Source organism: Cyprinus carpio, unplaced genomic scaffold (genome assembly GCF_018340385.1).
Source record: "Cyprinus carpio isolate SPL01 unplaced genomic scaffold, ASM1834038v1 S000006712, whole genome shotgun sequence".
Lineage (NCBI taxonomy): Eukaryota > Metazoa > Chordata > Actinopteri > Cypriniformes > Cyprinidae > Cyprinus > Cyprinus carpio.
In genome coordinates, this window is record NW_024879319.1 from 181,435 (window position 1) to 325,613 (window position 144,179).

General features: G+C 40.0%; 3 long non-coding RNA genes and 1 pseudogene across 4 annotated transcripts; 3 read left to right on the forward strand and 1 right to left on the reverse strand.

Annotated features, from left to right (window-relative positions):
• The first annotated feature begins 45,317 nt into the window (after positions 1–45,317).
• Positions 45,318–84,353, forward strand: LOC109106545 (annotated as a pseudogene).
• Positions 84,354–85,913: 1,560 nt separating this feature from the next.
• LOC122144532 lies at positions 85,914–88,693 on the forward strand. Its single transcript, XR_006159743.1, has 4 exons — positions 85,914–85,982; positions 87,441–87,557; positions 88,572–88,613; positions 88,683–88,693. It is a non-coding gene; the product is annotated as an uncharacterized LOC122144532 (long non-coding RNA).
• A 6,645-nt stretch (positions 88,694–95,338) lies between these two features.
• On the reverse strand, positions 95,339–97,523 carry LOC122144533. Its single transcript, XR_006159744.1, has 4 exons — positions 97,489–97,523; positions 96,509–96,556; positions 95,487–95,567; positions 95,339–95,414 (listed from the first exon to the last, which is right to left on the reverse strand). It is a non-coding gene; the product is annotated as an uncharacterized LOC122144533 (long non-coding RNA).
• Positions 97,524–118,477: 20,954 nt separating this feature from the next.
• LOC122144534 lies at positions 118,478–120,547 on the forward strand. Of its 2 annotated transcripts, none has more exons than XR_006159745.1 (3): positions 118,478–118,551; positions 119,774–119,865; positions 120,437–120,547. It is a non-coding gene; the product is annotated as an uncharacterized LOC122144534 (long non-coding RNA). The 2 variants fall into 2 exon arrangements; XR_006159746.1 differs by having other exon boundaries at positions 119,777–119,865.
• The last annotated feature ends 23,632 nt before the right edge of the window (positions 120,548–144,179 follow it).

A 144,179-nucleotide genomic window follows, 5' to 3' on the forward strand; every position in this document is an offset into this window, starting at 1 on the left:
GGAAGTATGGCACAGAGATGCAGTGTCTCGTTCCCTCGAGGAACCATGGTTACATACGTAACCTGAGATGTTCCTCTTCAGGAACTCGAGCTGCATCAAAGCGCTTTGGGAACAAGATGCCCACGCCGCCAGACTTGCAAATCCCTGCCTAGTGTGGAAGAGCACAGCTAAGGCGAGAGAAAGGGGAGCCAGGAGTTGCTAAAGTAGGCGGGGCCCGCGGTCCCAAAGGCCAACTTTTGGAGGAGTGAGCCTTGACCCCCAAAGAAGAGCGGAGCTCAGAGGACTCGAGGCTATGGAATGGCATCCTGATCCACCACTTATCATAAGCTACTCTGGCAGGAGGCCTCGGCCTCAGCACACCACGGAGGAAATGTGAAAGAAGAGGGTGTCTTCCCACTGAATGGCCACCGAGAGAGGCGTGGTAGGCTGGAATGGCCACCACGAGGCCTCTAGGGTGGAGTGGATCAACCCTGCGGATAGACAGGCCTGCAGGAACTCCAGAACTGTACCAAATGGGCAGTTAGCTGGGTCGAGCTGGCGGTCTCCACACCAAGAAGTACAGTTTCCTCATAGAGGGAGCTCTGGATGGAGGATGGTCTCAACAACCTTAGTTGAGAGACCGGAAGCTATGAGTTATGCCTCCTCAGAGGCCACACCCATAGCTTCCACCCATAGCCCCAGAGGAGCTGGATGGGTTAGAGAGAACCAGAGGGGACAGTGCGATGTCTCTCGAGTCGCAAACAGGTCCACCTGAGCCTGGCCAAAACCTCGGGGTAAAGCATCCACTCCCCGGGCCTCGGCCCCTGCCTCAACAGGATGTCTGTTCCCATATTGAGAGGCCTAGGAATGTGAACTTTTCTCAGCGAGAAGAGTTTGCTCAGGAACCACACAAGGATCTGGTATGCTAGTTTGTACAAACGGCGTAAGCGCAGACCCCCTTGGTGGTTGATATAAGAGACCACCGCTGTGTTGTCGGTGCGCACCAACACATGGTGACCTCTGGGAGAAAGTGTTTCAGTGGACAAAACATGGCCAGCATCTCCATACAATTGATATGCCACGTCAGATGGCGACGACTCCACAGATCGCGGGCAGGGTGGCCACTCATGACTATATCCCAACCGGTGAGGGACGCATTCATCACTAGCATTACGCGGCAACAAGGAGCTCCTAGCACCGGGCCCTGAGACAAGAACTAAGGTCTCCTCCACATGTCTAAGGCATGTAGGACCTCCACGTGACCTTGAGCATGCAAAGGGGAGAACCCCTTGGTCTTGAGCTACCACTGTAGGGGTCTCATGTACAGCAGGCCAAGAGTTATCACGTTGGACGCAGCTGCCATCAGACCCAGCAGTCTGGAACTGCTTGACAGTGAGTGACTGGCCTTTTCCTACTCTCACGACTGTGGTGAGGATCGACTCGATCCGAGCAGGAGAAAACATGCCTGCATCGTGGTTGAATCCCACACCATGGCCAGATAAGTGGTTCTCTGTACTGGAGAAAGCACACTTTTCTTGGCGTTAAGTCTTAACCCCAGCTCTTTTGTGCGAGCAAGAATGACATCTTGATGTCGAACTACCATCCGCTCTGATTGAGCAAATATCAACCAAACATCGATGTGGCGGAGTCATGAAAGTGTTGGGTGAGAGTGCAAGGCAAAAGCAAGAACTGGCATTGGTAGGCTTTTGCCCCCAAAAGCAAACCTCAGGAACTTCCTATGATAAGAAGGGATGGAGATATGTACATCTTTTAGATCGATCGTGACACACCAGTCCTCGGACTTGGTCTCTGTGTGCATGCTGAACTTCAGCCTCCAGACTGAGTGGTTCAGAAGACGTGGAACTAAAATAGGATGCAACCCTTAATCCTTCCTCAGAACTGTGAAGTACCGGCTGTAGGACCCGGACTCTGCTACGTGAGGAGGGACCACCTCGATGGCCTCCGTTCACGAGAGTGTCTACTTCTGCTTCATTGCCAGAGCCTGCTCAGTGCCCACCAGGGTGGGAAAGGCCCATTGGATTGAGGCGGAGGAGAACTGGATTCTGTGGCCTCTCACTACAGTGTGCAGCACCCACTGAGACTAGTTTGGCAGTAGTTTTCATGCTGCCAAATAGTCTACTATGGGAATCAGTCTCTCGAGACTGACCTTTGGTGTAACCAGAGTGACTAGCTCGGTGCCCTGAAGTGACAGACCGGCAGGGGACGGCGATACCATGGAGGTCGCGAGCCTCTTAGCACTGCTATGTTTCTGGGCGGTAACTGAGAGAAGCGCTCGCCGGAGACCACTCCGCCCTGGAACACAGGCAGTGTTGGCAGACTGATCTCCTGAGGGCACTGAGGAAAGACGGTAAACACCGAAAGGAAGAGAGGTAAACACGTGCTCTCACTCGAGAAATTTTATCCCATGAGCCCCTGTATATCTAACTTCTCATAGTCAGATAAGTATTTCATTTTATTCCCCAGAATTAAATGCAGTCAAACAACCAGACGAGTGAACATGGTCTGGTGTAGTAAGATTCAGATCAAAAACTGAATTATGTAAAATACGCGTTGCCCCGCCAGCTCACAAGCCGCTCAGTCACACAAAGAACATCAATCTCCTCAGAGAAAGATGGCTGCAGCAGTGAGCTGTCACTCAGTGGGGGAAGAAACTGCAGTGCGGGCTTCCAAGCCTCGAGAACGAGCTCTTGATCTGGGGAACACGGATGGAGATGGGAAGAGCCATCTCAAACCCATCTGCCAGATCATGTGCATCTCAGTCAGCCCGCAGTCTCAGTCGCCACCTTGCCTCAGCAGCAGCGGAACCGCAATCGCAAGATCAAAGACATGGACACACTCCTCGGAGCGTGCCTGGCGAGAGCGGAGCCCTTAACAGCGGGAAAAGCACAATCAGCCCCCCGAGAGTCGACTGCGCGTGCCCCGCTCCCCATGAATGCTGCTCATTATAATATCAGGCATAATATGCATGTGCAACTGATGCTAGTGCAACTGATGCTTGTGCAACTGGCGAGCTCATTGATGCCCTCCATATCAGTCTCCTCGGTGAAAGACAGGCGGAGTGTCGTGCTCTCTCCCTGGGGGAAAGGACCGCAGCACAGGCTTCTGAAACCCAGAGAGCGAGCGCCGGATCTGGTGGTTAAGGAAGCAGATAGGTGTTTTTAGCCGATTCTTGAAGATGGCTAAGGACTCAGCTGCTGGGATTGAGTTGGGGCAGGTTATTCCTCCAGGAGGGAGCATTTAATTTAAAACTCTGTAAAAGTGGTTTTGTGCTTCTTTGGGATAGCACAATCAAGTGAAGTTAACTTGCAGAATGCAACAGTCCAGCCTGATACACATTAAGGTCAGTAGGAGTTTTGGATTTGCGCCACATCCTTTCAGCAACCCTGAGCTTAGAATGATGTTCACGGAGAACATCAGATAACCAAGGGGCAGAAGGGGTGGTATGGCCTGGCCTGGAAGACAAGGAGCAGACAGTGTCTAAACAAGATGTAAGCGTGGAGCAGAAAGTATCAGTAGCACTGTTAGCATCAAGAGATGATAACTGTTTAGGGGGAAGAAGCAAAGATGAAACCATAGCAGATAGCCAGGAGGATGAGAGTTAGCGTAGGTTACGAAAGATGACATGTGAAGGGGTATGGGTTTGTGTCAGGAACTATGTTGAGGTTAAGAGTGAGGAGGTTGAGAGTGATCTGAGGTGTGCAGTGGAGTAACCAGTACACGATCAGTGGAGCAGTGTCGTGTATAAATAAGGTCCAGTTGGTTGCCTGATTTGTGAGTAGCAGTAGTTGACACTCGACTGAGGTCAAAAGAGGCAAGCAGAGCGTGTAAGTCTACAGATAGAGGTTTATCTAAGTGGATGTTGAAGTATCCAAGCATAACTAGGGGAGTACCATCCTTAGGAAAGGTTGAGAGCAGCAAATCTATTTTATCCAAGAAGTTACTTAGTGGTCCTGGGGTCGGTAAACAACTACAAAATGGATTTTAAGAGGGCAGGTAATAGGAACTGAATTAGATTCAGAGGAGCTGTCGATACCCAAAGATGGTAAAAGATTAAATTTCCAATCATTAGAGATAAGCAGACCAGTACCTCCACCTCTTCCAGTCAAACGGGGGAAGTGGGAAAATGAGAAATTATTGGAGAGTGCTGCAGGTGTAGCAGTGTCCTCTGGTTTGATCCAGGTCTCTGTCAAGGCCAAGAGATTTAGCTTTGAATGACAAATAATAGAAGTAATGAAATCGGCTTTGTTTAAAGCGGACTGGCAATTCAGGATGGTGTATGTGTGTGTGTGTGTGTTTGTTTGTGTGTTTGTTTTTATACTATTTTTATACTTTATATCATTTTAAACTGGTATGCCAGGGAAAAAAGAAATTGTAATTTGAAAGCATCTGGTCTGACAGCTCCTGTGAGCAAACAGAAAACTCTTTTTCTTGAGTTTAAGAAGGAAAGAAAATGTTCCACTGAGGAAGCGCTCAATCAGGTTTAGGTGTCAAGACTGCCTGCAGGGAATGTTCCCTAGAGAGAAAGAAAGAAATGTAGAGAAGAAGATGTATGTGAACATAAGCAGCCATACTACAGCAGAACCTTAGCTGACCAGAGAAGTTTTTATGTTTTTCTGTGGTTGTTGAAATGTGTTCTTACCCTGGCTGTGCTGGTGATGAATCTGGATTATTTTATATGAGTGAGCGAGTGGCAACAGAAACTAATAAAAAAAACACCAAATAAACCATCTCCATACAAAGAGCTTCTGCATGAGCTCCTGAGCAGCCATTCATCACTCTCTTCTGATTCTCATTTGAAAGACAAATTACTACCTTAAATAAAGCAAAAAAAAAGATCACAATATCAATTATTCTTGGATCACAAACTATTCACTTTATAATAATACAAGAAATAAATATTATTTTTTGATTCTACAAGGACGACTGATAAAGTTTACATTTTTTATGTCTCATAGTAACATTTTGTGATTATTTAGTCGCAAAACCAGCATTTAGATTAACTTAAAGCAAAAGATGTGGAATAAAAGTCTTTTTCAGTTTAAGCAGAAATATGAAGCTCGTATTTTGCTAAATTTATTCTATTAAGTCCTGCTCTCAACAAAAAATGTTGCCTGTGGAGTCAGTCATCCAGTGCCTGTCTTTGGCTGTTGTTGTAAGCAGTCATAGATTTACATGGTCGTGGAGGTCAGGAGTTAAAATATTGGCTGAATTTCTTACTTTGTTAATAATGATTCTGATTAGTACATGTGTATTGCTTTCTAGTAAAAATATCTTTAAAACAAGATAGATTTATGTGAGAAGCAGTCTGACATAAAACAAGTAAGACTTATCACATTGGCAAATGAGAATTTTTTGTTAGATTTATACATTTAATTGACTATATTCTATGTAAATGTGAAATATCATGTTATATATTTCTTGTAAATACAAGAGGAAGAGAAAGAACACCTGCTGTGCATCTATTCACACGTATGCTGTTAATTCATCATCAGTCTGTCACCACTATCTATATGCTGAATTATATGCAAAATCCTTTCCCCAAGGGTGGCAGTGCAGTGCATTATGGGAGTAGCCTGTTAAAACACACATGCACAATGAGTTTGAGATGTAATGCCCCATTTATTTATAATGCGTTTTACACATTTAATGTCAGAGACACACTTAGGCAGAGTGTTATAAGCAGGAGTTTACTGGGGCTGTGCAGCACATACATGGTTATTTATCACACATCACTAATGACAGCTTTTTAATATCTCAGTGTTTCAGTGAAACTCAAAGGAGATTCTCTGAAACTTTTCTTCTGAGAAAAAGAGCCCAGGGGCCAGGCAGAAAGCTAACCTATGCACTATTAAATATAGGCCTATTTTCATTGCAGCGTTAAATGCAGTTGAAGCATAACTCTATGTATGAACTAAATATTTATGGAAGTCTGTGAAAAGGAGTAGGTTGGCAAATATTGAAAGTAAGCAAATATTAATCTAACTGGAGTGCATTCCCCTCAGCAGAAATCGCATTCCAGGGCCAGGGGCCCTTAAGGAAGAGCCTTATAGGCATTCCTGATCTCTGGACCCCCTTTACACAGTCCCCTTTCTGTTTATTTTGAGTTTTAAAATTGTGCAAATGTTAATGTTTACATGTAAAACTGATAATATTACATTTAGTTGACTACATCTTTTTGTTTTGTTGATTTGTTTTCTTGCAGGGTTTCACACAGTTCATTTTATGGTAGAACAGGGGTGTCCAACCCTGCTCCCCGAGGCCCACCATTATGCAGTGTTTAGCTCCAACCCTGATCAAACATATATGAAAAATCCTAGAAAAGTTTTCAGGATTACACAAAAAATTATATGTTGTTGTTACATAAATTAGATTGATTGTTTTGGGATGGAGCTAAACTGTGCAGGACAGTGGAATTGCCCACCCCTGAGAATGAAGACGGGATAGTTCAGAAATGTACAAATACAATAAATTTCTGTGTCATTTTAGGACACTCAGACATGTCATACATGCAGCATATTTTGAATATTACGTTTTTGTTTTGCATCAAGTAAATCATAGAATTATTTTTATCACTTAGGCTGTTTTTTTATATCCTAATAGGGCAGCTTATCCTGGGACATAGAACTTATAAAATCCAAAATATTTGAAATATTACAAAATTTCCAGATGATATAAAAAGTGACATGAAATTTTTTTTTCCTGATCATTTTCCACTCTTGCCAGTTTTAGGGTTAAGTCGATAAGCTTATGTTTAACCTTTATCTGCTGAATTTCCTAAGTGAAATGCATTTTCAGGGTTGGGTCAGTGAATGGCTCTCGATGCTGGCTAGCGTGTATGAAGCAGACAGAGTTGTGAGGACTATTGCATTTCTGTTTGAAAAGAAACTTTGTGTCTGACTCTCTCTTCGGCTTGTTAAACTTGTAACCTCTGAGAATGAAACATTTGTCATCTTTTGATGTGTGTTTCCCGGCACTGAGGATGATGGAAGCGAGCGTAACTCAGACGGCAGATGCTTGTCTATTCCTGGCTGTAGGCTGATAGTGTGAGCACATATATATGCTTCAGACACAGATCCATGTTTAATAGCAGTGTTGACATTGTTCTATCAGGGGTTTGATGTGTCAGGTGAACGCCGGTGTTGTGAGGGTCAGACTGATGTTACACAGCACTCTCTTAAATGAGGTTAAATTGAGTTTGTCTGAGATGTTCAGAAGCACCGTAAGCAGCAGATTGATGGAGTTATCTGAGGTGTCACAGAGTCAGAGCTGATCCAACATCACAATGTATTGAATCTGTTTCATTGAGATCAGAGAAAACTAGCATTTCTGTACCTAGAACTGCACTGACAGACATGAACAAATAAATGAACATATAATTAACTGTTTTTGGTGTTCAAATGTTTTTTTTAAAGGGGTCATATGATGCAATTTCTATTTTTCTTTTCTGTTTGGAGTGTTACAAGTTCTTGGTGCATGAAGAAGATCTGTAAAGTTGCAAAGACTAAAGTCTCAAACCCAAAGAGATATTCTTTATAAAAGTTCAAAGTCAACCACGCCCCCCTAAAACGCCTCGTTCTAACGCGTGAACCCCATCTCTATGTCCACGATGTGGGAAGATTTGCATAATGCCACTCAAATGTTCACGCAAAGAAAGAAGACGTACCTTTTATTCTCTCTGTTGCTGCCCGCATCATGTTGTGGAGTCGCCGTGTTTTTGGTTGTGAACGTGAAAATACTTTGTTTGGTCTTCCAAAAGAGGACACAACTAGAAATCAGTGGTTAAGTAGTATTTACAACACTGTTCCAGAACAGTTCAACCCAAATATTCAGATGTGTGCTGCGCATTTTATGGAGGACTGTTTCCTGATCCTAGGAGAGAAAGACTACAATGCCAGCTGTTCTGACTCTCAGTCTGTAAGTACGTTTACACATGTAAGGGATCTGACACTGATGATTCAAACGTGAGTTTTGAGCAGTGTAGAGTAGTCGTTCTCAATTCCAGTCCTCGCGCCCCCCTGCTCTGCACATTTTGTATGTTTCTCTTATCACTTCAGACGTTTGTTCTATTCTGACGTATGTTCCATTCAAAGTGCATTGAAGTGTGCGAGACATGAATTTAAATTGTATCTTATAAGAATCACACCATGAAAGAGTCTTACATGCAGTTTCTTAAAGAGTTATATACACATCAAAATCTTTCTTGAAAACAAAAAAGGAAGAATGTTGTTTAAAAATGTACATTTATAAATGTAAAATTTGGAAAGAAATGGCAATAAATTAATAATACATTTAAAGTGAGAAGGGTCTAGATTCAAGGAGTAACCAAAAAAAAAAAAAAAGCTTTCTGGGGGGTTATACAGAAGTTTGGACCATTTTTTTTTTTATTTTTTTTTTACAAAATTGGAAAAGTCAACCCAGAATACTTTTAGCACAGTCACAAAATAAATGATTGATTGTTTCTTCAGACCGAAGACAAAAAGAGCAATTGGGGGAAGCTGGTAGGGACTACAATGAACTTCTTCCTTGGATTGTGACATCATAAACCCTAACATTTACATAAACCCCGCCCCCGGGAGCACGCAATCACAACACATTAAAGCCAGCTAACCAATCTGACCCCACTGAGTATTTCTGAGGAAGGGGCTTAATAGAACCAGGACATCAACAGACTGTTTTTATATGATGAACTGAAAACATTGGTAAAATATATTAAAAATAATATTTAAAAAATATTAAGCATGAGCATGCGTTACAGTGACCCCATAAACACAATCATGCCTTTGAAAATAGCTGGTTGACCACCCTTTAAAGTAAATACATTAGGTGAAAGAGGTTCAGATGACAAAAAATTTGGGAATGTCTACATTACATGTAAATAATGAGTTTAAAAGACTAAAGCCTTTTAATAATACATAATAATACATGGTTAAATAACCTACTGATTGATAATTCAAATAAAAATGTATGTGTTCAGCAGTAGTTGACACAATGTTGAAACACTTCTTAAACCTGAAAGGATTTTTGTAAGTTCAGTGGTAAAATGCTGGGTTGCCACCTGACTAATGACTGGTCTCTGTGTGAATGTCCCCAAAACTGGACTTTTTGAGTGTATAATAGCGGCAGGCTATTTAAGAAAGGAAAATGTCAGATTAAAAAGTGGAATTAGTGAGAATTAAATTAGGGCTGTCACAATATTAGATTTTTCACACCATGGTTATTGTGGCCAAAAGAATTCACAATGTTGATATAAAACTTGGGGAATCAGCCAAATTAATTTTTACTTTTATTTAGTTTTTCTTTTTACCCAGTGAACATAAGGATACTGATAAACACAGGGCACATGCATTTTAACTTCTTCTTCAGGTCACAGCTAACCTGAGACTCTGGCTTTCTCTGTCTTCTTTGAAGTCCCCTGTGAAATAACAAGAGAGAAAATACTGTCAAGTTCAACAGTAAGATGAATAAATATTAGAATCGAAACTGATATTTTAACCTGTTAACATGCATACCCGTATTTTAATCTCTTTAACCTATAGTTGCACCTGTGTCAATTAAGTCATGCAGTTAACAAGCTTCTAATAACATCCTGACGCTGCTCTTATCATCACTGGGGACTTTAACAAAGCCAACCTAAGGCAGGTCATGCCAAACTTTTATCAACATGTATCCTGTCCAACCAGAGGACAGAATACACTGGATCATTGCTACTCTCAGTTTAAGAATGCCTACAAAGCCCGCTCACTACCGGCTTTTGGCAAATCGGACCATGCCGCCATTTTCCTCACACCGTAATATAAATAAAGGCTCGTTCAAGAAGCTCTGGTACAGAGGGTAGTGATGCACTGGTCCTCCCACTCAGAAGCTATGCTATGCTTGATGACATAGACTGGGACATGTTTTGGGCAAGTTCATCTGACGTCAGCGAGTTCACAGATTTATCAGAGTTATTTATCACGGGGATTTTGCTTCTCTTCTAGAGAGAGCAGTTCTAAGTGCCATAGAATTGATGCATTCGTCTGTAAAATACAGGTTTGTATACATTTTATTTTATCTGTAAAATCGTTACTGTGCTGTACAAACCCAATTCCAAAAAAGTTGGGACACTGTACAAATTCTGAATAAAAACAGAATGCAATGATGTGGAAGTTTCATATTTCAATATTTTATTCAGAATACAACATAGATGACATATCAAATGTTTAAACTGAGAAAATGCATCATTTTAAGGGAAAAAAAAAAATAGATGATTTTAAATTTCATGGCATCAAACACATCTCAAAAAAAGTTGGGACAAAGGCCATGTTTACCACTGTGTGGCATCCCCTCTTCTTTTTATAACAGTCTGCAAACGTCTGGAGACTGAGGAGACAAGTTGCTCAAGTTTAGGAATAGGAATGTTGTCCCATTCTTGTCTAATACAGGCCTCTAGTTGCTCAGCTGTCATAGGTCATCTTCCTCTTTATGATGCGCCAAATGTTTTCTATGAGTGAAAGATCTGGACTGCAGGCTGGCCATTTCAGTACCCGGATCCTTCTTCTACGCAGCCATGATGTTGTAATTTATGCACACTGTAAAACCCGACAAGTAACTTAACTCAAACCGTTTGAGTAAACAGATATCCTTAAAAACCTGACAAGTTAGGTTTACTCAAACCGTTTGAGGAAACCCGATTGCCTTAAACCATTTAAGTTTTAAAACTAAAACACACTGTAAAACCCGACAAGTAACGTAAAATCAAACCTTTTGTGTAAACAAATATCCTTAAAAACATGACAAGTTGGGTTTACTCAAACCGTGTTGAGGAAACCGATTGCCTATAAAAACCATTTAAGTTTTTAAAACTTAACCAGTTATGAGTACTCTGAACTTAATTCAGTTGAGTTCACTGAAGAAGATATACATTGCAATTAAGTAAGTTAAGTGATTAACTGAGTGATAAGGAGCATTAGTGATGAACACCTGCTGTTAACAAACAAGAATTTACTGAAGAAAAGGAGGAGAAAGGAACTACAAGCTGACTCTCAGAACACAACACTCACTAAAAACCTGACAGTTATGTTAACCTCAAACGTTTGAGGAAACCGATTGCCTTAAACCATTTAAGTTTTAAAACTAATAGTTGTGGAGTACTCATGAACTGTAATTCAGGTTTGAGTTCATCTGAAAGAAGATTATACGTTGCAATTTAAATAATTAAGTGATTAATTGAGGTGATAATTGTGAATTAGTGATGAACAGCTGCTGTTAACAAACAGAAACTTACTGAAGAGGAAAGAGAAACGACAAAGAACTCCAACTGACTTCAGGACACAGCCCTTACTATAAAATAAACTGAAATAAAATACATTAAAATCGCCTCAAGATTCTGATTAAACAACCCCACATACAGCATCACCAGCTCCACGTATTAATAACCAGACTGACTTTATTTCTGTCAGAAGCGTCTACAGAAGATGATGATTGAGACATGAAAACTAGGTTTTAGATGTTGATTTATGTTTTCATTGAAGTAACACCATGTTAGAGATCAGTGTTTGCTTTAGTTGGGCTCGGGACCCTTGATATTTCTGTCTTAGTTTTTTCTTTGGCTGTTGTAACCATTGTTGTACCTCAAAAAGCCCAGAGAAAATATCATCAGGTGTTACACACACTCACACTCTTAGAAGCTGCTTTTATCCAAAGCAACTTACAGTGCATTCAGGTTAGAATTTTTTTTTATCTAACCCTGTACCTGGATGTGGCTGTATAACTGTTATAGTGGGTGATGATATATCATTGATTATTGGACTGTTTGGAGTCCAATCTCTGATGAATATAGGTCCCCTGTTGGGTAAGTATTGGATTGATTACAGTAAAAAGTGATTAAAGAGCCAATGGTTCCGTGATAATCTAGTTAGATAAGGGACTTTCCAAACAGTTTGGTTTTCTGTGGTGTTCACTTAGTCACACACAGACATCGAATACTCAGCATATGAACCTCAAACAATGGTGACATAAAAAAAACAAAACAATGCAGCAGGAGCATGCTGGGAGCCATGGATGGTTTTTGACTACAATAGTACCCAGCATGCATTGCAGCCTGTTTTTTTTTTTTTTGTACCCATTGTTGAGGTCATATTCCCTGATTATGGATGTCTGTGTGTGACTAATTGACCACCATTAGAAAGACCAAACTGTTTGGAAGTTCTTTATATTAACTGATTATGAAGAGAACACTTTTTGAATGGCTTTTCATTGTAATCACCTGAACTAACTGATAGAAAACAACCTATTTAAACGATTCTGACTCTGAATACAGCTCTATAATTGATTGATTATCATCACCAATATGCTGTTATAACAACCAATACCTGATCATATTTTTCTCTGGGTTTTGAGTTATAACAAAACGTGTTCAAAAAACACCATGGTTCACAACGTCCAAAAAAAAAAATAATCTAAGACAGAAATCAAAGGGTCAAGAGCCCACATCTAAAGCAAACACTGATCTCTAAACAGGTTATCAACATGAAACAATAACATCAACATCTAAACCTAGTAATTCTCAATAAGATCTTCTGTAGACGTCTGACAGAAATAAAGTCAGTCTGGTTATTAATAAGTGGAGCTGTGGTGGTTCTGTTTGTTTAACAGCAGCGCGGTGTTCATCACTAAAGAAGCAATCAGCACTTAATTAACTCACTTGATTGATCATAATTGCAAGAGTTTTAAAACCTACATGGGTTAAGTAAAGGCAATCTGTTTACTCAAACGGTTTGAGTTACTGTGACTTGTCAGGTTTTACAGTGCAGTATGTGGTCTGGCATTGTCATGTTGGAAAATGCATGGTCTTCCCTGAAAGAGATGACGTCTGGATGGGAGCATATGTTGTTCTAGAACTTGGATATACCTTTCAGCATTTGATGTGCCTTTTCCAGAAGTGTAAAGGATGCCCTGCCACACACACTCATGCAACCCCATACATCAGAGAGAAGATGCAGGCTTCTGACACTGAGTGATGATAACACCTTGGGTTGGTCCTGTCCTCTTTAGTCCGGATGACATGTGTCCCAGTTTCCAAAAAGAAACTTCAAATTTTGATTCGTTCTGACCCAAGAAACAGTTTTCCACTTTGCCACAGTCCATTTTAAATGAGCCTTGGCCCAGAGAAAAACGCCTGCGCTTCTGGATCATGTTTAGATATGGCTTCTGTATTTGACCTATAAAGTTTTAGACGGTGAATGGCACGGTGGATTGTGTTCACCTAACATGTTTTCTGGAAGTATTCCTGAGCCCATGTTGTTGATTTCCATTACAGTTAGCATGCCTGTATGTGAAGGCAGAGGCCATCTATAGGGCCGAAGATCACGGGCATCCAGTCAGTATGGTTTTCAGGCCTTGACCCTTACACCCAGAGATTGTTCAGATCTCTGAATCTTTGGATGATTATGCATTGTGAGATGATGATAACTTCAAACTCGTTGCAATTTTTCTCTGAGAAACTCGTTGTCTGATATTGCTCCCACTATTTTTTGCTCGCAGCATTGGGGGAATTGGTGATCCTTGCCCATCGTTGACCTCTTGAGAGACACTGCCATTTGAGAGGCTCTTTTTACCCAACTCATGTTGCCAAATGACCCCCATAAGTTGCAAATTTGGTCCTCCAGCTGTCTTATATGTAGATTTAACTTTTCGGCTTTTCCGGCCTCTTATGTGCTACCTGTCCCAACTTTTTTGCGGAATGTAGTAGCTCTCATGAAATCAAAATGAGCCAATTTTGGCATGACATTTCAAAATGTCTCACTTTCAACATTTGATATGTTATCTACAGTATATTCTATTGTGAATAAAATATAATTTTATGGGATTTGTAAATTATTAAATTCTTTTTTACTCACAATTTGTACAGTGTCCCAACTTTTTTGCAATCGGGTTTGTATATCATTAAATTTTATGCAGAGCAACATGCCGCATGGTACACTGTAAAACCTGACAAGTCACAGTAACTCAAACCGTTTGAGTAAACAGATTGCCTTTACTTAAACCACTGTAAGTTTGTAAACTTTGCAATTATGTAATCAAGGTGATTAATTAGTGCTGATTGAGCATTAGTGATGAACAGCTGCTGTTAACAAACAGAATCACCAGCTCCACTATTAATAACCAGACTGACTTTATTTTCTGTCAGACGTGTCTACAGAAGATCTTATTGATTGGAATTAACAAGGTTTAGGATGTTGATTTTATTGTTTTCATTTTAAGTAACCATGTAGAGATCAGTGTTTGCTTTAGTTGGGCTCTTGACCCTTGGACTTCTGTCTTACATTATTATTTTTCGGATGTTGTAACCATGTTGTTTTTGAAAACACATGGTTTGTTATAACTAAAAAAACCCAGAGAAAATATGAGTCAGGTTATTTGGTTGTTTTGTACAGCATATTTGGTGATGATAATCATCAATTATGGAGCTGTTCAGAGTCTAAATCTTACTAAATAGGTGTTTCTATAGTTAGTTCAGTTGATTACAATGAAAGCTGTTATCAAAAAAGTCAGTGGTTATTGTTTTAATCAGTTAATATAAAGAAACTTCTCCAAACAGTTTGGTCTTCTATGGTGTCAATTAGTCAACACACAGCATCAATGATAGAATATGACCCTCAACAATGGTTACGAAAAAAAAAAAAAAAAAAAAAAAACATACGCAGTGCATGCTGGGTACTATTGTAGTACAAAACTCATCCATGGCTCCCGCAAGCATGCTCTGCTGCATTGATTTTTTTTTTTTTTTTTTTTTTAATGGTCACCATTGTGTGAGGTTTCATATGCTGATTATTGATGTCTGTGTGTGACTAAGTGACACCACAGAGAGACAAACCCCAAACTGTTTTTGAAAATTCTTAATATTACCTGATTATCACAAAACCACTGGCTCTTATCAATCACGTTTTACTGGTAAACAATCCAACTAATTACACAACACATATTAATCAAGATTAGACTCCAATATTAGACTCCAAAATAATCAATGGTTGTCATCACTCAAAAACAGTATAACAACCAACATCTTGGTACAGGTTAGATTAAAAAAAATGCTAACCTGAATGCACTGTAAGTTGCTTTGGATAAAAACAGCTTCTAAGAGTGTGTGTGTGTGTGTGTGTGTGTGTGTATAACACCTGACGACATTTTCTTTGGGCTTTTGAGTTACAACAAATGGTTACAACAGCCAAAGAAAAAACTAAGACAGAAACCAAGGGGTCAAGAGCCCAACTAAAGCAAACACTGATCTCTAACATGGTTACTTTAAAATGAAAAACAAATAAATCAGCATCTAAACCTTAGTTAATTCTCAATCAGATCTTCTGTAGACGTCTGACAGAAATAAATTCAAAGTCAGTCTGGTTATTAATAAGTGGAGATGGTGATGCTGTTTGTGGGGTTGTTTAATCAGATCTTGAGAGATTTAATGTCTTTTATTTCAGTTGATTTTATCTAAGGCTGTGTCTGAAGTCAGTTGGAGTTCTTGTATTTCTCTTTTCTTCAGTAATTCTGTTTGTTAACAACAGCTGTTCATCACTAATTCACAATTATCACTCAATTAATCACTTAATTATTTAATTGCAATGTATATCTTCTTTCAGTGAACTCAACTGAATTAAAGTTCAGAGTACTCACAACTATTAGTTTTAAAAACTTAAATGGTTTAAGGCAATCGGTTTCCTCAAACGGTTTGAGTTAACATAACTTGTCAGGTTTTAGTGAGGCTGTGTCTGAAGCCAGTTGTAGTTCCTTTCTCTCTTTTCTTCAGTAATTCTGTTTGTTAACAGCAGGTGTTCATCACTAATGCTCAATTATCACTCAATTAATCACTTAATTACTTAATTGCAATGTATATCTTCTTTCAGTGAACTCAACTGAATTAAGTTCAGAGTACTCATAACTGTTAAGTTTTAAAACTTAAATGGTTTAAGGCAATCGGTTTCCTCAAACGGTTTGAGTAAACCCAACTTGTCATGTTTTTTAAAGGATATTTGTTTACACAAAAGGTTTGAGTTACGTTACTTGTCGGTTTTACAGTGTGTTAGTTTTAAAACTTAAATGGTTTAAGGCCAATCGGTTTCCTCAAACGGTTTGAGTAAACCTAACTTGTCAGGTTTTTAAGGATATCTGTTTACTCAAACGGTTTGAGTTAAGTTACTTGTCGGGTTTTACAGTGTATGAATCACCTTTAACGAGTGTTGCGGTCTTTTCGCATGATGAAAAAGCCTGATGCTTTGGATAAAATAAAAGATTTTATTCATAAAGATACAGAATACAAATACTTTGGATGTTAAAATATTTCCTCAGATCTGTTTACTGTTTGTTTTTGGGCAGGTTATAAAGGCAGTCGCAGTATATTTCGGCTATGAGTGAAACGCAGGATGGCGGTCTCAGCCTGTGAGCAGTCCCCTGCCGAACACGACTCCAGTTCGGGCACAAGAACCAGCGCAGCACAGTTACGGTGGAAACAGAATAACAGAGACTGGTTAATAACACGTAAATTACTTATTTTTAACGTTTAATTTTTACTTTTAATGTTCTTCTTAATCCGCCTCCACCTCCTCCTCCATCGACTCTTACAGCTGACGACTTTGCAGTTTTCTTCACAAATAAGACAAGAGCCATCAGTGACCAATTCTCCACACCGCAGACTGAGGATAACTTCACAACGACTAATGCTCACTCTTTCTCCTCCTTCTCTCCACTCTCAGAGACGGACGTTTCCAAACTTATCCTGTCCAGTCATCCTACTACTTGCCCACTGGATCTGACCCCCACTCACCTCCTTCAAGCGATTTCTTCTTCAGTCATACTTCACTTACTCACACATTATCAAATCCTCTCTTCACTCTGGAACATTTCCCTCAGCATTTAAGCAGGCTCAGTAAGCCCACTGCTGAAGAAACCCATCTCTAAATCCAGCACTTCTAGAAAACTAACAGACCAGTATCCCTTCTTCCATTCATTGCAAAAGGACACTCGAACGAGCTGTGTTCAACCAGCTCTCTATGTTTCTTGTACCGAACAACCTCCTGGACAGCCATCACTCTGGCTTCAAAAGTGGCCACTCAACTGAGACTGCCATGCTCTCGGTTACTGGAGCCCTGCGACTGGCAAGAGCAGCTTCAGAATCCTCAGTACTCATTTTGCTGGACCTGTCTGCCCACTGCTTTGTGACACTGTTAATCACCAGATTCTCCTATCCAACCCTCAGAAAGATGGGCATCTCTGGAAACCGCACACCAGTGGCTTAACTCCTACCTTTCTGATAGATCCTTCATGGTGTCTTGGAGGGGTGAAGTTTCTAAGTCACAACAACTTGCTACTGGGGTTCCTCAAGGCTCAGTACTTGGACCGCTTCTCTTCTCCATCTACATGACGTCATTTAGGATCTGTCATTCAGAAGCATGGCTTTTCCTATCACTGCTACGCTGATGACACTCAACTCTACTTCTCATTCCAACCAGATGACCCGACGGTAGTTTTGCTCTCGCATTTCAGCCTGTCTGAGTGACATTTCTATCTGGATGAATGACCATCACCTTCAGCTCAACCTACTAAGACTGAACTGCTGGTGGTTCCAGCTAACCCATCGTTTCATCACAAATCTTCTCTATACAGCTGGGTTCGTCAACCATAACTCCTTCCAGGACAGCCAGCCCAGAAACCTAGGAGTTGTGATGGACTTCATCAGTTGGTAAGCTTCACAGACCATATTGCTACAACGACCCGGTCCTGCAGATTTCAGCCTTATACAACATTAGGAAGATTAGACCCTTCCTGTCAGAGCAAGCCACCCACTTCTTGGGCCAAGCTCTTTCGTTCTCTCCAGACTGGACTATTTGCAATGCTCCTCCTGGCGGCCCTTCCTGCATGTACTATCAAAGCCTCTACAAACTGATCCAGAATGCAGCAGTCGGCAGCGAGGGTTGGTCTTCAGTGAGCCAAAACACAGCCCATGTTATACTCCTCTCCTCATCAGGTTACCACTGGCTACCGCAGGATGTGTGTGTAGCCGCTCACATCAAATTCAAGGTACTGATGCTTGCCTACAAAACAACCACTGGCACGGCGCCAACTTACCTAAACTCACTAGTTCAATCTTATGCACCCTCCAGAAGTTTGCGCTCTGCAAGTGAACAACGCCTTGTGGTGCCATCCCAAAGAGGTTCAAAATCACTCTCAACGGACCTTTTCCTGGACTGCTCCAGCTGGTGGAATGACCTCCCGACTCAATTCGAACAGCTGAGGTCTTTACTCATTTTCAAAAAACTTCTAAAGACTCATCTTTTTCGCCTCTGCACTTAACCCAACTAATACTAGTACTTACCTTTTTCTTTTTCTTGTCTATCATATTCAAAAAAAAAAAAAAAAAAAAAAAAAAAAAAACCCTGGCTACGTGTTCTGCACTAGGACTAACTGAGACTTGTCATAGCACTTGTATACCTTTGTTGTTTTTCTCGTTGATCTGATTGTTTCGATCTACTTTTCTCATTTGTAAGTCGCTTTGGATTAAAGCGTCTGCTAAATGATTAAATGTTAAATGTTTGTTAAACGAGGTTAAATATGGGCAATATGTATAGCCTATTAAAAATGCTGTAATATAAACAATGCTGTAAATGATAAATAAAGGAAAATAAAGGAAGTTATCATGCAAACCAGTAGTTGTGTGGAGTATTTTAGAAAAGTTTAGAGGATTTATGTTCATCTCTAAACATTATTTAATGTATGAATAAAAAATAAACTAGTAATATAGTGAAAAAGTTTCTTTATAGCTGGGTTAAATCAACCCATTATGCTGGGTTAAATAAATAACACAATTTGCTGGGTAAAATTAACCCAAGATGGGTTTTGTCCTATATTTACCCAGCCCTTGCGTTAATAACAACCCAAATTGGAACATGGTTTTAACTGAGGTTGACTATTGGACTTCTGGTTCTGGGAGCCTAAAATTGCAGCGAGGGATTTCAGGAATTGTCCTTTGATACAAGGCTGATGTCTGGCTGACGGATTTGACTAATGCGGTGTGTTCTGATACATGAGGAACACACACTGCTGTATTATGGCTCTGCTGCATTTATTCCTGTCTATACAGCCCCATTTACACAGCGCAGTCATTGTGTCTGACTGCTGTAACCCAGTCATCTAAGCGAGCTCTTTCACGCCTTTACAGAGAACAGATTCGGCCCGGCACTGCTCTTTCCCAGCATCCTTGGCTCCTCTGTGTGGAATCAGGTCTGTCAGATAATGCTGTACTCATATTATGCATTCACATCTCAGCCCCTGGGACAGAAGTGTCTCAGCCTGAGCGTCAAGGTTGGAAGGAGCATCAGGAGAAGCGTGTCTGGACTGACACTACTTCACACAGACCTCAAGGACACTATTGCAGTGCTGACTGCTTTAATAGTGCCCTGCTTTCATACTAATCTATAAAGCCATTCTACTGCAGACAGCTGTACTACTGGTTTTTAATGGAGGTCAGGTTGATGTTGATGTGAGAACATGATGAGTGCTACAGAGTGCAGCAGTTGGGTTCTGGAAGTAAGAACTTAATTTTCTTGTTAATCAGTTGTTAAGTCCGGTTGTTAAATGATGAGATTTTCTGCATGGCATCATCATCAAAAAAAAAAAACATTTCTTTTAGCTTTGCACCACAAATGATGTAATTGAGTCAGTCTTCCTACAATTCCAAAATACTGTAATGAATGTTTTATGGGGATTGTTATGGAGGAGCTTGTTTTCTGCCATAAAGAAAAAAAAAAAAAGATAATGGCAAATTTTTATCTCATAATTCAAGACTTTTTTCTTCAGAATTGTAAGATTATAAACCCACAAGTGCAAATCCGCTAACAATTTCTGACACTTTCTTACAATTGTGGAGTTTATATGTCATAATTTGCTTGAAAAAAAAATCTGAGATATGAGATTAAAAAAAAAAAAATCTAAAACTTTATTCATTGACAGAAATGGGCTTCCCTGACTAAACTTGTTTTAGGTGTCTTGCACCATTTGTCTGATTTTCATGCACTTTTTTGCTTTAAACGAAAGATCGTAATGTTGGTTGGTTTGGTTCATTGCTTATAACTCTTCAGACACAGGAATTTACAAAAATCCCTATGGGAAAAATGAATGAAAAAGAGAAAAAGTGTGTGGCCACTAATTGCACTCGCTTTCAATTCAAGAAGTTACTGTTAACTGGACATTTGGCAGCCAGTAATAGACCTGACCCCTGGTTGTTAGTCTTCATTAGCTAGTCTTCAGCCATCAGCATGTGTGAATGTAGTGATCTGAGCCTGGTTGTTTGTTTAGGTCAGGTCAGTTCAGTGATTATAGTAATGGTTTGATAGATGGGCCAGCACTGGCAGACTTCAGAATAGCACACGTTAAATATTGATTCAGTTCTTAACCGGGACTGGAGAACTGAACTCAGGCAGTCATAAGGGCTTTTCGTACATTCCTCTTTTATTCATCTCATCTCTCTCTCCCTCTCCCTGGGGTTTCTTGCCTGACGACAGCAGCGCATTTGATCTCTATTGTGGATGATGTGAGGAGTGTGTACTACTCCATCTGTCTCATGAGGTCAGCAGGAGTTCCCAAAAGACACTAGACACACCATTGCCCTGATCAAACTACCCAACAATATCAGCCTGCTTCACAACCAAAATCCGTGTCTAAAGTCAACATGAATTAGATTAGATTAGCGTCAACTTTAATTGTCACTCACAGTAAGGTACAAGGCAACGAATGCATTTTAGCATCTACCAGAAGTGCAATAAGCATAAGTACAGAATATACAAGGTCTAAAAATATGTACAATAAAACTATACAGATAATATTATGGATATAATTTCCAGATTTTACATACTATCAGCATGATATACATATAGGTGTACTATGATGACATACTATACGATTGGATTATGTGGAAGTGTATGTACACTATATTCAGAACAACTATGAACATATGAACATATTGTAACCTATTGCAATGGAAAGTAAAGTGCATAGAAAATATTCAGTGGTGTGCAAATGATTATCAGTGTTCCTGGATGAACAGACAGTAGTGCAAGTAATACACAAGTTTACTGTTTTTGCTTGTTGTAATAAATAAATAAATAAATCGGTCAGATGTATGATGAAGTGGGGGAGGAGTCGTGGTGTAAAAGGTCTATGGTGTGTATGGGGGTGTCAATGGGGCAGAGTTCAGCAAGGAGACAGCTGTAGGGAAAAATCATGTTCCTGGATCTAGCTGTCCTTGTCCCGAGGCCTCTTTAGCGCCTCCCGGAGGGCAGAGCTTTAAACAGTCCATGGTCATGGTGAGAGGAGTCCTTGAGAATGCTGGCGAGCTGGACGTAGACAGCTTTTTCCTCTGGATTTCCTCAATAAGCAGGAAGGTGGTGTTTCCCCCCTGTGATGCGTTGGTCCTTTTTCACCACCCCCTCTGCAGTGCTTTGCGGTCCAGCACAGAGCAGTTTCCCATACCAGACTGTAAATACAACTGGTCAGGATGCTCTCGAATCGCACACCGGTAAAAGTTCACCACTATGGCTGAAGACAGTTGGTTCTTCTTCAGTGTTCTGAGGAAGAAGAGGCGTTGGTGTGCCTTTCTTGACCAGGCTGGAGGTGTTTTGTGTTCCAGGACAAAAAAAAAAAGGTCCCCTCCGAGAATTTGGGGTTGGGTTTTTTTTTGATTTCCCCAGAAACTTTTTTTTTTTTTTGCGAAGCTGGAGAAAAAAAAAAAAAAACCACACCAACCCCCGTTCAACAAGCATCCCCCCCCCCTTTAATATTTGTTTTTTTTTTTTTGTTTTTTTTTTTAAATTTAAATGGGGATGGGGTCATGCGTGTTTCCTTTCTTCTTCCTTGCCCCGTTGTAAGTCCACATGTGAGCTCCTTTTTCCCCCCCCTTTCTTACTTGGTGTTTAAGGAGCAGGTTATTATTGTCAGCGCACCCTGTGGCAGTGCTGTTACCTCTTCCCTGTAGCAGTCTCACGATTGTCAACTGGTGAGGCCAATCACCAAAAAAAATTGTCGTCTGCAAACTTAATGATGGAGTTGGAATCCATGCACAGCTTGGCATGTCGTGGGTGTACAGGGAGTAGAGGAATGGACTCAGCACACAGCCCTGTGTACTCGCCGTGTTGAGTGTGATGGTGGTGGAGCAGGTTGTGGGCCTGACCTAACCATGCTGAGGCCTGTTTGGTCAGAAGTCATGATCCAGTTGCAAGGGAGGTTTTTGTAACGTGTCCAGTTCTCAAGTTTTTGTGTCAGCTTGGAGGAAATGAGGTGTTTAAATGCTGAACTGAAGTCAACAAACACATCCGTACATATGTTTTTGTGATTGTCCAAGTGTGTGAGTGCAGAGTGCACGCACTGTGCATACTGCATCCTCTGTGCTCCTATTTCTGTGGTAGGCAATTTGATGTGGGTCCAGTGGTGGGTGGGGAGGCAGTTCTTTGAGGTGTGCTAGGACCAATCGCTCAAAAGCACTTCATAATGATGGTGTGAGTGCTACTAGTCATTCAGGCACATTGGGGAGGCAGTGTTTCGGTACTGGCACATGGGATATGGACTTAAAGCATGTTGGCACATTTGCTTGGGTGAGGGACAGGTTGAAATGGTCTGTGAAGACCCCTGCAATCTGCTCTGCACATGCTCTAAAGCACACGTCCCAGAATCCCGCCAGCCAGCAGCCTTGTGTGCGTTGATCCACGGCTCATGCAGTGTGGACATCTGCAATCACACTCTGCTGTCCTCAATATTTGCTGTCTCAATCAACTCTGCTGTCCGCAATATTTTTCATGTCCTTATTGTGTGACGTTTCTTTTCAGTGCATATTAGTGATTGTTGATTCTTTCGTGTACATAGATTGATTTCAGCTTGGAGGCTCTGCTCTCTTAGAACCCTTGTGCTGTGCTGAAATACTTCACTCATTTGGTGTTCCTGGTCAAAAAGGAACCAGCCTTTGTAAAAATAGCTTTTAAATCTATTATTACACTATCCCTTTATGCAAGAAAATATATCTCCTAAGTAGATGAATGATCAATATATAAATTTCATAATAATGTATTATTAGAAATTCTACTGAATAATTATATGTGTAAATACTGTATATTACAATTATTGAATAATACATAGAACTGCCGCTTTCTTATCGCCGAAAATATGTGACAATATACTGTATTAATATATCAACATATATGTATTTTTTATATTCATATACACTTTATAAATTGATATAGATAAAAACATTTCCTGGCACTGGCATGTGTAAAAAAAGATTATAAAACCAGGTTTTTTTTTTCTTCACATGAAGTAAATGCACACATACTTATATCAATTATATTTTGTCTTCTCTATTTATAATCAATTTATGATATACATGTTTTATATTTTAAAAATATAGCTGTTTACAGTAGCATAAGCACAACCGCGTCACAATAAGCACTTAGTGCAACAGACTATTCTGTTGCTGGAAAGTGCACAGCCATTGTTTTTTAAATAAGTACATATAATTTTAACAGTGGCGGTGGCCAATCATCTTCCGGACCACACGACTCTACTCTTCTGCACAAACTCCACACACACCAGAAACACTTTTTAGCATTTCAAAATAATACAACATTAAAATACTAACAGATCTCCCCCTATATTAATACTGAGCAAAAACACATAACTAGCAGCAAAATCGTGGAGCACATGGCCCGCCCGGCAGGGGAAAACCGAACGGTAGGTTGGGGCCGCGGCTCCGCTCTCGCCACAGCCCCGCGAACTCTCCGCTACCTGACCCCCGTGTCCAGTGCAGATCCCAGCTGCTGCCCGGCGATGACGGCCCCGATGATGTGACAATGTACCTTCCAGATGTTTGAGACCGTAGCCACTCGGGAGGCGTGGCCCAAGAGGAATGTGCGCGTAGTATTGTGTCACCGCCTTGCTCACGCGGGAGAGGCTCAGCGAGCGTACTTCGACGCTTCCTCCCCCGAACAAAGCACCTCCTACGAGGACTTACGGAAGGAGATCCCTAGGCTGTATTGGGCTTTGCCTCCAGATCAGCGCTGCCCAGCTGTTTAATGAGTGGAAGACCTTTGACCCTCGGCAGCCGGCCCGGGCCCAAGCCGCTATCCTCTTCCCGTCTGCCCAACACACTGGGTTGCTGGCCGGGGGTCCCACACCGTGGTTACCGCGATGACCAGGTAGCGCAGCAAGTCGTGGCGTCGTCGACCCTCGCAGGCCTCTTACGTGCTCTTCCCCCTAGCCCGCTGCGTGCAGGCCTGCCCGCACGATGCGGACCCCGGCCAACGATGGATGAGCTCGTGCTGATCGTAGGCCATCAGAGCTGGCGGAGGGCCGAATCTCCACCCAACACCAGGAAGAAGGTAGGCGGAGATAGAGCTGCGGGCAGCCGCGACCGTTTCCCCCCGAGGTGGTCCAGGAACGACGCACGCACGCCGGAGGTTCAAGTATGATATCATAGGTCTCGAGCCCCAGTTGTCCGGATGACGCACGCCGGCGTCGTTCCCGGGCCCTACAGGATGAGCCCCATGCCCACGGAAGAATCCTCCCCCGCTCCCCAGGACGACCTTGGCTTGGCTTGGCGGGGTTGCGCCGTGCACATAAAGGGGGCCGACACCGAAAACGCACCACGGGCGGAAATAAGAATAAACGGCCGCCCGTACATCCTCGCCCTTCCTGGGACTCTGGCAGTGTGGTTAGCCTGTGTCAAGACATCGATACTACCCCCCGCGGACCGAGACCAAGACGCAAGCTCCCTAATAGACCTGTGTGCATGGCAACACAGAGAAGTGCCTGCGCGCGCGATTCACCATCCGCGGCGTACCGACCGCGCTTCGGGCCGTGCACTAGACACGCGTCGGGAACTTTACTCAAACCTACCCGTACCCCGGTCCCTAACTGGGAAGGGACTGGCCATAGGGTTCGATTACCGCGACTTACTCAGCCGCCGTCACCCAGTTTCCCAACCAGGCCCGCCGTAACCGGTGAACCAACTCCGGAAGAAGCCACGCCAGCAGGACCCGCAGCATGAAAGCCCGAAGGCAATCCCGTGCTGCTGGCAGCCTCCCCACGGGGTCGAAGCGCCCCAGGGGTGGTGCCAGTCCACCCCGTCCTCCCTCCTAACCGGATCTACTAGCTTTGACTGTGTTTCAGCAGGTTAACGGGCGGAGGCTGGGCCGGGGGTTTTATCTCCAGGGAGCGCAGCAACGAGGACACCTCGCCTCAAACACTGCTGGGCTCAGGTGAGGGGGGGTCGAAGGAAAGGAGCTCCAGCGCGGCACCCCACCCAACACCCCACACTCAACAGGGAAAATGGCCTGCTCTAGCTGTGTCGCCCAGTCTGTGGGGGTCCTTGGCGGGCGGAACCACGTACTTAGAGCACGACGTCCCAACCCACACCACTGGGACCATCGTCTCGCTGTCACGTGGCCCTGACCCCGTGTCCCGGATAGCTCGGCACATGCCATCGAGGAGGAGTTACAGAGATGCTGAGGTTAGGGTAATTGAACCATCGCGCAGTCCCGAGTGGTCCAGCCCCATCGTCATTGTTCCGAAGCCCGACGGCACCCTTCGTCTGTCTCTGTAAACGCTCTGCCGCCTGAACGAGGTCTCCGAGTTCGACTGTTACCCCCATGCCCCGCGTCGACGAGCTACTGGACCGATTGTGGAAGGGCCCCCCGCAGTTCATTTTTTTTGCTACTCTCGACCTCACCACGGGCTACTGGCCAGTGTCCCCTTGACTGATCAGGAAAACCGAAAACGGCCTTTTCTACCCCAAGTGGCCACTGGCATACCGGGTCCTTCCCTTCGCCCTACACGGGCCCCCCGGCCAACCTTCCAACGGCGGATGGACCGTCCTCCTCACGGCCGCACCATGCCTATGCGGCGGCCTACCTCGAATGACGTTGTGATCCACTCGGAGCACCTGGGAGGACCATCTGGAGCTGACTGCGGAGGGTGCTGCGGAACTACGCCGGGCCTAAGCCGTTAGCGCCAACACCCGAAGTGTCCATCTGGCCCTCGCCGAAGCCAAATACTTGGATACCAGGTGGGCCGCGGCCTTATTAAAAACCTCAAGAGAAGAAGGTGGCAGCTACCTCCTCTCCGCGCCGTGTGGCCCACCTCCAAAAGCACAGGTGCGGGCCTTTTTTGGGGTTGGTGGGTATTACCGCTGCTTAATATCCCTAACTTCTCCTCCTTAGCTTCTCCCCTGACAGACTGAACCAGGGATGGCAGCTGGAGAATCGTCTCGTGGACCTCCGAGACGGAAGCATCGTTCCAACCAGATCAAGGCGGCCCTCACCCACGGAACCGGTCACTCCGTGCCCCCGACTTCAACCGCCCCTTCCTGCTGTCATACTGATGCGTCTGATGTTCATCAGCCGAAGCTGGACCCCTGCAGAACAGCGGTACGCCATGGTAGAGAGGTAAGCGTTGGCCGCGCAAGTGGGCAATCCTGGAGCGCAGGTACTACCTCCTGCGCCGCCACTTCACCCCTCCTGACCGACCACGCCCCCCTGCAGTGGATGGCCTGGGCTAAGTTAGACCAACGCCAAGGTGACGCTGTGGTTCCTGTTTACTCCAGGACTTCCACTTCTACCGGACAACACCGAGCGGGGACGGCCACCGCCAATTTGCCGAAGGACTCTCCCGCCTGTGGTCAGCTTTCGCAGGTCTGTCAAGGCTCCACTCCCCCACCCTCCCCCCATCTCCCCGCTTCTCTCCATATGACTTAGGACGAACGCTTAGGGGGGGGAGTGTGACACGTGGTCCCGAGCTCGTCGTCAGCGTCGCCCTGGAAACAGAGCAGACACACCTGCAACCTTCATCATCACGGGCTGAGCGGCCACACCTGCGCCCCATCAGACGCTGCTCTTTTAAACCCTGCAACCCGCACAGAGGTTGAGCAGATGTCTCCGCAGAACTCGGCTAAACTTGTCTTTCCCTTTGCCCGCAGAGAGCAGCGTGTGACCGCCAGCCCCACCACCACGGGAGAGCATGCCCCACCCTGCACCCAGCAGCACCGACAAGCAAAGAACGCCGAGCACCCCGAGCACCACACGCCCTCACAGCAACGCCTATCACCACCCTTCCGTTTAATAAAATCCCCCCTCGGGGAACTTACCCTAATCACTCAAGTCGTGTCCTCCTTCAAACCCCGCACAATAGCTTATATTGTCATTGCATTGTTGCTGTATATTTGAAAAGGACAGACACTAGTTTCCAACGTATGGAAATGTATTATGTACGATATTCACATTAATATTTTACAGTATATTCCCATATAGTTTTGTTCCATAAGGGATATCAATCACCAAATCTTGGATTCAGTCTGTTTGAACTGAGGAACATGAGCTCAGATCAATAAGACACTCTATGATCAAACAGCCCCACAAAGAAAGATAAAACCTGTGCTAATTGGAAATGAAATAACAAAAAGATTGAATCTAAGAGTTTGACTGATGACTATAGCATAACGAGGAGAATTACAAGCTATTTTTTTAAAGACCGATCATTGGAACATTACAATGTAACTAGCTTGTAAAAAGTACAAGCATTATCCCAATTGTATTGTGGGGGTGAGTTCATGATAACTATGTTGAGTAAAGAAAGCAAATATTAATCAAATCAATCCAAAACTCAATCATTTTCAAAACATGCTGTGATATATCAATGTGATTTCCGTTCCAATGTGTGTCCTTGTAATTCCTGATTTCTGTATTCCTTGGATCTTGGCAGTCATTATCACTATAAACTGCAGTGTTGCAGATCTCTTCGTTTGCATTTCCTAGTCAAGAATAATAACAGCACATGATAAATAACGACAGCATCTTCTGAAGCTGTGATTGTTGCACGTGATCATGTGTTGAGGTGGTTGTGTGGGTCGTGTTGATATCTCTGGAAACTGCAGTCAGTGAGTTTGCAGAAGTTTGCTGGTTTGTCATGAATGGATTGAGTATGTGCAGCAGTACGACTCGTTCTTACAATCGATCCATTCTTTAAAATGTTAATGACCCCAAAAAACCTCAATACTATAATGTCACAGATTTTTTCTGTCTATCTCACACACAACACGCTCTCAGTGATGAAGACTGGACGTCTGCTGTTGTGTCTATATTTGATGTACACTTGGCTGCCACAGATCCTGATCTGAAATGTTTTCTCCTTTTTCAGATACACTTCACGCTTCTAGAGTACACACCTGTGATTATTAAAACTGTGATTATATGTGAGTTTGTTCGACGACCACGCTAAACATACAGGACATTACAGTAAAATACACCTGAATCGACATATGAGCGAAATAAATGATGATTAGTGACTCCTTTTGACTGGACTCAGACCTCACTGAGCTGGAGTGTGATTTATGTAATCAGCTCAGGTATAAGAGTGATTTGTGTTTTTTTATCTGCAAACTCATGCATTATTGAGTCTGTGGTGTCTCTGTGCATTCATCACATTAATGTGAGATTATAATGCCATTACACACAACAAAAAAAATGTCATCACTGATGTTTTGCAGTAAAAAAAAAATTGATTAAAGGGGTCATATGATCTTTTTTTAAAGATCATTATTTGGTGTATTTGGTGTAACAGAATATGTTGACATGCCTTATATGTTCAAAAAACACATTATTTTTTCAAGTACTGTACATTAATTGGAGGTCCTCTATGCCCGCCTCTCCTCAAACAGCATCGTTTTCCTACAAAGTCCCTCCTTCTGGACAAGCACACAGTCGGCTCTGATGGCCAACTGACCCAGTTGCTTGTGATTGGCCGAACACCACAAGCACTTGTAGGAAATGTAAACACCCCTTTCCATAATCATGTGCTTCATCTTTCAAAATAAATGTAAAGACAGTTAATAATATCCTTAGTTTTACCATCAGTTCAAGCCCGAAAAGAGAACAGAGTCACGTGACAGACACAGTGATGAAGCTCGTATGTGTTTGCAGTACACAAGCCACGGACGGTTAAGACCACTGACTCCACTGTGTGACCCTGACTCTCTCTCTCTCTCACACCCACCACCACCACAACACACACACACACACACGGACGCGCAAAACCTCCGCATCTGAACAGTCAATAGCAAATACTTGAATAACAAAACATACTTACCAGGTAGCTGATTCAGAAGCGCCAGATTGTTCGTAGCAAAGGGTCAGAATGACCTCCTCTCCAAGGTATCACGAACGGTCGTTCATAAAATGCCGTTTACTATTATGTTGTAAGTACAGTCTTAAATGATTCCTAAATGAATCTACTTTCAGAAGGCCAAATAACAAAAAGTGTTTTTGCTTTCTCCTAGATACACACAGCATCTCCCTGACATGACTGCTTCACACACTAACTGTGTTACTACTGAAACCACGCCTTCTTTCTTTGTGTGAACATTTGGCGGCATTACCGCAAATATTCCACCACAGTGACGTAGAGAATGTGGGGGGCGTGTTTGAATGAGCCCGTTTTGGGGAGGGGGGGGGGGGGGGGGTCGGGGGGGGGGGTGGCAGAGTCCTTGAATATCTCTTTGGATTGCAGACTTTAGCCTTTGCAACTTTAACAGATCTTCTTCATCCCGAAAAAGAAACACAAGAGCTTGTAACTATCTCCAAAAGAGAAAGGAAAAATTAACATCACATCATATGACCCCCTTTAAGCGAATACAAGGCAGTATAATAAAAACAAAAAATGTTCTGACTGCACTCTTTTTCAAAGAAACAATTAACAGTTGAAGTCCAACTCACCTCCATCATAAACAACTACAAACAACAGCATCAGTGCTGTTCAGAAATATTCCTCCATTGAAGAAGTTGTTCTGGTGTGAATCAAGAGAGAAATCTGCACAGATCAAGCAGTGTTAAAAACAGTCCAAAATGGCTCTAAACAACTATGTGTCTGCGGTCTTGATGTGACAGACAAAACAGGAGATGCACTTTTTTCACTGGAGGAAGAGTTATTATGGATTATGGGACATTTTATTTTAGTCGATGGATGTTTTTCATCTTTTGTCTTCTCCAGATGGTTAACTGATGGACTGGAGTGCTGTGGATTATTTGTGGAATTATTGTGAGGTTTTTTATCAGACCTCATCATTCTGACGGCACCCATTCACTGCAGAGCATCCTTGCTGAGACACTGATGCAATGACACATTTCTACAAACCTGATGAAGACACAAAATCATCCTGATCTCTGATGGCCTGAAGTCTCCATCCATCGCTGTGCAGTGATCAGACAGACAGGAATGGGATGTGTAAAGCTGTATCTCAGCACATGGGAGAGCTTAAAGGAACCCCTGCAGCAGCACTTGACATTTTTCAACAGTATCAAAAAATGAAGTAACAGATAAGATGAGTTCTTGTATTGAGAACTCACGACCGTCTGTTGTCTAACGGTCAAGTGTTTGACTCCAGCATCCTGCACAAGGTCACTTCAATCACTCAATATAGCGTAACCTTTTATCGGAACATGATAAAACATCGCCAGACCCCAGCCCCCCTCTGTTTCAAATCAAACTAAACACCACTTTTAGTGGAGGTTTGGTCCTCCCTCGTTTTCATCTCACACTGCAGCCTTATGACGTCACTGTCTGAGAATATTCTGTGAGCTGATGCTGAGCGTGTGTGCGGTCAGACTCGGTGCTGGATCATCTAGCTTGCGGCGTCCCTCACAACCTTCACACTCACACTCGTCTCAGTCTCCTGTTTCCATGGCGAAACCCCGCGCTGCTGATGACACAGTATTTTTTTCTAGCAGGGTTTGCCTGGTTACCGTATCATCTGTGATGACTAGCAGCTCTGCCATCGCCCGCTCAAACTCCAGCTAGATGCCTTCTCTCTGTCTGACTAACCATCACATCATACTCCACTTTCACACTTGTCTTTAATGAAAAACTAGAGCAAGCCATCATAATGCTTGGGTTCTGCTGTTGTGACTGATTAGTGATGTGCATAGCGTTCAAAGGATTGGGGACACTAAGCTTTTTGAATGAAGTCTCTTCTGTCACAAATTGTTACAGTATTTCTATACAAAGGACACTCTGGTTTCCTTTGAATGATCGCTGGATGAGTTTAGTTTGGTGTGTTAGAGGCATGAACAGCCTCATGCTATGGTTGTAATAGATCTTTTCAGCGTTCTGGCAGCATCTCTGTATAGTCACATTCAAAAGCAGCAGGCTGAACATGAACAGCACCTGAGACCTGATCTAGTTTGGTCTTTGCTCTAAATTATCCTGGCAGCCACACAAATCCACCTGCTGTCTCAGGACGCACAGAGAGAACAGCAGCGCTGCTACAGGATTTACCATCATCAGAGATTGTACGTATGAGAAGAGGATCATTTTATGATTAAAGTTAATGAGGGCACATGAATACAACAAAAATACTGATGTGCATGGACAAATTGTTTATAATAAAACTCTGCAATGAAACTGATCTTTTTAATTCCATGATGACTTTAAGACCTTGTATCACTGATGCACCCATTCGAAAAAATAAATAAATAAATACTTTTTAAAATATTAAAAAAAAAAGAAAAAAAAAAAAGCCTATTATATATTTTGCTAAAATATTTATATAGTTTATTGCAATATAGTTTTTGGAAATATATTTAAAAAATATTTTTAAAAGCCCTCCATATATTTTCATTGATGAAAATACATTCACATATGCCACACTTGTGGCAACAGAAAAGCTTTATTTGCTGTCTGTAATGTGTGTAAAGCATTTGAATGGGCATTTTCTGCAAGGAACGTACTTTTACAATGTATTTTTTTCCTGCTGAAATACATTTTGAAATATATTTTCAAATCTAAAGTCAGTCAGGTCCGGAGTATTTTTTTTGTGCTTTTGTTGCCCCCACCACCATCTTGTGGTGAAGCCCTGTGTGTTTGCTCTGGTGAAGTCTTCTCTTGATTGTAGACTTTGACAGAGACACGTCTGCCTCCTGGGGAGTGTTTCTTCTCTCGGCTGGATGTTGTGAAAGGGTTTTTCTTTCACCATGGAGGAGGGATTCTCCGATCATCACCACTGTTGTCCTCCGTGGACGTCCAGGTCCTTTTTATGTTTCTGAGCTCACCAGTGCGGTCTATTTTTTCTCCGAATGTACCAAACTGTTGATTTGGCCGCTCCTATTGTTTCCTGCTGTCTCTCTGATGGATCTGTTTTGTTTCTGAAGCCTAACAATCGTCTGTTTCACTTGAATGGAGAGATCCTTTGACCGCATGTTGTGGTTCATGTGGCACTAATTTATATACACATGGTCTATATATTTTATTTATTTATTTATATATTTTTTATTTATTTATTACATTTTTAGCGGAATGGGCAGTTACTTCAGATGCATGCACTTATGCTCGAGTAGAGCGTATTGCTGTTCTGCAGAGGTCTGACGCATGTCCCCCAGATTAGTCTCCTCTCAAAATCCAGTATAAGAAAGGCACAAAAGCATGGATGTCACTCTGTGCTCGTCTCGTCAGAGTTCAGTTTGCACAAGCTTCAGTTCCTCTTTCCTGTCGGTTTGTCTTCTCAATGCCTCTGAGGTGAGAAGCCAGAGGAAGAGCCGTGTCTTTCTGCTGTCTTTTGTAATCTCTGTCTTTCTTATCTGACTGTCAATAAATAAGCTTGTAGTGATTTTCATGCTGATAGTGTCTTCAGTCGAGCTGAACGCAGTTGTCAGAGAGTGCCAGAAGCTCAGATTCCCACGGCCCTGCTCAATATTTACATATTCCATCGCATCGCAACGCTGTACAGCATGTTCAGTATGCACACATTCCCTCCAAACAATGAAAACAAAAAGACAAGGAGATGGAGAGCAACTGTGAGCGATGCTGGGATTGTTTCAAGGACTTTAATGCAGGGCCTTGAAGTAAGACGTATGTCATCTGCAGAGAACACAGAGAAACATCTGCAGATTCAAGCATCCATAAAACACTGCAAACATTAGAACGACATAATAAAAAGCACACTCTTCTGAAGGTGTGGATTTATCATGGCCTTTTGCAGTTCAGTTTGGTGTAACAAAAGAATTATTGGCATGTAAGGCTTTAACATGATCTCATGAGTATTCATTTGTAGGTACATAAAAGCTGTCGTTCTACCACACCTATATTTTTAGTTGCACAGACACTGAAACATACAATATTGCATCTAAAATGTAAATTATCACATATGAACAACTTTACAGACATGAAGAAATGTACGAATCCTTTGCATATAAATATTGAAAACATGGCATTATTATTTTGGTTCTATTGTAAAAAAAAAAAATAAAATTTAAAAAACAAAATGTCAATGTAGGTCATATATTTTTATGTTTATATTCTGTGTAAGTGATTATGTTTAGGTTTGGGGGTTGGGTTCTAGGCAGGGATCCTCAAATCTGGCCCACGAGATCCACTTTCCTACAGAGCTTTGCTCTAACCCTTATCAAACACACCTAAGCATGTCTATCAGTGCCTTCAGGATCATTAGAAAATCACAGGTAGGTGAGTTTGATCAGGGTTGGAGCTAAACTCTGCAGCGCACTGGCCCCTCCAGGGCAAGATTTGAGGAACACTTAAGTGATCTAAAATGTATCTCTAAAATGGTAGAAAGTGGGGACAACAATCCAAGTATTTCTATGACTATAAATGATTCATAAATGTTAAATTTACTTTAGATGTAAATAATGTTTACATTTCAGTTGCTGGCCGTACATATTGTAAGTTTTCAGCATCTATCTGAACATGCAGAAATGTATGTTTTGTACCTGTAAATGTTACAAACTAACACCTATGTATAAAAACAGACCAGGCTGGAATAAACTACATATGTGCTCTCTCAAATTTTTTCTATAGCACCTTTCACAAACCCAAGGTCACTGCACAGCGCTGGACTGGAATCTATAAAAAACATCATAACAAACAAGTATGAAAGAAGGCAAATAATGAATACAGAAAAAAGAGGCAGAGGACATAAATATGTCAGTAACCCTGAGCAAACAAATAGTATTTGAATGTAGGGAGAGATGACATTTCGCAGCAGAGAGTGTTCCACCGAAAGCCCTGCCACTCACAGAAGACAATATGAACTTGGAAAACATTAATAAATTGGATCCATAGGACCTAAGAAGCCGAGCAGGAGCATCGGGGTGAATCAAATCGGCCAAATATACTGTGGGCGGTGGGTCAAAACCATGCAAGGGCTTTAAAACTGGTGAGTAGAATTTTAAAACTCCATGCGAGGGTGCCACAGGCAGCCAGTGTGGCTTCTGGAGGACGAGAGAGATGTGTGTGTTTGGACATGGGCAGATCGTACCCTCTGAAGCAATTTAGAAGGAAGACCATTTGCAGTAATCCAAACGTGAAGAGATGAAGGCATGAATGACAGATTCACCATTGGTCCCATGACATGAAGAGAAGTGGAAAGCTTTAACAGGGCACCACAAAATGTCAAAGCATAAATAAGAGTTAACGTCAAAAAAAGGCACTCGAGGTCTGTACTTACAAAAACTTACAAAACAAAAATACTTTCAGTTTGTCCAGACTTGAGTGTCATCCCCATTTTAATATTACCCAGATAGCAGGAGGATTGGATGGGGGAAGAAATTTGAGCCAACTGGCGCCTTGTGTTGTTGTTTATTTACTTTATTTATTTTTTTTTGGCTTAGAGGAAGGCATATAGATTACAAAAAAAGAAGTGGCTCTAAAACAGATTTGTCAGAAACGTGATTTGTGATTCCCAAAAAGACACAATAGGGGAAGCACATCTTCATTAAAATATGCACTGAGTTTTAGGTTGGCCATGATACTGCTGTCTCTAGAGTCAGAAAAACTGAGGAGATCATTGATTACCCCCTAAGAGAGCTATCTGATTTCTATTGAAGAGCACAAAAACTAGAGTATAAAAAATAGCATGTTATGATATATAAATAATGTAAATACATAAAAAAGCAGCCACATCAAATATATAGTATATTGTAAATGTTCTCAGATTTAGTTGTGTGATTGAAGGCAGTGGCAAAAGTACTCAAGTTCAGTGAATACTTACAGATAACACACCAATAAGTTACTTAAGTAAAATTGAATGATGTCTTTTTTAAAGTGACCCTATTATGTTTTTTTGTGAAAACTTTCTTTCATGCAGTGGCATAATGAGTAGCTGGATGTAAACAGTTCTGCAAAGTTGTAAAGCTGAAAGGGCATCATGAAATTAATAAGTTAGCGTGGACATCTTGGTAAAAACTTTGACCTCCATCAAATGCTGTAGCTCGTTCAACGTGGATAAGCATAATGTTGAGAAGACGCTGGGGCTCTGTGCTGTAAAAGTGAATTTGCTTCATTTTCACTTCCAAAGGATTGAGGCTGTAAAGAATCAGTGGTTAAAATACCTCCTACTATGATACCTCAGCAGTATAATCTCAACCTTTTTGCTGTGTTCCCATCATTTCACTAATGACTCCTTCTCCAATCTCTGCGGGTACAACGTGGGATACATAAAAAAACTGGTTGTCCTTGAAAGATGGGTCACGTGCCCAGTTTGTTTGGACCAGCTTGGCCGTACTCTGAATTCCAGCCTGTAAGTATGATTAATAATTGTTATTAAAAGCAAAAAGCACCTGGTTTCAAAAACACTAAAGTACCCAAAGGTGAAAGTCACCACTACAAATCCAAATCCATTAATTTCAAAAAGGTCGACCTCAGAAAATCGAATCTACATTTTATAAATGTCACAGAGCCACTATGTTCAATGTACACCGCCATTGTGGCACCCTGGACTGGACACTAGATTATTATATCGACCTTGCTTACAACAACGTGAACGCGGCTCTGCATTTACTGTGGAGTCACAGAGGAGGAATGTGACAAAGAAGTGAGCTTCCACAGCCCTAGCCACCACTCCAGAGTCCCTCAGCCATCCCGGTGATTGTCATGCCTCTGGACGTGGGTAGGCTGATTTCCAGGAGTGGCCGTGAGAGACCCACATTTCTTATGTCCTAGCCATGATTCCGTAGCCTCATTTCGCGTTCTGGAAGCCCGGTAGCGTCATCCCTCCATCAGCTGCAACTGCATGTACCTGGGGTGGTTGCTTCTGGCTCCACTATGGGGATCTTCAGTCCCATCTGCTCTGCTGTGGTGGGTCATCTGCTCCGCCTTGGTGGCTTCCTGCTCTGCTACATTGGTCACACAACTCCTCCGGCTACACCCAGGGCCACCTCAGTCTCCAGACCTCTTCCACCTCACAAGCCTGGCTCTCCATCCCTTCCTGAATTGGCATGTGCTTCACCTCCCCTCCTGAGACTTGAAACTTCTTATTCCTGATTTCCTCGTGTGGATTTAATACTGTTTTTTAGGTCTGAAATATCTGTGTATGGGCTTATTTCAGTTAAAAACTGAGCTTTCGCATTTGGATTCTTGGGTCGTGGGGCTCGCCTGACTCACATGACAAATGCAGCTTATTATGTTTTTAGCATTTTAACATGCAAAAACATCTCTATACATCGTGTGAGATGTCCATTAACCTAATGTCAATGCTTTTGCTACGCAAAAAAGTTCTTTTTCACTTTTTGTCATAAAACTCTGGGTATATAAAAATATGGGTGCGAGAGCCACTAAAATAAAAACAACAATAGGTCACACTTTATATTAGGTGGCCTTAACTACTATGTTCTTACATCAAAAAATAAAGTATGATGTACTTATTGTGTTCATATTGTATTGCAAACCACTTTTGCTACAATTGAGGGGGATGGGGATACGGGTAAGGTTCGGGACAGGTTTTGTGGTATGGGTAGGTTTAAGGTGTAAGGGATGGGTCACAGTGTAAAAACTATAAGTACAATGTAAAAAACATGTATGTAAACAATAAGTGCATTGTAGCCAACTGATTAATTTAAAATGTAAGTACACAGTATTTAAGGCCATCTAATATAAAGTGGGACCCAACAATATAACAAAAAAGCCATAAACTGCTGATGAAGAAAAAATATATTAATATCTGAGAATGCAACTTTCTTTGTGTATTTACGTACTGGTATTTGATTATGTTTTATAAGGATCAAATGTCCCCACAAGGATAGTAATACCATTCAATTTTGACCTTGTGGGGACATGTTAGGTCCCCATGAGAAATCATGATTATAAATCATACAGAATGAAGTGTTTTGAGTATCTAAAAAATGGCTGTAGTTCTGTGGGAGGGGTAGGTTTAGGTGTAGGGTTAAGGAAAAGGGGATAGAAAATACAGCTTGTACAGAAGCAAAACCATTACACCTATGTAATGAACCTATAATGATACGAATACCAGTGTGTGTGTGTGTGTGTGTGTGTGTGTGTGTGTGTGTTTGTTGGCTGAGTGTTATTCTGTGAAAATGTTGTGAATTAAGTAGATGTTTCAAACAAATTTAAATTACAGATTTGCCAAAAATATACAAAATACGTAGCAATTTGATTGTACAGTATGTCCACTGTTTTACAACACTGTTAAAAGGGGGCTGTCATAAAAACGATAAAAAGCAACTGGTGCAGTCATTATTTGGCATAATTTCCCAATCTACTTGGGACAGATACCTCTCGGCCTCTAGATCTCTGGATTCATGCAAACATAAGCACCCATCCAAGAGGAACATGATGGGCATTTATCATCAAGATGTCAACACTCATATTTAGATTGTACACTGTATGGCTTGGCTGTCCTCAGCATTGCATACTTTGCATGTCTCTTTATCTGACAACCCGTTTGAAGTGTTGGAGTCTCTACTAATGATCTGATGAGTTGAATCAGGTTTGTTGGATAAGGGAAACATACACCATGTGCAGTGCTGGGTTTGGAAACCACTGCAGTAAATGTCTGAAAGTGCATAGAATGTGCCCAAAATAGGCACTGGCACAGAAACTCAAAGCAGATACTGGAGGAGTGTGTGAGATCATGTGACTTTAAATACTATCTTGTTTAAATCTAGCGAGTCAATACCAAACAAAAGCATTGATGTGCATTAACTCTGAGTTATCATTCAGAAATGAGGTGATGTTGCTGGGCAGTGGATGTGCTATTCCTGTCTCTGTCTCGGCTGTGTCTGCTGGTAGGGTCAGTGAGTGCAGTGGGCAGAGGTTCCTGTGACATCTTTCCTCTCGTGCCCATAGTGACTGCTGTGAAAAACCACTGGGGAGCCACTGAAGGCTGCAGGCTGTCAACTCCAACCATATCAGCAGAGACTCAGAAGTCCTGTCTCATCCTGGAGGAGAAACAGAGATTGAGAGAGAGAGAGAGAGATGGGCTGTGTCTCATACTCTACTGTGCTGACTTGTTGTCTACATGAGCAAGTGACTACATAAACAGTCCAAATCAAAATGGAACCTTACATGACGATTTGTTAAACTGGTACTCATCTTTCTGTCTGATCTACATAAAAAACACTGTTTGTGCATTTAAAACTGGAATGTGTAACTGCATTCTTTTTGATCTGTTCTGATCAGAGCACATGCACCACACTTTCCTTTCGCATGCTAAAAAGACAGTGGGAAGCAATTAAGACAGATATTAATGCATTTCCACTCAAAAGTGAACATCCACATGCTCAGCTTGATTAAGGTGACCTTGTCGAGAGCTCTGCCTTTCACTCAAAATTTGTTTTAAGTGCTTCTGCTGACAGAAGATTAAAGTCGTGATGTAATGGCAAGTCGTGACAGAAATGTGCTTCTTTATTATGACATACATCTGTCTGAAATGGATTTTCAAAAAAGAACAAATGTAGGGTTTAGAGGGTGGGGACTTGGTTCAATCCATCGGTTGTTGATTTGACAGACAGCTGCAAGTCTGAATGCAAGTTTAAGGATGAATTTGAGAAAGTTTAAGCAGGGTTTAAGCAGACTAAATGACTGGAGAAGTCCAGCATGCATCACCAGAGAACAGACTGGAAGCTCTAGTTATAAAATTTTGATTAAAATTACAAACTCAAAGAAAGACAGAAATGCATGGATAAATCATTCATGACAAGATGCATTTTGAGAATAATTATCATGCTGATTTTAAGATCTAATTTCAAAGCATATTTAATGTTGATGTTTTTAAATGTTATGTGAGTGCATCATTTGCATATCAACACTATGAATGCATTGTTCTAGTAGGGTCTACAAACGTCCAATAGAGGCTGATGAGGCATGATTTTCATGAACTACAGGAATACTAATATTTAATATCACAGTAGGAGGAGTGCCATTATGCTTAATATTGGCACAGATGTCAATCAGACTGCATGCTGATATTTAATACTGCAGTACACTCCACTCTGTATGCAACAGCTCTATAAACAGGTCATTAACATAGAATGATGTACATTTCAGCCAAAATGGTGAGATCCTGTAACTGAAAAGAAGCCTGAAGCATGAAGCATTGCGTCTCATCAAGAAACCGACTGTGAGAACTGGTCTGGATCAGCATGCACTGACAAATAATTCGGTGTAGAAACAGTTTTCACTCAGAAATCGCTATAAATTTTTCAATGTATATAAAAAAAGTGTATGAGCAGATGACCTTTCAATTGTGAAGCCACTGTGCTTCTCCATGTGTCTCAGTCCAGTAGAAGAATGCTGCACAAACCCTCCTCTCATTGGCCATGGCTGGACAAATGAATAATGACCAAATAATGGCCCATATAGGACACATGACTACCTTAGAGGGGAGCATTTGGGGGCGTTATACGACATTTTTGGTAAATATAAGACAGTGACAACATGTTTGGCTATTATAAGCACTGACAAAATAAGGGGATAATTCAGCATTTTTGGATAATGTTAACTTTTTATTAGTGTGCAGTGTTTTCGGGGTTACATTTTGGGCGTCATCTTTGCTGGTCAAATGAGCGTTTTTGGCAGCACAGTTGCGTTTATTGCGCTCCCATCGCTCCCTCACTCAGCTGATTCGGAGCGCGTCACAGATGCTCTCTAGCTAGGGCAGCTCAGTAGGTGTTGAGACAGCTCCTCAGAGGGAGGGTTTCTGTTATCTCGTCTGGCCGCTGGAGAGAGCCGCCGTGGTGTTCTGGAGCAGCGGAGATCCGCCATGACTTGCGCCGCGGACGGTCTCCGCGTACGGACTGGAGCTTTCGCCTCGATCCGCGCAAAACATGTCCCTGAGAGCGACGAGCCCCCCCGGCACAGAAGATGACCGTGAGTGCTGTGTTAGTTTCATGTGTTAGCTCAGCTCTGGTTTCAGTCAGTTATGAGTTGAGCTCGGCGGCTCGGGAGGCTGCGAGGACTGATTTAGAAACATGACATCATTTGAGACTGACTGAGAGACTCGCGTGCGCTCATTTAAACTCAGCTGAAATATGCGCTGACTGAGCGCTTCTGTTATTTCTCATATTACTGTAATGTGTAATGTGCATAGGAGCATATCGGGTGTGTGTGATCGAATGAAGTGAATGCACTGTCCTTATGGAGACAGCATGCATCATTAGACAACTGAATGACTCTTGTAAAAATGGGAGGAAATTTGTATTCTCTTTCTGTGTGTGTGTGTGTGTGTGTTTCTGTGTGTGTGTGTGTGTGTGTGTGTGTGTGTGTGTGTGTGTGTACCAGAGCTGTTTCTTACGCATTTATGTTCGTGTTTAATCACATTTAGGAATCGCTTATATGAATAAGAGAATAAAGCCTAATGAACGGTACTGGTGTTAAAGGCCGGTGTCTCTTGAGATTAAAGCTCTGATCTCGACAGATCACGCGAGGACTCCTAATGTGTCTTAAGTGTCGATGTAAGAGCCTTTGTAAAGAGCCTTCATTTCATAAACAGACTTCATAAAGAGACTGTAGGTGATCATAAAGCTTCATAATGTGCAGGCTTTGACAGATGCTTGATGTATTTGAGCTGTAAGCGTTCAGTCATGGTCACACTGTCTTCATGACGATCCACCAGCGACACGATCAGCGAAAGAACCTGTGATATATTACACAATATTACATAATACAAACCATAATGCATATATATATATGTATATATCGTACATACATACACATATAGACAATGTGTCATTAAATATTCATAAATCATGATTTAATGAACAGTTTAATCATCAGATTTGAAACAAATATGAACAATGAAGCAAACAATTGAAACGCAGTCATTTCAGCGGATTCATTCATACATACAGCTACACAGAGTCAATGTAACTTGCCAGTTATACGCTTTTTAATTTAAACTCCTTGTTCAAAACCCATTTTTTAAAAACTGAAAAATGAAAAAAGACAATAAAAACCCATTGACATATATTAACATAAGAGTCAGGACAGGAGTATTTTCATGAATGTCAAGTCAACTCTTTACTCTTTATTTATTTAGATTTTGGAACACAAAAAGGATCTCTGCTATGATCTCCCACTCATCATCATAGACGTTAACCCATCTGTGGCGACTTTTGCTTCTCAGAACCCAAGGAAAATGAAAGGCTCAATAATGGGAAGCTGTCTGATTTTTATATCTCGACAAATTTTCTGTTTAATATCTTTTAAATGGAATATAATACACTATAATACAGACATTGTTGTGACAGAAATATCTTTTGTGTGACAACTAGCCCCGCGTCCTGTGCTGGCACTGTACTCCTTTTATTCTCATAAGTGTACATTTGTGATAATGTGCTCCGTTCTTTCTACTGCCGATGCTTAACAAATAATACTTATAGATGTTTTATTATTTATAATAATGAGTCTTGTTCTCCCAACAGAGAGTCTGAGGACAGAAACTGTGATGTATTTTTATTATTATTATTATTAATGTGGTGACATTACACAATATGTATAGGCCTCTTCACCTCCTGACTTCTCTCCCCCACTCTGTTTTATTGAAAAGAACGTTGACAGTGTTCTGTCAGACTGAGGAAAGGCTGGTTTTCTATTCATAAGTTAGTGTCTTTGGTCTAAAAAGCGCTAGCTGTGACGGGTACTGTGTTCTCAGATGTTTTACTGCAGTATGTGTGCTTCCACTGTAATAGCTGTGCAGTACTGTAGCTCACTGCTGATCTGAAGGAGGTTTATTTTCTCGATTGTTAGGCACTGAAAGGCAAAGCCCACACATCCTGTTCAGGTTAAAGAGTGCGGAGGAAGCGTGAGTTACTGTGCCAGGAGTTCAGGAAGGAAGTCCCAAGTGACGTCATTGAGCTGTGTGTGTGGAGTTTGTGTGTGTGTGTGTGTGTGTGTGTGTGTGTGCTGTGTCTGATGAGAGAGTGAAAGTGATTGATCTGATTATCTGCATGAATGTTTTACACACAGTGCATTTAAAGCATCAGTAAACATGGCAGTAAAATGTTCCAGTGATCACAGTAATAGCAACAATATGCACTATGAAATAATAGTAATAGCGCCCCCTAGCAGTAGAAATGAATGGGATTTGGCTTGTGTCCTCAGATAGCCTTGTTCTGCTGAAATACTGTGAACCAAGACAAATATAGGGCATTGAGTTTGTATATGATTTGTAAAATATAGTTCATTATTTAACTCAGCATCTTTATGAGCTGATCTGATGCAACAGTCTCACACATGAATTAGGGATGCACCCAAATGAAAATTCTTGGCCGAAGCCGAACAAAATGACCCCCCCACCACCACCACCATGTATTTTGCCAATTTTTTCACCATTGCATAAATTAAATAGCCGAAATGTGCTTTTTACTGTTTTGTCTTGCCTTTAAAGAAAAAAAAAAATCTATTACAAAACAACAATTTCAAAATATGTACTTAACACTGAACATTTTTTTAAAATTCTGAATGAATGATGATGCATTTATATAGCGCTTTATATGGCACTTCTTATTCTAGCAGACATTATACCATAAAAGCACAATTTAACTTAAAATTAATAAGTTAGTAAATAAAATATTTTTGGCAATTTTTTAGATGTATACATCTTATATATATATATTGTTTTTTTTATGTATTTTTTTTCTGTATAAATAAATGCAGGTTGCTGAGGCAGAAGAGACTTCTTTTAAAAGCATTAGAAAATATTACAGATCCCAACTTGAACACCATGTGTAAATGTTATAATAAATGCATTAAAAGAGCTGTTTTAGAGTAATTATCGTTATTATTATTATTGTCTATTATTTTAGAGAACAACAGTAAAATAACAATACTAACATTTCTGAATGTTGATGGAGTTGTTGCTTTTTCTCAGCTTTTATTTTGAGAGAAACCTGCAGGTAGACCTCAGTGCTTCTTTTTGTTGATTTTGGGAAGATGTTTATTGCACAAATCACATTGTCACATGCCTTGTAAAAATTCATTAAAATGTTAATTAACTTTGGTGCTTGTAATAATTTTTCATCTTTCTGTGAAGGTTTTAATTGCTTCCACACTGCAGATGTGTTTGCTGCATTAGTGCGTGCCTCTGCTTCGTCGCGTCACTTCATTGTTTAGCACATATTATTCTGTCTTTTCGCGCTTATTTGGCCGAACACCGAAAGAGCTTTTTTGTGCGATTCTTGGCTGAATAATTTTGGTTGCTGAACATTCGGACCATCCCTAACATTCATGATATTTGTAAATAAAAGCATGGCAAAGGCAAGGCAAGTTTATTTTTATAGCACATTTCATACACTGGTAATTTAAAGTGAAAAAATAATTCAAATCGTAATCTCAACAATAAAAGCAAAGAATAAAAGTTTTAAAATGATTTTTAGAAATGAAAATTTAAAATGAATCAAAACAACTAAGAATAAAAAAAAACAATCATTATAGTTAACTAAATGTGAAACTAAAATTAAATTAAATGAAATAAACATTAACTGACATATTTCAGCTACATGGCAGCATCTATTAAAATCTGACAAAAACAAACAACAAATTACTAAAACTTCAACTAAGATAAAAAAAAAATTGAAAAATATATAAATAAAAACTGATTCAACATAATAGCGTCTATAATAGTATGTTATCGATACTAAAATAACACTGGTGCGACACACAGTACTGTACATAGGAACATACATTGCACTTCCACGCTGGGCATTACAGTGTAATTAACGTCATTCGTGATGAATAGTTTTTGTGCTGTTAGCATTGGCAGATCCAGTATTTGTTGCTGCTCTGAGAAGCTGACTTGGCGTGGAGTTTTTTACCGTCCCTCACATTCCTGCTCTCAGGGCAGGGTTTTTTTTCTTGGCCATGAGCCCCGCCCTTTCTTCACTTGATTCAAATGAAATGCCTCCAGATCAGATCAGACTCACATCTCTCATGGAAAGGAGCAAGACTGTCCTGGTGTCTGTATGGATTGAGTTTTGTGGAATGTGGACACCATCTGATGAATCAAAAGGTTTTGTCAAAGGTGTCTCTGGATAATGTGAGCTAGACGAGAAAAGCAGATTCAGGCCTCTGTCCCAAACGCAGCTCTACTCCACACTTATGAACACAGATCAACGGTTCGTCCGCTGTGGATCCAGCGTCAGTACAGACTCTGCAAACGTGCTCAGTCATGACACTAAATCACAGCGTACGTACACATCGCAAATCCGGAAGTGCTCATTAAGTGCTCCGTTTGGAACATGGCTAAGGATCGCAGTTTGCTAAGACATCAGCAGAGAGGTCAGTTTATTGATAATAGTACCACCATGGGGCCAGTGCTCAGACATTTGGTACACAGCCTTTTGTAGATGAGTTTCATGCACACAACAAATGTCATGTTTGCAAACATTTACAGTCCTGTACTTACTAATAAAAATTTACATTTGCGTTCAGTGGTGCTTTCTAATTAATGGATGTGTGTGTGTGTGGTGTGTGTGTGTGTGTGTGTGTGTGTGTGTGTTGTGTGTGTGTGATGGAATTTATGATCTCACCAAAGTTGATGGTATCCGTGATGCACAGCCTAACACCCAAATGTTTAGAAAAGAAATCACTGAAGAACACAGAGCACTGAGGAACAGTGATCTCTTCTGCTCAGTAGACACACGTGTCGTGGACTAGTGAATATGGTGAAGTCCAAGAATCGCACACACAAAATACAAACTGCCTCACATCTCTTTTAAAATGAAGCACTGCGTTTGCTGTAATATTAATTCCTGTTAGATTTTCGTGTGTCACATCGAGAATTGTGTGCTGTGTTTTGCAAATTGAGTCAAAGGCTGAGAATTAGTGTATGGTTTTGCAGATTTGGTGTGTGCTTCTGCTGTTTAAGTGTCAGCTTTCAGAAACTGTGTGACAGGGAATGATTTTGTGTGTCAGCATTTAAAAAAAAACCCTTTAAAAATGGCATTAGTTGTATGTTTTCCGCAGTATCTGTCTCTGATGCGTTGTGTCTGTGTCTCAGGATTACCGGAGGATGGCATGGATCTGGCCAGCGATTCCTCCAGTCGCTCCAGCTCCGAGTCCAACTCCAACAAGGTGACGCCCTGTTCTGAGTACAAGTCCTCTCCCAGTTGGAGCTGGGGTCTGGAGGACTACGAGGAGGACGAGGACTACCACAGTACAAGAAGAGAGCGCTGCTGGACTGGGAGAGGGAGTACACAGACAACCAGCAGCAGCACTCCGGCTCGGTGAGCGTCAGAGCCTCCTCCGGACCCCAGCAGAGCGGCGAGAGCCAGACGTCCAGCAAACCCGGCCTCGGGAGCGCCGAGAACACAGAAGAATGTGTGGAGGACAGCCAGCTTCCAGCCATGGACTGGGCTGCTCTGGAGAGACACTTGGCAGGCCTACAGTTCAGAGAACAGCAGAACCACAACCACGGCCTGATCCGGACCAACTCCACCAGCGTGAGTCCACTCCTGTCCTGCATGCTAAAATCAGCATCCTCTGCTCTGCTCTGCTTCAGTCTGCTTAGATGTGAAGTGTGGCAGTTTTTATGGATGCTTGAATACTTTCCAGTATGTCATGTCTGATAGGTGTGTTTAGGAAAACTCATTATATTTACAGCTTGGGTGCTGCTAGTGGAGCAGAAGTGTGTCCCTGCAGCACAGAAGCAGTCATCAGTAGCACAGATATATTTGTAGCAATAGACAACAATACATTGTATGGGTCACAATTATACATTTCTCTTTTATGACAAAAATCATTAGGATATTAAGTAAAGATCATGTTCCATGAAGATATTTTGTACAATTCTCTCCTAAAATATATCAAAACTTAATTTTTGATTAGTAATATGCATTGCTAAGAACTTCATTTGAAAACTTTAAAGATGATTTTCTCAATATTTAGATTTTTTTGCTCCCTCAGATTCCAGATTTTCAAATAGTTGTATCTCAGACAAATATTGTCCTCCTAACAAACCACACATCAATGGAGAGATTATTTATTCAGCTTTCAGATGATGCATTAATCTCAGTTTTACAAAATTGACCCCTTTGACTGGTTTTGTGCTCCAGGGTCACATACTGTATGATGCACTTCTCTGCTTCTTTATTGATAGTTTTGGGGCAAAAAAGATGATATTTCGGTAACACTTTATTTTAAGGTGCCTTTGTTACATGTTGCATGTACATGTTAAAAAAAGAGACAACAGTTTGAAAATGTAAGTGATTGAAAAAAAACTGTAACATTACTCAGTATTAAATGTATAATTACACTGTAACAAGGACACCTTGAAACCAATATTTCTACCAGTACTTCAGTCTGCATTTGAGCAAGTTTCATATAATCATATCCTGGTTATATTTCACTGAAAATAATTGTAATTTTGCAGTATTTGGAGGTAAATGTGATGGTATTTGGAGGTTAATCATGATAGTAATGCTAGATAATATAATATAGTTTGTATGTGGTTTGATTCTTGGTGCTCTCGTATCAGAGTGTCACACACTGTAAATGCTCATCTGCGGGTGTCATACAGCACATCAGTGTTGTGTTCTTCAGTCTGGAGTGTGAGAGTTCATCCACATCTTCTCAATGAGACACACTCCCTGTGTGTGTGTGTGTGTGTGTGTGTGTGTGTGTGTGTGTGTGTGTGTGTGTGTGTGTGTGTGTGTAGAGCTCAGCAGATGGCGCTGCTGCATTCATGATATGACCGTGCTGTTGTTAAGGATCAAGCAAATGTTTCACTGAGGTTGTGTGAAGTTCAGAGATGTGCAGATCATTCTGAGCATGAATGTGTGCTTTTAAATTGTTGATGTGCCCCTAATTAAAAACTTGAGTTATACTATAAGTTATACTTATAGTCATACTATAACACACACCTTGAGTTATGTGTGTGTGTGTGTGTGTGTGTGTGTGTGTGTGAGAGAGAGAGAGAGAGAGAGAGAGAGAGAGAGAGAGAGAGAGTGTGTGTGTGTATGTGTATATGTGTGTGTTTGTGTGTGTGTGTGTGCGCGCGTGCAGGGGGGATTGTGTGTGTTGAGTGTTGAGTGTTGTTTTTGTGACAATATCAGGACACACAACTTTGTATAATGTCATGGGTATGTCACTGGTATTTACAAGGAGAGGGTGACTTATGAGGACATAACCCATGTCCCCATTTTCAAAAAATGCTTATAAACCATGACAGTATTAGTTTTTTTGAGAAAGTAAAAATGCACGCAAGTTTCCTGTAAGGGGTAGGCGTTAGGTGTAGGGTTGGTGTAGGGCGATAGAATATACAATTCGTACAGTATACAAAACCATTACGCCTATGGGATGGCCCCCACTTTTCACAAAAACAAACATGTGTGTGTGTGTGTGTGTGTGTGTGTGTGTGTGTGTGAGTGTGTGTGTTGAGTGTTGAGTGTGTGTGTGTGTTGTGTGAGTGTGTGAGTGTGTGTGTGTGCGTGCGTGCATGCGTGTGTGTGTGTGTGTGGTGTGTGTGTGTTCAGTGTGTGTGTGTGTGTGTGTGTGTGTGTGTGTGTGTGTGTGTGTGTGTGTGTGTGTGTGTGTGTGTGTGTGTGTGAGGAATGCAGCAGGAGACACATGTTGGTGTCCTTCAGAGCGTGTGTAGTTGTCTTCATCTCTCCTGCTGATGATCTCTGCTGTGTTCACACTCATCCTGGACAGTACAGAGACCAGTAACAACACAGCATGACATCTGATATACTCGTCCCCGGACCGGTGACCCTGTGTTGTCACCTCGTGAACAGCAGCACTAAGCTCCGGGTTCATATCTACTCCTCTCCTCCGGACCGGTGACAGAAGTGTCCAGGTTGACTGCAGTAGGTCAGTGTGAGGTCAGTCATCAGCTGTCTGTCTCACAGCACCTCACAGCTGCGGTTCAGAGTGAAGAGGAACAGCTCTGATCAGAGTAAAAACACCTCATTCAGAACGGACTCAAACAGGAACATAAACCAGAGATCCTGGTGGAGTCTGTGAGCTCAGAGCGTCACATGATCATTCTGTGGTCAAACGCCCCACTTCTGCTTTTATTACACCGCACACATGGGAACACGAGGGAAGCGCAGTCAGACGTGGCCAGCAAAATCACAAAAAAAGACAGGAAAAGAACTGTGTTTTGTAATATTTTCACTACCATTTCACTGTTAAAGTTAAACATTCACTCATTTTGGATAAAACTAGCGCTCTTTGAAATCTGTTTTTTTTTTACATAATTTTTTTTCTGGATTATGTTTTTCTTTTTCTTTTCGTTCTTCTTGTTTCATGGTTCTGTTTTAATTGTTTAATTACCTTCAGAAAGCATGTCATGTGTTTAACATCTAATATAATTTTTTTCTAAGCATTATAATACTTTACAATAATTAGGGTCTTTTTTAGATATTCTGGGTTGTTGGTTGTTGGTTTTTTTTTTTCTGAGTTTTTTTTTTTTCTGAGTTAATTCAAATTTATTTTTTAAAAATGGTGGTAATTAAATAAAGGCATTAAAAAACATTTACAGTTTAATTAAACTTTGAACATGAAATCCAGTGAAAATGTACCAGTTCCCTTTATAACAGAGGCTTACTGTTTACATTAAAACATGGAAGAAAAATTGTGATGCTCCTTAAAAAATAGTAATAATTCTGTTCTGATTATGTGAGTGTATGACATGAAACTGCACCACTCTTTCACACAGAACATGCAGACTTCATATTTCAACAGCAGTTTTTGTGCTTTAATGTTCACATACAATAGTTTGATCATTTGATGAAGTAACAACACTACTTTTTATTCATTTCTCTAAAATTCAATTAACAGTCTGCCTTATACTGTAAATACCATTTTAATGGCTGGATTCTGTGATTCATATATTTTTCCACATCGTGGAAATCATACGGCCTTAGATAATGTTTTGGGGGTTTATGGATGTTTGGAGAAACCCTACAGTTTCATGGTTGACCACTAGTCTAACTTAAAGACTGACTTCATTTGTGATAGTTTTTTTCCCAGTTGATGACAGCTCTGGAGCTGCCCAGAGGGAGATTTGATCTGCAGACAGATCCTGTTTCCTGAACATTATCTAAATAAACACAGCAGATCATCCAGACTGCTCTTGTGCTCCAGCACAGTCATCATGAGCTCTCACACACTTACAGAAGCTCATTAAACCTGCTACATAAGTGATCGACATAATACATGTGAGAAAACCACCTGAAAACCTTCTGATTCTTGTGATGTAAATCAATTAGATCTTTCCAGCAGTACAGCAGATACTGACACAAAATCAAATAGATATGAGTCTGTGCTCTATATCTGCAGTAATGTGTCTCAGTGAGATGAGATGTAAATGATCCAAACATATAATGCAGTGATTGAGAGATGAAGAAATAAAGGCTCCTCAGAAGATGTGAGATGTTCTGGAGGCTTGTGAAGATCATTCCTCCGCTGAGGAACAGTGAAAGTAAAGCTTCTGGAAACAAACGCTCCACAAAAGATCCTGATGTTTAGATTTGAGACTCTAAAACATGATTGATGGAGAATCAAGTAAAGCTGAGCTGCTTCAGTCCCAGTAAGAGTTCATCTGGAGATATTACTGCAGTTATTCTGACCTTTACTTGATCAAAATCACTCAAGATCTGACACCAGAAGCAGCAGCTGAAGCTGATTACACTAAAAGAGCTTTGACTGGATAAAAAACTCTAAACTATCACTCAGAGACAGAAGACATGAGGAGATTGAGTGAGAAACAGGTTTAACAGCAGAGTTTGATCATATTGATAATGTAGAGACTTAGACATGCACATATCAGATATGATACAGCAGCTTTACAGGATTCAGTATCACTCTTTTTTGTATCAATTTGTGAAAAACTTTGAAAGCATGTTACTGTATATGAATTAGATTTGACTGAATTTCTGTTTTTTATGAATTAGACAAACTGAGCTACCTCACTACAGTGACTGTTCGTCTTTTTGAAATCACCATTTCAGAACAAATACTTCAAGTACAGTACGTATTAAAAATAAATAGTCTTGTCGTTCCAAAGCGGTTCGAGTTTTTCTTTCTTCTGTCGAACACAAAAGAAGATATTCTGAAGCATGTTGGTTGTAACAAAACTTGCTGGTCTCCATTGACTCCACTTGTTTGGTTACCAGCGTTCTGCTGCACATCTTCTTTTATGTGTCTAACAGTTTGATCTCGAGTGTGTGTGTGTCTGGACATGCCCTCACACACACACACTTATCAGTGCAGGATCCGTCTCTTCCTCGTCTCTGTGTGTGATCTGCTGTGAGCTCCGGCTCTGGACTGCTGGACTGAATGAGTGTGAATGTGAGGAGAGCGCTGGGCTCGTCTGCTCCGGTCACACAGGTAACTCATCACATGGGCTTGAGTTTAAGGACTGACGGCTTCTTTAGTGATCAGTGTTTCTGTTGGTTCTCACTGTGCTGTTGTGTGTGTGAGTGGAGCAGAGTGTGTGAATGATGTGAGGTTTGTCAGACGTGTCTGCTCTCGTTCCTCGATCAGTGTGTTCTGTTCAGAAGCACACACAGATTCAGCGTTTAGCATGTTCAAACATTCACGCTGTCTTTTCACTCCAAAATCAAATGTGTGTTTTGCCATTGTAACAATATTTTTTATGACAGTATTTTCACACAAAATTCTCATCGCTTTAATGCAACAAGTCTTATGATCATTTCTGGTGTGTGTCCAGACGTTTCACTTTTTGATTAGCAATTTTCATTCTTAGTGCTGAGTTTGAATACAGTTGCAATAGAAAAATATATTATTATTAAAAAATTATTATATTATAATTTTTTTATTATAAAAGTATAAAATAATTACATTAAAAACACCTCAAAACATTAAAAACACATTAAATCTTTTTAATGTAAATCACTGTAAAAGCAGTAAATACAACCATAACAGAAATGCTTTACAATTTAAATAATCAAGTGTGGTGTATAATCATTATTATTATTGTTATGCATTATAGTAATTAAAATCTTGGGGGGTTAAAGTTGAAAAATAATTTTTCATGAAAATAATTTAATAGTGTATAATCTGCTTTAATTTGCTTGATTGTCTTTGAACAGAGTATAATGTGTGGTGTTTTGTGTGAGTGTGAGCTGGCAGAGGTGTTTACAGCATCACTGAGTGCAACACACACGCACACACACACACACAACACACACACTGGTGATGTCATCAGGGCGAGCTGCCGATCGCAGCTTAGACAGCATGTTTTTGCTGTGGAATATGCATGACCTGCCTTTTGGCAACACATTCAAGCCTGTGTGTGTTGTGTGTTTTTTGATGATGATGATTTTTGGAGCTGGGTGGTGGAGTTGTGATGGATTGCAGGTTTGAGTCAGACCTGAATTACAGGACACACACACAGAACTTGTAGGGTGTGTGACGTTGGAAGGATGTGTTTATGTGATTATGTAGGGTTTGTGTGATTGGCGGTCTGGTTTGATTTGAAGGAAACACACACATGTTGTAAGTGTGTGTTTGTGTGTGTGTGTGTGTGTGTGTGTGTGTGTGTGTGTGCTGCGGTCTGGTTTGGTATCTAAAAATAAAGTTCTTCCAGCATGAAACTCAAGTGGCCAGTCCACACTGCAGTTACAAAGCCTTGACTCATTTACAGCAGTGATGACGACTGCCCTCCAACATTTAACAAAAACACGTTAAACCTGCAGCCAGAACAGGACAGAATGAAAGGACTGGAGGCGTCCTCAGGGTTAAAACAGCTAAACTGTAAACCTGACTTGAAATAAAATAAATGTTATGAAATAAAATATTAAAAAATACATTTTATTATTCCAGCAACGTTGCCAAGGCAACATTTATCATTTAAATAAATATAAATACAAAATAATACTAACTATAACAACTAAAACTTGTAAACATGACAAAACACAAAATGATGAACTTCAAAATTAAAATGAAAAAGGAAAATATCAAAATAAAAACTGATTCAAAACATAATAAAAAAGCATGTCCAGTCAATACAATTCATTTTAACAATTTATTCATGTATTAACATGTTAACAATAGTGCCCTGTGAAATGTTTTAATCTGTTTAGAAATGCTGTGTTGTCTATTTTAATGTTTGTGGATTCTGGGATTTATGGCTTAATAAATATGTATTATTAAAAATAATGGTAATCACATGAATGCACAAAACCTCTTTATTTGATCTTTTAAGATGTAATCAAATGAAAATGAACATTTAATTTACTGTTAAAATTAAAATGAACAAAAATATATTTCTGTCACAGTTTCTTCAAATTAAACTGAACTTTTATTTTGGCAGTGTGTATGTGAGAATAGTTTTCTCAGATGACAAGTTGTTGGTTAGGTGAAGATGATGATGAAGTTGAGACGCAGACGAGTGTCACACATGGTTCTGTGTGTGCAGTACAGCATGCAGATGTCAGACTGAAGTACATTTCATTCTCTACTGAAAGTCCACAGGTCTTAGGCTATAGAGGGCGACGTCAGCCGTCCCACACACACACACACACACACACACACACACACACACACACACACACACACACACACACAGCGAGATGGTGTCTCTCTGCTGAAGAGGTTTTGACAGTGTTTCCTCATTATTTGCAGCTCTGTGGGTTCTTGCCGTGCTGCTGTGAGTGTAGTTTTAAACATTCATGACGGAGCGCTGTGGAAAATGTCACGCATCTAAAAGCGTCTCTTCGCTGCAGATCACAGAGAGAAAACACTACACATTCACATCCGAGAGAGCACTGAAACCAGACACAGAGATAGTCAGAAACACTTGTGAGCTCGCCTTTGTTCTGGAAACACTATCAGCCCTGAATGCATCCCAGAATACATTACGATTTCAGTTTCATTCAACAATAGGCATTAATCATTTTGTATTTCTAGTGTAAAAACATGTTTTTTAGTTACATTTCCAACATAATCTAGATATACATCATTAGCCTGTTTCTGAAATCACTCATTATGTGAAATAAGATGATGGTGATTGTTCTGCACCTACACACAGCAAACAACACTCACATGTCCTTCAGATGTTCAGATCTATTCATTCTGTCATCATTCAAACTGACAGCAGTGTTAAATATGATGTGTTGATCAGTTAAAGGAATCGTTTATCTAAAAATTAAAACTTGCTGATGTGGATGAGTGTGTTTTCTTTCATCAGGTGTTAGTAGAAATGTAGCACTGAAATCAGTGTCTCAGCAAATGGATGCTCTGCAGTGAATGGGTGCCGTCAGAATGAGAGTCCAAACAGCTGATAAAAACATCACAATAATCCACAAGTAATCCACAGCACTCCAGTCCACTCAGTGAACATCTGGAGAGAGGACAAAAGATGAAACAAACCCGTCGACTAAAATACAAGTCTATAATCCATAATAACACTTCCTCCAGTGAAGAAGTGTTCTGGTCTGAATCAGGAGAGAAATCTGCACAGATCAAGCAGTTGGCTGGATTTTGATGTGAATGACAACAGGAGATCACCTTTTTCACTGAAGGAAGTGTTATTATGGATTATGGACTCGTATTTTAGATTAAAACGTCTTAATGATGGATTTGTTTCTTACAAACACGCAGGTGAACTATTCCTTTAAATCATATCTGCTGCTCAGATCTATATTTAGACTACTGTAACTGTTCACAGCTCAAGACTGTTGCCATTATGGTGCCTTTATATAATGCAAACACACACACGCACATTCTGGAGCTTTTCCCAGATCCTGCACTGAATCACAGGACACACGCATTATAATCTAGAGAGAGAGGAGCTGATTTTCCTCTGTCCAGACACACACACACTCACACACACTGTGCTGCTTCCTGTCTGAATCCCGATCACGCACCCAAAGGCACATAATCTAGAGAGAGAGGAGCTGATTTTCCTCTGTCCTTTATGTCTCATGAAAGGGATTTTACCATCATTTAATGCCCAGAGAACAGTCAGATGAGCTGAGCGCTAATGCACTGTTCAGACAGGAAACAGGATATGATGTCATCACTGCTCCACCTTACTGGCCAGCTTCTCCTCTGAAACACTGCAGGTGATGCGCAGATCCATGTGCCTCATAGTCTCTGGGAATCTTGGGTTTTCTTGTGCAATGTTTCACGAGCTCATAGTTTCTGTAAAAATTAGAGATGAGAGATGTCACACCATACATTCATAAATTCTGAGATTACTTTCTTCTTACTGGTGTCCATTTGTGTTACTGTTGTCATTGCTTCATTTGTTGAGTGATTGAGAAGTATCAGTACTAAACCCATAGATTAGACATAGAGTGATAGTGATAGATTATTATTGTGAGATTGAGGGTGTGTCTGATATGAAGGAGAGAGTTAATCTGGTTTATGTGAACTGAGGGCCAGATGGCACAGACAGATTAAACTCCTCCTGTTATCCTGCACCACTCCGAGAGAAAGACTCGCATCAGATACTGTGAAACAACCCCTGTCCTAACAAAACACTATATAAATATGTGCAATTTATATATATATAAATATTAGGGCTGTCAGTCGATTAAAATTTTTAATCAAATTAATTACATGATGTGTCGATTAATTAATCTAATTAATCACAAAATAAATTTGACTGTGAAAATATCCACAAAAGATTATTTAAAGCTGGTTTGTGTTAAATGAGAAAGTATCAGTTAGACATTACAAATTGTAGCTTTAGAAAGAACATTTTTATTTGACTCAACATAAAATATATTACACATAAACATTTAAGCTATAACGTCATAACATAAACTATGGAATATAAAAGAAGATAATTTGAGAACAACTCATACAAGTTTAAGTTTTTAGTTTAGTTAGTTTAGGGGTTAGTTATAAGGATTGTTTTGTTCTGTTTATTTCTTTTATTTGGGTGAGACTCCTGTTTGTTTTACTTTTTGTGCTAAATTTAACATTTATTGGGAAGTCATGGCCTAATGGTTAGAGAGTTTGACTCCTAATCCTAAGGTTGTGGGTTCGAGTCTCGGGCCGGTAATACCACGACTGAGGTGTCCTTGAGCAAGACACTGAACCCCCAACTGTTCCCTGGGAGCCGCAGCATAAATGATACCCACTGCTCCGGGTGTGTGTTCGTGTGTGTGTGTTCACTGCTGTGTGTGTGCACTTTGGATGGGTTAAATGCAGAGCACCAATTCTGAGTATGGGTCACCATACTTGGCTGTATGTCACATAACTTTCACCTTCACTTTTTTATTTATACTCTTTCACAACATGACCAGTAAAAACCTCTAAAACATACTACTTTTCAGTGTCATCTTTGGTCTGTATAACACCAAGTAACGGTTGTCTCACTTAAATGTTATGGTCATCCCTGTTTAACATCAAGCACGTAACATCCACAAAAGAAGTGTTTGAAAGATCTCACGTTACGCTGTTGAGGAAGCATGCAGGAGGTACGAGTAAACGAGAACTGTCTTTAATCAAGGAAACATAGGAGATAATCCTCAATAGGAGCTTGAGCCAACACACGTAGAGAACGAGTAGACCTGACAAACACAACTGAACAGACTAGGACTTTTAAACACAGGGCAATCAGGGGAACACAGGTGACATCAATGGAACATAATCAAATAAAATTAGGACAGGAACATTTAAGGACAAACAGGAAAAAAGGGGCAAAACATAACAAAACAGGTCCATAATCCTGACATAATGCCCCCCTCCTGGAAGGGGGCGCCGTAGAACAACTGGGGAGGGGGGCAAGGGTGGGTACTAGGGAGGAGGTTCCGGAGGAGGATGGACAGACAGAATCCAGGGAGGTGACGATGGAGGGAGGAGGCAAGGAGGAAACAGGAGGAACTTGGAGCAGGAGGAGCACAGCAGGACCCAGGCCACAGCCATGATGACGACCCACGGTGGAGCCGATGGAGGGAAGAGCCATGGTGGTGGAGCAGTGGCAGATCGGTGGCAGAGGAGCCCGAGGTGGAGACAGAGAGCCAGCGAGCCAGGGGGATGCCGAGGACCTGGGGGGACAAGGTGGAGCCGAGGGCTCTGGCCGGAGTGACTGAGGCGATGACGGGTTGATGCCCGATAGGACGAGGGAGCCCGGTGAAGCTGGTGGATCGACGGTTGACGGTGGAGGCGAGGGAGCTAGGAGCCGAGGTGGAGCCGTTGGGTATATGGGCCGAGGTGGAGTCCGGGCCTCGGAGGCTGAGGGCAGAGGCGAGGGATTCTCCAGCCATAGCAATGCTGGAGACCCACGGAGCTCACACTGTAATGATGGTGGGCTGAGGGCGAACAGAGGGGCTGCCAGACGACAGCGGTGGAGGAGGCAGAAGCGGGCGGGTGGGTGGGTTTTTCCATGAGCCTCAAGGCTCTCAAGGCTGCCCTCTGGGATCAGAACCCACTCCTGGTTGAACTTGGAAATGGGAGCCCCCTCAGGGTTGGACTACACCAGCAGGAACCAAGGAGAGAGGGGAGGCAGCATGTCGACTTTCAGCTCAGTTTCCCAGTCTAAGTCCCCTTCTAAGATGCATTCTTGTGGCAAAAAGTGTTCCAGTCGCTTCATATAACCCAGATTGCACGTCTGATGGCAGATGGAGTATTCTGACTACGACTTTCATACCTTTTATAGATCTTGACAGTGTAACTTGCTTGGCAGTCTATGGGACAGTCACAGGCCTCCCAGTTTTCATCTAAAATATCTTAAATTGTGTTCTGAAGGCGAACAAAGCTTTTAGGGTGCTTTCACACTTGCCTCATTTAGTTCGGTTGAATCGTACCAGAGTTTGTTTCCCCCTCTGGTGCGGTTCGTTTGGGCAGGTGTGAAAGCAGCAATCACACTCGGGTGCACAACAAAGGCGGACCAAACAAGCGTACCGAGACCTGCTAGAAGAGGTGGTCTCGGTACGCTTTCAAACGAACTCTGGAGCGGTTCGTTTGTGGTGAGAACGTGATCCGACCTCGACAGTCCCTCCACTACTGCAAAAGGTACTGATCATTTTTGGACTAAACCAGCTGCCGTAGTCAGCTGCGCTGTGCATTATGGGATGAGGAAGTGTTTGTTGACAGTTTGCACTTTAGCATGGCAGCTCGTGAATTAATGCACGCCTCCGCTTGAAGTTACGAGCGATGCCCGCTCGCCGTTTGCAGTGCATTAGAACGTTGTTTTCAAGCCGCATCCGCGCTTCATTATAGAAATGTATTGTTTGCATATTGTGGTGTATACAAACAATGTAATAGATTATGGCCAGGGACAAAACCAGCCCGCGGAGTCGTCTCTCCATAGCTGTGTTGTCTCCGTGTTGTTTGCCGGCTTTTCCTCTTATGATGGAATTTTCCTGCACGTAAATTCTGACCAATCGAAAAGCAGTTTAGGAAATACGTCATGGCCCAATGAGTGATGTGGATGTTGTCATGTGACTGCATTTTGGTTCGTTTCAACTGGTTCGGACCCAAAGCAATCAGTGTGGTGTGAAAAGTAAACCAAAGAAGCTGAAAAAATGCTACAATGTATAATTGTTTGCCCTTGGTTCGTACCAAATGAACCGAACTAGAGATGTGAAAGCACCCTTAGAGGTTTGGAACAACATGGGGTGTAAGTGATAAATGACAAAATTTTCATTTTGGGGTGGAGTATCCCTTTAAATTACTTCAATAGTGTCATTCTACAGCTCAAGTCAGTTCAGTATTGACTTAGTTCAGTTGCAGACCGTTGTATAATTCATCATTCATACATACTGTATACAGAATGTTTATGTGCATATGCGTTTGTGTGCAAGTGCTGTGACAAACTCCTGTTCTTAACTGCACTCTGAACAATCAAAGACACTCGAAAGCAATGTTTTACATTTTTCACATCTGTGTGTAGTTTGACGTGTATGTAGCTTATTATTTAATGCTTGTGTGTAATTTTTTTAATAGTTAAAACAGTTTTCAAAGAAGTGTTTGCTTTTGCAAGGTGTGAAGTTTTGTATGTTGTGTGTGTGTGTTGTGGTTTTGTGTGTAGAATTTTGAGAAATGGAGCCATAGTTTCAAAAACTTCAAAAGCATTTTGAAAAAACTGTAATAACATTTATCCAATAATTGCATTTAATATAAATTTTAATTATTATACATGTTTGTTTGATTGCAGTTAACATGCAGTCAAGTCTGAAAATATTAAATTCAGTTCACACATAAGTATATATTTTAAAGTGTATAATTTCAGCAACTCTTAAAATTATGCAGAAGTATCTATTATCTTAAAAAAAAAAAATCTAAAGAATTGGTTTTCATGTTTTGTGTTTGTATATGCAAGCAGGCCGCAGGCCAAAACAGAATCCTCATGCAGAAAGACAAATCATTTACAAACAAACTGGATTGTGTTTAGAGAAGTGTGAGTTGACACATAGTAACAGTTGCCATCAGCTGCTCACTGTTAAAGTAATTGTCTTACACATATGCAAATGAAGGACCCAAATGACACCTGTTTTGCAGAAGTTAAACATTTGCTTATACACGTTCTTTGTGTTGTGTGGTGTGTGTGTGTTGGTTTGTGTGGTGTGTGTGTGTCAACTTGTCTGTCTGTGCAGTGAAGAATGTGTGAGGAGTTGAATAGCAGTGCTCTGTCTCAGGAATTCTTTAGCTGCAGGAATGTGCCACAGAAAGCCTCTTTTCTTTGCAGCGATTCTCCTCCCACTGCTTTTCTTCACTCTTTCCTTTCATCCCTCCTCCCTCTCTCGATCCGTGGGACATCTCCTCCCCCGCTCCGCTCTGAATAGTCACTCCTCCCCTTCTCTGGTCTCTGACCCCGCCCCCGTCCGCGTGTGCCGCGCTCTGATTGGCTGGTGCTGAGTAAGCCCTCCCGGAGCCCCACCCTCGGTTCCCTCGTATCCCTCCCTCTCCGTGTGCAGAGGCTGTGGATACAGACGTGTGTCGGGTGGGACTCTCCTGTGTTTCTCGTGTGGATCTAGAGGATGCAGTGAGAGATGGTGCACCAGGACAGCTGCTCCTATCAGGTAGGATCAGATGACAAGACCATCACGGGGGGGAAGGATCTTTCTCTAGAATCTGATCTTTTGCTGAAGGCGATTGCTTAGATGTTTTCTGGAGGAAAAAGGCCACAGAAATCTGATTTTCCAAGATGAAATCACGGCATGATTGTGAGATGTGCTGGTTTTACACGTCATGAGTCAGTGTCAGTGCTTTACCGTGAGGATGTATGAACATGTTCAGGTGACCGAGTGTGTATGCAGTGCTGGTGTGTGTGTGTGTGTGTGTGTGTGTGTGTGTGTGTGTGTGTGTGTGTGTGTGTGCGTTACATCTCATAACCTCAAGAGAAGCGCCCCATTTAATGCAATAACACATCAAACAAACACACACACACTCCACATCACTGTCTTCAGTTAATCACTTGCATCAGTCATTAAAGCCATTAAAGATAAAGTCATTAAAGGTGCCTGAGCTCATGGTATATCGTGGATATAGTCACAGGTCATAAGAAATGTTTACTGCATTATGATATTGATGCGATTTGAAGGGCTTCTATGCAAGAGCAGATCTATTAATTTTTAATCGTCGCTGTGTCGCTGTCTGTTCCTCTGATTGCGCTTTTATTCTGTTGTAACTCTCCGGCTTATTTCTTTTTAAAATCTGTGTCACATTAGAAGATGGTTTTTACTGCTTATACTGGAGGATGGATGATGTACAATATCTCAGACTCGTGTCATGTATGCTTCGGGAAGTGTTTTTCCTGATCTGTGTTTAAACCTAGTGAACACTTGGATTTTCTTCTGGTGTGTGTGCATTTATCTGGAGGTAAAGAGAGGACCTGAGAGAGAGAGAGAGAGGGAGAGAGAGAGAGAGAGAGAGATGTGTAACAGGATGGTCGACTTCCCACAGACCCCCAGAGGAAAACATTTATAGACATTTGTTTTAGGAAGGAACAACATCAGGAAGAGTTTGAGAGAGAACAAGAGATTTAAAAGAGAAGATAAAAGAGTGTGAGACAATTCATGTGGAGTAAAGACATTTATTTAAATTAATGCTTTTAATAACTTAATTTATTATTGAAATTAATGTTTTATTAGTCAAGAATGCATTCAGTTGATCAAAAGTGACAGTAAAGACATTTAATTCTATTTCCAATAAATGGTGTTCTTTTGATGTTCATCTGTGAATCCTGAAATACAAAATATATCACGATTTCCACAAAAAATATTGTGCAGCACAACTGTTTTCCAACCATTGATAATAATCAGAAATGTTTCTTGAGCAGCAGATCATCATATAATAATAATTCACTAATATCATGTGACACTGAAGACTGGAGTAATGATGCTGAAAATACAGCTGTGCATCACAGAAATAAATTACAGTTTAACACACATTCACATAGAAAACAGCTGTTTTACATTCTAATAATATTTCACTGTTTTTACAGTATTTTTGATCAAATAAATGCAGCCTTGATGAGCAGAAGAGACTTTATTAAAAACATTACAAAATCTTACAGAACTCAGATGCTAGTATATTGAATGTAAACTATATTCTTCAACCCTGTAACATTGAGCCCCAAAATTATTTTACTATAACAAGGTGGACAGGTGTCATGGGCTTGAATAACAGTGAGTGACGGTTATTAACACATCTGTAGAGCTGGGAGTGATAGTTTAACTAGGATTTATGTGCAAACGAGAAATATAGAAAGAGTGTTTATGTGCAGGCCAGCAGAGAGCAGCGTGACACAGAATAACACACACAGCACACGGCGCTGACAGCATGAGCATATGCACAACACACACTGACAGATGAAGCAGACAGAGAGGAAGGAAATGAGAAAGAGAGGAATCAGACCTGAAACAGTGTGTGCATGGAGAGCAGAAACAGCATCACAGACGCTTAGAAATCAGAGAGCAGAAATATGACAGCAGGAGAGCTGAAGATGTGCAGGTGAGGAAATAATGTGTGTGTATGGGGACGGGGCCCAATCCTCCAGGGGCCCCTCGAGTAGACCGGTATCCAGGCAACCACCTGCATGGAGACGACTGGTGCCGGCCTGTCTCTGTCTCTGCCTCACACACACACACACACACACACACACACACACACACACACACACACACACACACACACCCTGTCTCTCTCACATGCAGAAACAAATTAAAATAATAATAACCTCTCTCTCTCATTATTTACTCATAAAATGTATCTGTGTGTGCATGACACAACCTGCCCATTTAAGCTAAATTTATTCCAGAATTTTATTTCTATAAATATTTTGTTCTTTTCTAATGTCTGTTTCTGTATTTCTTTGATGGTTGAGGGTGTGGTGTGGTCTGTTCAGCTCCATTAGTCTCAGAATGTGTAGTTTGACAAAACACTCTCACAGAAACACACCAACATGGAAATAAAAATACTTGCATACATATACATTTTAGATTGAGAATAGAAATACATAAGAATGCATGTAATACAGAAAACCATTTGAAAAGGTAATTGAGGTCAAATCATACGAGCAGTGCATCTTGTGAAAACGGTATTATGTGACTGTACCTGCGTGATCTGCTGGAGTGAGATCTGTGTGTCACTGTTACAGTATTACGAACAGAAAAGAGCAAAGAGAGAGAAATAAACCTGTGTCTACCTGGTTTACCTTTATAAGAGCAGTTTTCCAATTAAATGTATGCACCATTTGTGTCCAAATACATTTAATCAGTCAGAATAATAACACACTATTGGGCTGTTCAATTCAAACCACGTTAAAATCCATCTTTGCACTGCAGACACAGAAGCTGCATCTAAAGTGGCTTTTACATGTATTTCTGTTTCATGCAGCTCAGAGATGCCATTTACACTGCAATTACAGTTGCATAAATAATGCTGATATTCATGTATTAAAAATACAATTTTTGAATATTTGATGTTAAATTTTTTATTAAAAAAAATGAAATGATACTTTTAATAAGAAACGAAATGCTCCAGTGGGTGGCAGTAAGTCGCTGTCTTAATGAGTGAGTCACTGAATCATTCATTCAACTGATTATAAAATAAAAACAGATTCGTTCATGAACTAAACGCTGCTGTGTGTTTCATTTGCAAAATTGAGCAAAAACAGACAATATTGTGCTTAAACTGTAACTCACAATATCACATTTGTAGTGGTTCTGCTACTCAGCACTCCTGCTCATGTGATGCTGCTAAATATATATATCATATAGAAATATAAGTCAAAAACCCATCAGGGCATTTATGCTCTCATGTATTACATTTTTACGGTCATTCTAACTGCATTTTAATAACCGTTAGCTAATAAGCTGATGAAGGCCTGTGATTGTTTGTGCAAAGCGAGTGATATGCTCAATACCATCACATCACACATCATAAAAACAACAGTTTATGAAAATACATGTGACACACTCCTATTGTCAATACTTATGTCTGCATATTCACAATAACAGCTGAACTCTACAGAGCTTTTCCAGAACATTTCCATCTTTCTAGATTGTCTGTATAAAGGATCAGTAATTCAGTGGCGTGACGATGTGCTGCAGGGTTTGAGCTGATGTAAGTGTGTCTCGTTTCACCGCTCAGTGATGTTAGACGGGGTGATGTCAGAATGTGCTTGTGTTTGTATATCTGACAGATATTGTCCTCACACACGGAGTCTGATGAAGCTCTGGCTCTCCAGCGGCTCGCTGTGCTACTGTGACTCACAGAGGATGAAGTCAGACTCTGTGATGAGTCTGTGTGTGTGTGTGTGTGTGTGTGTGTGTGTGTGTGTGTGTGTGTGTGTGTGTGTGTGTGTGTGTGTGTGTGTGTGTGTGTGTGTGTCACAGCACAGCAGAACTGATTGTGTCTGTTTTAGTGACAGATCTGGTTTTATGGTAACTTGATCACAGTATACAGTTTATAGTATGTAGACAGCAGGTTTAATTAGCTTGTTCCACTAATTTCAGTGAACATAAACATTGATTTAACACATAACCTCTAAAGAAGCATGTGCAGACATCCATACAGATGTGATTTACTGAGTCTTCAGTGACCCGCTGAAAAACAATTGTGCTTAACTGTACTGAGTGTGCACTTGTAGTGTACTTCAAATCTTAAAAAAAAACTGTACTGCAGATAATGTAATATTAATGAAATGACCTAAAGAGAGACACTTTCATGACTGTTTCTCAATTTACTTTTAAAAAGTGCACTTTATAATAATGTCAATATAAAAAATTCATTGTAAAGTACATTTAAGTCATTTTAATAATATTTTGTCGTGTTTTAAAGAAGTACACTGTTGATTAACATACCAAAGCACATGATTCTCATTTGAATTTGTTATTCAGTAATACATTTAAAGTTAATATATTTTAAATTTACAAAATTCATCCTAATCTTTATAAATGTGTAATTACAAATATTTTTAAATTAGTGCTGTCAAACGATTAATCGAGATTAATTGCATCCAAAATAAAAGTTTTTATGTACATAACGTGTGTGTACTGTGTATATTTATTATGTGTATATGAATACAAACACATGCATGTATATATTTAAGAAAAATATGCTATGTTTATATATAAACTATATTTATATATAATATAAAATATAATGTAAATGTATATACATGTAAAGATTTTCAAAAAATATACTGCATGTGTCACGCTTGCCTACTGGGAGGAACAAGAAGACATGGAGTAAACACAAATAATGTTTGTATGTATGTGTGTGTGTGTGTGTGTGAGAGAAAGAGAGAGAGTGTGTGTGTGTGTGTGTGTGTGTGTGTGTGTGTGTGTGTGTGTGTGTGTGTGTGTGTGTGAGAGAGAGAGAGAGAGTGTGTGTGTGTGTGTGTGAGAGAAAGAGAGAGAGTGTGTGTGTGTGTGTGAGAGAGAGAGTGTGTGTGTGTGTGTGTGTGTGTGTGTGTGTGTGTGTGTGTGTGTGTGTGTGTGTGTGTGTGTGTTGTTCATGCTCTTCGTGTCTCGCTGCTGCCACCTGCTGTTCTCTGTGTGCACGTCTTCAGCTCGTCCTCCTGTGTTTCTGTCTCAGGCCCAGAAGAATGAGCGGGAGTCCATCCGGCAGAAGCTGGCGCTGGGCAGTTTCTTCGACGATGGGCCGGGAATCTACAGCAGCTGCAGCAAGAGCGGCAAACCCAGCCTGTCCTCACGGTCAGTAACGGAGAAATCATAAACACAGAGAAATCATGTTCTGCACTTCATATGTGCGTAAACACTAGAGTTCACACATTTCAGGTCATTTAGATTTTTAAATATTTATGAATGAAGTCTCTTCTGCTCAGCAAGGCTGCATTTATTGAATCAAAAATACATTTAAAACAGTGAAATATTATTATAATTTAAAACAGCTGTTTTCTGTGTGAATCTCTGTTAAAGTGTAATATATTTCTGTGATGTGCAGCTGTATTTTCAGCATCATTACCCCAGTCTTCAGTGTCACATGATCTTCAGAAATCATTCTAATATGATGATTTGCTGCTCAAGAAACATTTCTGATTATTATCAATGTTGAAAACAGTTGTGCTGCACAATATTTTTGTGGAAACCGTGATACATTTTATTTTTCAGGATTCACAGATGAACAGAAAGTTCTAAAATGCGGCATTTATCTGAAAGAAAAAAAGAAAGAAAAAAGCACTTTTGATCAGTTTAATGCATCCTTGCTGAATAAACTTGCTGAAAAAACTATTATTATTATTAGATTACCATGTATATATATATAAATTAATAACATTTTAACTAATAGATATAACCATACTTGGCCAGTTTATTATTGTAATCACAGTTGATTAAAATAATTGTTTTGAATTACACGTGTTCTGAAGTGTTTAAATATGCTTAATGGATAAAACAAGGGTTAAAAATTCTTAAGTGATTTTGGTGACGAATTGGAGTTAAAGGTTTTTACCGAGGGAAATTTGGAACTTTTTATCTTCTTAAAAAAACTCAGAAAATACTGTCAAAGCACGGAAAAAGAAAAGAAAAAACTTTAATATGTTGTTATAAATCAATGTGAATAATATATGAGCAAACCTCAGTAAATGCCTTCAGAATATACAGAGGAGTACAGCTGTAAAGATCAGTGCATGTTAGAGAGACAGAAAATTTAAAACATATATACTGTATCTGAAATCTACAGGCACAAAAAGATAAAGTGCAATAATAAAACCAGGCAAGTGTATACACACACACACACACACACACATACATATGGGTGCAGGACACTATAGTTCATTTATGTTAGTGAGGATAGCAAAATCAAGTAAACTATGAAATATTTTACCCAAAAATTCTTCATACAGTGCACTACCAGTAAAACTGATACAAATTTAGGATCAGAAATTATTCAGACACTTTGACCTGAGCATGTGTTGCTGAAGGGGTTTTTCTTTTTCCTTTTTTTTTTTTTTTTTTTTTGCTAATGTGACCTTTTTACACCACAGACAGAACAAAACGATTGGTTTTATCTAATTGTGTACTTACATTAACAGCTGAATTATTTTTGGTTGATTGTAATTCATTACATAACTTTCTATCAAAGTGATCTGACATTATCAAGATGGAGTTCTTGTCGTATTTTATTACCATTTTCTAAACTATAGTGAAGAAACCGTGATATAATGTGAGAAATGTTGAAGGGGTCTGAATAGATTTTGTTTTGGCTGTATGTATACACACAGACGGAGCACAGGGACACGGGCCTTTTCTTCAACTTTCCCTGACCACAGCATGAGAGCGGAGCTGGGGCTCAGATAGTGAAACAGCGTCACGTTCCTGTGTTTGTGTGGTGAAGCCGAGCTTTCAAACACTCTCTCTATGAACATGAAGGGCTTCCCCCTCCAGCTCCGCACCCCACACACACACACTCTTCCCAAAAGGGAAGAAGCTCCTTCTCTCAAACACACACACACAACTTTAACCTGATTCCTTGCTGCTCACTTTCAGTTTCACATGGCCGGGATGAGCACTTCTCTTGTCATTTCTCTGTCATGTTGACACAGTGTCGTCATTACAGTAAAACATGAACACTGTGACCATCATCATTCTGCTCTAGATCTACCTTACTTCTGCTAGAGCCGTGAGGGAGAATCCCATGATCTTTAAGACGGGACACTACAGGCAAAATTGTTTTTTTGCATGCACTGCTCACTTTTGAGATTTTGGGCTGTTCTGCTTCCATAACTTGTCTTCTTTTAACATCTTCAGCCATATTGCTCTACCTGCACCTGACTTTAATCATAATACAAAACATACAATCCAATTCTCACAACACAAGACTGTTTCTTCACTTTCACTTCAGCAGCACGTGCACACACCAAACTTTACTGTTTTATTCCTATTTATTTTTCTAAAAGGCTTTTCCCTGTAAATATCATTTAGCTGATTTTATTATCTGTGGAGGTCAATTATTGTACAGTTTTTTTCTAAATGAGTTTTTTCTCCGCTTCAGCAGCAGTTTTATTTCTATCTGTGTTCTGAAGGGTTTTATGGAGGGGTTTGTTCATAAATCTTTCACATTGATTTATACAGCATTTTAAATCAATGTGTTGTTGTTTTTGTTGTTCTTGTTGTAGTTTTTCCTGTTTTTCTGGCTGTTTGTGATTTGTGGAGTGATAAAAAGAGAAATGCAAAATCCCCTCTGTAAAAACCTTTAACGTGTCAGCAGAATCAAATGAGAATTTGACCTGGCTTCATCCATTATGCATATTAAAACAACACTTCAGAACACCTGTCATTCAAAACACCGCTCTCCATTAAATGTGATGAATAAACTGGTGAATTATGGCGATATCTGTTAGTAAGTTAAATGTTTATCTGTCAGTTAAAATGTTCATCTGCTTTAAGGAGAGAGTGATTTTCATAGTTCATAAACAGTAATCTAGTCAGTCAATATTCTGACTTTGTGGAATTGTATTCAATTCTTTGTAGAAAAAAAAAAGTTTTAATTTCAGCCATTTAGACTAAATCTGCAATCAGACATTTTCAATTCCTTACATTTTTATGTTTCATGCCATTTTATTGCTTAAACACAATAACAAAAATCCAATTTTAAATGTCTTTAAATTGCAAGCAGTTGCAAAGCACACAGAGTCTTAAAGTGAAGCGCTCTAGCAACGTTCAGCTGGATCCTCAAGTCGAGTTTTTCTGATGCTTTCAGCAGTTTTCCTTTTCCTGCGCGTTTCACTGCTTTGTGTGACTTTCAGGCGATATTGCTGCTGATGTCACCGCGGGTATTCCAGTGCTCTCACTTTGTGCTTTTCTCAAATCAACGCTGTTTTATTTATACAGCACCCTCCAAAACCATAAAAAAAAATTCAACCAAAGTACTGTACACAAGAGCGTAAACATAAAACAGACATTCCCAGAGTGATTTAAAATATCATCATTCTGCATTAGTAATGATTAAACTGAGTTTTTGGGCTGAAGTTTTTAACAGCACTGCATATCCTCACAGGCTCCAGAGCGGAATGAACCTGCAGATCTGCTTCGTCAATGACAGCGGCAGCGACAAAGACAGTGATGCAGACGACAGCAAGACAGAGACCAGCCTGGACACACCGCTGTCTCCCATGGTACACACACAGAGACACACACACTCTGCTGTTTCCTCTAACAGAGGTCACACAAGCAGTATTTTGAGACAGCCCCATCCAGAATGCCCCTAAATTGGGGATGTTGTTTCCAAGCCTTGGCTTCCCAGCAGACAGAGAGGCTGAGTCAGAGAGGGTCATAGGCCAGAGAAATGACCCCACCTACACTGACCCTGTGCAATGATCATTCATCTGCCCAATCATTACAACACACTGGCATGTGTAGATCCCCCCTATACATGCACCGCATCAGTCTCTCACACACACACACACGCATACACACACACACACACACACACACACACACACACACACATACACAAACATACACATACACTCACACACACACATACACATACACACACACACATACACTCACACACACTCACACACACGCATACACACACTCCCACTTTCACACACACACACACACACACACACACACACACACACACACACACACACGCACACACACACACTCACATGCACACACACACACAAATACACACACACTCTCTCTCTATCTCTCTCTCTCACACACACACACACACACACACACACTCTCACGCACACACACTCACACACACACTCACACTCTCTCTCTCTCTCTCTCTCAACACTCTCTCTCTCTCTCTCTCTCACACACACACACACGCACACACACACTCACATGCACACACACTCACACACACTCACACTCTCTCTCTCTATCCCTCTCTCTCTCACACACACACACACACACACTTTAAGTCACTTAAGTGACCTTTTATTTCATTAATTTTATATTAATATTACATGGTAATCAGGGAGAAACAGAACACACACATGTTGGAATTAATACATCAAAAAACTATTGGAAACTATTAAGGGAACTCAGGCAGGCAAAAGGGGGAAAAACTAAACAAAAACTAATTATCTGCAAGCACAGTGTGTTTTTAAAAGGGTCATGACATGGATTTTTTTTATATAATTATTATTTTATAGTTTTGTTTTGTTTTTCAACTGCTGACACACAAAATCTTTACTTGTCACACAATTTCTGAAAGCCGACACTCAAACAGCAGAAGCACACACCAAACCTGCAAAACCATACACTAATTCTCAGCCTTTGAATTTCATAAAACACTTTTTGCAAAACAACGCAATTCTCTATGTAACACAAAAATCTAACAGGAATTAATATTGTGACAAAGGTGTTTGCAAATGTTTGCTTTTGAGATGTGTCTGTGATTTTTTTAAATTAGTGCTTCATTTTTCATTTTGAAAGAGATGTGAGGCATTTTTTTTATTTTGTGTGTTCCTTGAGTTGGCAGACATGGCCTAATGGATAGAGAGTCAGACTTCTAACCCGAAGATCACGGGTTCGAGTCTCAGGTCTGGCAGCGATTGTAGGTGGGGAGTGGTGAATAACCAGCGCTCTCTCCACCTTTACAGTTTTTCTCGATTGCTTAAATACATTTGCCCACTCTGACATCACATTTTCAAAACCGTTAACACACAGGATAAAACTGAAGCTCAATGGCCAAAATGACTCATTTTGTTAGCAAAATGCTCTAACACTCACAAAACATTAAAAACATGCAACATAAGCAAAATATTTCCATCAAACACCACAACTTGTGGTCAAATTAATTTATTCTTTCAATCAATCATTACACAATGGACAACAAAATACAAAATGCAGCCATCAATATGAAATATGATACTTTACAAACTCAAATGGATACTGGAAAAAAAAAGCTACCAAAGGAAACTTATGGGTGGAAATACCTTTTACAGTTTTTCTCGATTGCTTAAACACATTTGCCCACTCTGACATCACATTTTCAAAACCGTTAACACACAGGATAAAACTGAAGCTCAATGGCCAAAATGACTCATTTTGTTAGCAAAAATGCTCTAACACTCACAAAAACATTAAAAACATGCAACATAAGCAAATATTTCCATCAAAACACCACAACTTGTGGTCAAATTAATTTATTCTTTCAATCAATCATTACACAATGGACAACAAAATACAAAATGCAGCCATCAATATGAAATATGATGCTTTACAAACTCAAATGGATACTGGAAAAAAAAAGCTACCAAAGGAAACTTATGGGTGGAAATACCTTTTTAAAAAAAAAAAAAAAAAAAAAAGATGTACATTTTATCTTTCACATTTAGTCCATTCGTTCTTGACGATTATGCCACAGGTTCTCATCAACATCGCATAGAATGTTTTCCCTTGCAATGCAACGAGGGAAATACCTTCTTGCATGGCGTATCCATCCCTGGCAGTCCTCTGCACCTATTGCCAGCATTCATTGCCTCCAGGAGGGGCATCTGCTCATATGGCCGGTGATCATACACCTTCCACCTCCAAGCAGACAAGAACTCCTCGATTGGGTTTCAGAAAAGGCGAGTATGCAGGGAGGAATTGTATCATAATACGAGGCTGTGCTGCAAACCATTCATTCACAAGGCGAGAGTGGTGGAAAAGCCACATTGTCCCAAATTATGACATACAGAGTCATGCCAGGCCTCAACAGCCCTCTCTCTTCGGGTGGAATCAGTAATTCTTTCACTGCATCAAGAAATGTGATGAGGCGTTCTGTATTGTATGGGCCAATAGTTGGTATGTGGCAAAGGACTCCATCATTGGAGATGGCAGCACACATGGTGATATTGGCACCCCTCTGACCTGGCACTGTGACAGTGGCCCTCTGCCCAATGATGTTCCTCCCGCGTCGCCTCACTTTACAGAGGTTGAAGCCGGCTTCATCCACAAAAATGAATTTGTGATGTGCCCCTTCAGCTTCAAAGCTCCATTATTCTCTAAGAGAAAGAGCAAATTCATAAAGCAAATTATTCCAGTCGCATGTAACTATGGAAAACAAGGTATTACAAAACAAATCTGTACCTGCACATACTGGAATCGTGCCTCCTTTACGATGTCAGAGTTTCTTTGAAATGGAACTCTGTACAGCTGCTTCATTCTGACATGGGTTCGTTTAAGGACTCGATCTATAGTTGCCAAACTCACACTGTTTATATTTCTAAATGCTCCCTGATCTGCAATTACTGCTGCCTGGATTTCACGCAGTCTGATTGCATTGTTTGCCACTACCATATCTACAATGGCAGACTCCTGTTCAATACTAAATATCTTTCCTCTGCCACCAAGTGTGGCAATGTGTGGATTCTATAAAGTAAAAGCAAAAGCATGTCAAAATTGACATTACTGTATGAAACTCACATAAATGGGATTGATAAAATATCTGCATTACTGTAGACACAGTTTGTTCTGCTAAGAGGGCAATACAGTAAAGCTGAAATACACAGTGGTATACATTACAGTAACACTGTGAATTACCTGTTCTCATTCCGAAAAAGCCTGACAATAGATGCCACAGTGCTCCGACTCAGAATGGGCCGGACCCTTTGTCCAGCCTTTCTAAAGGACAAGCCATGATTGATGACATGGTCAATAATTGTTGCCCGAATTTCATTTGAAACTTGAGCTTGATTTTGTCCTCTTGCTGCTGCAGCTCTCCACCACGCATACAAACTCCTCTTCCTCGGGCCCCTCTGCCATGGCCTCTTACTCTCCTTCCGTGCCTATGGCCTCTTTGATCCATGCTTGCAAATAGCAACACAGAGGTGGCATCTTTTATAGATGGATGAGGACTGATTGCTGATTGAAGAGTTGTGCAAATGAGTTTCACACAGGTGCATAGAGATTTATAATTATGCAAGTAGTTTCTATCAGCTGTGAATAGATTTTTTTCTTTTGTTCAAACACAGTGAATCCAATAGAGTTTGGGGCCTTTCAATGAGATCTGTGGTAACTGTTTGAAAAAAGGGTGTGAAAAAATGTGTGAAACAAATGAAAAAGTGTTAAAACATTTTGCAAGAGAAGACTTCTGCTGTGCTAATAATGTGATGATGAAGATCAAGCGGATCCCAGTTTCATTTAGTGTGTCTTAGCAAATGAGAAAAACTGTAAAAAAAAAAAAAAAAAAAAAAAAAAAAAAAAAAAAAAAAAAAAAAAAAAAGATATATACATTTTATCTTTCACATTTAGTCCATTCGTTCTTGACGATTATGCCACAGGTTCTCATCAACATCGCATAGAATGTTTTCCCTTTGCAATGCAACGAGGGAAATACCTTCTTGCATGGCGTATCCATCCCTGGCAGTCCTCTGCACCTATTGCCAGCATTCATTGCCTCCAGGAGGGGCATCTGCTCATATGGCCGGTGATCATACACCTTCCACCTCCAAGCAGAGAAGAATCTCCTCGATTGGGTTCAGAAAAGGCGAGTATGCAGGGAGGAATTGTATCATAATACGAGGGCTGTGCTGCAAACCATTCATTCACAAGGCGAGAGTGGTGGAAAGCCACATTGTCCCAAATTATGACATACAGAGTCATGCCAGGCCTCAACAGCCCTCTCTCTTCGGGTGGAATCAGTAAGTCTTTCAATGCATCAAGAAATGTGATGAGGCGTTCTGTATTGTATGGGCCAATAGTTGGTATGTGGCAAAGGACTCCATCATTGGAGATGGCAGCACACATGGTGATATTGGCACCCCTCTGACCTGGCACTGTGACAGTGGCCCTCTGCCCAATAATGTTCCTCCCGCGTCGCCTCACTTTACAGAGGTTGAAGCCGGCTTCATCCACAAAAATGAATTTGTGATGTGCCCCTTCAGCTTCAAGCTCCATTATTCTCTAAGAGAAAGAGCAAATTCATGAAGAAAATTATTCCAGTCGCATGTAACTATGGTAAACAAGGTATTACAAAAAAAATCTGTACCTGCACATACTGGAATCGTGCCTCCTTTACGATGTCAGAGTTTCTTTGAAATGGAACTCTGTACAGCTGCTTCATTCTGACATGGTTTCGTTTAAGGACTCGATCTATAGTTGCCAAACTCACACTGTTTTATATTCCTAAATGCTCCCTGATCTGCAATTACTGCTGCCTGGATTTCACGCAGTCTGATTGCATTGTTTGCCACTACCATATCTACAATGGCAGACTCCTGTTCAATACTAAATATCTATCTGTGTGGATTCTATAAAGTAAAAGCAAAAAGCATGTCAAAATTGACATTACTGTATGAGAGTCACATAAATGGGATTGATAAAACATCTGCATTACTGTAGACACAGTTTGTTCTGCTAACAGGGCAATACAGTAAAGCTGAAATACACAGTGGTATACATTACAGTAACACTGTGAATTACCTGTTCTCATTCCGAAAAGAAGCCTGACAATAGATGCCACAGTGCTCCGACTCAGAATGGGCTGGACCCTTTCTCCAGCCTTTCTAAAGGACAAGCCATGATTGATGACATGGTCAATAATTGTTGCCCGAATTTCATTTGAAACTTGAGCTCGATTTTGTCCTCTTGCTGCTGCAGCTCCTCCACCACGCATACAAACTCCTCTTCCTCGGGCCCCTCTGCCATGGCCTCTTACTCTCCTTCCCGTGCCTATGGCCTCTTTGATCCATGCTTGCAAATAGCAACACAGAGGTGGCATCTTTTATAGATGGATGAGGACTGATTGCTGATTGAAGAGTTGTGCAAATGAGTTTCACACAGGTGCATAGAGATTTATAATTATGGAAGTAGTTTCTATCAGCTGTGAATAGATTTTTTTCTTTTGTTCAACACAGTGAATCCAATAGAGTTTGGGGCCTTTCAATGAGATCTGTGGTAACTGTTTTGAAAAAGGGTGTGAAAATTTGTGAAACAAATGAAAAAATGTTAAAACATTTGCAAGAGAAGACTTCTGCTGTGCTAATAATGTGATGATGAAGATCAAGCGGATCCCAGTTTCATTTAGTGTGTCTTAGCAAATGAGAAAAACTGTAATACCATGACTGAGGTGAGACCCTTGAGCAAGGCACCATACCCCCAACTGCTCCCTGGGCGCCGCAGCATTGGCTGCCCACTGCTCCAGGCGTGTGTTCACGCTGTGTGTGTGTATGTGCACTTGGATGGGTCAAATGCAGAGCATAAATTCCGAGTATGGGACACCATACTTGGCCACACTTCACTCACTTCTTGGACTTGTGTGTAAAGTTTTGAAAAAAGGAGGCAAGGTTTTGAAAATGTGTCTAAGCAGTTGAAAAAAACCCCATAACATGTTCCTTGAGGTTTATTTATAATGATAATAAAGTTTTTTGCACAAAACAAACAAACAAACAAATATATGGAAAAATTATTATTTTCAACCCTCATTCTGACCCTCTGTCTAAAACGAGCTGTTTTAAGGGGCGTGTCCTTTAAGGCTTGTCAGTAATCAGCTGCTGTTGTGATTGGCTAATGTCATTGCATAGGAAAAAGTATCAAAGCCCCCTCACTATTGCATGTGAGTGTTTTGCCAACATGATCAGCAGTGGTACAGCAGCCATGGCGAAGGCCTTCAGAGAACGATGGTTACATACATAACCATGATGTTCCCTTTCAGTCAGTCACTCTCGATGTTACATCGGATTACCGACGAATTGGTATCCCTACCAAAGTGCCACGGATACTTCCCCTTCCAGTGTCCTGTGGAGCCTCCTGCACTCCTTCTTTTTGGCATAGGCCGGGGCTTACCACAAGAAGACCAGTAACTGCTGCTATGGCACTACCCACTCGGTAAGACTGGATAACATTGGGAAAACGTGCCTGTTCCACTTGGAACCGGAACATTACAGAAGCCCATCCTTCCCGAAGGAGGTTTCGGAAGCACTTACACATATGAACATCCGTCTAGGAGCATATAGAAGATTAGAGGTGATTTTAACCCTCTTGAAAAATAGCAGGAAGTCTGCCTGGGCAACACAGGATCTGAGGCTATACCATGGACTTTACACATATGGGATCCACTTGGGTCTCTACATATGGAATCCAGCCCTCTACCAGTTCTCACGGATTCATCGAGTGAGGGCCTGGCACCAGATGCTCCGCCACGTCTGGCTGCCGAGGGGACAGAGGAGCTCGACAGGGTCTACGATATGGACTCTGGAGTGGTTTTAGCAAGCCAACCCGAGGCCGGCTCTTCTCAGTGCTTCTACCCATTTGAGGTGAGAACACAGGAGGATGCCGGCTCCACACAAAGGCTAAAGAAACTAGCGAACATGTTGTGGGTCGCCCAGTCCACAGTTCTACAAATATCTGCCAGTGAGGTGCCGCAAGCCAGTGCCCAGGAGGATGTAATACTTCTAGTAGAGTGAGCTCGTAACCTGAATGGGCACATCCTGTACCTGATAAACCAGGGTAATGGCACCCGCCTCTGGTAGTTGAGAATGTTGTGCAGAAGGATCGACACATGGAAGTACGCGTCCTTCAGGTCGAGCGCTGCAAATCAATCTTGGGTACGGATGCACCCGAAGATGCGTTTCTGTGTCAACATCTTGAACGGTAACCGGTGAAGGGCTCGGTTTAAGACATGCATGTCCAAGACCGGTCATAACCCACCGCCTTTCTTGGGAACAATGATGTAGGGGCTGTAAAACCCTGTCTTCATAGCAGCTGGAGGGACCGGCTCTAACACATCCTTCATCAGTAGGACTGAATCGCATAGCTGAGTCTGTTGGTCAGCAGGGGCCAGCAAGACGATCTGGGTAGCCAAGCACCAGGACACCATGCAAGCTGGACCAGCGGGACCACCGACGTACTCACAGTGGGGCAGCAAGGTGGAACGCAGGGACCCAGTCCCTGGGTGGACCGAAGAGGGGTCTGAATGTGCAGTGCAATGCTTACCTGGTTCCACGGTTTGGCAGAGGGTGTGTGAGTAGGGCCTTTGATGATGCTTTCAAACCACCCGCTGCTGCCTGCTGGTGAGAGAGGTGGATGAGTGTGGTCCGGTGTTGGTCCGTCCGTGACTCTCCATGCCTTCTTGGGACCCAGAGACAGAGAAAACTGCTTTCGCGTTGAGATTCTTGGAAACCAGATTTCTCCACCTGGCCCTCCTCTGTGGGAGGGAGTGGTGCATTCACCATCCCCTAAAGAGCAGTTCCCTCTCTCTCCTGGCCACCCATCCCAGGGCCTCTTGCTCTTCTGCTCACCATCAGGTTTGACGGGGCCCGGACTGGTGGGGTGGCATGCCTATGCCCAGCTCCACGGCGCCGCTTGCTCAAGGCTGTTGCAGATGCGGCATGAGAGTATGGTGGATGCAGGGGGCCACCCTCGGCGATGAGCAGGCTGGGGCGTTGTGGCTGGTGGACAAGTTGAGGCAGCAGCTGCCCGCCGGGGGAGAAGGTCGGATCACCTAAGGTGTGCTACTGTACAGCCGAGAACTGCTGGGCCATGTTCTTGACTGCATCACCGAAGAGGCCGTTCTGGAAAACAGGGACCTTGAGGAACCAAACTTGTCGGTGTCCCTCATGTTGATTAGACACAGCCAGAGGTGACGCTCCTGGACCTATGCTGAGGTATGCTGTGGACACTGCATGAACCAGAGAACTCGCAGTGACCTTCGTCGCTCGGAAAACCTCTGGCTTCATTATCCATCAAACACTGTGTTACAGTGGACCCAAAATCAGAGACTGTGTCAAAACTCTGGAATGTAGAAATAAACAAAGCTTTAGGATTTTACAGTTTTTTTTCAACTGCGTACACACTTTTTCAAAACTTTGCCTCTTTTTTTAAAAAACTACTGTATACACACAAGTCCAAGAATCACACACACAAAACGCAAAATGCCTCACATCTCTTGCAAAATGAAGCACTGCATTCAAAATATCACAAACTTATCTCAAAAACAAACATTTGCAAACACCTTTGCCATAATATTAATTCCTATTAGATTTTTGTGTGTTACATAGAGAATTGTGTGCTGTGTTTTGCAAAAGTGTTTTTATGAAATTGAAAACTGAGTCAAAGGCTGAGAATTAGTGTATGGTTTTGCAGATTTGGTGTATGCTTCTGCTGTTTGAGTGTCAGCTTTCAGAAACTGTGTGACAAGTAAAGATTTTGTGTGTCATCACAACTGTACATGATTGTAAAATAAAGCCGGAATATTTTAAAGTGTCTTATCAAAAGTAAGTATGGATCATCTCAGATCATTCAGGAGAACAGGATCATCAGGGTTTGAGTTTTTTTATGCTGATATTGTAAATGCTGTACTGTTTAGTACACAATCAAATTATTTCCACTGTATGCTGAAATTCACTGGCTCCAGATGGAGAACAGTATAATATTTGTGACTATGGACCACAAAACCAGTCATAAGGGTCAATTTCTTGAAATTGAGATTTATACATCACCTGAAAGCGGAATGAATAAGCTTTCCACTGATGTATGGTTTGTTAGGAGGACAGTATTTGGCTGAGATACAACTATTTGAAAATCTGGAATCTGAGGGTGCAAAAAAAAAAAAAAAAAAAATTCTAAATATTATATATATATATATATATATATATATATATATATACATACATACATATATATATATACATATATATATATATACTGAAAAAAAGTTGTTCAAATGAAGTTCTTAGCAATGCATATTACTAAAAAATATTAAGTTTTGATATATTTACAGTAGGAAATGTACAAAATATCTTCATGGAACATGATCTTTACTTAATATCCTAATGATTTTTGGCATAAAAGAAAAATCTAGAATTTGACCCATACAATGTATTTTGGGCTATTGCTACAAATATACATATGCTACTTATGACTGATTTTGTGCTCTAGGGTCACATTTGTCTTCTGTTCTCTCTGTCCATCTGTCCTCAGAGCAAACAGAGCTCGTCCTACTCGGACAGAGACACCACGGAGGATGACTCGGAGTCTCTGGAGGACATGGACTTCCTGAGCCGACAGAAGAAGCTGCAGGCCGAGGCCAAGCTGGCTCTCGCGATGGCCAAACCCATGGCCAAGATGCAGGTGGAGGTGGAGAAGCAGAACCGTAAGAAGTCTCCTGTGGCAGATCTGGTATGTGTGCTTCACTCTGAACTCCAGCCAGTGCTAACCAGAGCCGATCGCTCAAAAACAAAAAAAGTCTTCCGTCAGTCAGGCAGTGTTGGGAAGCTTACTTTGGAAATATAATAGGTTACAGATCACAAGCTACCCTATTTAAAAAGTAACAGTAGTGTAACTATTTCGATTACTTTATTAAAGTAATGTAACTGACTACATTTAATTACTTTTTGATTACTTTTCTAAATGTTTTCAACTGTTAATAATATTGAAACATGTAAAGCAGGCAGGGTAATATATATATAAATACAGTACACAACACTGATTACTGCCAGACTTTCACTATCCCTCATCATTTGAGTTAAGATTATAATAATTTAAGCACAGCCACCATAAAATCAGACTTGCTTCGAGATCATTCTGATGTTAAATACAGATTTAAAATCATAAAAAGAAGTAGTTTAATAGCTATGATGCTTTTTTTTAATCAGATCTTTTCATAGCTATGACAGGAAACACTGGCGTCTAACAATGGCTTGGGGGAAAAAACGTAATAAAAAAATATTTTAAAAAATAAAGTATTTACATAAACCTATCAAATAGGTAATAAAACAATTATTGAAATATGTGTCCTGAACTTCTGAAACATTGGTGTCTCATATTTTAGAGCAGTCACAGCAATTTATGAGAGAAACCAATCAGATGACCCTCTTTGTAATCGTCAACATTTCATAAGTAACTGTAATTTGATTACACTTTTTTTTTCTCAGTAACTGTAACTGATTACATTTATTTTGTAATTAAATTACATAATTGAGTTATATGTAGCTAGTTACTCCCCAACACTGTCAGTCAGTCAGATTAGGTCAGATTCTCAGTCAGCTGACACAGGGTCTGTAGTTATCATCCTGACTAGACCTCATCATTAGCACTAAACAATGGCACTTAGCTGTATTGAATATGCACTTGTAGTGTACTTCACATATTAAAATATGTTTTTAAAAACTGTCACTGCAGATAATATAATATGAATGAAATAAAAGACCACTTAAGTGACTTAAAGAGAGACTGTTTCTCAATGCACATTTAAAAAGTGACCTTAGTAATAATGTCAAATTAAAGGTTTTGCTTTAAAGTACATTTTAAATCGTTGTATTTTAATAATCTTTTGTCATTCTGATATACTAAAGAACATGTAAAGTACTTGTAAAGTACATATTACATTTCTAAAAAGCACTGTAAAGTTCAGCTACAAAAATCAACTTCATTACAAACATAAAACAACAAATAAAATTAAAGAAAATAAATAAAATAACAAAATACATAATACTAAAAACAAAAATAAATTTCAGCTACCAGCACATATAGCAGTACTTTCAATTATTAAATTACATATAAAGATGTACTGAAGTCCTACTCAAGCAGCTAATTGCATTTAATTAATATAAATTGCAACTATATTACTTTTTCATTTAATTGTACATTGACATGCAATTAGGTGTCTAAATCATTATATTTATTTCACACTTATATACAATACTATATTCTATTAATGTACACTGCCACGCAAAAGTTTGGGATCAGTAAGGTTTTTTTTCTTATGCTCATCAAGGTTGTATTTATATGATCAAAAACAGTAATAATGTGAAATATTGTTGCAGTTTATAATATTGGTGTCTTATTTTAATATGCTTTATATAATTTATTTCTGTGACGCAGTGCTGCATTTTCATCAGCCATTACTCCAGTCTTCATTCTAATGCTGATTTATTATCAGTATATCAGTGTTGAAACTGTGCTGCTTAATATTTTTTTTGGATCTTGTGATACTTTTTTCTTTGCTTCTGTGTTGAATAAAAAGTTAAAAAGAACAGCATTTATTCAAAATATAAATATTTTGTAACAACGCGTCTTTACTGTCACTTTTTATCCATTTAAGTATTCATTTCTTAAAAAAATAAATAAATACTGACCAAAATCAAAGCAAAAAAAAGAATAGTAGTGTATATTGTAACACAACTTTTTTTACTTTTTATTTATCAAAGAATCCTGAAAATACTATCACAAGTCCCAAAAAATACTAAGCAGTGATAATGAATCAGCATATTAGAGTGATTTCTGAAGGATCTGGAGCAATGATGCTGAAAATTCAGCTTTGATCACAGAAATAAAATATATTGTAAAGTATATTAAAATAGAAAACTATTATTTTAAATTGCAATTATATTTCACAAAATTAAATTTTTTTCTGTATTTCTTATCAAAAAGATGTAGCCTTGATGAGCATAAGAAAATTCTTTAAAAAACTTTTAAAATCTTACTGATCCCAAACTTTTGAATGGCAGTGTATATTGTTTCTGTAATAAGTACCCTTTAAAAAGTATGCTTAATTGTATTTTACACATGAAAATTCGTGTATATATATATATATATATATATATATATATATATATATATATATATACACATATTTATATATAAAAAATAATAATGATTAAGAAGGATAGACTGTTATATAATATATATATAATATATATATATATATATATATATATTTATTTATTTATAAAGAGTTCAGATGCAAAAGCCATAAAACATAGAATGTCTTTATGTTTTAGGGTTGAATGTGTAGTCTATGGTGTCAGATGGAATATTATCATGTCACACTATAGGTGACGTGTTTTGGTCAGTTTATATATAGAAATACAATCAAAGCAGTAATGGTGATATAAGCAGAGTTCCAGTAGAAGAAGAGACGTCATGCGTGGCCTGCATTGAGAACGCCTCCGCTCCACCCGCTGAACTGAAACTGTGACACACCGCAGGAAGCAGCTGCTCTCGGCTCTTCCTCCAGCGCTGAGTGAAGCGATGAAGAGCGAGCGCGGCTCACGTCAGGCTCACGCCGCAGGGGTACGCTCGCAGGGAAATTCTCCCGCAGCATCAGAGACCCACACGAGAGACGGACAGCGAAACTCTCACAGCACTGCTGCACACGAGAGCAAAACCTGACCTCTGCTGTCACAGCCTCTGTTAGATCATCTCCTCTCAGCCTGCAGGGGAGACATCTTCCACGTGTTACACAGCCAGTGCAATGAGTTTAGACCGTGCGGAGCGATTATATTTGCTGTACAGCACCACCTCACATCAGAGCTGTTACTCATCCACAGCTCCTGTCCGGATGCTAGGGATCAGACTCACACTGCATTACTGTCCAGTGCCTGTAGATGTGAATGCACAGCTGATGCAACGACATGCAACTCTCATTTAAACACACTCTTATCAGTCATAACTTGAAACTTTCACACACACCGTCACATGGAGTCTATAGTACTTTTTTGTCAAAACTGTAGTAGACTTTGGGATTGAGACAGCAGGAAAATCCGATTTTATCATACATCCACACACACCTCTGTTCAAGCATTTGATTCTTATATATATATATATATATATATATATATATATATAGATAGATAGATAGATAGATATAGATATAGATATAGATATAGATATATACATACATATAATGTAGCTGAAGGTGAATGTGTTTCATAATTAATGAATTTTGCAACACTGTTATTTTCCTTGAAACTTCGAGACCTGAACACACTTGAACCACTTCTAGTCGTCACGTTCTTTTTTTATAGTGCTTTATACAATACTGATTATTTCAAAGCAGGTTTCTAGAAACAACCAGGAAAATAACAGTGTTGCAAAATTCATTAATTATGAAACACATTCACCTTCAGCTGCATTATATGCAGCGTTACAGGAAGTAATAGTGTTATTATTATTCAGATCAGTTCAAGTTTGCTTTTCATCTCGTGATATCAGTGCAGGCAAACCTATAATATTACAGAATATTAATTAAAAGAAATAGCATCATGGTCGCCTCCAGCATCCTGCATATGAGAGTAAATCTGGGATTATTTTTTTTAATAATGTATTGATACTAAATCTTTAAAACTCGCAACAACCTGTATCCTACTGTATATCTATTTTTTTTTCCAGATTTTTCCTCTCTAGTAAGCTTCTAGCGAGTGTGAGCTCTCTTTGTCTTTTATTGATGGGACTCGTGTGTTTAACCCTTCACATCTGGGTTACTGTAGCTGACTTTAGAGCAGGATTCATCTGAGTATTACAGTGACACAGAAGCATTCATGTTACCCTCACTTCATTGGCTACAGAATCACCTCACCTTCTAGTGTATAAACCCAGCTCATTATTGTCTTACGGCGCTCATATCTGTCTAAAATGGGGAAAAAAAAAAACTTAGAATAGGAAAGAAGGTCAAAGCAAGTGAACTGATGTGAAAGTAAAACTGCAGCGTGTCAGAATGAAGCGCGTCCTCATGGGAACTTCAGATGGGTGGTTTACCTGAAGAATTACCAGTGTGATACTGCTATTTGTAATGTGAAAAACCTGCTTTAGTTTTCTGTGAACAGATCTGCTGTTCATGCTTATTTTTGTTCAGTACTCTTCATGTCCGCTGCCCAGACAGACGTCATTATGATAACCCTGTAATTATGATAGATAATAACCCACGGTTCCCTGGAATAACTGACTCTGATTGGTCAGTGGTGTTATTAATGTAAAGATGATCATCTGAATAACCGACTGACATTTTATTTCTGAGAATTGTTTCCATCCTCTAAATTCCTCCATTATTTCATGAACGCTTTCTGAGAATCAGTTACTCGTGCTTAGAGCAAAACCAAAACTTTATCTGAATCCCTGAACTACTTCCTCCAGCCCCAGATCTTCAAGTCATATTTTCATTTATGCCTTTTAAAAAGTACTGACCATCTCTAAACAGAGCAAAACAACCATATTTAAATACTTGAGCTAGACGACACTAGAAATACACTAGAGCCAAAGATCCAAAGGCTGTGAAAGGGTGTGTGTTCAGAAAAGCACTGTACTACTAGATTAGACCTGACATATTCCTGTCTCTCAGCTTTACGCTGGATCCTGATCACCTGATGACTGCTTCAGGCTGTATATGATCACTCACATGATTTCTGTGTGTGTGTGTGTGTGTGTGTGTGTGTGGGCAGCTTCCTCACATGCCGCACATCAGCGAGTGTCTGATGAAGAGGAGTCTGAAGCCCACGGATCTCAGAGACATGACGCTGGGACAGCTCCAGGTCATCGTCAACGACCTGCACTCTCAGATCGAGGGTAAACACCTCATACACTGCATGTATACGCTCCGGAGTGTGTGTGTGTGTGCGCGGAGCTCAGAGACGTGTGTCTGTGTGATGCTCAGGTCTGAACGAGGAGCTGGTGCAGCTGCTGCTGATGAGGGACGAGCTTCACATGGAGCAGGACGCCATGCTGGTGGACATCGAGGACTTGACCAGGTGACCACACCATGACAAACAGACCGGGAATGGAGTAAAAGTACAAGCCTTGAGTTTCAGGAATACTCCAGCAAAGCACAAATTCCCCTAAAGAAACTTGAAGTACTTTACAAGGGAGCCAGTGACGGAATGAGAACATGTTTTCACAGCGCCATCGACATGCTGTTATAGTTTTTAATCAGACTGTATTATCACATTGTCTGCTTTTAGTGAAAGGTTTTCGTCATTTAGTTGTGTGTTTTTGTCATTTTTTCAGTCACACTTTATTTTAAGGTCCAATTCGCATTATTACCTAACTATTAAATATGACTTTTACCACAATAAACTCCTGATTTGCTTTTTTTTTTTTTATAAAAAATTAGCAAGGTAGTTGTTAAGTTTGGTTATTGGTTTTAAGGGTTAGGAGAACTAAAATCTGCTCATGCAGAATAAGGCATTAATATGTGCTTTATAAGTGCTAATAAACACACCAATATGCCAGTAATATGCATGCTAATAAGCAACTAGTTAACATTAAAAATTGATCCTTAAAACAAAAGTGTTAGCATTTTATTAGTATTTTTTAATGTTGATGTAGTTTTTATTCATTTTTATTTAAGTTTTAGTTATTTAGAACATAAAGATAAATTAAATGTATATATATATCAATTTGTTTATTTCAAGTAACAAAAACTGCTGTCTACACGTTGTTGTGATAGTGAACTTTAGACATTCTACTAACTATGAGTAACTTTATAACTCCAATGTTAACCGGCAGTCATTACAGTATTAATAGACTGCTTAATACTCTGCTAGCACTTTATTTTGATGGACATTCGGTTACACTTAAAGTGTCCTTGTTACAGTGTAATTATACATTTAAGTACTGAGTAATATTATTATTGGCTTAGGGTCACTTGCATGTAGTTATGCATAGTTTATTGTTATTATAATAGTAAGTACATGCAGCATGTGTTACAAGGGCACCTTAAAATAAAGTGTTACCGAACATTGTACTGAGAGACTAGGTCACTTTGCAAGTGCATGTTAACAAGGTTATTCTACTAACCCTACCCTAGCAGTCTACTAATACTCTACTGTACATGCAGTTGGATCTAGACTCAGTAGAGTGTCTAAAGTGGACTGAAGTTACGCCTAATCAGACGCTCATGTCTGTGTCCCTCAGGCACGCTCAGAGCCAGCAGAAGCACCTGGCGGAGAAGACGCTGTCCAAATGAAGCCGCACCTCAGCACAGACAGAACACCTTCCTTTGCTTCTGTGACCGCTCACGTCCTCACACACTAAACGCAGGCCTCCGGATCCGTCTCAGTCCTTTACGTTCGCCACTAAACTATAACCGTCAGAACATGAAGCGGTTTGTTGTAAAAAACAGCTCAAGGAAAGAAGAAGAAAGAGGAGCCGTGATTTAGCTGTTGAATGTTTGGACAGTATTTCAGAACAGACGCCTCTGAATAAGGGTTGTTCATATCATTTTCATTCTATTGTATTCAGATTCTGTATTTGAGGGGAGATGCTTATGTACAGATATGTGTAAAATAAAAAAAAATAAAACTTTGTTTCATAGACCGTGGGCGTCTGGATCGTCTTTGTGGGCAGAAAACCAAATAGTAATTAAAATAATTTTTTTTTGTGGAAGCTCATTTCTGCCACAGAAAAAAAAAAAAAAGTCTTATTTCACAAATCTGACTTTTCCTCAATTCTGAGAAGAAAAGTACAAAATGCCTGAAGAAACAAACTCGGGATTTATAATATATTTTCTCATTTTGTGGCAGAAAAGCAAGCTTCTGTAGATTTGCTTCATGATTTATGCTTTAGAATAAAATTGCACATATGATTTGAAACACAAGAAGATTAAAACACAAAGTGGCTGTCTTTACATTTATTATCCAAAGTGGCATCAATATATATTCCAAAAGTGCCGTTTCTTTCTAACCATTTATTAATTTTGTTTTTTTTTGAAAAATGCATCATATTTCATTTGGGGAATTGTGTCCACTCCTACAGATAGAGGAATTAATTGTATCATGTGCTATTTGAGACTGTATACCACACACATTGTTTGAAACAAAAAGAAAATCTCGTGGGGTGTTTATCAAATATTAGTCAGATACATTGTGTGAATTGAGTGGAAATACTTGTATAAACAGACCTTGTGTGGAGGACTTGTGTTGTCCTGCCTCTACTGACCACTACAACAGTGTTTCCTGTTATTCATGGAAAAGTATTGAAGTGCCCTTGTTGTGATTTGTGGCTGTGTTTGAATGAATGATGTTTGTTGAGGTCACGTGTGATGAGCGCATGCACACATCACAGTGTTTTATTTCCAGTTTCAATGCAGCAGCAAACCAAAAGAAAAGCCCGCTATGTGTGTGTGTGTGTGTGTGTGTGTGGAGGTTGTCCAGTGATTGAGTGTGTGAGGGATTCCCCCGTCATGAGTTTAAAGCCCTTCACACCGTTCTCCAGCAAAACACACACACACACTGAGACTGAGAATGAGTCTGAGCAAGCGACACTCATCATGAAGACCTGTGAGTAACTCACTTCTCATATTCACACACCACTCGCTGTTACACGATACAGTGATGGAACTGAACAATTACATCTTTTACTTGTCTGTTTGATTGAAGTGTTAAAAGTTAACATTGGAGACATGATTGAAAGCTGATTTTACTGCCGAGCATCTGAACTGTGATGCTTCAGCTCACCTGATGTGTGTGGGTGTGTGTGTGTGATGCAGGTGCTGTGTTCTGTGTATTTTGTGGCTCTTTGCGCTGGGCTCTCCGCGTTCCTCCAACACAAAGAGCGGGGTAATTGCAGCACCGCTGCAAAGATTTCTGCTCTCCAACCTCTCACACATCATTGCAGAAGGTCCACAGCGTCACACCACTCTTTATCTGATTTTAAATACATGCTTAATATACGTTATGAATTAAGATCAATATATATATTTGGTATATAAATGTCAAAACTGAATATGTTTTAAATTTCGATTTAAACATACATTGAGGCTATATTTTAAATATATTTTGGCTAGAATTTTAAATCATATATTTCTGTATGAAGGCCTACATTGTTATAGACAACTCATTTGTTCTTCAAATGTGTTTTCTTAGACTGAAATATATGGAGGGCAAAATAGATTTTTGATTTATTTCTTTACAAATATATATTTTTAAATAAATGTCGGGAAAAAAAAAAAGGGCAAATAATATCTTTGGTAGAATAATATATTACATAATATTATTATGACACCTCGTTAGGGGATATAAAAAAATATACTAAAAACAATAAATAAATAAATAAATCCCATATGGGATACTTTTGAAATGTCCTTTAGTTTTATTTATGTATTTGTAATATATTTTACCTTGTTCTGAAACACCTAAACTATTAAATTTGAATATGATTGTGTTGTACTGAAGTATTTATATAAACAGTCTATCATCAGAAAAGCTGTGGTCAAACCTGAGACGCGTCAGCTTTACAACTACAACACGGTTATTTACAGAGTGACAGGAAAAAGAACAGGATCTTCATAAAAAACCACTTCACTTTTTATCATTCGCCTGAAATATTCATATTATCAGACTGATTTCAAAACATCCCAGAATTCATCAGATGATGATGTGATGATGGTGGTCATTAAGAATTGCCTTCTGTGGTTGATTTTACAAAAAAAAAAAGGACGCCAGAGTGTGAAAACATATTGATTTAACAGTATTAACAGCACAGAAGCAGTCATAAGCAGCACAGGTATATTTGTAGCAATAGGACACAATACGCATTGTATGAGTTACAATTATACATTTTCTTTTATGCCGAAATCATTAGGATATTAAGTAAAGATCATGTTCAATGAGATATTTAGTAAATTTCCTACCGTAAATATATCAACACTTAATTTAGTTGATTAGTAATATGCATGGCTATAGAGAACTTTCATTGAACAACTTTAAAGATGATTTTCTCCAGTATTTAGATTTTTTTGCTCCCTCAGATTCCAGATTTGTCAACATAGTTGTATCTCAGACAAATATTGTCCTCCAAAACAAACACACATCAATGGAGAGATTATTATTCAGCTCTCATAGACCCTTATGACTGGTGTTGTGTGTGTGTGTGTGTGTATATATATATATATATATATATATGAAATATTTCATTTGAAGCATTTTTCAGCAACGACACCGTAATATTATTTTGTGATGTTTACAGTAAGGATCTCATGGCTCATGTATAATTGTGTAATTGTTTCTGATGGTTAATGGCGTTGCTCTTGTCTCATGTTGTGTGTGTGTGTGTGTGTGTGTGTGTGTGTGTGTGCAGGATGGGAAGATAGGGAACAGGGATCTGTTTGCTGGCTTTAACTGCACGGATCTGGAGGCTCAGATGATTCCTCACACTCTCACAGCATCTGTCTGTCAGCCCAGTGCCTCTGATGATGTGAGTCTCCACACCTCACACACGTCACATCACAACAGTCTCGGCTTTAGTTTAGCTGCTAGCTGAAACCCTCATCACACACCTGAGCAAGATCTGCAGGAATCACAGCGAACTATGCGATTACTGACATGAAACTAGAACTACAACTGGCACAGAGTGTCTATGACAGCGCCACCTACTGACGAAGTGCAGAAACATCAGCCAAAGTCAGGTTTAACTGTTTGATCCATATATTTCTGCAGGCACAAATCGTTTACAATCTCTCCCATAAAAAACTCTGTTTTGGTTATTGATGCTAGAGACTTTGCCCAAATTGTTACTAAATAAACAGTCAATCTGATCAGCGTTTCCTAACTTCCTAATCTCACTCTGATCTGGCTGAATGCTGCTTGTAGTTAATATAAATAACTTTTTAACACATTAAGCATCCCACTAGTTAACTGCATTAACTAACAATGAAATCATGTCATTTTATGAAATGACATGGTTAAATGTCCGCATTAAAGGAACTTTACAAAAGTGATTTTATATGCATAGAAAGCACATTAAATGCAAGTTAAGTGGCTACTTTTAAGGTTTCAAATAAGAGTTTTGGGAGAATAAATTTCAGAATTTGGGTGAAATAATGTTCCAGTGTGACACTTATGTTTATGTACAAATTAAAAACAACATACTTATTCTGAGCTGTACATTTTAAAATATATTAAATAATAAGTGAGCATACTACATTTACTGCATTTTAAATCTTGCTGATAAATGGCCAAAATGGGATAGTGGCAAAGTTGTTCAGCTGTTACACTGAATGACGTTTCAGATGGGCTGTTTTCTGTAACATCATGGTAACGTTGCATGATATGTATTTTGTTTCTGCAGAAAAAAAAAGGGAAAACAAAAAGAAACCTATTTAATTAAACAGAACACGTGTTATATCTAATGTACAATTCAAAGCTTTATTACACTTGTTGTTTTATTGCTTGAAAAGTGGAGTATAATTATCATTATGTGTGCTTTCAGAAAGCGTCCTGCTCCAGCCACAGGAGCTCGTCTTTCAGTGAGGTGAGTGTTATATCTGTCTGATTCTCCTCAGTTGATCCGCTCCATCTAATGCTTGTGTGATTTTCACAGACGGAGTGTCTCCGTGACGAGAACATCAGAGCCGATCTGCGCTATTACGACGTGATGATGAACTGGGTACTTGAAACTCGTACAAGCCCAGCGAGACTGATCTGAGTCCAGTGAAGACAGCCACCAAAGCCCTGATGGATGTAAGAATCTCCTTCTTCTTCACACTAACTGACGATCAGATGCCATACCAACATACTACATAATCACCGAATCCCACGGTCTGACCAATCAACCAGACACCAAATATTAAGATCACTGACACAGAGCTGAATTCAACAGAGAAAGAAACACTGCTCAAAACATTCATGAATTCTTGATACAATTTTTATATTGTGGGTCAAACCTGACCCTAACTGTATTCAATACAATTCAACAAAAATCACACTATGAAAGGAAAACTAAAAACATCAGTAAACCTTTAACATTACTGCTTCTCACATATTACAACAAAAATAAAAACTGTATTTAACAACTTTTTTTTTTAAATTAAAAGAAATAAATATTGTAAATAGTATTGTAATAGTATTGTAACTCTATGTTATTCATTTTTACAATAATAATAATAAAAACATTTCAAGCGGTAGAGCATGCCGCTAACAACACCAAGGTCATAGGTTTGATTCCCAGTGAAATGACTATGCTTAAACTGATAAAAATGTACATTTCTTGGGATAAAAGCATCTGCCAAATGCATGAATGCAGATGTAAACACCCTCAGAGGGTTGCAGAGAGCCTGACACGACAAAATACATTAAAAAATGATTTTATTTTAGGTCTTTGCAGCTGCCGTTAACTGTGAAACTTTGGGTCAAACTCACATATAAGCATCATAATCATAATCGATATTTTGCATGCACATATTTGCATATTCTGACGCTCAACATAACACAAGTGTTAAGGACTAGTAGACAGAACATAGTGTTCACTGCGCAGTGCTCACTTAGTAAGCTGGAATTCCATTCCAAAAATGGAGTTTTCCTCAGTGTAGTGTGTGTGTGCAAACAAAGGCCTTGAACAGTAAAAAGGTGTCATGTGTGTGATGAAAACCCTAAATGGCAAATTCTGCTTGTTTTACAGGGTGTTTGGATAAAGAACTTTGAGGCTGCAGATGGAGAGTTTCCTCAGGTGAGTGTCTGTCATCATCTCTCGAGGTGATGATACACAGGGCAACTTTTTGAGCCATTCTCAATGGGAAAGTGCCCATGCAAGCAACATTGCTCAAAGACGGTTGTCCCGTGTATCATCGCCTTCATACTCAGTCACTGCAGACACACTCGTTGTTTCTGACGCTCGTGTTCTCTGATGTGTGCAGTGGCACATCTGGAGCGGCTCGTCCTTCACTGACCGTCTGTCGCTGTGCAAAACGCTGAAGGGCTTCCGCATCCGGGCCATCACCGTGAACCGGGCGCTGGGGTACATCGGCTCCGGAGAGCACAAGAAATGATGTCATTCACTCCGGAGAGTCACACATAAGCTGAATATTTATGTTCATCACTCAATCTATTTATTTGTTTTGAGAAATTATTTATTTATGTGTTATTAATGTAATACATTATTTATTAACTATTTATTAAAATATTTGTGCGGCAAAAATGTGTTTTGTGTTTGTGTGAATGATTCCCAAGAAATCAAGACACCTTTATTTTCATTAATTATCTGGATTATTGTTGCTTGTTCATTCTTTAAACATTAAATCTTTCAAATGTTTGATTAGATATAAGTATACCCTTAATGTATGTTCGGTTAGTTTAATTACTGTTGTGTTCATGGTTTACCACATGAATATGGATTCTTAAAATAGAGTTATCACAGGTTTATTGAAGCTAAACTGCAAAAGCGACTTATCCTGAAATGCTCTGGTTTATTACGTCAGAACATTATCATGACGTTCACACATCATGTGAGGTGATGACAGGGAAGCAGGAGAGATTATTTGTCAATGATAAGAGTCAGATGTGATGAAGCATGTGAGCGCATGAAGAATCAGAGCTTCATAAAGCATTGTCAGAGTTCATTCAGACTGAAGGATCCCAGATAGTATACATATTGTTGGCCCAGATCCAGCCTACATCTAGCACATGTGATCTGACACACATGTAGTGTGAAATGATGGCACTTGAGCAGACCGCACCTGTTTGCCAGATCTGGGTCAAAAGCAGGCCATAGCAATGCCACATATCAGCCAAGAGCAAAGAAATAAACCACACTGGACCTTTTCTGAGCCACAAAATATTCATATATTATTTATATAGTCCTCTCAGCTTGTCTAAGCTTGTTAACAAGGAAAAAAACTGAAGAAAAGAAGAGAACAGAAATAAAGAAACAAACAGAAACTCAACAACAACAGCTGACTGCAGCCACAGCCTTAGATTAATTCAGCTGAAGCTAAAAGACATTAAATCTCTGAAGATCTCAGCAGAGATTAAACAACTCCACAAACAGCATTACTAGCTTCACTTATTACTAACCAGACTGACTTAGAGTCTTAGAGGTCTACAGAAGTTCTTATTGAGAATTAACAGGGGTTTTAAATCTTCATATGTTTCATATGAAGTCACCATGATGGTGATCAGTGTTTCCATTAGTTGGGCTACTTAACTATTATTACAGTTAGGTTGTCTTTGCTTGCTGCCGTGTTTAATCAAACACACATTTGCAGTAACCAATGAAGACAAAATGAGACTAAATGAAGATAGTTTTGATGGTTCTACAATCATAGTTAAATAGCCTGATTCACTAATAACATTTGACTCTAATGATTGTTTTGTGCTAACAATACAGTTGGTAAAACTGCAGTGTAAGATCAGTGTTGCAGAACCAGTTAAAAAAAAAAAAAAAGCAAAAAAGTTAAACTCCAATAACACACAAAGTCATAATAAACCAACACTTGAACCTCAACTATGGTAACAATATAAAGTGTAATGCATGCTGGGTAATATAGCACAAAACTCCCAGCATGCATTACAGCATGAATAAATTATGCAGCTGAATTGTTCTCTTAGTTACTTTAATTCTAACTTAGGTCCAAGTTTGTTTGTTTTTTTGTCTTTTAGCTTTTTGTGATGTCCAGAATTAATCTGATTAGCTGAATATCTTGTCACCATTGTTGAGGTTCATATGCTGATTGCTGATATCTGTTTGTTTCAACGTTGCTCACCTTTTTTATTTTGTTTTAAATCTTCAAACTGATGTTGCAACTCATATTGCAGTAGCACAGGATTTGTAATGTGAAAGCGTTAAATTACACAGCTGCTAGACTCAAATGACTTCAGTGAATCATGCCACTTCACAATAATTGTGAAACCATCAACAGCAAACCATCATGTACTGCAAATACATTTCTCAAACACATTATCACAGCAACCAAAGAAAAAATATTAATAATAAGAGTTAAGAGCCCAACTAATGGAAACACTGATCACCATCATGGTGACTTCAAGTGAAACAAACGTTAGATTTAAACCTGTTAATTTTCAATAAGAACTTCTGTAGATCTCTAACAGAAATAACGTCAGTCTGGTTAGTAATAAGTGAAGCTAGTAATGCTGTTTGTGGAGTTGTTTAATCTCTGCGGAAATTTTCAGAGATTTAATGTCCTTTAGCTTCAGCTGAATTAATCTAAGGCTGTGGCTGCAGTCAGCTGTTGTTGTTGAGTTTCTGTTCGTCTCTTTTATTTCTGTTCTCTTCTTTTCTTCAGTGATTTTGCTTGTTAACATGCTTAGACAAGCTGAGAGGACTCTATAAATAATATATGAATATTTTGTGGCTCAGATTTATTTCTTTGCTCTTGGCTGATATGTGGCATTGCTATGGCCTGCTTTCGGCCCAGATCTGGCAAACAGGAGCGGTCTGCTCAAGTGCCATCATTCCACCCTACATGTGGGCCAGATCATCATTCCACATGTGCTAGATGTGGGCTGGATCTGGACCAACAATATTTTGCTATCTGGGATGAGCAGATGAACACTACTGGTCTCCACATCACATGTCCGAAGATCAACAGATGAACATACTGCATTTGGCAAACATTATATGGAGAGAAACCATCTGAAATGAAGCTCCTAAAACCTTGAATGACAGAACCACTGTTTGTATTTTCATCCATTTTCATGGTTTATTCATTTAAAGAAAGGTCAAATTCCTCCAGAATAAAGATTCCCCTGAGAGAGCACATCATACAGGTGTGAGAGGTGCAGATTTACCCAACAAATATTTCATATGACAGAAAAAACTAATGCAGCCGATTGCTGAAATATTCTGACACAGTGTCACAAGACAAAAGCTCTGTGTCCATGTGAACAGTGATGGTCACTCGTGCAGATGGAGCTTGTATCTGCGTGAATATCATGATATCATATGCTGGTGTTAGTCCATAACCGTCAGAGAACGACGGCACCTGAGATCAAAACATCGACTCTGGTCCTTAAAAAAACCAATACATATGATCACGGCTCATAATTCAACAAAACAAACTGAGCTCTACTTACAATCCTTACAAAGACATTCAAATATGTACAGTATCTAAAAATGTACAAAGAGCTACATACAAAAATGTACCAGATGTACTAAGAGCGTCAAGTATCTACAGAGCTCAGTTCTCCTGAAGTTCTTCCTGAAAGCTCCAGATTCCAGTACGAGCACACACCTCAGGACTTCTCTTTCAGGACGTCTTCATCGCTCTCCTATCAGTGGTTTAAAATGATCGGTCAGACACCCAGACTCCAGACAGGTGGACAGACGTGTGCTCATCTCACAGTTGAAGCTCATGTAGTGGAATTATTTTGTAGCATCTCTGGAAAAAGAAGAGACACAATGTGAATGTGTATGATTAAACAAACAGCAGTTCTGCTGGAATGCTGTACTGAAACAGAAGCCCTGTACTGATGAGGAGAATGGCAGACAACACAAACCACACATTATCAGAATTACTACAAATGATCACTGTTTACTGTAGTAAAAGTAACTGCAATTATTACAGAAATGTCTCATATTATACCAGTATGTCCCATCCTAAAACTGCACTCATCAAGCCACTTCACAAAGACATTCAAAAGATTTTCATGTTGCACAGAGGAAGCATAAATGTGTTTCAAGCAAGACACTACAAGTGAATAAATATCACCATACTTCACCAGTTCATTAATTACAGTACATTAAAACAAGTTCTAAAATGTTATGGTTTAACGTGAAAATGAAGCATATGTCAATACACATTAATCTACAAACAATTCCAGAACAAAAGTCTCAAAACTAGATGAAGCCAGGTTTCAATTTTACAGTATGATATTACTGAAATATTAGAATTAAATGTTATTCTAAAGGGTATTTCGGATTTGACTTTTTATCACTCCATAAAGTCAGAAAATACTGTCAACAGACAGAAAACAATACATCGTTAAAATATTGTATAAATCAGTGTGAATGATATATAAACAAACCCCTTAGTTAATCTCTTCAGAATACAGAGAGGAAAAAACTTGTTTGCTGTATGTAAAAAGCTCTTTAAAGATATGAACTGGAATTGAAATCTACAGATGCAAATAGATAAAGTACAATAAAATAAACCACTTAAATGTGTATCTTGGATGTTTTCTTTCCACTAGTTTGAAAAAAAGACATGACATTGAAGCAAAATTGACCAGTGCATGAAAAAAAAAAAACATTGGTTGTGTCTGTAGTGTCTCTGGCGTTAACAGGGAATGATTGCCAAAATCACAGGCATCACCTGATTGAACGTCACATGTCTGAACTGTCCTCCTAAAGGACTTCTGCATTCCTGTGCTGTGTTTGATCTGTTGGGACATCTGTTTAAGATGCACATCTCACTCCATGAGCCCTTGTCACCAGCAGGTCACGTAAAAAGAATAGTGGTTGACCGATACAGACTAGACTTTCTTGATGTCTGATGCTAATATCATACGCCAACACGTGCATAACAATTGCTGAAATGAAATGTACATTAATTGTATACAATATTTACAAATTACAATCAATCTAAAAATGAATACGAAAAAAAAAACAGCCCTGATGAAAATAAATCTGTAAAATAAACATAAAAGTCCTGCTTCTGACACACTGGCCAAACAGAAAAATTATCAGTCGATGCAGATTATTAAAAAATGCCAAATATCAGCCAGTATATCGGCTTTGGATATATATTGGTCGACCGCTAGTATATAGTGGCTAATGGGTTGATATCACACAGACAAATAAATACAAATAAAATAAAAATAAAAGTCCTGCTTCCGACTCTTACCAACCAAACAAAAATGTACTGGCTGCTGCTGATCATTAAAACATTCCTACTATCGGCGAGATATATCGGTCAACCTCTAAGAACAACACACCTCCAAGCCTTTTTCATGTGTAACACTGAGCCCAGGCCCATCCCTCCTGCTTGAGGATACACACTAAAACACACCAGATCCCGTCCACACTCACCGTCCAGAACAGCAATGACCTCATTCGGCACATCATCGTTGTCTTTCAAACATTTGTGGAGATCCTGAATTCCCCGCTTTTTCCTTGGGCTGTCGCCGTCTCCAGCGCTCCAGCATGTTGAACTTCAGCATGGTCACGCTCTCACTCGGGGCCTCCATCTCCTCCAGGTCCTGCTTGCTGAGGCCCAGACAGCTGATGGCCACCACCCTTCCACTCCCATCCCCATGCGTTTGGCCACCTGCATCAGCTGCTGGTCCGTCAGGTCCGGAGCCGCGGCCGTCGCGTTACAGTCTGAGGACACGCCAGCACTCCAGTCAACATAGATCAGGATAAATACTGTAATGAGAACCATCCTATACTTACCGGGCTCGTCAATGCCGCGAGCTTTCTTACTGCGTTTGTGACAGAGCTCTTCCTCTGACGTGCTACTTTGTCTCTTTCTGCCTGTAGACGGCGAGACCACAAAACATCCATCATTCCTGAACATCCTGACAATGTGATGAAACTAGAGCGCTGAAGTGATGATGCATTTTTTGTAGACAAACCCATAAGTTCACATCACTCTGGTTCCCTCAATATAAACCCAGCAGGATTTTTCCACTGTCTTTTAGATTATTGCGGAAACTCATCTCTGTGACCATCACAAGTTTATGATTTTGAAAATTTCTTATCATGCTTATAATGACCAAAATGATCACGGTTATCAGCATTATCACGATATTGTTAAAATGTGCTGGTAATGTTCAAAAAGTACTGACATCAATAATTTCACCAAGTTTCATATTTAATATCAACAAACATAAACACTAAAACAATAATATATCAAAGATGTCCGGATTTTGCCCAGAACTGCCCAGAATTACAGCTGTTTCTCGTAAACAACACTGGTTTATACTAGCTATTTACATTATTATCCTGCTTTATGCTGGATAACAATTATTTATCCTGAGTTGTTCAAATCACATTTTTAATGATAATTAAAATATGAAATGGTAATACTAAATTTTGAAGCCTAAATACACTCATCAGTAGGAAAAGCTAATCACTGGATATAAACGTACTACCCGAGTCATATGACTTCAGCATTGCCACCATTACGCTTCAGCTTTTTCCGTTTTTATTTTTATTTTTTTTAAACTAGTGAGTAAATGATTTTGAAGATGAATAAAAGTTTTACAAAAATCCCAGTTTTATAGATGTATTTTATGACAGAATAAAACATAAAAAAAATAAACCTTATTTTAGGCATTCAACAACAATAAAAAAAAGCATTCACTTCATGCAACTAGATGCGCTGAAATGCAACTGGTTTCTGGGTTTTGGGGCCTACAGAAGCACATCATCACCCCGCAGCACTGTATTGAGGACAGAGACGCACCACATACCTTTTGATGGTTTCTGGGGGTTTTCATCTAGATGATGTACACAGTCTCCTGTAAAAGATTTATAATTACTTTTATTGTTCTCTTTACAAAACACAGGCCATTCTCAGGAAACTGTGTCTCCATGTCTTACTGTTACAAATAACAGGAGAACTGAATTTTATGACAGAATTATAGTTTGGGGACCAGTTCTCACTATTAACTATCTATTACCTATGACCCTCTGCCCCAATGCACTACTAATTTGCTACTTATTAATTTACTCAATAAGGTAGTTGTTAAGTTTAGGTATTGGCTGGGTTAAAGGATCTAAACTGTGCTCATGCAGAATAAGGCATTGATATGTGCTTTATAAGTACTAATAAACAGCCAATATGCTAGTCATATGCATGCTAATAACAACTAGTTAATCGTGAGAAATCGGTCCTTAAATTTTGAGATATTATTGATATATTAAGTTAGGTTTAATGTATAATACAATAGTTTTCTTCTCACCAACTACAGATTTTTTTTTCTGTATTTTTCAACCCTGTTATTTTTTGATTTCCCCGTTTTCAAAATACTGGCTTGATTTTCTTATCATATTTAAATAAGACGTGAAGAAATAGTCATTTAGATAATCATCCTCCTTAAGTATTAGCATTGATTCATTGCGTCTACATATTAGCTTTAACATCATAGCGATCACATTTTTTTCAGATTTTACTCAGTTGCGTACTCAAGTGTATTCATTTTAAACAAACTGTCAAAGGGTTGAAATAATATCAAGCTTTGGGTGACAGCTGGGCTTTTAAAAAACATATTTGTTAAGTACTAATCTGAAGGGAACATTTGCTCCTATTTTTGTCAGTTATAGGCCTGTGACTTCAGGCTTGAGGTTGGAAAATAGCATTTCTTGAATGTATAGATGAAACATTTCAAATAAAGACATTTTTGTCACCAAGGCAAAGGAGCGTCTGGTGTTTGTGTCGACTGAGCCGTACCCTCTCTGATGGTAGCGGTCCATACGGTGTGACCCCGAGTCAGCAATCAGTCAAGGACAGCTTGAAGGGAGGACTCTCCTCGAAGAAGACCTCGAAGTATCCCTTCACCTCCACGATGACAGGAGAGAAGAGCATGTCCTGCACACACACACACACACACACACACACACACACACACACACACACACACGTGACACACTGCCAGCTGAGCGAGTGAGCTGTGATCTGCGTCTGCAGTACCTCCGGTGTGATGTGACCCATGGGCTCGCTGATCAGACGGTACCTCCTGTTCTCCTCCAGCATGCAGGTGGGAGGCTTGTCTACTTGTATGTACCTCTTGTTTTGTTCTTACAGTTGTTTCGCCCGCCGAACGGCCCTCCTGATGTCCTGCCAAAAACATGGCATCAGCTGTAATGCTGAAGAACCTCTCGCAGATTCCTTGTCACGCTAAACTAACTCAGGTTCAGCATCAGTTCGATTTGGACAAATCCAAACACATTCCCCCTGTTTTAAACAGAACTACAATCCTTCCGTCACTTCTCTGACAGCGCTATTGAACTGAACTGAGTTTAATAATGCCACTATTATCGTCTGTAGAGCTGTTTTACAACTGACATTGATGAATTTTGAACGTTAATATTGTTATTTTCCTGTTTATTTCTGTGAAGCTGATTTAAAAACAATCCATATTGCATAGCGTGTTATAGAAATGAATGTGAATTGAGTTTTTGACTTCGGGTTTTCTGTTGGTTAAGTATGTGCACATAAATGATTTTTTATTGTTTTAATCAATATCTTGTCGCTGTTCAATGAAACAAAAATATGTGTAAGTACAATTAAAATATTAAACACCAACAGATGGGCATAATATAATTCTAGTTGTTTTTATATGTTAATTTTCGTTCATTTTGGAAGGTTGTTAATGAGAAAATGTTTTCTCTTGACGTTCTGCCAGCTGGTGGTTTACTATTATCAAATCATATTTATTACTAGACAATCATCCGTTTTACAAGGAATTTAGTGAGGTTTTATGTTGGTAAAACTACACCATCTTTGTGACACAGGCCTCTAAAATCAGACTAGGGCAGACCAAAGTTTAAATAAAGCAACTTTTCATAATACTTTCTGGTGCTTTTTTGTTATTTTGAGCTTGACAGACCAGTCCCTTTGATTATATGCACAGAAGAGGCCAGAGCATTCTTAGAAGAAACAGTCATATTCATTTGGAAGGACATGAGGTCTTTAGACCTTCTAAAGGTTTTAAAGCATTCTGTGAGTTTTTTTTGACTGACAAACTGAAATTGCCTCTCTGACAGCGTGAATTACGCTGCGCTGAAACCGCTCTGTGGTGTGCTGACCACAGGAAGTCATTTCACATGAGAGTGTGATGATTAATAAACCCACAGCAGAAGGCAAAGACGAGCCCCTGTCCAAAGATACATGAAAGCAGAGCACAAACGGTTGTGAAGCGTCAGACGATGAGCCAGTTTTAATAGATGACATTTATCAAGCGCATCTACTTCATTCAACAGTTTTGGCATGTGTCATATTGGTGAGTACCTAACCAGAAAGTATGGCTTTGCGTCAGGGGCTGTAATTTTTCTTTGGCCACAATGCAACAATGTTCATTCTCTGAGCTGAGCACTTCTCACGATAGGATCAATATGAAGATGAAAGAGCCAAATGACTGGTTTCCACTTGACTTTTTACATATTAAAAATGGGCCCTCTTTAAAATTGTGACACCTGGAAAGGGACAAATTTGGATAAGTAACTTTCATATTAGTTCTCATATAGCTCACAAATTATGTTTAACGATCAACTATTTTAAAGGCTAAGCATCTCCGTTCACTACTTCTTAAAGGAATAGTTCACCAAAAAATGTAACTCTGCTGAAAATGTGCTCCCCTTCAGGTCATCAGAGATCAAGATGAGTTTGTATCTTCATCAGGTTTGTAGAAATGCAGCACTGCATCAGTGTCTCAGCAATGGATGCTCTGCAGTGAATGGGTGCCGTCAGAATGAGAGTCCAAACAGCTGATAAAAACATCACAATAATCCACAGCACTCCAGTCCATCAGTTAACATCTGGAGAAGACAAAAGATGAAACACATCCGTTGACTAAAATACATGTCTATAATCCATAATAACACTTCCTCCAGTGAAAAAGTGTTCTGGTGGAATCAGGAGAGAAATCTGCACAGAGCAAGCAGCGTTTAAACAGCTCTAAACAAATATTGGCTGAGACAACAGCACATGCACTTTTTCACTGGAGGAAGTGTTATTATATGGATTATAGACTCTATGTATTTGAGTTAAAAACGTCTTAAATGCTGGATGGGTTTCATCTTTTGTCTTCTCCAGATGTTAACTGATGGACTGGAGTGCTGTGGATTACTTGTGGGTTATTGTGATGTTTTTATCAGCTGTTTTGGACTCTCATTCTGACGGCACCCATTCACTGCAGAGCATCCATTGCTGAGACACTGATGCAGTGACACATTTCTACAAATCTGATGAAGAAACAAACTCATCTTGCCTAGTCATGGAAAGTCTCCGCTACTGTGAAAAGTGAAAGCATGATGTTGAGATCCTACAGGTACTTTAAAGCTTCTAGGCATTTAGTAGATGAGGACACCCACACAATCGAACATCAAACATCACAGACTCCGGAGCAGAGCAATAATCGTCCAGAGCGGCAGACATCTTGAACAAAATGCAGAACCGAAACTGATCTGATGTTAGTGCCACTAGTCCCTGAAGAGACGGCACACAGCTCAGCGCTGCTCTAGCTTAACCCTGAAATCAAATCTAAACAGAAGCTCACAAACGCGGTGCTACCGAGAATAAGACCCTGTGTAAACACTGTGTCATTTCTGTGAAAGCAGTAGGCTTTTTGTTGCTGATAAACCGCTTGACGTGTTTCCTCACCTTGATGTCAGAGCAGGTTGTTTCCAGCCAGGTAAACTCTGAAGGAGAAGGAGTTCTCATGACCCACCTCCTTGAACACCTGCACCACCCCATGATGCTCTGCAGATTTAGACGTCTGAACAATCGGACCCACGGGAGAAAGAGACGACACGTTCCACCTGACGTGACTGCCGGAGTGATCCGCCGAGGGCTCGATCAGTCCACGGCTGTTCTTCACATGCAGCACGCTGAACTTCACTTCGTTGTCTTTGTCTGCTGAGAGCCAAGGGAAGAGACGGAAGAAGATGACAGCGAAAGAGCGAGTAGAAGGAAAGAAAGAAGAATGATCGAAAATAAACAATTCTCATGTCAAACCCCTCAAACGAGCTCTTATTCTTTGGGAGAAACCGAAAGCCCCATTGTGAAAACTTGATGAGATCTCTGTACCTGCCAGACACAGTGAGTGTGGGGAACTGGACGATTTGAGAATAGACGGATCGCAGTCCACGTCGAAAATGGGACCAGCGAATTTCCAAGATCCGGTCAAGTATGTGCTAAACTTGCTCCAGGAGAGAACGCAGTAGGTGATCTTGACACGCTGAGAGACCTCGAACACCAGCCCAGTGTCTGAACACTCGTACACACCCTCCGCATCCAGCTGCAGCCTGCAGAAGAGTCCAGCCACGGATAACTGCTCTGATCAAGCACTGGAGCTATACAGTTATCACAGCACCTTCCCTCTATCAGAATTCAATTCAGTCAGACAATATCAGCTTTTATTTAACTGATAAGCCGTAACGATCACTAAAAGGTTTAATACTTTACTTCCCAGTTCTTAAAAACATACTTCAACACTAAAGTATTGGGACACCGCCTTCTTTAGAACAGAAAAAAGACACTTGGCAACAAAGTTAGAAACATAATTCATGTATTTAAAAGTTGCATTTCCATCTGTGTTGCAACAGTTTTGGAAGTGTCTAAAATGTAGCCATATGCACTGGTGTTTGGTGATGAGTTTTTGGCTCAAGGTCTGCATTTAAAGTCACTCCAGACCAGTCAAGTTCTCCCACACCGACACTTTCTGAACCTTATACACAGAAGCACTGTCATGTTAGATAGAAAAGGCTCCTGCACAAAATCAGAAGCACACAATTCCCCAGAATATCATTATATGCTCAAACATTAAGATCTGTACTCATGGGAATTACTAAAGTAGTCAAACCTGTTCATTAGAAGGGGGTCCAATACTTTTGTCTTTTTGGAGAAAAACATTGATAATAATCAGAAATGTGTCTTGAGCAGCAAATCATCATATTAGAATGATTTCTGAAGATCATGTGACACTGAAGACTGGAGTAATGATGCTGAATGATGACACCAATCAATTACAGTTTAACAGATAAACAGCCATTTTAAATTGTAATTATATTTCACAATATTAGTGTTTTTGATCAAATAAATGCAGCCTCTGTGAACAGAAGAGGACTTCTTTGAAAAACATAAAAAAAAAAAACCGACCTCAAACTTTCGAACAGTTTATTATTCAAAGGTTTACAGATTCATGTGTGGCATTTGAACCTTGGGTTTCTTGACATATTATTCCACTGGAAAATAATACCATGCAACAGAAATGATTCAATGACACATTTGACAATTCTCACATTACACCTTGGATTTTACACTAGCCAAGTTTAGACTGCAGCACTGGTCATTTAGAAAAAGAGAGTCATAAAGCGAGGGACACATCTGCTGTGAGTCAGACGAGACCGATCACGTCAGTGAGGACATACAGTATGTACAGTATGGAGGACCAGAACCTACTGTAGCCGATCTCGAGATATTTTCCTGGGGGTGACCAGCTCGAATTTGGGATTCTGTGAGGGAAAAGCAGTGTTGTGTCAGCCTTACATTTTCATCATCAGCACTTCATATCACTTTTTCCATTTGAAAATGCCAGTTTTTAATTTTAAGCTGCGCAATATTAAAATATACTTCTGGAGAACCACTGCTATATATTACGACATACTGGTATATAGATACACCACCAGTCAAATCTGACCCCATACTTCACTGAATTTATGTTTCTCCTGATCTTAAAAACCATTAAACTTAAATGCTTGAAATTAGTTTTATAGACAAATATCATATAAATTTATTGACAGATCATATAGTGAGGAATAAAAGAAGGGCTCATCGTTTATCACTACATACTTTTTTTATTTCATAGTTGTCAATACTTTTAATATTTTCCCTAGTGTAGAATAATAGTAAAATAATGCCTTCAGAGAAGCCACCAGTATTGAGCCGCTACTAGCCTTGTGCTCAAAGTCACAATATATCAGGGTTTATGATGGTAAATATAAAACTTTTTAAGACCAAGCAAAGACAACTGTCTGGAATTTAGTAAGAAAATGTTTCTTGATTAAAGAAAGTTTGAATATTTGTACTGGAAAACCAGACAAAATACTGAGGAAGATCCTTATTTTTAGCAATGCATGCAACGTTTATTTTCATTCAGTCATTTAGCTGACCCTTTATCTGAAGCCACTTACAAATAAGGACAATGAATTTGTAAGATGTGCACTTAGCATGGGTTTTTTAATAATAAATGAAAAGAAAACGAGTAGATAGAATGGAAAAAGAACACTAGCAAACTGTCAGAGGTTCATCTTGAATTTATTTTTTATTTTTATTTTTTATTGCCATGACTTTAAGAGCTGAAGACTTTCTGCTGTGATGTAAGACTTTTTAAGGACATGTTAAGACCCGCAGAAAGTATGCATGTCAGGGTACTTCTTAGAAATACTATTTAAGGTTGATATCCACTGTGTAAATTATGGATTGTCTACTACAAAACAGATCTGTGTTCTGTGTTCAGAGGCTGACCTTCAGAGCTCTGCACTTCTCACAGCAGGACTGAAGCGGCTCGGCTGAGGCTTTATGGGAGAGAAACACAGATTAATGACACCTGCTCATGATCTAAACACAGCACGCATGAGACGAGGATCATTACCGGTGTGAGGTTCTGCTCTGGGTCTCGTGTCGGAGTCTGGAAATACAGGAGCGTTTATCAAAAGCTTCACATTTAAATTTTGATCTTAAAATCTCGGTCTCATTATTGTGATTGTTATGGAAAGGTGTTTACTGTATGTTAGGCTTTCAGTGCACTTCATCTTACTGCAAGATATCTTCCTGTTCAGATACTAATATTTTAGTAGATCATAAGGAGTGTTTTCTAGTTCAACAGAACAGATTCTACACAGTGATCAAATCTGAACCTGAATCTCTTTCCTCTTCCTCCTCGTGGGCCTCCTCTTCCTCCGAGCTCTCCTCCGTCGATGTGTTATCTGAACAAACACATGCACATTCATATCACATCAGGCCTGTTCCTTTGAGGAAGAAACACTGGCATAAATCACTGAATATACTTAATATTGGAGCTTTTACTCTTTAGCTTTTGAGTTTGACCAGTTTTCATAATGTAGCGAGTGTATATACTGTAAATGTAATAAATCAGGAAACTAGATGAGGTCAGGAAAAGCATGTATATGAGCTGACATTCTCTGATTTGTGTTTACAGGTGAAAGTGTGATAATTCGAATGAAATGACAACAATCACTATCAGTTTCACTATTACGCGGCATGACTAAAATATGAGTTTATATATTGACTAAAACTAGACTAAAATTCCTAGAATTTTAGTCAACTACCACTCCACTAAATTAAAAGGAAAGAAAAAAGGCATAAGCTGACTAAATATGAGAAAAACTAACAAAGACCGTTCAAACAAGACTCAGACTAAGAAAGACTAAGCTGGCAAAAGGTTTGACTGCCGCCTGGACACTTCACCACACAGCTCCTCTCAAATACAGATCATAGATGTTTAGATTAGCAGATGACAGACGACTCTATCCCTGTGCTGACAATCCTTCAGCTAATTGGTCCAATCGGTCAAAAACGATGCTTGTAAATCTGCCATTATGCTGTATTATCACCTCATCTTGGATTCAGTCTTGTTATCAGCTAGCTTTCAGTTAGCAGTGTTTCTATCTGGAACTGGCTGATCTGAGACTTCATCGATCTGAGTGAGAAATAAAAATAAAAAATTTGTTGATAATTTGGAAACATTCTCTCAAAATCTGAGGGAATTACCAATATTTGTAAACAATATAGCATAGCAAGAAATTAATAAGCTTATAATGTTTTTGTAGACTGGTCATTTTTGGCAAGGAACACCATGAGTGTAAGAAAGTAGGAAGAAAATCCCCCCCAAAGTACCAAAAATTATCAAAAAAAAAAAGAAAAGAAAAAACGAAGAAGAAAAAAAAGTTGTGTTTTCGTCAAATGTCATAATAACATTTCTAGCGCTTTTAGGAAAATCCTCGCGGGGGTATGCAAAACATGTACTGATGGACTCATTATAATAATAATACCAGATTCATTTTTAATAAGCAGGTAGCATATGCAAAGTATGTAAAAGCCAGTTTGATACAGAAAAAACTTTTCAAACTTCTAATGACGTCGACGGCCCTCGTATTTCTCTCTATCAAACTTTACCATTGTTCCTCTGTAGAGAATCACACATGGATCATGTCTTGTCACTATGTGTCAGGTTCCTCCTGACTGCTGTGCAGATGTGATTCACCATTACACAAAGACTGGAGCTCTTATTGAACCCAAGCATTCATCAATCCACCCTAAAACAGTCATGTTTTCATGTTATCATCTGTGTGTTATTTGTCTTTTGAGCAGGAGGGAACAAAAGAGGCACACATTTGTTCCTGCAGCTGCACTGATTCTGATATTTGAAAGTTTTCTGCAGGAGACATTAGGAAAAATGCTGATGATGGGCACATCTGTCACATAGGGACTGACAACTTCATCTAGATGGAATATTTACAGTCTGTTAATTCTTCATATGCTACTCCCACAATTGGTGCCTTATTAAATCAAACCACAGACATGACTTCTGGAATGAATTCACGCACCTGTACTGCTGTGAGAACTTTAAGCAGGATGATCTGTTCAACAGAAAACCACAAACATGACAGGGTTATGAAGGGTTCATGAACTCATAACCTCACCCTTTTAAAAGCTCACCTGATTCATCCCGAAGAGAATATTTCATTAAAAAAAACAGAAATTAACCAGAAATCACACTGATTGTATCATTAGGTGCTCTGGTCCTCTTGTGGGACCACTGGAGGTCACTGTTTCTGTGTTTCATTTTGTTCTGGGACTCTTGTTATCTAGAGTCTGGGCTTGCCTGTTTCCGTTTGTGATGATAGCATTCTCTCTCTCTCTCAGTGTGTGTGCACGTGTCTGTGTGTGTGGGTGTCCTCCCCCTGACTTTCATGTTACTTTTAGTGTTTTGACTTGTATATAGAGTTGCTCTTGATTTGCTTTTGCAGTTCTCCATGTGCCACGATACAGTGTAGAAATGCAGCTTTAGTGTGGTTAATGTGGTATTTTGTAATCTTAAATCAGACTGGTCCAGTGATATATATGCTGCATGGTTTGACGGTGAGTAAAGACAGCTTTGGTATTACAGTAAAATAATGTAATTCAAACAATGAAAGGCACATGTCAAACATTAAACGCAGGTTGAGGGTTTAGTCTGGGTTTAATCTGCAGTATCACCTTCATTCATCTATAAAGATCAAAGGTTTGATCTGTCCCACTGAACTCTGCAGGGCAACACAGCTGCACATTTACTGCATTCAGACGCTGTGGGAACCCGTCCTGGGCTGCTGACACATTTTGGTTTTAACACATAAAAGAATTTCTCTCTGGTGTCTGATCTGAGTATGGTGACAGTTCTGGAGTCTCCTCTCTTCTCCTCTGCGTGAACTAAATACAACACCTTAATATTGGTGAAATACTGAAAAGTCCCTCTAAGACTTTGTTTGAATACTGTATGAACACATCCAGCACCTCCGTTACCGGTCTTAATGTTATTGTTATGTGTTGTGTTTCTGAGTGATTCAGAAGTCAACAGGATATCTGATTGAGCAGCAGACTGAGACAGAGCTGTAAAAATCTGACTGGAATCACATTTCAAACACCTTCAAATGTGGTTTTAATCAGACTGGGGGAAAAAAAATCTGAAAAAAAATCATCAAATGTTCTTTTTTTTTTTTTTTTTTTTTGTTTTTCAAAAGCCCATCTGGATAAAATGTGGATATACAAAATCAGATTGTTGCTGGCAATCTGAACAAAGCCTAATATATACAGTTACCCAAAACTTTCAGCACCAAAATTTACTTCTGTGTATGATGAACTATTAAATTTGGTAAATCTGAATCCACAGAAAAAATAACATTTTTGTTCCTTAAAGTTAAATAATATAATAGTAATAATTATAGTATGGAGTGTAACATGGTAGATAAAGCAGCTTAGTAAGGTTATGCTGACATATACTGGACACTGTACATGTGCAGACGCACCATGACTGTGTTTACAATCTAAACCAGAGCCATCTCAACCCCTCCATATGACTGGCAAATGATGTCATTTTCTCTCTTTTCAAGCTTAACCAGCTTTACTATATTTCATATGCAAATGTCTAAGACTCTACATTATAAATGCTTCTAACTGCTTCACGTGTCTTTCTGCTGTCAGATCTTGAGTGATTTTGATCAAGTAAAGGTCAGAATAACTGCAGTAATATCTCCCAGATGAACTCTTACTGGACTGAAGCAGCTCAGCTTTACTTGATTCTCCATCACATCATGTTTTAGAGCGTCAATCAAATCTGATCATCGGATCTTTTGATTGTTGAGCGTTTGTTTCCAGAAGCTTTACTTTCACTGTTCCTCAGCGGAGGAATGATCTTCACAAGCCTCCAGAACATCTCACATTCTTCTGAGGAGCCTTTATTTTCTTCATAATCTCAATCAGCATTGGATTGCATTGCATTATATTTTTTGAAATTACATATTTTGCTCAGTTTGGGCCTTTGAATAAATTTTGAGTTGTTTTTTCTTCCATGTTCTTCATATGTATCAAATATGACACTCCAAAAATAAAATGGGGGGGGGGTATATTTTGTCTAAAGGTTCAATAAACTCTTCTTCTTTTTGTACACTGACTATTATGTCACATGTCAGGTTTTACAGGGTTAATATACTCAGATCGGTCAGGTTTGAAATAGGATTTGTAAACACACTGACTTACCCTTCAGGTCTGATGGTGAAACCTCTCCATTCCTGAAAAGAGCAAATCAAACTACATGTAGTATCACGTTCATAAACATACATGCAAACCCATTACATTTTAATTTGGATGCATATGTTAGAAACATCCGTGTGGGTAGAGAAGGCCTTAGGAGGCAGAGAATAACTCGCTACCATGGAAAGTTGCAATCCTGGGTCTTCATTTAATGTTAAATTTGTGAAATGTACTAATAATTAATTATGGAAATGTACACAACAGTGCAGTCATTTCCTGTAAATGTGACAATCTGACAGATTTTACTATTGTAATGATAACCTATTGTCAATTGAAAACAAGTGACTACATGTGTGAATTATTAATGTTTTTTGCCCATTATATATGTATTAAACCTGTAGGAATACATAAACCATTTTACTGGCCCTATACACATTATATTTAAAGGATGCTGCTGCTGTTGTGTATTTATACAAAGGATCATTGTTGATTAAACAGGAGCAGTCTTGTGCGTGTCATTGGCCTGTAATGCAGTAGTTCATGCCGTCATATGATCCCTGTAACATGACACCATGACCCTCAAAGACCGCTTCTCCACAAACACACGCCACATGAACTCATGAACCCATCACATCTCTGCTGTCAGTCTATTTTACTACAGCGTTCATCACGCATCAGTGTCACACACAGTAGAGAACCGATAATGGCAAATTCACAGCTTATTTTAAGAGTGTCAGATCAAAGGAGGTGCCGTTATTCTTACTTATTCTTCTTATACTTAATCAAACCATAATTTTGACTGGTGTCTGTAAATGTTAAATCCCAAAGTTTTTGTAAAAAAAAAAAAAAAAAAAAAAAAAATTTTATAGGCCACTATTATTGTTTTAAAAACTGACCCTTCAGTGAGAATTTGACTGAAAGGGGATCTGACCAATCATAATGCAGAATCTGCCATATATTGTCTGACAAACAAACCAGACAGGAGAGTAGATTAACATTGGTGGATTAGTTAAACTTGAAAAATTGTGTGTTTTTGATGTCTATCCTTGTTGAAACAAGATACCTTCTGATGTTCATTCACCCGTTATATTTCATGCTATAACTAGTATAGAGGAGGAGATGATCAATACAGGGCAATACGGGGATCCAACATGACACATTAAGATTTATTGTTTGAATTTCATTCAAAAAATTTACCAGATTTGAAAGCTGAAACTTCGTTCCATACCAGAAGTAACTTGCTCTGTCTTGTCTGTACCCTAACAATAGGGGCTTAGAATTTTTTTTTTTTTTTTTACTTTTTTACTGTGACAATACATTGTTGGGTTTTTGTACTGTTATTCTTAATTATGTTTAACAGGCCGGCAAAATCCCATCACCAACTCCTTGCGGTGCCACCCAGAAACCAACAATTTATTTGATCGGGCCAACGGTGAGGGCAGTCAGCGACAGACGGTCCAAAAACGTCAGCTGATCGAAAACTGTTTCCTGTTGCATAAAGATGCAATGCCTCAACGACACTTGGATCCAAATGTTAGGGTGTCCCCCATAAGCGACGCGGGCCGTCCCCGCCTGAACGATATGAGAAGTGGACAAGGGCTACCTGCTAGGCTGAAGAAGCTAGTCCAACATCTATGACTTGTGATCCTTAACATCGGCACGCTTACTGGAAAAACCTGCAAACTGGTCGATTCATTGAAAACCCGGCATGTCAATATCGCCTGCATACAAGAAACAAAATGGAAAGGCGCTAAGGCGAGAGACATAGGAGAATGGTATAAGTTCTACTACTATGGAGTAACTAACAACCGAAACAGAGTAGCGATCATCATCAGTAAGAAGCTGCGCGACAACGTAGTTGAGGTCAGCCGCACATCCGATCGCCTCATGTCAATTAAGATCAACACCAGGTCGGTGATCCTGAGGTGGTCTCCGTCTATGCCCCCCAGATCGGGGTACTGACACTGAAAAGGAGGAATTCTGGCACCAGTTCGACAATTACCTTCGATCAATCAACATCAATGAGCATCTCCTGAATTGGTAGCAACCTCAATGGACATGTCTGGGCTTCACGAGATAGGTATGAGCAGGTACATGGTGGACAAGGCTATGGGACTCGAAATAAAGAGAGCGGACAAATCCTCGATTACACAGAGTTCTGGTTGTCGCAAACACATTTTTTAAGAAACGTGACTCCCATCCCGCCACTTACACCAGTGGCGGACGTTTGACCCAGATTGACTATAGGCTTATACAACGGCACGACTTCAAGCTTGTCATGGATGCCAAGGTGATTCCATCTGAGACAATCGCCTCCCAACACCAGCTACTAACCCTCGACCTACGGCTGAACCTCTGCCTTCGATCCCATGCCCAACTTACTGGCCCTGACAGGATCAAGTGGTGGCACCTACCTGCTAAGAGAACAACTTGCTGCCACACTCCACACTCACATTGCCACCATTGACGATGACCAGCCTGTCGAAACACTATGTGCAAATGGGCAAATGGTGATCAAGACGAACCATGACATGGCAGGAGAGCGGCTCGGTGTGACTAAGCCAGAACATGATTTATCGACAAACAGGTCTGGTGGTGGACTGACAAATAAGTTCAAGAAGCCACGAAGGCGAAGAAGTCTGCTGTGTTTAAGTGGTGGCGTGTCTCGCAGGTGGCCGACAACTGACAAGAGTACTGAAACTAAAGTCGAAAGCAAAGAAGGCAGTGGCTACCCTGGTCAGTTCTATTCGCTGACGAAGATCTTCCAAGCTGACAAAACCCATTGTGGGCTTGAACGTCAAGCGCAAGATTGGAGCAAGCACTGGATGTGCACAGATTGCGCCTCAACATCAAGAAGACTGAGTACATAGAGTGCAGACCCCAGATTGACGGGACAATTAGAGTTACAGGGCAGCCATGAACAAGGTTACGAAATTTAAATATCGGTTCATTTCATTAGGAGCGATGGTGACTCCCTCTCCGATGCCCGTGCATGGGTAAACATGGCGTGTCTCAAATGGCGACAAGTTACAGGCATCCTCTGTGATAGCCAAATGCTTATAAAACTCAAGGGCAAGATCCACAAAAACTGTCATACACCCAGGGTCGTGATAAAGGGTTCTGAGTGTTGGCCAGGGCACCACTAAGCACGAGCAGGGGATCCTCCATGGTATGGAGATGAAGATGCTCTGTTGGGTCTCTCAGCCACATGCGATTCAACCATGTCAGGAATTAAGATGTTCGAAGGCATATGTGCATGGCGCCCATAGTTGACAGGATACGTGAAGCCCGACTCCGCTGGTATGGCCACATCATCAGAAGCGCTGATGATACAGTGGCAAAAACAGCCTACCACCTATCACCACCAAAGAAGCGGTGGCTCGATCATCTGGCAGAGGACATGCACTCAGTCAATATCCCTGATCACGACTTTATGCTGAACCTTGTTTCAGAAATCTCAGCTTTAGATTGACCTGTTCACATGGAAAATATTAGAGTCTGCCTGTCACATGCCACACAATCACAGGAAATGAAGCAGTGCCAGCATCTCATATTATACAGCGCACCACTCCCTTAAACAGACCCACAGATCATGTCCTAGTGCACATTCAATTTCACAGTCAAAATGTCATTTGCAGCTTCATGAGAAGTGTGCCACCACACTGACGTGTGACGGGGTTTTTAATCTGTTTGCACGTCAGAGCTGAAAACACTCTGGCCTCAGGCTAGAGGAACAAACACACTCACAACAGAAAACTCCTGCGGTGCGCAGCACTAGTCTGCAGCCTCACTGCATGGAAATAACTCTCAAACAACATCACAAACTCTTCAAGCAAAAGCAGCAAAGTGTGTTAGAAAAGCACACACATCATTTAAACACAAGCACACAATATTCAAACACAAATGTTCTTGATTGGTTTTCCTGTGTGTGACCGTTCATGGATGTTATCCTGTCCTCAGTATCATCCGGCCTCAATTGATCGTAAAAAAAATATAGATTAAAACATATATATTTTAAATGGAAATGAAAGACAGAGAGCCAGTTTTTACTAACAGTTGGCACCAGCACAAACCGTCTTTTGGCATTAAAATGGTACTGTCAGGATTCACCAAAGACATTAGAATTAGCACAGAAAAGGTGTGGACAGTTATTTTTGTGCTTGACATCCTGACTGAAATATGCATTTGTAGGAGAGTATTCAAATGGATCACGCAACACGATTTATTAATGTTTGCGCTCGTCCCATTACTGGTATTTGTGCAATTATTTAATGGCCAAAAAAAAGCATGTCTTAACAGCAGGCGGTAATTTGCACTGCTCTTTGTTAGACTGCGCTGGTCATTATGGAAATGATCTGGCTGTGTCTGTGTTTCTTTGCTGTGTGCATTGTCAGTAAATCACCACACAGAATTTCCCCTCCCATCGGTGATTTTATGGAATTGTGCTTTAACGCTAATTTGCCCTGTTTAGTAAATCTGTTCCGGAATGTATTTGCATGTAGGCTTGCTTATTGTTGCCCATGACATGATCTATTTACTAACAAGAAACTCTGCTTCTAACTATAGGCAGAGGTATGAGAGTAGATCCGACCATGTACGTTTGTGATGCTGTTTGCAAATGTTTTGTTTAAACTATGGTTTTCAGAAAACACTGAAATCGTTGACTCTGTTGGTAATAAAGGAAATTTCGACCACAGTTGGCTTTTGGGAAAACGCCATCTCAGGACGTCAACTTCTCATCCAAATACTGATTAGTCAACTCTTCCTCTATACTGATCATCCTCACTTCTATCCAATACCTACTGAAATCCTCTTTCTGTTCACCCACATAACATCCTCATCCCACACAACTGTTTTGTGTGTGTGGCACCCACAAAATAAGAGAGAAGGGTCTCAACGAAGTCCTGAATGCATGTTCATAATGTGAGGATGGAGTTACACTGAAGCGCATCATCATTCTGCATACGGGAAGTGCATGATCTGAGTCTTTCTCATGAGACTCTTAATAGTGATGTGCAATAAAAGGAAATGATTTAGTTATTTAGTCTATTTATTTGTTGAATATCTGTCAGGGTGCTCTATTGAAGAGCTGTGCTTAGTGTGCATGAACCAATAAGAAACACACTGACTAATGGTGCATTCCAGGCCTCTTGGGAGGTGTATATTTTATGAGTTTGTAAGCTGCAATTACAACATCATAAGTGTGTTCAAATGACTTTTGGTCTAGGAATGCAGGATATTATCAGAACGTTATTGGACTTGGCCAATAATGGTTTAAAATGTAAATATCGGCATCAGCCCGATATGAAAAATTATGCCAATATGCCTTGCCGATAAGACAAATAACCTACATGTGCCCAGGGTGTGCTAGCGATAAGATCACGTCAGCAGTGTGCTCATTCTTGAAGTGGAACTTTTGCCTAAATGGGGATTAGATTCACTGTTTTGGACCACTTCATTTAATCTAAGTATTCACCTACAGAATGATAACATTGTTTGGTGTGTGATAGAGTCAACAGAGGCCCTGTACCAAACTGCACACTTATTCTCACGAACTTACAATGTGTAACATGCCACGTTCGCATGTCCATTAAGTCCATGAGACTGTATGGTGTCCCATTCATTGTTTTAGCATTCAGAAGGGTGCACCCCCTTCGTAGCCTCTGTGCACCCTTGATGCGCTCCCAAGCAGACTGGACAGTTAAAGCGGCATTACGCCACAAAAGTCTGGACTCTGAGGAAGACTGCAAGGGTTTAGGGTGCAATGAGGAACAGTGTCAGACACTAGTTTGTGCAGTCAGGTCTAAAGCCCGTCCAGAACAGGCTTGTTTATTTACTTAGGACACATTGTTTGCCTACTTCCCAAAAAATGAAAATTAAATACACACAATACACATTAAGTTTGTGTTTCTGAATAAATATTCAAATAATGCAATAAATTCAAGAATCTGTGATTTATTCATTCTCTTTAGCCCTATTCGCATGGGATTAGTATTATCTAGGGACCTTGTGTGATTTTGAAATTACCCCATACACCCCCCCCCCCACACACACACACACACATCTGAATTCCGTGTGGTGTATTCGGACGGGATAAGAGAAGCCTGTGATTTTACTCGAATTTTACTGATTTATCTCCCGGATATGATGTCAAGGCTTTGAGAGTCCCGTTCTATGGTTCTTGTTAGATGGATTTAAAAACAAAAAGACACTTATATAGTTTCTTGTGCTGTGTCATTTACATTTCACCAGGTTAAATAATATCTCACGCTTTAGGCTTGATTTATTTGTAACACATTAACCTCAAAACCTTTTCAGCTTTCTCTTTCTGCAAATTGTATGGTGTAGCGATATGACAGAACCCAAAACACTATCAAACACTACAATACAGCTCCATTCTTTGTGAAAGATGGATAAAAAAAGGCGCACCGGAAACAAAAACCTTGAAAATATGATATGCAACCCACCAAATGCCTGGCCAAATCACAGAGATTGCCGATTCACAAGACTAATATCATCACAGGACCTTGGTTTTCGTCGGTATGGCACTTAGGGATCACTTGCGGGGAATTTTTACTTTACAAATTACAGACATGGACAATTATTACAAATGACTGGAGGTCACCAGGTAATACTAATCCCATGCGAATAGGGCTTTTAACTTTTATATAATTGACAAAAGTACAAAGAAAACATTTTCAAAGTTTTTATTCTTAGCTAGATTTTGATGGCTGCAAAAAACTCCAAAAATACATTTACATATTCAACACAACCAAAAAAAGTTGGGACAGAGGCATGTTTAACACAGTATCACATCAACTTTCCTTTTAATTACAATGTTTCATTGTTTGGGAATTAAGGATTTTTGTCCAGTCTCTCTTGAAACAATGCTTCAGATGCTCAGCAGTCTTTGATTGTTGTTGTCTGATTCTCCTTTTCATGACGAGCCATATGTTTTCAAATAAGAGAAAGATCTGCTGGCCAGTCTAGCACATTCACTTGTCTGAGCAAGCACACATCTCCACTGTGTTTTTTGACTATTTGAGATGAGTTCTGGGCCAGAGAACCCGGCGGCATCGGTGAATAGAATTGATGTATAGTTTTTTTCTTCTCAGTAACAGAGATTTAAGTTGCATGATGCAGCAGCAGACTGTGGTAAATGACAGTGGTTTTCTGAAGTACTCCTGAGCCCATGTGGCTATATTTAACACCGCAGCATAACTGTTTCTTATTCAGTGCCATCTGAGGTTTCCTGCCTTGCCTGATTTCTCTGGATTCCCTGAATCTTTTCACAATATTGCGTGTTGTAGTTGGTGAAAGACCTAAATGATTTTTTGTTTGACACTTCTCATGAAATTTGGCACAAAGTAACGAGCCATGATCCAGCTTTGCTTGCAAAGACTAAGATACTCCATTTATACCCAAAGATACCATGATACCTAGACCTATTACCAATTCACCTGCTAACTGTGAACTGTTTCAAAACAGTTTAACATGGATATTCTATAACCTTTGCACTTTTATTTTGCCTCTGTCCCAACTTTTTTGGATTGTGTTGCAGCTGTCAAATCAAGTAAATTTGTTCATATTAAAAAAAAAAAAACATTTACATTTGTCAGTAAAAACTTTGGAAATCTTTACTTTGTACTTTTGTCAATTAAATATAGAAGTTAAGAGAACGAACAAATCACAGATTCTTGATTTTATTGCATTTTTACAAAACGTCCCAACTTCTCTGGAATTGGGATGTGTACCTTCCTGCAGAGTTCAGCTCCAACCCTGATCAAACACACCTGTGTAATTATCAAGTGCTCCGTCAGATCCTAATTAGTTGCTTCAGTTGTGTTTGATCAGAGCTGGTGCTGAACTCTGCAGGAAGGTACTGTAGATCTCCAGGAACAGGGTTGGGCACCACTGATACACAGAGTATGCAGATTTATTTTATTAATGTGTTTTTTATTTATTTATTTATTGCTGTTGTTTTGGTCTTTTTCAAAGGGATTATGAAACTTAAACACAAGGAGCTCTAAATGATTTTTCAGATTTTTGCTTTAGACCATCTACAAATGCTAAATCTTTAAATAAAATGTCAAGGTACCACTGCATTTGTCTGAGAGAAAAAATGCAGTGATTGATTCATTGAGTCTCTGCAGAGGAAAGACTTAGTGTTGTTTCCAAACAAAAGAAAATATATCGGAACTGGCTATCAGCCAAAATAAGTTGAATAATATCTGCATACTGGATGTTGGAAAAAATCCAATACCGTGCATCTCTACTTTGCCTAGTACATTTTCTGCACAAAATGAAGACTAAAAATGTGCATTGGATATAGGCGTGTGCGATATTGACAAATTCTCTAATGTTTTGCTGTGTGTTATTGTGCTGGTATCATTTAGGACTACCGTGGACAGCTGGCTCCTAATGTTTTTTATATTCTTCATATTCCTGGGGTCCCGGACCTCCCATAAGCATTGGGGGCCCCCTGGTTTTTCAATAAAAACTATAATACTTGAACATGAAACTAGTGAAAATGGAGAATTAAATGAATAATTTTGATTGCTGTATTAAAGTTAGAACTGCTCATGTTGCATATTTTATATTTTTGTGTGTTTTAACAGCGTTGATCATTATAACCAATTAACACAAGATTCTGTTGAGCTTAGGAAATGTAGTGGCCAATCAGAGGTGTTCAGATTGATTCAGACTGAAAACCACCGAATCTCCTCATCCTAAGCAACAAAGTGCAGATGTGCGTACGATGTAAGAGATTCAATTATCATACAGTGTATATAATTCCAAATAGTTAATCAATATAACTTGAAGAGTGCTGTTTTTTTCGCAAAATCACAAATTTGATATTGATTTTATATACAACAATTTCAATAAACAAGAAGTCAATATTAAGTTTTTAGACAACATATTGCCTATTTTTGCTCTATTTCACCAACAAAAATAGGTTCCCAACACATCCACAGCACTGGTTTTGTGTCTCTGACCAACACAACAGTGTTTCGTTCCTGAATGAATCACCCACGTTCAAATGAGCAATGACTTTTAATTCCACATTTAAAGTATATTTTCATTTTTTAACGTTTTAGGATTAAAATATTAAAACATTATTATGCATTTGATACTGCAGGTTAACCTCATGTCCCTCTAAGCAGTGTTGCCAGATTGGGTGGTTTTGAATTTGATTGTGCTCAGGCAAAAATTGGCTTGGGCGGGTTTTGACAAAATTTGGGTCAGTTTGGGCGTTTTTTCAAACATATAAATTGTATAGGCTTATTGGCTAACAAACAAGCCCAAGTGTGCATATACTGCAGTGCAGAAGCGCTGATGCTGATGTTGACATCGCGGCCGTACTTTTTAGCCAATCACTATGGATCTGCAGACATACGTGATGATTCATGAGTGACGGGTTTTAGCGCAATAACGGATCTAATTTTAAAATGTATGAACTGTGTGAGTGATCATAATGCCTAAATATAAGTTAGCCTACATGTTAAAGAGTGGGAGAGTGTTTTAAAACACTCAAAACGTGAATTACACCTGTTGAGGGAGGGAATGACACTAAGGCTTTAATATTACTGCAACTTATTAACTAAATTAGAGCATTATTCTTATTATTCTAATTGACTTTATTGATTAAATATAAGAATTTGACACAAAAGATAAATGCACACTTCTAGAAAAAAAAAGGGCTGCATAAAGGTAAAAATGTGTCCATAAGGGTAAAAATATTTTTAAACTTATTGGAAAATATTAATTGCTGTCACAGCTGTGAACTGACCACCACACAGAATATGAAGAATATCAAAAACTTCAGGAGTCAGCTGTCTACGGAACACATTCAGCACAATATCATCTGGTTAGGGGGACCCCCAAGAGCTTTGACACAATCTGAAAACTGTTTTGGTCCCCATTACAACATTCTTCAAAAGATCTTTGTGTTCAGCTGATGAAAGAAACTCATACAAGCCTGGAACAACTTGAGGGTGAGTCATTTTTTTAAATGAATGTTAATTTTTGGGTGAACTATCCTTTAGAAATCTAGCATACTCATATTACTCACATATAACACCTGTATTAGCGTTTGCTTACAAACGACTGCCAATCCCACTGGCCAGCGTCATATTAAATTATTAATATTCATAAGCAGAGTGCTTTTCCATAGTACTGCTGATAGATTTCGCACCAAGAGGCTTGTTTCAGTTCCCACATAAGCACAATTTGACTAGATCATCGTGAACTTTCAGCGTATCGTTTGAAATAAAAGAATCAAGAGAGAAACAGTGTATCTAGAGGAGACAAGTGTGACTGATGAAACGAGGTCAATCATGCCTGAGACGCGGGCGTGTTTCTGAGAGTATATCGGTGGAATAAACTTAATAAATGTGACTAACTGCTGAATCCTGACTGCAGCAGTACTCCTCTGGATCAGCAGTGTTATTACTCTGCTACTTTCGGTTCCGCGCGCTCTTTGTTTGCGTGGAGCGCGTGGAGCAGCGGGTGATGTTAGCGCGGCTTGATGCAGCACAGTTCTCCGCCGACACTCACCCATCGCTCCGCGGCGTCGTGTCTCCGTGATGCGCCATGTGTGCCACCATTATTCGCCCAGCGACAGCCGCAGAATCCCGCCGGTGCTTCCGCGACCTGAGGTTTGCAGATGAGAGACAATAACGCCAGTCAAAGCAGAGCCCATTCATGCACACACTGACACACAGTGGCGCACACACACACACACACACACACACACTGGTGTTTCCGCGACTAGCAGCAGCAGGAAGTGGCGGGAACTGGAGCTTGTTTACTGCAGATGTCCATTTCAACAGAAGCCATGAACAGAGATCAAATTACTAACACAAAGTATTGCTTAGTTATCTACACATTAAATAATAACAAATCAGAAGTTTCGCGGGGTTTTGTGCAAGAGTATATTGGTGTAACAGCAGAGGCCCCTAGAGGTCAGTGGTAAGACCAAAGGTAACACTTTTTGCTGTAACATTTTGCGCTTTTTTGTCTCAAAACGTTACTGTAACTTCCCCGCAGTTCTCCTACCGATGAACAGATGTAGTTTAGAAGACACATGTTAGTTTGTAAAGTGCTAATATGTGTCAGGAATCAGTAACCTCACTGTCCCCGCTGGGTAGAAACACTGATATAGGCTATCAGTTAAATTCTGAACAATTTATTAACATTATCTTTTTTCATTACACTACATTTCAGAAAATATGCTACTTGTGATTAAATTAAAATTAATAGGCCTAGTATTAAACTTGCAACATGGAAGCTTTATATTGTATTAGATGGTGTTCTATTGCGGAGTCACAATTTTAAGCTGTCTTCAAATCGTGTTTCCGTGATTGGTTCCTGTATGTTTTGTCATGACTGTAAACACAAAAGAAGATCTGTTTACAGTGTGACGTGTGTGGGTGCAAATAGGAACACAAATTTTACATTTCTTGTGATCTCTTAAACACCAACATCACAGAAGTTTACCCTCTTATGCCAAATTCTGGTTCTGCAAACCCTGACGATGTGTGAAAAGGGTTTATTTCAGGACTAGCTTATACTCACCAAAGTTAGAAAGGTGAAAAAGTTGGTGAGATAAAGACGGAATGAAAGTGAGGCACTGAAGTACAGTGTGTTCAATAGATTGTACTGTAACTTAACAACACGCCAACTGTTCCCACTGGGGGGGGGGGGTATCTTTACAAAAAACTTTCAGTTGACAAAAACTCTATAATATGATATGAGTGTTGAAAATGACATGTGATCTTTGTGGCCTTTATAAAGTGCATATCACTGTAAAGACTGAAAGGCATACAGACCGAAGGCAAAAGTAGCCCACAATGGATTTTTCTGCTCATATGTGACTTCGGATCTTTTCGTTTTTGTAACAGTAAACAGCACAAACCACACTCGATCTGAGCTTTTTGATAGCCTACTACAGTTTTTTTTGCAGTGGGACCTCAGTCTGAAACACTCAACCGAATGAATCTGACTTAATAATTGGGCTGACAGCTCAGTACAAGCCAAACATGAGGCCTCCTATCATAACAGGTTCATATTGAGCATGTAGTGATACAGCGATCAAAAGTGAAGAAACTTAAACACGAAAACCAACAAAGCAGTTGTGATCAGATCATCTGTTCACTGTCACAGTAATCTTGATCTTGTTTTGGGTGATAAACCCATCTGTCAGCAGTTAGAGCTGCTTGATAGAAGAGGAGCCTGATCTCCGGGGACACAGACTGCATCAGTCGACAGCCACAATACTCAAGAAGTCAAGAACGGGTAGGTTAACTAGCCCCAGATAACATTACCTTCTCTCTAATGTCAGCTCAGTGGTTATGACGTAAGGGTTGCATGTATGTTCCATATAAGTGCTGAATAGATTTTGCCCAAAATCTCATGAGATCAGAATCATTCGCTGCAGCACAACCTTAAATGTTAACTGTAAGGCTTTCTGCCTCAAGACACGGGTTAAGGCTGGACATTGACCAATTTTTTTTTTTTCAATTTATAGTATTTTGTATACAATTAGTTTATAATAAGTGATATAATAATTATATTTATACAATCTAATTATTATTTATAATTATATATTTCTATAAGTACAGTTATTTTAAAGACTATTTTACATCAGCATCTTCGACATCCAGACACAGCTCACAATCTGCATTCAGTTACATCACTGTTTTGATAAATCACCCGTTACTGATTCTGTACTGAGAAACATTAGTGCATTTTTACATTACTGTTATTAGTGTATTACCTTTCCCTTTTCCACTTCTCTCGACCCTCCACTAGACTATTTATTTCTATATATAAACTTGTACCAAAAACATTTTCCTCTTTCTTACAGGTACATCTGGAAAGAAGAAGGGAGATCATACTTGAATCAACACTTGAAGTCTTTTCTGAATAGATTAGCAGGGCCTCTGGAGAGCTTCACTTGAGGACGCCCCAGGCATGAGCTCAATAGGTGGACCATGTTTCTCTCCTCACATCCAGCTTTCTATCAGACAGCATCCAGCCCTCCGCAACCTTACCAACCCACCGCAACATTCCTTCACCAAACTTTCACCTCCTTTCCGCATGGCTTCACCTCCATCATTTAACAAGACAAACAGCCAGCCCGATCATTCTTTCATATTGCTCAACCTCTTCGGTATAAACAATGCTCCTGTAAATCCCTCAGAATCCGGCTCAGCCCTCAGCCCGGTTGCCAGCACATATGGTGTGACTGAGATAGACTGAGATCTAAATGGCTTTTGAGTCAACTGTCCAATTACTTTTGGTCCCCTTAAAAAGGGGTGAGGTACATATTAAAGAACTGTAATTTCTTAAGCTTTCCTCCAATTATGATGACCCAGATAGCAAGAGAGCAGGTGAAAACCATTAAATCAATGTTTAAAAAAAAATGTTTTTGTCAATGTAAATGGCATTGAATTAATACTACATTTGCACCTGCAATTAATGTTGAACATTTTGAAATTTCAACAAACAACCATTGTTGTTGTCATCAGTGTTTGCTTTAGTTGGGCTCTTGACTCTTGCTTTTCATTCATTTCAATATAAACACTTAAGCATTAATAAAAGAAAGAGGTGTTTTAAAGTTAAGTTGGAGTAGCTTTACCTTTTTGGATGGGTGTCAAGCTGTAATGAAGTTGAAAAAATAATACTAAAAATACAGCATGCTTTCAGCATAAAATCTTCTTTTGTTGATTGTCACCATTGTTGAATTTCATATGCTGATTCTTGATATCTAATTAATTAATTATTTTTTTTTTGTATGTGAATTTTCTATTAACTCATAGAAGTGTGATAGCTGTGTTACTGCTTTCACACAATTTATCTTCACACAAAAAAAACAACAATTACTTAAATAACATCACAATCATTAGTCACCATCACCTGTTCACAATGGATCTTAGTTTTCTTTGCCTCAACATATGTACTTTAGCACATTGTGACCAATGCGGGTGCAAATAGTAATTTTGATTCAATGTAATTACCATTGAGAAATCAACTACTTTTAACATTGATTCAATGGTTGCTTGCGTATCAGGGAGAATACCCATCAAATTAAAGCTCAGAGGTGCATTTTAAGCCCATATTCATTGTATAACTTAAGATGAAATGTATTATGTATTTTGGTCAGTAGCTAATTAATAAAAACTGTGCCTGTGTCCAAATATATATGTGACCCTGGAGCAATTAAACATAATCTGAAAGCTAAATAAATAATCTTTCCATTGATGTATGGTTTGTTAGGAGGACAATATTTTGTCTGAGATACAGACCTATTTGAAAATCTGAAATCTGAGGGTGCAAAAAAATCTAAATATTGAGAAATCATCTTTAAAGTTGTTTAAATGAAGTTCTTAGCAATGCAATTTGCATATCATCGTGCAGCCAATAGCGATAGCTAAACATCAAGTTAAAAGTATTCCTAATATGTTGGAGCTTTTATTAATAAAGGTAGCATACTTTTACCTGTTGAGGCATGCTTTCATGCTTAGACTCGTAAGGAGCTTGTGTTTGGGAATGTGGTGAGTTGGGGGGAGGTGTCACACTTGAAAGAGCGTTTTGCAAAAGTAGTTTAAAACATGCTTAATTTCAGTAGTTGTGCTTGATGACACAAGTTGTGCAGGCACATCATACCCTACCTTTAATTAGTTCACTACCATTGGTATTAGCATACTTTCCACTATCATACAAAAATCAAGTGGAAGTAATCACTATACCTTACAGTACACATTTACATTTTTAAATTTAGCATGCAATTTTTATCTCAGCACATACAAATGAGGAATACAATCTATTTGTTAAGTATAAGGGTTGTGGGGACAGAACCCAGCCACAGACAGTGCTACAAACAATTAAAATTTTTCTCTTTGAAAATGAAAGAGGCAAACCAGTAAACAGGATTTAATAAGCTGCAAAAACCTACAACACAACACAGGGCCCCAGACTTCAGCCACAAAGCTTGAAATCAAAACAACCCGTGCAAGGGCATAAACCAAACTGGTACCAAATTTAAAACAAAGCCTGTAACACAATCAAGAAAAATAATGCTGCCAACATGAGACAACATAACATGAATTGGCAGGCATCCCCGACAACTGCAACCCATAGTGACTAGTGCAAACGCGCTAGTAAATAATCTTGCATTGATTCGCTTAATACTGTCCTCCCATAATGTTGTGTCCTGAAAGAGAACAAATGCATATGCATTAAGATTGTTTAGCAAAGCACAACTAACTCTGTCTACACCTTTTCATCATAAGTGTTTCACTCATGTACTTTAGTAATCCAGACTTTATGAAAGAACACAGGTAATATAAAAGAGTTTCACTTTTCTCTTCTTTGAAAACTGTAGCATCATCATCTGTGTTTACATTCAGTGCCCAGAGGTTGCTTTAAAAATACATTCGGTCAACAAACCTATTAATGAGTTCCTTTGACTTATATTTAACAGTGAATCAATAAGAATAAAATATACCCTACCCAAGAAAAAAAATCCTTCATTATAAAATCGATACAGACAAAAACTGCAGACAGGAGATCAATGAAACTAAACGCTATAAATAAATTGCGATATGAAATACTATGAATTCAGTCATATTTATGGGTGGTTGCAATATAACTTAATAAGGTAGATAATTCTGACTACTCTGCGCACAACCTAACAGAGGGTTATACTGTTAAGGTTCGTAGCAAACTCATTTTGTTGATCATTTCCCACATTTTGTATTTTTGGGTACAAGCTAATCAACTAAGTTCTGCGTTGATTTATATAGAAGCAGTTGCATCCAAAGAACTTAATAGCTGATACCATGAACAACTTGAAGAATTGCCTATAGGGAAAAAGTCAGCACTATAACGAATGTCCATTTTTACAAAAAAAATATATCTAATACAAATAAATCTCTCTCCATTATATAGATATATATCATATATATAGACTAGAATAGATTATATATATATACAGATATAATAATATATTATATATGATATATATATATATATTTAATGGTACAGTAACTATTAAATACATACATAAAATAATAATCTTTGTAGTTGTATTCTAGCAGCTGCTGGTCTGACCAGGTGTTTGCAGTAGAATTTACAGCAAATTCAGGAGAAAGCTTCATCGCCTGGGATCGTCTCTGATCATGTAGTTAAACATAGCTGTGCCAATACTGACTTTGAGAACTTAGGAGAGTACACTGGAATAAAATGGCCTTGGAGATTTAAGAGGCACTATCTTAACTATAAAACTGGAATTATATAGTTGCTGTTTATGAGTGTATATCCTTTGTGTGCAGCAATGCACCAGCTTCGCAGGATGAGCGAGATCGTATAGAAAGAAAGAGAAAAATACAGTTGAGAGAGGAAGTAGGTCCGAGGCATGAATTTTTGTGGGGTGACGTTAACATTTATATCTGAACTCCTTTCAACTCCATAATCCCAACCACAGATGTGCATTAGATAAGCAGTTTTCGAGGCAGACAAGGCTCCTGAGGATAGTAAGCTGGAGGAGCAGTAACACATTGGCTAAGGGGAAGGAGAAAGTGGGGGCCCATGAAGGCATAAGAGCCAGGCTTACAAGGCTACATCAAAGACCCACTCTTCCAACACTCTTCTGGCTAATGTTCACCTCCATTAACAAGAAGACTGACTTACTGCGACTCAGATTGCGCAGCTATAAAGGGAACACGGGGAACTGCTGTGTACTTTTTTTAACAGAGATGTGGCTTAATAACAACATGCCAGATTCAGCTTACCATATTGACGTCTGCTTCTCTTTCGAGTTCGACCACATTATTTGTCATGGAGGAGAACTCCTGTGTTTACAATCAACAAAGGCTGGTGTATAACGGTTCGCCGTATAAGCAGCTACTGCCAAGATCTCCTGTCCCCTCAGTAGAATCCTTCCCTGGTTCCCACCTGCCACATTATTTTCTTTATTTTTAGAGCTCAGAGTCAGCCTCAGGGGTTCAGATAACTAAGACCAGGAAGGCTTTTATGGATTTTATTTCCAAATTAGTAGTCCCACCATAATGTCAGTGCAGTAAAGGCATGAGGTGGTACTCTAGTTCATCACCTGCAGCTAGTACTTAGGACCATCTGGCATATGAAGAAAGTACCAGCGGGATGCATTGAGGAAGGCTGTTATTGTACACATTCACAAGAAAGGTGACAGTCAGGACTGTAAGAATTATCGTGGTGTCAGCCTGCTCTCCATTTTTATGAAGCCAACATTTTTATGAAGATCATCCTGTCAAGACTGGCTATGTATCGTGAGCAGACAAGTAGAGTAGCAAGAACAGGCAGGATTTCACCCAAATCGTGGATGCTGTGGATCAGGGCCCATATTTTGTCAAGCTTTTCTTAAAGTGCCATTTTAGTCTAAAGTGCTGAGAATTCATGAAATGTACTCCTACTTTCAAATTTAAGTATAAAAGCAACTTATCAAATTAGATTTAAAAAGCTAAGAATCACTCTTAAACTCTTCCAGTTATTTAAGACAGCTCAAGAGGTCTCTCAAATGGTTAGAAGTTAGTGGCTTGTGATGGTGCTGAGGAGACAGAGACGTGATACCAACTAGAACATCATAACTGACCCTAATTGTAATAATAATAATAATAATCATCTTTCCATCGTTTAAAAGGCATTTCATTAGGCGAGTATCTCTGACTATCCTCGATACACACACTATCATCTATCAGCACAACCCTAAATTGAAGATTGTGATGACGCTTCGTTTCCTTGCCATAATGTATTCTCTTAAATAATTTGTTATTGTCAAATGTGTTTTGAATGTAAACTCCTCTTAGGAATTTCACCATTCAATGTGAATTTATCTGAGAATATTCTTGAGAATTCTTAAGTTTGTATGGCGCAGCAAAATGTTGTGAATCATCCCTAAGACTGACACCTTAAGATTTAGTCCTACACTTCACTTAAATTACGACTGAGATGCTTGAATTCCTAACTTTTCAGTGCACTTTGAGCCCAGAGTTTTTTTTTTTTTTTACACTTAAGTCAGTTCTTAGCAGTTTTATTGTGAGTAATTCTTAGAGGCTTGATAAATATGGGCCTTGATCTTTACCATTTGTGAACTGATTGAATAAAGAATATGATGTGGGAAACAAATATCATTGTATTAATGACTTTGGATCAGCATTTTGATTGTATTCTCTAGGCCCACCTTATGTAAAGCCTCTGGAGAGGGCACTAGTGCGCTCAAAGTGATCAGGCTTCTCCAGGAAATTTAGACCCATCAGCCGCCAAGTGGCAGATCCAAATGAGCTCTCTAGAGCAGTTATCTCTCGCTCTGGCCTATAGGGAAAAGTATCACTATAGAACGAATTCCACTTAAAAAAAAAATATATCTATATAAAATAAAATCTCTCTCCATATATATATATATATATATATATATAGTCTACTATCCTATATCTTATAGATATCTCTATCATCTAGTTATATCATCTTATCTTCATCATATCATTGTATGGCGGTCCCAAAGTAAACTATTACGTACATCATAAGTAAAATAATCTTTTGTATTGTATTCTAGCAGCTGCTTCATGCCCAGGTTTACGTAGAATTTACGCAAATTCAGAGAACGCTTAATGCCCTTTTTTAAACATCTGTGGCCCAATACTGAATTTGAGAACTTAGAGAATTTACACTGTGAATTGATAAAATGGGCCTTGAGATTTACAGGGCACTATCTTACTATAAAACTGGATTATATAGTTGCTGTTTATGAAGTGTATATCATTATGTGTGCAGCAACATGCACCAGCTATCTCAGTTATCAGTAAGTGTATTTACTAAATGTGTGGTGAAGTACAGTTTATCTGAACCTCCTTCAACTCAATAACCCCCAACTAACACAGATTGCACTTAGACAAGCAGTTTTTTTGCAAGACCCTAAGGCTCCTGAGGGATAGTAAGCTGGAGGAGCAGAGCCCCCAGTACACAATTGGTAAGGGGTAGAAGGAGGAACGAAGGAGGAAAGTGGTGCACATGAAGGCCAGAAAGAGCCCAGGCTAAAGTGCTAATAAAAGACCCACTCTTGCCAACACACCTCTTCGGCTAATGTTCACCTCACTTAACAACCGAAGATCCGACGGTATTTAATCGCGACTTCAGATTGAGCAGCTATATAGAAAGCAGAGGGGGGGGGAACTGTCTGCGTACTTTTTTTTAGCCAGAAGGGTGGCTTAATAAACAACATACCCCGATTCCGCTTACCATGTGGCCGTCTGCTTCTCTTTGGAGTCGACCACAATTCTTTGTCATGGAGGAGAGCAGCTGTGTTCACATCAACAAAAGGCGCTGAGTCTTATGAAACTTGTTCTTCCACGATAAGCAACTACTGCCCAATGATCTCCGCTCACCTCAGTAGAATCCGTCCTGGGTCCCACCTGCATTGTACTCTTTACTATTTTTAGAGCTCAGAGGTAAGTCAGCCTCAGGGTTCCAGGACAACCTAAGGGACCAGGAAGCTTTTTATGGGTTTGGTTTATTTCCAAAATTATCAGTCCCACCAATAATAGTCAGTGCAGTAAAAGTACAGCCTTCCGAGGGGTTACTCTAGTTCCTAATAAGCCTTGCACGTAGTACTCTAGGACCATCAGGCCGATAATGCAAGGAAACAGACGAAAGAAAGTACCCGCTGCATTGAGAAAGGCTGTTATTTGTACCCACATTCACAAGAAAAGGGTGACCAGTCAGGGATCTGTAAGGAATTATCGTGGCTAGTCAGCCTGCTCTCCATTTTTATGGAAGCCAACATTTTTATGAAGATCATCCATGTCCAAGACTGGCTAGTTGTATCATTGAGCAGACAAAGTAGAGAAGACACAGGCAGGATTTCACCCAAATCGTTTGGTGCTGTGATTCGGGCCCATAATTTGTCAAGCTTCTCACAAGTGCCCCATTTTAGTCTAAAGTGTGGGGACTTCCTGAAAGTTACTCATACTTTCAAATTTAAGTATCTTTATAAAAGACAAACTTATTCAAACTTTTTAAAAGCTAAGGAAGCACTCTTTACTCTTCAGTTATTTAAGACAGCTATAATAGTGTCTTTCCAAAGGTTTAGAAGTTAGTGGCGCCTGTTGATGGTTTGCTGAGGGGGAGGGGAGACATCGACGGATTTACCATAAAGGAAGCCGTCCTACACACTGACCCCTTAATTGGAATAATAAGATAATAATTAGTGCTTTCTCATTTGTACGGGTCAATGCGCGAGCGATTAGTAAATAGGGCGCATTAGGCTATGGACTCCTATAAAACAGTGGCGAGTCACGTATCTACGATAAAGTCATCGATTCACCGAAACAACCCTAAATTGATAGATTGTAGGATGATACATGTTCTTCGATGTCCTACTATGCATTGCTTTCGATTGAATCTGATACTTCCATTAAATTTATTTGATTTGACTTGATCCAAACAGATGTTTGCGATTTGCCTAGTAATTCATGACTCTGAGGTCCTTTTTTCACGATTAACAGCAATGACAGAATGATGAGTTATACTCAGTAGATAATATTCTATGAGGCTTAATTTTTTTCATTCAAGTTAGAGTGGTAAACACGCGGTAACAGAAATGCTAGACAATGAGGTGGAGATCAAGGCCTGTGAATTGACGACACTTAAGAGTTCAGTCCTAGGCACTTCACTGTGTTACAATGTCACGTCTGTGAGCAAAGTCATGCTATGTATTAAGAATCTTTTGCAACGTGTACAGCTTGATGCAAAACCTAAGACGATTCATTTTTTGTCTACACTTATAACGTCAAGATTACACCTATAGCAAGTGGTATGTAGGCAGTCCATTATTCTTAGAGGCCTTGATATCTAATACTAGAGGCTACTTAGATCTTTACCATTTGTAACCTATGAAGGGAATAAGCGAACATCTCTAGTACGGGGGCACATTGAATATTTGGTTTTTTTAATGACTTCATTGTTTGTTACTTGATGCTACTGCACTACAGGTAATGTGCAGTGTATTCTCGGTCACACACTACCGGATATCGGATAATTTTTGGAACGCTCTGAGCACGCTGGAGCATCTAAGATAGCAGCTAGAACAGCCATGTGGTACTAGACAGAGCCTTTCCAAGGCAGACATTATAGGCCGATACATGCCAAGCAAGTGGAAGAGTCCAAACAAAAAAGTAGGAGCTCTCTGACGCGGCATGATTGCAACACCAGTTCACCTGAGGACGCTGAAAAAGGTCCGTATCAGTGGCGAGAGGCCTGTGGAAAGGCTCTCCCTCGTGTCATAAAAACAGCGTGATGGGCGCCAGTGATAGAATTAAAAAGACAAAGCGAGTAACGCGGAAGTCCAGTGTACGAGCACGAGGCTTTCGAAGTGTGAGCGACGTCGGTCGTACTATGTTTCACTACCCATGTATGAATTCATTTGTGTAAATGACTAGTAATGTCTCTTACTAGTTTAGGTCTGAATGGTATCAATTATTTGATAGAAGTGCTTCGATCGACATCCTCCGTGTGATGTAACCACACCGCTATGCTACGCTTGAAGGTATCATTTTAAAAAACGACTATGGTACAGGTTAACTGAAAGTAATCTAGAAGAGGAATAAGACCAAAAGTCTTGAACAACATAAGCTCATCGCTGTCTCCGTGGAAAACTAGGCCTCGTTCTATCTTTGCGCATTAAAGTAAAGAGACAGGAACAAACTTGAGCCAAGTATTCGAAAAACTTGATATTAAGCAAAATGACTCTGGGCTAAAAAAAGTCACATGGAAGAAATGATGCAAGAAGGAGCGCGAACAGGGCGGAAAAAGGCAGTTAGCAAGCTTTACTATCAGGTAAGTGTCCTGCACAGCCGAAACCTCTAGGGGTCAACTGAAAGTGGGCGAAAAACTTCCTGCCTACCCCGTCTAATGTCGCGTGCTCGTGGGAAGCGCTCCGAAGAGTTGAAAACACCTGCCACTAAAAAGACCGAAAGGTGACACTGAACTATTGTACACACACCTAATCATCTAGCAGTTCTCCTCTTAAGGCTTAAAACAACTTGGATGCATTTGACTTACAAATTTGACTTTGGCCCAAAATCTTACGAGGTCCTTATCACAATATGCAAGTGTTCGCCTTAATGCTGCTCTCGCTCAGTATTGTGTCACAATATCTGCCGTTTCATGAACACGACCTTACGCCAAATTCAGGGGACTATATGCTGCAGTTTTGAGCTTAGTGATAAAAATGTTCAGACTCGAAATTGATCAAGGGAGCTAGCAATACACGTTACGCAACAGTGCGATGTTATTAGCAATTGGTTTGGGACATGTCTGTTGTAGTTGAGAAGTGTACTGAGTACTGACAGCAGGTGTCATCGTGTTAGCCATACACACGCCGACTGGCATATCAGGTGCAGTCGTACCCGTGTGTGGAAAGTCATGAAGACCATATTGACAGTTCGCCAAAGCAAGATCATAAGGAGTTTGCACACAAATCCATAGCACCCAGGAAATAACGAAGAACGGAAGGTTAGTTTGCCAAGCTGAGAAAAACACAACGTCTCAAAACCTCGATGAGGACAGAGTCCGGTGGGGGGCAATGGACCCCCAAGGGATGGGAAACGTCTTGGAAAAATGAAAATCCGGCCAACACCATTAGCACCTACAGCAGTGTATTGTCTTTGGAAACAATCCAAACCAAGCACCAGAAAGGGATCAAAAAAGAATAATTTACAGTGCAGATAGGCAATGAAGAAGGTCACCACTCTGTCTAAGACCTTCCCAAATCCTAACATCAGCTTTTAGTACCCTGAGCACAGTAACAGGTGTCAGCTCCACAGCTTCCAGATAACAGTCTCTAGGCCCGGCATTCCAGATGACCATTTTCTCAGCCGGTGCTCCTGTGCTACCTCCTCTTCAAATAGCTTCCTTGTTGCCAGTTGCCTCCTTGGATTCTTGTATAACTGATGAAGACCTTGGAAGTTTCCCCATCTTGCCTGAACCACCCTGGTTTCCTGTTGACACTTTTTTAATAAAAATTCAGTTTTGAATAAATTTCAGTCTGGGTTTCAAAATCAAAATACAGTACAGAGACAGACCTTTTAAAAAAGTACACAATGACTTAATGCTCGCTGCTGGATTCAGGAAAGGGTGCCATTTTGATTCTCCGTGACCTTACAGCAGCATTTGGCACGATTGATCATGACATCTTTTAAATCGATTAAGTCAATGGGTAGGTGTTCAGTGAAATGCTCTCATATGGTTCTGCTGCGCTAATTTAAAGGATAGAAGTTCTGTAGTCAGTTTGGGCAATTACTTTTCTGATTCTGCAGCTTCTTTTTGTGGGGTTCCCCAGGGATCAATTTTGGGACACATTTATTTTTCTATATATATGCTTCTGCTTGGTTTTATTTTGTTAGAAAATACAATGTTGCATAACATTTTTATGCAGATGATGCACAACTCTACTGTATCTTCCACTGAAAGCAGATGATCATGATAAATTAGGTGATCTGATGACTTGCTATTAAGTTATGGATGCCACAGAATGTTTTACACTTAAATGCGGCTAAAACATAATGCCTAATATTTGGCTCTATAACACCATTCTCACATATGTTAACCCGGTCTGGTCCTACTGCCTCAAATCTGCATAAGGAAGTAAGAAACCTGGGAGTGGTCTTCGATTCGGAGCTTTAAATTTTATAAGCAAGTGAACTCTGTGGTAAAGACAGGATATTTTCAGTTAAAAAAAAATCCAAAAATAAAAAATTTTGTTGTTTGATGATTTGAGGTATGTTATACATGCTTTTATTATGTCAAGATTGGATTATTGTAATTCCTTGTATTTGGGGATTCATGCTGTTCTGTTGAATTGTCTTTATCTATTACAAAATGCAGCAACCAGATTGTTGACTGGGATCGAGAAACAGGGTCAGTGTTCCCCAGTGCTAGCCTTTGCTGCATTGGCTGCCAGTTAATTTCAGAGTACAATTTAAGGTTTTACTAAATGTTTTTAAAGCCTTGCATGGTCTAGCACCTGAATATATTTCAGGCATGATCCAGTTTTATTCTACGACATGGCCATTTAGGTCATCTAAAAAATTCCTAAATCCCGCATAAAGTCCAAATGAGACCTCGCCTCTGAAATGACCTGCCACTGGAAATTAGATGTACTGTACATCACTAAGTCATTTTAAAGCACTTTTTAGAGAGCACTTACTTGCTCATGCATTTGGTGTGAGCTAATTGATGTATATCTTATGGTCTTGTGTTTTAGTGTTTATGTCATGTAAATTTAATATACAAACAATAAAAAAACAAACAAAATTATTAAAAAACAAAACTGTCAAACAAAATTATTAAGCAGCACAACTGTTAACAAAACCCTCCTTCACTGGTTGGATTTCCTGGATGTGAGGTTACGCCTTCTAGGAGGGGGAGTGCTGTCACATGCTGTGTTCGAAATGGCCATACTAGCATACTACTCTTACTGTTTCTGCATTATCCAGTATGTATGCTGTGCATAGTTTGCACACATTTTCTGTATGCATCAAATACCTGGATGACCTACTATATTTACCACAATCTGCTAAATATAAATCAAGTACCCTGAAATCAGTACAGAAGTTGTGTTCGGAATGGCAATACTACCATACAACTCCTACTATATTGTAGTATGCCTGGATTACCTGCTACGTTTGCTGAAATTTGATGTATGCATCTGAAGACACTGCATGGGATACTGTTTCCCCCAGAATGCAACATGCTCCATGTAATGTTTCATCTTGAAACGCGAACTGGAGTGAACTGGAGGCGGGTAATGGTAATTATAAAACACTTTTATACATACATGTTACTGTAAACTACAAACTATCGCTGTGTGTCTTAAAACAATTCAGTTTACAAATGTTGATACTTTAATGACTGCAATTCACCTAGAAATAAGACATTATACAGGTATTTTAAACATATTTATGTGACAGGAATTGCTCACTCCTCTCCACTGCTGCTTTCTCTCTCTCGCATCAGCCCTTTTCTGCCTCACAACTTAACAGGAAGTCCAAGAGGTCGATGGATCTTTTCCCTTTTGCATCCAGCTTGTGGGGGGCGGTGGAGAAGCAGCCAAAGAAACAGATGGAAGCGGATGGCCATAAGTCATCCTGAATGGATGAGGATATTAAAACAGGTGGTAAAACAGAGAGAGACGCTTCCCAATAGCCCATCCATTTACTGGACTAACCAAGGCCATGTTGCAGCAGTAGCCTTTCTGGACTGTGTACCAACCTGTTGGTGGGACATTTCAATTCCTAGAGAGAGAGAGAGGAGAGAGAGAGAGAGAGAAATTATTCCAAACATTTTGAAATTTGCAGCAGCAATCATGTTTCACAGGAAAAATCTGAAACATGATACCACAATGAATAAAAAATAAATAATGGAGCAGAAGTCTCCATGAAAAGCTTTACAATTACAGAAAAATAGATCTGTGTGAAAATGTGTTAGGAAATATGTACCAGACCACAATAACCTTGGCAAATCCAGTAATTAATCAATAGATAATTCTTATCCAATGTGCTCATTGTATGAATCTGTAATTATTTCAAGATGGAACAGAAAAGGTTAAAAAATAATAAATAATAAATGTTCTCCAGGGGTTTCTTGAACATGTTCTTGGAGGGTCACTGTCCTTCACAGTTCAAATTCAACCAAGGTCTTCAGACTCAGAGCTAAATTTTGCAGGACACTGGTAATCCAGGAGCAAGAAATGTTCTACATCATTACAATTACTAAAAACATACTGAAACACAGTGTTTCTTTTTTAGGCTCTCCCATTTTTTGTTGCTTGTAGGTGGGTAACCTTTTCTCCCAGTCCCAGTTGTTTAATTTTCATAAAGGTACATATGTAATTAAAACATTATGTAATTGAGTGCAGAAATGAACGTGAGTAATCTTACCTGATGCTGATATTACAGTAGCCAGTCTTAACGTTTACGTGACCTGGCTCTTGATTTCATTTTTGTTATTTTGTTTTATTTTTTTGCCAGAAGGCAAACATATCAAAACATGTATGCAGTAAGAGCATCTACAGTAGTTCACGTTTGCCAAAACACTCAAGGAAACGCATTCTAAAAAAAATATCGTCTGCAATCACAGACATTTTCCTTCGGATGGGATTTGTTTTCTCAGAGGATCAATGAGTATGCCGAAAAACAGTAGGTAATTTGCTCTGGAATTATTAAAGAGGTTGTGTTGAGAAAAACACAGGCGTGGCATGTTCAGACGGGATTAAAATCAATTCTTAAAGTACATCGTGAAACACAAATTTCTCTAATGACCACCCCCTGTAAAACTAGACCCCCTGCTCCGGAGTAGCTTCTGTTTCAGGGTTAGTTAACTTAAGAGCTATCAGCATATGCGTGACCTACTGACGAGACTCCAGTGGTGACAGATTGTGCACAATATTATATATTATTACAATATAGTTTCCATATATATATACATATATATATATATATAGATATAGATATATATTTATATAGATATATATACACACACACACACAAACACACACACACACACACATTAGATAGCTTTTTCTTAGTGTCTGTTTCCATAGTGACTCGCTGATTTGTCACTCTTTAGAATGTCTTGTGTGTTAACCAGGAACATACTCTGGGTTGAATGAACTTACTCCTGGACGCATTTTTGAAACCGGTATTACCTCAAATAAGCAACGTTTTGGGTTAATCAAACTCCATTAGTTCAGGGTTTAGCAGATTGTAAGTTAAGCTTGCTTTCTGGAATAAACCCCTGGAGAAGCATAGCTAATAGGGACAAAATTATAGGTATTAGACTTACTTAAGTCCTAACTGGACTAAATTAGTTTAACTTCTTCAGACCTGCAATACACAGTAGGGATGGGCGATACCACTTATTTTGTTTTTGATACAATACTGATATTTTTCAAGGCAGTATCGTTGATATCGATACCAATATGATACTTCTGAACTAAACTTTTAAATTATTAAATTATCAAATTACTAAGAGTAAAATGGGTAATGATAACCACTTAACTTTGTTTAAAACGCATTCAATACATTTAACATTCAATACGCCTTAATTGTAACTTATTAGGTTATATTTTTTACACATGGTTCAGATAATATATTATGTTTTTTGTTTACACATAATTCAAATCTACAAATACTACAGTTGAACTACAGTCACTTTAGTAAAACCCTTGTTCATTTTGGCCCGAACCTAGAGTACCCCCCTCCCTGTATAATTGTAAAATGAACTCGAAGTGAGGAGATGGGGTGGAGGAGGGATGCTGATAAACCGTCAATGAATAGAGGTAAGTCAGCTGTATTTATATGGTGTTGAGTAACTTGATTGTACTCCTCTGGTGTTGATTAGGATAAGTATTTGACGCGCTCCTCCCGAATCTCATTAATAAAACATAATTTCACGAGTTCACACTTACATATAATTAGCTGAAGTATGATAATGCATATTTGGTGTGCTGTCCGGGGAAGGGATCTTAGCTCAGGAATGGCAGCTCACAGCATTGGAACTGGTGAGCCCTAATGGCCGATGAGGGAGGAGCAGCATGATTGTATAGCCCCCGACCAGGAGGGCCCGAGTTTCCTCGACTGGAATGGGGTCACAGTGTCGGTGTACGGGCCCTACTGGCTGACAAGCACCTGCTAATCAGTGGGCAAAGGGCAAATGGCTGACTGAGAGGGCCCATGAAGCCTCCGACTGGAGATCAAGAAATTTAAAATCGCTTTGGAGGAGGACTCTTGCGACATCGATAAAAAAAGGCTTTGGGCTGTCCGAAAAGGAGGACTCTTGCAACATCCAACGGGAGATCAAGACTCACGGCATCAGATGGATAAGTCTTGCTTGTGGGCGGCAAGTATAGAAGCCCAACCGGGAGAACTCTCGCCTACATCTGACGGAAGCACATGCATCAGATGGATAAACCTCGCCGGGTGGGGAGAGAGAAAAGGAAAACCCGACTGGGAGGGCTCCTCACCAGGCGTGGCGGAAAAGATGTGAGGATAGCTGAGAGGGCTTAGACAGCATTCGGCGGGAGGTCAAGACTCATGGCGTCGGACGGCTAAGCCTCGCCAACCGTCGAACAGAAAGGTGAAGTTGTGTGGCCGGGAGACTCTCGCTGATGTCCGATGGGAGTACACAGCATTGAACGGGTAAGCCTCACTGACCGTAGAATGGAAAGGTAAAGATTGTCTGGCCAGGAGGCTCTCGATGACATCTGACGGAAGCACACAGCATCGAATGGGTAAGCCTCGCTGACCGTAGAAATGGAAAAGGTAAGGTTTTCTAGCTGAGAGACTCTCGCCGAAGTCCGACGGGAGCTCAATACTCACAGCATTGAATGGGTAAGCCTCTCCAGATGTAAGACGGAAAGGTAGAGTTGTGTGGCAACAGGAACTCCATGCTCACTGCAACCGATGGGTTAGCCTCGCAGAACGTAGAATGGAAAAGGTAAGTTTGTGTGGCCATGAGGCTCGCCGACATCCGATGGGAGCTCCATTTTCATGGCATCGAATGGGTAAACCTGTCCGGGCGTAAGACGGAAAGGTAAAGTTTGTGTGGCCGGGAGGCTTTCGCCTTCATCTGATGGGAGCTCCATACTCACGGCATCGAATGGGTACACCTCTTCGGACGTAAGACGGAAAGGTAAAATTGTGTGGGCGGGAGGCTCTCGCCAGCATCCGATGGGAGCTCAATACTCGCGGCATCAAATGGGTAAGTCTCGCCGACCATAGATAGGAAAAGGTAAGGTTGTTTAGCCAGGAAGCTCTCGCCCACATTCGATGGGAGCACACAGCATCAACCGGGTAAGCCTCGCTGGCCGTAGAATGGAAAAGGTAAGGTTGTCTAGCCAGGTGCTCTCGCCGGCATTCGATGGGAGCTCAATACTCACGGCATCGCATGGGTAAGCCTGTGGAACTGGTTAGTTCTGATATAGCTTTGGTACGCTTCTGAAGACCATCTTCCAAGAGTTTGGATCTGTTGCTTGGATAGGCCTTTTTGGGCTGCTGAAGTTGCTGCCCCGATGCGAAAAGAATGGCTGGAGAAATTCTTTGCTGAGATGCCCGACAATTGCAGGACGGATCTGAGATGTTTTTGAAACCAGAATCGAGTGACTGTTTTTTTGGAGTCATCTACGGTATAGTGGTTCATGTGGGAATTTAGCCTGAGAATTTCTAAGGCAGAGGTATTCTAAGATGGACTGGTATGGTTGGATTGGAGAAGGGAGATTGAAAATGTTGATGAAATGACCTTTCTTGGCTTGGTCTGTCTTGCTTTGTTTGATTAAGAAAGAAATTATTTTGTTATCGAGTATGGTTAGGTCTGAGATGGTCGGATTGATTTTTGGATTAAATTTGGAAGAAATAGTGAGCTCTGAGCATCTAAGAAACCATGGCGTCAAGTGTGCGGGCTGTACAGAGAGGCTAGTAATTTGTGCGGAGGGTGTGGATACATTTTGTGAGAATATCTAATGTTATGGGTTTTCTAGAGTCGGGATGGGTGGCCTGGGATCGCTGTATCCCTTTGATCAGGAGAAAGGGTTTGTGAATTGCTTATTTCAGGCGAGGGAGCGCCGAACATCAGCTTGTGGAAAAATTGGACACCACTCAGATAGCCTGTGATGTACCCGACTTGGAGACCCTTAACGCCGTTGAGAAAAGAAATGAAAAAGGTAATTGAAAGTAGGGAAAAAGTAGTGTTGTATGTGAGGTGAAATGCCTTGAAGCATCTCCACGCTGTCACATATGACTGAAGGGCTCTGGGAGAAACTGCCTGGAGAATAGTGTCGAGCGATGCATCAAGAAGTGGTTTTAGAGGGGCGGGTTATGGGAATATTAATTCTGAATAGTGAGGTACTGGAATGGGAAATTAGTCCGCCTCTGGAGCCAGCGTCATGAATTTTTGAAACAGAAAGCGAGACAGAGAGTCAGCGATTTGGTTTTCTGAACCTGGAGCACGTTTAGCAGTTATTATAAATTGGTCACATGCTGCGATCCATATTAAGAATCTAAGAAGAGGCATAAGGGCGGAGGAATGAGAATGGCCTTTATTAATGGACTGAACAACTGCTTCGTTGATACTTTTAGATGCCCATTCGTTCCCCCACAGGAAGGCTGCTACTACGAGGGGGTAGAGCTCAAAAAGAGCTGAGGACTGAGGTGAGTTCTGCAGCTGGGGGGGCCATGCAGATGCGAACCAACGTCCTTGGTAAAAACCTGGGATTGCATTGGGAGGTGAAATGACCAGAAAGTTGTCTAGGAGGTGGATAATGTGGGCAGTTGCGTAATTATTAGACAAGATCCAGCAAACGGCTTCTGATAACGTATCAAAAATTTTGGGGCTGCTTTTGCATCCAAAAGTTAAACGACGGCAAAATAGTATTTCCCAAGCCATCGTATCCCGAACAAGTGCCCCGAGTCCGGATGAATAGGCATCACTTTGAAGGCAGAAGTGATGTCTATTTTTGCGAGCCAGGCTCCTCGACCCGCAATTTTAATCAATTCGACTGCCTGAGCTATGTCTTGGTACTTGAGAGAAAATTCATCAAGAGGGATCAAGCTATTAATGCTTGGGACCAAAGAATTATGTGGTGATGACAGATCAATTATTAAGCGTTTCTTACCTGAAAATTTTCCAGTAGCCACTCCGATGGGGCTGACACGAAACGTTTTGAAGGGGGAGTTATTGAAAGGGCCTATCATAAAGCCTGACTTGACTTCTTTCTTGATTAGGTTGTCTACAACGTCAGACTCTGCGTGGGCGGATTGAAGATTATGGCAGACGCCGTTTTGGGAAAGCGCACATTCGACGCCTGGGGGTTAAAACCATGTCTGAGGCCGGACAGGAAATAATTAGTAAATTCTTGGTGAGCGAGTTCGATGGTCATGCGTTAAATATTCACGGGAGCCAATAGGTAATTTTTGGATTTTTTATTCACAGCTTTGTACACTGGGCAAACAATGTGGGCGTGAGCTCCGCCACAGTATCTGCAGATGTGCAGGTAGCAGCAGTGCTGTCTGGGGCATCTCCCGTTGTTGAAAGAGATGCATGACTGCCTGTTATCTGCTTCTGGCGGGATGTTTGCTCTGGACCCGAGTTTGCTGTAGTCGCGGATCTTGGGACGTAGCTGGTGGATTTCACAGAGTAAGTATCGGTGCATGGTGGTATATTATTGATTGATTTGTGGGCAGGTAATGGTGGAGTGGGCAACTGACCTACACACTGCACAGGAAATGTTCTGGCATCCTAAAAATACCCGGCTGTGGAGATCTGGATCGGGTGCACCCCATTAAGGGCACTGATTCCATTGGGCAACTCGAACTGCACATTTTGCGGAAAACTTAAAAAAGCTTGTGGTATGTGTAAAAATGCCCCCCTCCATAGGACAACGCAAGCTCAGCTATAATTGACAAATAGTCATTGAGTTTGCGTCGCCGGTGGGAGAAGGCTGAACAGATAATCTTGGTGAATCGACTAAATGCAATGGTGAACTCGGAAAAAGAAAGTAGTCAAGATGAAAGGGAATTTGGATTTTTTTAAAGTGACTGAGAAATCCCCGCAGTCTATTTGGCAGTTTGAAGCGTTTGATGGGGTGGTCATAGGTTTAGCAGAGAAGAGTGAGTATTGAGATTTAGCTTGGAGGAGAGAGTTGCAGGGTACTGGGGGCAGGGCTGGGTATGACAGCGAGTGCGGCCAAGTGCTTCCTTGGGCTGCGGGCTCTGCGCTGGAGGTTGCTGGCGGCGGGGCCATGTTCGGATGCCATAGCGTCCAAACACTTGCTTGGGCTTCAGCCTCAGAGCTGGAAGGCGTGGCTGGCAGGGCTGTGTTTGATAGCCAGTACTGCCGAACGCTTGCTTAGGCAGCGTGATCTGTGGCGTGCCGCGGAGGGATCTGGGGCATGGCCCAGGCTTGATGATGCTCTGACTCCGCGCCATGATGAATGCACAGAGCTGGGCCTTGTGCAGGGGGAAGATGGTGGAGTCTGGTGAGGCATATCTAGAGGTTTGTTTTGCCTTTTGCCCTTCTTTGGATTTGGGGTGGACTCAGGAGAGAGGTTAGATTTATGCAGATTAGTGTACAATCGTATAATTCTGTTTTGTTTAACTTGCTTGAAGCTTGGATGTCGGATTTGGTCAGGGCTTGCCTCAGACTCGACACGGTCTAAGCACCTTGGGATGCGGGTGGCTACTCGAGCCATAGCACATCCATGAGATGCGGCCTGGAGCTCGATTGCAGTGTCGCGCCGCAGAGAAGTAGTCTTAGGGCCGGCTGGTTGTGGCGATGGGACCAGGTAGAAGGATTTATCTTCAGATGAGGAGGTTTGTTTTTCTGACATGGTTGGAACAAGCGAACCAGAATGCTGGATGCTGATAAACTGTCAATGGATAGAGATAAGTCAGCTGTATTTATACTATGGTGTTCATTAACTTGATTGTGATCCACCGGTGTTGATTAGGTTAAGTATCTGACGCGCTCCTCCCAAACCTTGTAAATAAAACCTCATTACTTTTGGGAAACGCAGCCCTGTTTGAATGCACTGTCAGAAGTCTTGCAACATTTGCGTGTGTTCAGATGAGCAGGAAATTGGTTCTATCCTACACAATTATTTGCTAACATAGGTTATTCGTCCAATTCAATGCATTGTTTTTTTTTTTTTTTTGTTGTTAAATAAAAACACACCTTAGTATCGATAGTTTTTTGTTTGAGTATCGATAATTTTGATACTCGAATCAGTATCGATATGTCGATACTTCGGATCAAAATGCCCATCCCTAATACACAGCCATTACTGCACATGTGTGCAATGCATCACTGAAAAATACTCAATCCTAACCTTGTTTGTAACTAAAACTCCTCTGCTCTCAGCTTAATAAATGTAGTTGTCTCTTTGCTGGACCCAGTAGCCTTATTAAGCTAGCATAGCTACTATTATATATTTACCTACAAACTGAACTTTGCTTACAGTACCTCTTAACCCTCTTAAAGCATATTTCTATCAATGAGGAAAAAATATTTCATTTAAAAGTGTTACATTAAAATAAAAACAAACTGAATAATACTTACATTTTTACATGCACAAAGCATCTTGTGAACTCATAACACAAGATCACATGATCACAATTGGAAATCACTTCCTTGATAATATAGAAGATATTACAGAAATACAGAGACAGATAGCCATTGTGAGTAAAACAATCAGTCGTCAGTCTTGCTCCTGTTCACTGTGCCAAAACAGCAAACAGGCTGTCCTTTAATTGTAGAATTACTGCTATAAAATAAAATAGAGTCAAAGTATGGTAACTAGTAGTTAAGGATGTACTGCAAACTTGATTTGATATACAATCACACACAGTGACACTATTTTTGAAGAATGAAAGTATGAATAACCTTTATTTTGATTTGTTCATTAGTACACTAGAAGGCAGTATGAAGAAGTGGCCACTGAAAAGTACATCAGCCGTCCCTGTTAGCAATCGTATTTCAATGTTTTACTAATGACACCACGTATCACATTTCAGTAAATGAGAGCGATTGCAGTGAGAAAAACATGATCCCTCGTGAATCTGGCTGGCCAACTTGTCTCTGTTCCAGTGTATTTTACAGCATAATGCTCCAGTAATCACATTTGACCAATTGGACTTTTGCATGAGTTATGAGAAGTGAATATCGACTGAAGCCTTTACAAGCAAACTTTGGTAAATGTATACTGCACAGTCATTCTGCCTTTTCTAGGCCCATAATACAATTTAGTCTCCATTTGCACATAAAACCGATTTTGTAAAGCACACTTTTCTGTAAAGACCTTACACTGTACCACAAATATAAATACTTAAAATACAGATATATCCTCATGGTAGACATGGAAAGGCATTAGCCTATTTCACTGAGGTTTCACTGAGACATTTTTTGAGGGTGGTATCAGCCATTCTACACTAAATTACAGTGCCCATGTTACATATTACTATAATAACTTGCAAAAGCAACAACAACTAGATAAGATTGTTGCCTGTTTGTTTACCACACTTGTTCAGTCATTGAGAGTATTGTCTGAAGATACTATATGGAATGTTTCACCTGCTTTCTTGTCCTCAACACACATGATTTGAGGAAATAATTAGAGGCCATAGTTTAATTGTTTAAAAAAAAAAAAAAAAAAACCTAGCCAGATGTATGAGTAACATATTGACCTGTAATTAGAAGCTCCAGAAAATCTGTATTATTCAGTCCTTACTAATCTTGTTACCCTGTAACATGAAATGTATCATCTAAAATATCTCATAAGTCATTTGTTGGGTTCTTTGCGAGCAACAAAGCCTGTCATGCGAGAGCATCAGGAGGGGTGTTTAGTTTGAGTTGGTTCTGGCTATAATGGGTCCATTGAAACCCACAGAGAAACAGTGCCATGCATTTTTAATCAGGTGGCTTCTGAGGTCGCCTGCTCCATTCTGAGGATGTCAATTATGAGCAACAGTGGGACGAAACTGACAGAAAGACAATGACATTACCTCATGACAGGAAGAGAGTGATTTTATTACATTGATCTGTCATTTTCATTTCCAATAAGTGAGTGGCAGAACTCTTATCTCCAAACATCCGTTGCTGCAGTGTGCTGTATGAAAAGATAAGATCAGAAACTAAATATCTCGGATAATATTTTGTGTTAGACTGTAACAGACTGCACCTTCACTGAACCGCTTGATGGTAGAAGCATGAGAACAAGGATATTGCTGAGTGTTGCGTCTGGGTTTATGAGCTTCTCCTGTGAGGGCTGTGCGCAGTTGTGCAGAGAGCCAGTGTGCTGAAGACCAGCGATGCTGCACCCAAAACAGCAGCAGCAGCAGCACCACGTCCGTCCCGTCAACTCCCCTCCACACTTTCCTGGACAATCTGGAATGGATGGTCCGTAAGCTGTCTGGACTGCTGATCCTGCTCTTGCTCTTCGTGGTGGGTTATTTCATTCAGCGTGTCGTATGTCCTCGTCCCCGCCGTCAGACACCCGAGGAGCCATCACTTCTGCATGGACACGCGTCCCAGGACTCCCTCACAGGGGACTTCAGCTCCCCGGTGCTGTTGCTTCCCACGTACGAGGAGGTGAATTATCTGCCCACATATGAGGAGATCATGATGGAGGTAAATGGAGACAATCTGAACTCAAACTCAGGAGCTATAGAGCAAAGACAAGCAACATTGCACACATCTAGAAGACCCCATAAACTCTCTATATCCACTCAGTGTGTTTGACTTGATTCTGTAATAGCTGATGCATTCACAATAATGCATCCCATGTGTCTTTAGCAGCTGTTTCACATTTTTAGGACATTGTTACATTCAGGTTTGGCTCTTACAGTAAGTGTTTTGAAATAAGCAGTCCTATACAGTGCAAATTGTGTGCAAAAATGCGTCAGTAACCTGTCTGAGTACACACGCATGTGGACATTCTGCTAAATACAGTGTTGATTACAGTTTTCAATTAATTGGCTGGTCTTATTGTGTGCACGTAATCAGAAATGAGAAAGAGATGGACTGCTCAGATACAAAATGAACGGGAGAAATGCACATTAGCTGGAACAACTTGAAAAATAGTTTTTAGTGTGACTTTAAGTTAAAAAGCACAGTTTATGAGACCACCACAGATTTTACTGTTCATTTGACATGATATATACGCGTGATCCTGACAAACAATTTTTGTTTTATCCTTTCAACAAGCTCAGCGTGAGGTTCAGACCTTAATATCTCCGTTAAGACTTTGGAAACGTCCTTCCAAAGAAAAAAAAAAAATAAATTCATATGATATGATTTGTGGTAAAACATATGATTTGTAATGCAAGTAAGTATAAAGCTGCTCCCTTAAATCTTACCCTTGATGGGGCGCAGGGCAGGACACCATGCATGAAAAATGTATGAGACTGTACAAATTCGTTGCCAATATGCCAAAACTTATAATAGTTAGAAACTGTCAAGAGACTGGGTTGGCCACCATCAACAGACATGAACACCTTTCAGATGCATTTCTGGATATCAGAAGAGCCAAAACACAAAAGTAGTAAAAAAAAAAAAAAAACATGAAATGCAGAAAAGGAAAAAACCAGTCATTTGCCTTTTTGTGTACGTTGGAATCTAACTTTAAGGTCAGCAGCAAAGACATAAAGTGAAAAAAAAAGAAAGTTTATTTATATTAAGTTCAGAGTTTGTATTTCCTTGCATATTCTGACTCTTTTCAATGAATACAGAATCTGTTTTGTGCACAAGAGAGTAAAGAGCTCTGATGCAAGCTCTGCCTCTGTTAGAAAAACCTTCCAGAAACACTTCAAACTTCAAGCTTTTCAAGATTTTTTACACTTAAAGTTTTTTAAAACAAAAAAAATTCTCTATATACTCTTTCAAAACAAAACAAAATTTTTCTCTATAAAAACATTTATCTTATACAGTTTTACCATGTAATTTACAGTGAAAAATTATAAAAGAACATTTGCAGATATTGGTTACGAACACCAAGGGTTATAAAAAGCTTTTATTACATTTTATGT